The following is a 144179-nucleotide window of genomic DNA, read 5'->3' as shown; positions in this document are numbered from 1 at the left end:
TTTTAACTGATACATTAATGCTTCGTACACTTCCACATACCATTGAATAACTACTCATATTACTAAAGTCAATCGTTACTGTCAGCTATCATCAGGATAAAGTATGTTTTCTCTACTTTCCCTTTACGTCATCACCTCCGTACCTTCATAATTTTCTCTGCCTTGTGATGACTGGGTGTTGTGTGGTGTCCTTAGGTTAGTTAGGTTTAAGAAGTTCTAAGTTCTAGGGGACTGATGACCATAGCTTTTAGGTTCCATAGTGCTCAGAACCATTTGAACCATTTTTGAACGTTAATTATTTTCCTACATCAACATAATTATGTCATTACTTAACTCCATTACAATTTGACCCTCATTTCTGTCACCATAAAGCTTATTTCATGATGAGACACCATAACGCCCTCTGAGGATCTCAAACACTTTACCTTCACTGGAAGATAAGAAAGATGATAGATTCAGCTCAGAATGACAGAAGAGGAAGAATGACAATACGAAAAGAAACTGAAATAGCATTGTCAATAACTCGAGCTCCTGGTGTTCGTCAAACACCTAGCATTGCATACGTTGCAATGCCCTGTGAGGCCTCCCTATTCTTTTCTTCTACCACCTTCATTTCCTAAGTATCTACCTCCACATCATCCCCATACTTATTGTAGCCCTCTAAATCTTCTGTCCTTCTACAATACCTAATTAGTATACTGCTTACTTCTTATTTGTTCAAATTATTTTTTCGAATAAATGGTATGACGACATCTTTCCCATTTATTTAAAAAATTACTACATTTTCATTAAAATTAAATCTCCCTTTGCACTGGTTGAAGAAATTTACTCCAATTTGAATTTTTATACAAAAATCAAGGAATATAAACAAGTTATGGAGTGCACACGATTTATTTTTACTGGTAACTGAACTTCCTCTTTAACAGGGATTTTAACTTTTCCTGTAGCCACAATTACGAGGTGCATTCAAGTTCTAAGGCCTCTGATTTTTTTTCTAATTAACTACTCACCCAAAACCGATGAAACTAGCGTTACTTCTCGACGTAATCGCCCTGCAGATGTACACATTTTTCACAACGCTGACGCCATGATTCCATGGCAGCGGCGAAGGTTTTTTTAGGAGTCTGTTTTGACCACTGGAAAATCGCTGAAGCAATAGCAGCATGGAGAGTGTCTTTCATTGTTGGAAAAAGCCAAAAGTCACTAGGAGCCAGGTCAGGTGAATAGGGAGCATGAGGAATCACTTCAAAGTTGTTATCACGAAGAAACTGTTGCGTAACGTTAGCTCGATGTGCAGGTGCATTGTCTTGGTGAAACAGCACACGTCCAGCCCTTCCCGGACGTTTTTGTTGCAGTGCAGGAAGGAATTTGTTCTTCAAAACATTTTCGTAGGATGCACCTGCTACTGTAGTGCCCTTTGGAACGCAATGGGTAAGGATTACGGCCTCGCTGTTCCAGAACATGGACACCATCATTTTTTCAGCACTGGCGGTTACCCGAAATTTTTTTGGTGGTGGTGAATCTGTGTGCTTCCATTGAGCTGACTGTCCCTTTGTTTCTGGATTGAAAAATGGCATCCACGTCTCGTCCATTGTCACAACCGATGAAAAGAAAGTCCCATTCATGCTGTCGTTGCGCATCAACATTGCTTGGCAACATGCCACACGGGCAGCCATGTGGTCGTCCGTCAGCATTCGTGGCACCCACCTGGATGACACTTTCCGCATTTTCAGGTCGTCATGTGTGGACAGAAATGCCAACTCTGGAGGCGATCTGTTCAACAGTTATTCGGTGATCCCCCAAAACAATTCTCTCCACTTTCTCGATCATGTCGTCAGACCGGCTTGTGCAAGCCCGAGGTTGTTTCGGTTTGTTGTCACACGATGTTCTGCCTCCATTAAACTGTCGCACCCACGAACATACTTTCGACACGTCCATAACTCCATCACCACATGTCTCCTTCAACTGTCGATGAATTTCAATTGGTTTCACACCAAGCAAATTCAGAAAACGAATGATTGCATGCTGTTCAAGTAAGGAAAACGTCGCCATTTTAAGTATTTAAAACAGTTCTCATTCTCGCCGCTGGCGGTAAAATTCCATCTGCCGTACGGTGCTGGCATCTCTGGGACGTATTGACAATCAACGAGGCCTCATTTTAAAACAATGCGCATGTTTCTATCTCTTTCCAGTCCAGAGAAAAAAAATCGGAGGCCTTAGAACTTGAATGCACCTCGTATCTGCACCACCATACTAACTATTCTGTTCACTAATGGCAGCTCAAAATTTTTTTCGGCGCTTCAGCATTCTCCCTTTGTTCTCTCTCTTCCTTTTTTCCACGATAAATTGACAGACCCTATCACTATTTTCCTGCCTCTTCCTTATGGCTTCACAGATGTCATTTATAGACGCTAGTATTTCTTCTACACTGACATCACTAATTTCCCATAATTCTGCATCTTCTGTACTTTCTTCTTCTTTAGAACATGAGTAGACTTCAATCTGGTTGCTAAAGATTTTCTGACAATCACATTTTCCACACATACATCACCCATTTCGTCTGCAACACAGTGCTTATTTTGTTTATGTCTGTCCAAAAATAAAACCCTAAATCTCCGTTAAAGGTATAGATTTTTTACATAGCTCATTTTGTTTGTTGGTACTACCTTCTTTTGCTCCTCACTTACACTATGTAATCAAAAGTATCCACCGGCCGAGGTAGCCGAGCGGTTGTAGTCGCTACAGTCTGGAACCACGCTGCTACTACGGTCACAGGTTCGAATCCTGCCTCGGTCATGGATGTGTGTGATGTCCTTAGGTTAGTTAGGTTTAAGTAGTTCTATGTTCTAGGAGACTGATGACCTTAGAAGTTAAGTCCCATAGTGCTCAGAGCAATTTGAACCTTCAAAAGTATCCGGACACCTGGCTGAAAATGGCTTACAAGTTCGTGGCGCCCTCCATCGGTAATGCTGCAATTCAATATGGTGTTGGCCCACCCTTAGCCTTGATGACAGCTTTCACTCTCACAGGCATACGTTCAATCAGGTGCTGGAAGGTTTCTTGGGGAATGGCAGCCCATTCTTCAGAGTGCTGCATTGAGGGGAGGTATCAATGTAGGTCGGTGAGGGCTGGCACGAAGTCGGCGTTCCAAATCGTTCCAAAGGTGTTCTGTAGGGTTCAGGTTAGGACTACGTGCATGCCAGTCCATTACAGGGATGTTATTGTCACGTAACCACTCCGCCTCAGGCCGTGCATTATGAACAGGTGCTTGATCGTGTTGAAAGATGCAGTCGTCATCCCCGAATTGCTCTTCAACAGTGGGAATCAAGAAGGTGCTTAAAACATTAATGTAGGGCTGTGCTGTGATAGTGCTACACAAAACAATAAGGGGTGCAAGCCCCCTCCATGAAAACCGCGACCACACCATAACACCACTGCCTCCGAATTTTGTGACAGATGACATTCACCGGGCATTCGCCATACCCATAATGTGCCATCAGATCGCCACATTGTGTATTGTGATTCGTCACTCCACACAACGTTTGCCACTGTTGAATCGTCCAATGTTTACGCCCCTTACACCAAGTGGGGCGTCATTTGGCATTTACCGGCTTGATGTGTGGCTTATGAGCAGCCGCTCGACCTCGAAATCCAGGTTTTCTCACCTCCCGTCGAACTGTCATAGTACTTGCAGTGGATCGTGATGCAGTTTGGAACTCTTGTGTGACGGTCTGAATACATGTCTGCCTCTTTCTTACACATTACAACTCTCTTCAACTGTCGGCAGTCTCTGCCAGTCGCCAGACGCGGTCGTCCTATTGCTTTTGTGGTGTACGTGTCCCTTCACGTTTCCACTTGACTATCACATCTGTAACAGTGGACCTAGGGATGTTTGAGAGTGTGGAAATCTCACAGACAGACATACGACTTCCAATCACGTGACCACACTCGAAGTACGTGACTTCTGCGGAATGCGCCATTCTGCTCCCTCATGATGTCAAATGTCTACTGAGATCGCTGATATGGAATACCTGGCAATAAGTGGCAGCACAATGCACCTAATCTGAAAAACGTATGTTTTTTTGGGGGGGGGGGGAGGGGGGTGTCTGGGTGCTTTTGATCACATAGTATATAATCCCTGTCTGTTTAGTGCTGACTCGTACAAAGGGTTTGCTAGCGGGTTCAAATAACTACTTCCCATCTTGTAAACGCTAGCCCTTTCACAGACGGCATTTAGTTTGACGGATTCAGAGATTCTGTACCATTTCTTACGTTTACCCCCATTTGCTGTCACCTTGGTGCATCATCATCCTCTCGCACCGGAGAATAGATCGATAATTGTGCACTTCCTCTGCTTTATTTCGCCTATCATTTCCTGGATAGCGCCAGCTCCCCACCTCTGCTCCTGCTATTTCCACGATACACGCCAGTTCTTTTAACGTTTACATTCTGCCGCAGTTCTGCATTATTTGGTGGTCTGACATTACGATTTGCATGCTCATCCTCATGCACCAATTTCGCAACTCTATCCAAAGAACTAATGAATTTATGAATGTCATCCCTGATTTGCATGCTCCTCCTCATGCACCAATTTCTCAACTCTATCCAAAGAACTAATGAATTTATGAATGTCATCCCTCAGAGCTGTAATATTTTTGTTTCGCCAGTTCATGGGCAGTTTACCTTCCAGGCCCATAACAATTTGTTCTTGCTCGACTTCGTAGTTTAAATCTGAAAAATTTGTCATCCACTTTAATGCAAACTTTCGTACGCATTCCTTCCTGGGATTAAACTTTTCCCCAGCCCACCACCTCAAACTAGTTAGTTTCCTGATGGATCAAAACTTAAGAACTGCCCGTTAGTGATGATATTTCAGACGATTCTACTACATAACTACGTCCACTACTGTTAGTTCCATGTCTGAGGTTAGTTTCAACTTGACATAATCTACTGTTATCCTCATTCAACTTATTTTCAACCTCTCCTACCTGTTTATTTAGCTAAAGAAATTTTCTTGAGATGCACCCACTTGGTCAGACACATTTCTTGCTTCAGTCATAAATTAGGCATATTTTGATGAAAGGAAATGGTATTATTGGCCAGGAGGCCCCATCTGGAGACGTTCTGCCACCGAGTCAGTCTTATTTCAGTCGACTCTACATTGGGTGACTTGGGTGCCAGCGATGAGGATGAAATGATGATGACACCCAGTCCACGAGAGGAGAATATCTTTTTTACTCTATAACAATTTTTGATCATTTACACATACAGATTCTACCTCAGCTATTTTGACCTCTACTTTTTGCACACTTTCTTTTATCAAATCTACCCTTTGCTTCTTTCCAATAGCAACTTTTTTCAAGGCATCTGTTAATTCACTTTTTACAGTTTTAATGAATTGTTGGTAGTTATTCTCAACTTGAGAAATTTTGCCATCCACTTTAATTTCTAACGACTTCAAATCATTTATCCACTTTTAAAACAGCAGTCTGCTTTTCGAGTTTTTTTATCAAGTTTATTAATTTTCTGACCAATTGTTTCAGCCAAATAGTATGTTGTTTGTTTCCATCTTTCATAGAACCCATTAATGCTGCAAACATTACTTGCAGACTTCCAGGTACTTCCACTGGTACTATACCAAATTTGGCATCCACATTTGATTCAGTAACACTACCAACATTGTCTTCACACAATTGGCTGTTACCGATTTCATGCTTAATGTCACTTTCAGGATTTACATTACCCCCTCCCCCCGCCCCCCCAGTTACATTAACTGGCATCCTTGAAGCAGATTCAATTCCACTGTCCTTAAATAACACAGAAATATCGTCAAAAACCACCTCTTTTACTTTAACATCTACTCCTTTTCTATGTTCAGGCATACTAGTTTGTGAAGCACTTACACTGAATGAGAGTTCTTTCTCTTTTATCGTATTTACAAAATCGTTGTCACTTTCCATGTTACTCAGTCTTTCAGCACACACACAACAAATTTAACTTATCTTTCATCGAATGCTGCAGCCTTGGCGTGCTGAAACTGCGAGCCCGGCCTCCTTCGTCTACCGTACCAGTTTCAGGGTCTACGCTCGTCGTATAAGTTGGTAGCGCTGCCCTACCGTACTGCTGCTCATTGATACCGCTATGACGCTGTCTGCTGTTTCGATGCGCCCTCGTTGTTATTGTGACTGTTTAATATCTTTTTTGTAAGTCTCTCCAGCGCCTCAAAACGGGTTCCGTTCAAAATTCCGTGTGTACCGATTTACTAAATTTTTCATTATCGTCCACTATATGGTCTTTCATAGAATTTCTCTCAACCATGGATTCAATGTACTACGGCTTTTTAATTGTTTTCCCGGCGCTTCTGCACCACGTAACACGGCTGCGCGTCGACAGGTCGTTCGTCCGAACATGGAAGCTTCTGTCGGCGAGGTAAGTTTGCAGAAGATGGATATGGGACAGGGCACACCGAGGTCCATGAGCTTATACAGGAGCCGCTCATGCCATGCAGAGTCGAACGCCCGTGAAACATCCTGGGAGATAGCCCCAGATTACTCCTGACATTCAATGGCATCAAGGACTTCATTAATGAGGCGAAGTAGTTGGTGCATCGTTGCGTGACTTGGCTGAAAACTACATCACCCGTCCAGAAGGAAATGTTCGTTCTGAATATAGCGCAGGAGGCGTCAGAGATAAAGTCATTCTAAAACTTTGCTGACTGCCGGCATCTGTAACTACTAGGCAGATGGGGGTCCTTCCCAGGCTTCTGGATGGGGACGACCTCGGCGTGTTTAAAGTCCTGAGGATAGTGCACAGTGCAGAGAATGTCATTGAAGAGCCGAGTCCAATGTTCAGTAGCCTCTAGTGGCATCCTTTGTAGCATTTCATTCATAAGCTGGTCTGGGCCTCCAGCCTTGCATTTATCGAGCTGGCGAAGTTGATCTGAGGCTTTAGCAGCGTCCAGATCTTCAATTTGTTCTACAACCACAGGGGCGTTAAGAAACAGTGAGAGACTTTCGACAACCAGGCGAATGTGATCCGGGTCCATAGGTTCCATGATGGGCAGGAAATTGGGCTCGAAGACCTCAGCAATGGCGTTGGCTTTGTCCACAGGGCTGCTGACGATGTTGCGACCAACGTGCAGTGGTGGTATCTTATGCTTTCGACGTAGGAAGAGCTGGGTGGCTTTCCAGGCAGTACCATCATCAACCCGAAGAGTGGCCAGGCGGTTGGACAATTCCAGATGGCGGTGGTCGGCGACTGCAACCTTTATCTCCCTTCTCATCTGGTTGAGAGCCATCTTCGTTGCTGCATTTTGTGTCACCTGCCATTGGTGAAACAAGCGGTTTTTGGCCGTTTTCGTTTCCAAGAGATGAATTGGTAAGTGCTGGAATCGATCAGGTGGTTCAGACCGCAGCTGCAGTGTGGCCCGGCACACTGCCTGTAATGCACAGTCCTGGAGGAATCGGTCACAGCCATCGCCGTCGATGACATCTGCTACAGGTGCATGATGGAGACTTTTCTCTATTAGCTCCTGATATCAGGTCCACTCGTTGTTACTGGTGGTGATGCCCCTTTGCGTCACTGGCTGGGCATCAATGTCGATGTCAAAAATCACTGGAACATGGTCCAAAGACAATGTATTGTGAGTGCTGGCAGAGATAACGTAGGGCACCCCCCTTGACCACCATGATGTCATGCACATCCGGAGGCCCACCATTGTTGGGAAAGTTAGTGGGCTTGTGTGGGCTGAGAATAATTTGTTCCACCGTTGGGCTGCTTGGAAAAGTTTTCTCCCATGGTTGTTGGTGACAAGGGAATGCCACTCAGTATGCTTGGTGTTAGTCACCTCCAGCTAAGACCTTCGCAGGTAAAGCTAAGAGTGCCTCAGTATCCTTCAGGGGTAGTCAGTGGGGCGGGTGGTAGACCGCCATAAACGTGATGCACTCATGCAAAGTTTCAACGGTGACAGCACTTGCAGTGATGGGAGCAAAACTTGATGGGGCACCAGAAAAGTCTGGACATAGACTGCTGTACCACTGCCAGTGGGTCTGTCAGTCATGTAGTTTGTAGCTCGAACATGGACTCCAGGCTTGAGAAATGTCTCAGATACGAGGCAAACGTCGATGGCTTCATTCTGTAGCAGCTGCCGAAATTCACCATCTTGGGTGCGGATGCCCTGGACATTCCACACATATACAGTGACTCCTCTTTGACTATGGGCTCTGCAGGGGGGGGGGGGGGGTCAGAGGTCCAGTGGAGAACGTCTGAACGGCTGCAGTGACAGAGGCGATGAGTTGCCAGGAGATATCCTTAAGAAGCTTCCAAAGTTCCTGTAGGAGGTGTTTCATTTTGTCCAGACTTGTATCTGCCAACTGGGAGGGTGCGGTGGCAGCACATGAGTGTTGAGCAGGAGTAGCCATGACATCGGACTGATGTCCCTGTTTGGTGCAGTCATGGTGTCCCTGGTTTTGACCCTGCTGCTGATCAGAGGCGTGTCATGCTGGCAGCAGCACTGGGTTCTGTGGACGACGGTCCTGCCTGGTACCTGCAGCTGCAGTGGCAGCAACAGGTGGTGCTGCAGGTATGGGGGCCAGAGGCAGCAGCATCAGCAGAACTGACTCCAAGGTCTAACTGGTGCAGTTCGCTTGACAGAGCCAGGTCGTTGGCCACACCTCTGTGCCGCAGCCCATTGGAAGCTGGGTCAGCCACAATATGAAGCCATGTGTTCCCCACCCAGGCTGGCGCATTTGGATGGTCCATCAGTGTGGGGGTAGCGTGCAGAACCGTGCTACATGGATAATAGCTTGACAGTTGTAGGACTGAAGTTCATCTCTCTTGGATCGGAGTTTTTTCGATGGAGACGGTTGTGAGAAATATCGCAGGTAACCACCAGGACCAGCGGTGTCTCCTTCTTGGTTCAACAGGAAGGTAAACAGGTAACCAATCTGAGGCTAAATCAGAGTCTTCCGCCGTTATGGGGGTCACCTTGTGTAGGTTTGTGCCTGCTGGCTTGATGATGACGCTGTCTTGGCCGGAATTTCCAAAGGCCCCATCCTTGGCCCCATACTATACGTTCTCTACACTTCAGATATGCCTTGTGTGGACAGAGTCCACCTCGCCCTATACTCTGATGACATGGCGCTCTTCACCAGAAGAATGGATGCAGCACTGCTCCACAGACGTACACAGGCAGCGGTTGTCAGTGGAGCTAAGACGCAAGCCCTCCTCATCACGAAGAAGCACATCCTGTCCAACCTTCCACAGGTCACCATAAGAGGAAGCGCCATACCTTGAACTATGTACTCGACAGAACCCCCTTCAGACCATCTGCCAGTGTGAATGCTTGAGTCATTCTCCTGATACACAGGCCCTAGAAAGGAGCAATATAAGGTGCCACGTGTCAGTGGTTACACGTATGTCCAATGATTGGGCAATTCTCAGTGCACTACACCTTTGTACACCACCACTCATCTCTTCTGCACTGCTGTGGCCATTGCTTCCAATGACATAGAATCAATTCGTTTTCTCCCTCTACACGAAAAGAACCCATCTTTTCGAATTTCTGAATCATTTTCTCCAGAGCCACAGCAGCCATCAGACCAACGCTGGTCTTCAAACGCTTCAGTGTCCGGAACTTCTGCAAAGCGACGTGTAAACAGTTATCATTCTAGTAGTATAGCTTTACAAGCAGAGCGTTATCCTTCATTGAGACAGTCATGGAGAACGTCGCAGTCCCGAAAGGAGGAAAAGCTGTGTACCTGGCCTGTTTATATCAACTTCAATGGTTCGTGCGCATGACAAATGTTTTCATTTACGTATTCTGACACATACGGCGCCATCTATTGATGAATTTTCACAATATTTTTTTCTTCTGCTGCAATGTAACCTTCATACTGGCGATGGTATAGTTAAGGTTATAACTCGTACAGGTATGAAGATTACCGTCGCTTGTAATGTCCTACAGCTCCTGCAAGCTACCATCTGTAGTAATGTTTTAACAAATTCGTGTGGTTCCCGAGGTTATAGGCCCCTGCGAATTATTGATGGGTATTAATAATTTGTAGTGGAACGTTCTAACCAACCGGTAAAAATTTGAATGCAATGGATAATGCAATATTTTTTTAGAATCCCTATAGAAGGCACCTATGCAGGGCTTAATAGGAAGCGTAGACCCCCTATTTACTTTCATGACCCAACATTCAACTGTGGTACTGACTTTGGCCTATTCTTTATAATGAAGGAATGAAATAATCAGTCGAAGGTATAGGTTAATTGATATTTATTTAATACCGATGGCATTTCGATAATTAGCATTGTGTCTGTTGGAATATACATAATCACAACTGGTCGCTCATGATTACGTAATTATGGAAAGGGACAGGGGAGTGCAGACCTGGCTTCAATGTAATTTTATGCACTCTCACAATTATACCTAAGCTCATACTTATTACAGTCAGTTATTATAGGTCACGCAGAACAAGTTCAGCAAAGACACTACAAGTGAACTCGGTCAGGGCGAAAGAGTATTTGCCTAAATATCTCAATTTTCGTTAAATCGTACGCTGAAGAAAGTGAAGCAAGTGGTGCACTTATCTATGGCTGCCAATTTTCGTTTAAGCTTGCTTTCAGAAAGAACACCACGTTAATGAGCTGTGGGGAAGAACATGTACTATCATATGATGGGAAAATTTTGCAGGTCTTTATTCTATCAGTGGACATTAAAATCCTAGATACAAGAGTTTAAAGCGCGTATTTTATGTAACGCACTTCATTGGAGGCGAATCAAATAGTTATTGTGGTGAAGGGGGGGGGGGGGGACATTAACTATCACATCAATACTATTCCACAAGTGGTGGCCAAAGAGTGGTAGCCAACAGAAACGCAAAAAATGCGGACACTTCTCTATCTCACACTCACTTCTCTATCTCACACTCACTCATTACTGTATGGTTATTCACTCGACTGCTATACTTTTTCAGACCGAAACTGCAGTTTACCAATGAGGTGGTTGCTCCAACCGACATCGTGGCGGGAAAGCAGGTACACAAAGGAAACATGTGAAAATAAATAAAAATCCCCAAAATATTACTGTAAAAGAAAGACCAGATTAAAATACATTAAATGAGTGAACGTCCGTTAAAGACAGGGCAATAATGCGACCGTGTGCTTAAGGCCCGTGGTGTGTGGCCTGACCAAGGCACAACCGCAAGGTTCTACTGAAATTCAACTAAATTATGAAAATAAGCTCCCTTCATATTCAACTCTTGCCCAGTAGACAAATGAATTTAATTGTGGTCGGAAGAGCTTAGATGACGATCCGAGCAGTGGTCGACCAAGATGTGTCAGTACTCCAGAAATCATCGCAAAAGTGCAAAAAATGGTCATGGAGGATCGTCGATTGAAAGTGCATGAAATTGCTCACGTTTACCAGATGTCATCTGAAAGCATATATCAAATTTTAACTGAAGAATTAGAAATGAAAAAAAATATTTACAAGATAGGTATCGCGAGTCTTGACTCGCGCCCACACGCATGTGACGTCGCCATGGCAAAATTACACAAACTAAGATATGAATTGTTGCCACACTCGCCTTATTCAATTGATTGGCTCCATCAGACTTCCATCTCTTCCCAAAACCGAAAATTTTTCTTGGTGGACGTTGATTCACTTGAAATGAAGAACTGATACCCGGAGTTGACAACTATTTTGTAGATCTGGGGGAAACCCATTTTCGAGATGGGATCAAGGCACTGGAACATCTTTGGACCAATTGCATTAATCTACAAGGAGGCTACATTGAAAAATAAAAAAGTTTCAGTGATGTAAGTACTTCTTTTTTATTCCGTTCCAAGAACTTTTCTAACGACCCTCGTACAATCCATTCTGCGAGACAGATACAGACCTCCTCGCAAGTATGCAGGAAAATTCCATGTCATGCATAGCAACGTATGGTGCAATGTGCATGAAATCCAAAATCAGAGCGACCCATATTTTTCATTGCAGACTTTTCGAATTTGGCGCAGTGTACTGTTTAAATGTGAATATGACAATAGGTGTAATATCAACAATATCTTTCAAATTCTGAAGGTGGCAGGGGTAAAATACAGAGATCGAAAGGCTATTTACAATTTGTACAGAAAGCAGATGGCAGTTATAAGAGTCGAGGGATATGAAAGGGAAGCAGTGGTTGGGAAGGGAGTGAGACAGGGTTGTAGCCTATCCCCAATGTTGTTCAATCTGTATATTGAGCAAGCAATAAAGGAAACAAAAGAAAAGTTCGGAGTAGGTATTAAAATCCATGGAGAAGAAATAAAAACTTTGAGGTTCGCCGATGATATTGTAATTCTGTCAGAGACAGCAAAGGACTTGGAAGAGCAGTTGAATGGAATGGATAGTGTCTTGAAAGGAGGGTACAAGATGAACATCAACAAAAGTAAAACGAGGATAACGGAATGTAGTCGAATTAAGTCGGGTGATGCTGAGGGAATTAGATTAGGAAATGAGACACTTAAAGTAGTAAATGAGTTTTGCTATTTGGGGAGCAAAATAACTGATGATGGTCAAAGTAGAGAGGATATAAAATGTAGACTGGCAATGGCAAGTAAAGCGTTTCTTAAGAAGAGAAATTTGTTAACATCGAGTATAGATTTAAGTGTCAGGAAGCCATTTCTGAAAGTATTTGTATGGAAGTGAAACATGGACGATAAATAGTTTGGACAAGAAGAGAATAGAAGCTTTCGAAATGTGGTGCTGCAGAAGAATGCTGAAGATTAGATGGGTAGATCACATAACTAATGAGGAGGTATTGAGTAGAATTGGGGAGAAGAGGAGCTTGTGGCACAACTTGACTAGAAGAAGGGATCAGTTGGTAGGACATGTTCTGAGACATCGAGGGATCACCAATTTAGTATTGGAGGGCAGCATGGAGGGTAAAAATCGTAGAGGGAGACCGAGAGATGAATACACTAAGCAGATTCAGAAGGATGTAGGTTGCAGTAGGTACTGGGAGATGAAGAAGTTTGCACAGGATAGAGTAGCATGGAGAGCTGCATCAAACCAGTCTCAGGACTGAAGACCACAACAACAGCAGGGGCATGATGGGCATGATGGGCATTTCACCAAGAAATTGACTTATGAAGTACAAGTAATGTAAAAATATTTTTTTAGTGAATAGTTTCTTTAAAATCGTTTGAAAAAAATTGTATAACGTTCGCGTCGATTTGTCTGCGTTGCGCGTCGCCAATCAGTGCGCCGACAGCAAAGAATGTGTCGTACATTCTGGCTCGCCGGCAGCCTCGAGACCGCGCCAATTGGCACCTGAAGAGCCTGTCTAGGGAGAGAGTGGCTGACCGGACGATACGGCGGTCAAACTGCGGGCGGGACTTCTGAATGGCAGTAGTGGAGTACATATTCACCGAATCAAAAGCACAAGACAATATGTCGACATCATTAGTTAAATGCCTTTCTTTACAGCTATAATATATTCATAGTAGCCTACTACGTACAGCACACGTACAAACGATTCATATAGATGAATGAAAGTCGTAAGCAGTTGTTTACTTGTGACATGCAAAAAGTGGGAGACGTATTAGTACTTCTTCAAACTTTCCAATACCTCTGGTAGATAACAAACGAAAAAGATTACAAAAATTAGGTGATGTTAAATGTAGGCTACTGTAATAACGACCAAATATAACAAGAAATCTACCGTAGACCTTCTACCCCACAGTAAGTAGGGCTATTAAAAACTGTCTTCAAGAGTACCTACAATTATTTACTACGAATAATGTTTCAGCAACCACGACAACTGTGGAAAACGTGCTTACAACCTGCCTGCGTCAACGGTCAGGCAATAATACTGAAACCAAAATAATGCCTAGCGTTCTGACTCGGAAAGAAATAAAGTTAGAAGCTATAAAGTCGAATGAGCATGGCACAACAATTACATAAAATTTCCGTTTCCAGCAAGGACTGTCACATATTGGCTTCAGAAAAGCTTTTGATGCTACCACTATGCAGGAAGTGTTAAAGAAATAAGAGCTTAAAATGCAGTAAATTGTAATAGGCCTACCTGTTTTGCGTGACTAAAAATATTAAAAAAAACTGCGATATCTACCTTCGCCTCTATTGGAACAACCGAATGCAGCACAACCTGGCTTCATTTACAAACGTCTGCAGAACGAATTACAGACGTCAAAAACAATACTGTACAATTACTAACGTGTTTACTTCAAACTTGTAGGCCTACCGACTTCATCATAAAACACTTCATTATTTCAACTCGTATTTAAGATCACAAACGCTAATTACGTACTAAACACGACATACAACTAAATCGAACATGCATGCACAACGCATAACAAGTCTCTCAATAATTCAAATACCTTTTAATCGTTTCCAAAAGTCCTCTGAACTTCAATTCAACTCAAAAGCACGACGAACATAGGAAGCGCGAGAGACGTTTGGCAGAAAAGTGGCGTCAGAGCTAATCAACCAATCACGGGCAACTTCACCTATGGCCACTCTCCCTATATAGGCGCTCTACCGCCACCCAGCTGCCATTGTGCGCTGTCTTATTAGATAACATGTGGATATAATTGCGTAGGCTTCCGCGGCCAGAGTCAGTCGACTTAAACGTTTTCTGGGTGTGGTTCCGCGTCATTGTATAAAACTGCTGCTGCTGTAGAAAAACCAACGTTTCGGCCTTGGTTGCAGCGACCATGTTCTGGGTCTCCCGTGCCCAGCAGCAGTACTTTTATACATTATAACGCAGTACCACACCCAGAAAACTTTTATGTCGACATGGGGATATTTTCTGCGCTGGGCCCTGTGCCCTGTGCTAAGGTAACCCGCTTTTTTTTGTTCGCACCCTCCAAATTTTAACAAAGCCACTTGGAATGTGAGAACACTGCTGCAGTATAGCAAGCTAGAAAATGTAAAACTTGAAATGGAGCGACTGTAAATCTATATCCTAAACATATCGGAGATGAGATGGCCCCAACCAGGTGATTCCTGATCTGGAGAATACAGAGTCATTCACACCGGAACTGACCAAGATAGACCAGGAATGGGAGGTGTTGGAATAATTTTAAGGATAAGCTATGGCTCACGTGTCAAGGGATATGTGCAATATAGCTCTCGAATAATACTAGTCAAACTTGAAACTAAACCAAAGGACACTGCGATAATACAAATACACATGCCAACATCCAAGGAAGAAGGTACAGTCATTGACGAAATATACGAAGAGATAAGAGATGCAATGAGGAATGTTAAGGGAACGAGAACCTGATTGTCATGGGGGACTGGAACGCGATTGTGGGTGAAGAACCGGAGGAAGGATTGTTGGCAAATATGAACTTGGACGAAGAAATGAAAGACTACATCGACTATCGAGTTCTGCTTGAGGCACCAATTAGTTGTTGCAAACACACTTTTCCAACATCACAAACGAAGAAGATACACATGAAAGGCGCCTGGAGACCTGACGAGGCAACAGATGGATTACCTTCTAGTGAAAGCACGTTTTAGGAACCAGATAAAAGATTGCAGGAAATATCGATCTGCAGACATAGGCAGTGATCATAACCTGGTCCTGGTGATAAGTTCACTGAGATTCAAACGCTTGAAGAAGAAGCCCATAAAACTTAAATGGGAACTAGAAAAACTGAAAACTGAGGGACTGGCAAAGCGGTATGCTCATGAAACAGACAACCTACCTAAAATTTTCAACATGGTGGAATATATGAAGACTGGGATCAAATTAAATCTGGTGTATACAAAGCAACAGAAAAGATAGTTGGAAGAACTTAACCCAAAAAGACGAGGAAATGGATTGCAGCAGGTATTGTTGAGCTTATAGAAAGCAGGAGATTATACAAAAATGCAACTGATGAACCAGGAAAAGCTGAATACAGAAGACTAAGGAATTTAGTTGATAGAGAAGCTAGGAAAGCAAAAGAACATTTTCTTGAAGAAATGTGCAGGGAAGTCGAAGAAAATATGCAAAACGGAAGGACTGATGTAGCCTGCAGAACAACAAATCAATTTTTTAACAAACATAAAACAACACTCTCAGGCACAATAGAAAATGAAGAGGGGAAACTGCTGTTTGGTGAAGAAATGGTGAAGAGATGGAAAGAATACATAGAGGAGTTGTATGCCGGAACACCTCTTTCAGAGGAAGTAATACGGAGAGAAGAGCAAGTAGACGAAGATGACAAGGGAGATGACATTCTGCAAGAAGAATTTGACAGAGCTCTAAAAGAACTATGGGACAACAAAGCAACGGGTACTGATGACATCTTTGCGGAACTAATAAAGAATACTGGTGACAGCATGAAAATGATACTGCTTAAACTTATTAGGTCCATCTATAACACAGGAGAGATACCGACAGACTTCCAGAAATGTATTATTTTTCCTATACCTAGCAGCTACAAAATGTCAACAGTACCAGACTCTAAGCCTAATATCACATGTGTCAAAAATTCTCAGAAAAATAGTTCTGAAGAGAAATGAACTGAAGGTGGAGGATATACTGAGTGAAGATCAGTTTGGTTTCAGAAGGGGATTGGGAACAAGAGAGGCGATTCTGGCCCTGAGACTCGTTATCGAGAAGCAATTACAGAAAAATAAACCAACTTATTTTGCCTTTGTAGACTTGGGAAAGGCATTTGATAACGTTATCTGGCAAGAGATGTTCAGAGTACTGAGGAAAAGTGGAATAACGTACAAAGACATCCGTGTGATGCTCAGTTTCTAAAAGAATGAAGTGGCAGTGATTAGGAACTGTCACCAGGAACAGGAAGCAAATGTTAGAAAAGGGGTAAGATAAGGATGTGCTCTCTCTCTCTCTCTCTCTCTCTCTCTCTCTCTCTCTCTCTCTCTCTCTCTCTCCTCTTATATTCAATACTTACATCCAGGAAGCTATAGACCAAGTTCGAGAAACTACTGAGGTGGGGGTCAAAATTAATGGGCAGAAGATAGACATGTTACATTATGCAGATGATATTGCTATAGTCATGGAGACAAAAGATGATCTAGAGGAAGTCCTCAGAACAATGGAAAAAATTCTATGCAATCAGTGTGGAATGAGAATAAACAAGAAAAAGATTAAAGTGATGGTATGCAGTACAGGAGCAGAATATGAACCTCTGAGGATGAGAATTGGAATAGAAGAGCTGGAAGTGATAGAGGAATTTACTTACCTGGGAAGCAAAATCACAAGGGTTGTAGAAGCCGGATAGAAATTGTGAGCAGAATACAAAAGGCCAAAATTGCATTTAAGCGGAGAAGAAACTTACTTACCAGCAACAACATCAGTCTGAAAGTAAGGAAACGTACCATGAAAGGTTTCGTTTAGAGTGTGGCCCTATACGAATGTGAAACCTGAACAATTGGAAGAGAAGAGAGAAGAAGGCTAGAGGCCCTGGAGATGTGTTATAGAAGGATAATGAAGATCAGCTAGAGAGATAAAGTAACAAATGAAGAGGTGCTTAGAAGAGTACAGGAAACTAGATCTCTGTGGAGGAACATCCAAACAAGAAGAGACCAACTTGTAGGGCACATCCTACGACACAACAATATCATTGGCAGCAGCAGGAGCTATTGAGGGAAGGAATCGGCGGGGGCGACCAAGGATATCACACATGCAACAGATCATAAATGACGTTGGATGTAACACATATGTGAAAATGAAGAGGAAGGCAGACAGAAGAGAGGAATGACGCTCTGCTGCAAACCAACCTCAGGGTTGAACACTAAAAGAAGAAAGAAGACCCTTACTCTGTCGAAAGCTGCAAAATCACATGAAACTAAAGCACACTTGATTACACTGGCTTCTGCAGTAGCGATTACATCTCTGTGCTCATGTTGTGGACGATCTTCCTTCCCCTACATTCGGCTGGTATCGACCAATTATCGTATTCGTTAGCACTTTAAGTATCTGGGAAATGACGTGTGCCATGATTTTATGGTCACTGTTCAGTACTGTCGTTGGTCTAAAATCATTAATTAATCTGCTTCCTGGTTTGCAATAACTGGTTATTTCTCGTTGAAATAATGCTAAAATTCCACGCTGATGCCACTGGCTCGTGGAGATTTATTTTTTGGAGTAGTGATATAGAATATTCAAGTTGCCACTCATTTATTTCCTTAGTGACAGTATCGACTTCAACTGCGCTTAATTTTCTTGCAGGTTATTTAGTAGTTCTTGTTGAATTCTTTCGTCTATGTGTTTCATTGCCAGCAACTTCTCCAGGTGTTTGTGGACAGTATATTTTATTTCGTTTTGCTGCAGGAGCGTGTTTCAGATGTGTCCTGGCTATTATTTTCTTTTCCTCTCTCTTATTTTCAAGGATAACGTGGAAAATGGTTGGTTCTTCCTCCTCTATCACATTCTGCGACTTAGACCTTATTTTCTAGCCTTCTGACTGCTGTCAGGTACGTTTTATTACTTTTACTTTATTTTTTATCTGTGTATATTGTCTGTTATCGACGAGTGTAATTTGTACCAGCAGAATAATGTTCCTTTGGAATGCAAAAAACGTGGATATGTTTATATATGTACTGGGACTACAACTTCGCTTTTCTCAAACGTTTGAGACATTATTGTGAGCATCTTATAAAAAATTTACGTTTCAAAGTATTGGCCATCGCTGGCCACTACTTTCTCCCATCTTTCGAGCAGCATACGAGTCCCGCGGCGGAAGAACTGGGCGTTTTCGAGAAGATCCATGCATCGATCCAATGTCGCAATTGTTCATGTGACAGGAAGCTTTGGGCAGCCAGGCCGTGTGCAATTGAACTAAAAAGTTGTTAGTCAAAGGGAACAATGTCTGGAGAATACGGCGGGTTGGGTAGGACTTATTTCAACGTTTCCATTTGTATTTTGGCGGGTTTTGAGACATGGGATCGAGCCCTGTCATGTTGGAAAATCATAATTTCATGTATATCGTTGTGCTGCGGCTGTTTATCTTTCAGTGCTCAGCTCAAACACGTCAATTACTTTCTACAACGATCTCCTGTGACTGTTCTCGTCGGTTGCAGTAGCATCGAAAGCTTTCTTTCTTTCACAACCATGCCGGTGTTCAACGTCAAAATCACCGTTCTTGAAGCATGGAAACCATTTTATGCAAAGTTCTTTCACTATCGGGCGTCTCATCATAGGTCTTACTCAGCTTTTTATAAGCCTCAGCCACAGATTTCTTCAAATCAAAGCAGAACATTAAAATCTCCCGCAGATGACGAGAATGAGCTCATAAGTTGACATATTCAGCCGAGAATAACTTTAAGATGCAATCAAAAATCGACTAATATTCTGATGGCGTTATGTTCTCGAATGCCTAAGCTTACTGTATGACACTTAACGACCTACGACTTGCACCACTACTTTCCACTAATGCCGTCTACTGCAAAACGGCGGAAGCAAAGTTGTAGACCTAATATATATTTCGTACTAGTTTTATATATAATAGAAAGTTTTCTGGGTTTGGTACCGCGTCATAATGTAAAGACTACTGCTGCTGGAGAAAAGCCAACGTTTCGGCCACTACAAACGTTGGCTTTTCTCCAGCAGCAGCAGCAGCAGCAGCAGCAGCAGCAGCAGCAGTAGTCTTTACATTATGACGCGGTGGACCCAGAAGAAGTCCACTGCAATCGTGGCCGAAACGTTGGCTTTTCTCCAGCAGCAGTAGTCTTTACATTATGACGCGGTACCAAACCCAGAAAACTTTTATGTCGACTAGTTTTATATAGTTGTCATTTATACTTTGGTAATCATTGTTGACACAACTGTGCCATTGCCAATCAGATTAGTATCAACGTACACATCCTCAAAGAGATCCGGTCTGTTTGTTGCTATTAGATCTAATACATTTCCATCATGAGTGGGGATCCGAATTATATGTGCTAGCTAGTTTTCAGAGAAGGCGTTTAATAATGTTTTACAGGATGCCTTATCACGACCACCACTAACAAAACTGTAATTTTCCCTGTTGATTGTTGGATGATTAATGTCTTCACTTGCGATACTATATGACTGAGAATTTATGTACAAGCGAACTGAGATTTTCTCTAACGTTTTGTGTTACATCAGGATCAGGAGGTTGGTCTGGTAGTCGACAGATGGACTCAATTATCGTTTTATGCCCACTCTCTGATACAGATTCTTGCTCATACATTCTTGCATGAACCTTCAATTTCTATCTCGGTGGATTTGAATTTCTTGTCTACGGCAAAAAATACACCACCTCCATTTCTCATTAGCCTCTCTTTTCGATAAACACTTAAATTTTCCCCCAAAATCTCAATTCTATAATTTTCAGTTTTCAGCCAGCATTCTGTACCTAGTATTATGTGAGCTCCATTGTTTTTCAGAAGTTCATCAAGTTCTCACGCTTTGGTGGGAATGATTCAGCAATTAACTATTAGGGCTTTAATACTCTTGCCTGCAGAAGGCATTCGTTTGGACCTTCCACTTATACTTCTGCGCCTCCTACAGATGTAGTTATCTGGACTGGACGGAGTCGCACAATCTAAAAAATCTCTGTGTTTACCCTGCGCACTCAGCTACCTTGATGGCAGCATCTGATGTGTAGTGCACGTGTAACGGCTTTAGGGGGACCCTCCAGTTCTCAGCTAAGTCCAGAAAGTTGCAGCTTAGCTTGTCACAGAACCCTCGACGTCTCTACTTCCGTCCTTCCTCTCGACTGAGTACCAGGGTGTTACGATGAGTTGTGGGGAAAGAGTTGCTAATTGGGAGCTTTGTTGAAACTCCATATGCAAGGCTGGTCTTCTCCACCTTCTTCGCCAGTCGCTGGTATGATCCAAGTGTGACATCTGAGCCCATCTTGTTCGAACGTGCACCACAATCTGCGTTTGGTTGTACCCTTTTTCTTCAGTGGCTGCCATAGTAGCTTCTTTAACATGTTCATTGATGCCCCAAGGCATACACACTGAAGGAATCTGGTTGTAAGTAGGTTGTTTAGGTTTTTATGTTGGTAACGTCACGTAGCGCTCTGTGAGAAAATCACTGGCTGTGCTGTGTGCAGTCTGTGGCTGGTTTGCATTGTTGTCTGCCATTGTAGTGTTGGGTAGCGGCAGCTGGATGTGAACAGCCCGTAGCGTTGCGCAGTTGGAGGTGAACGGCCAGCAGTGGTGGATGTGGGAAGAGAGATGGCGGAATTTTGAGAGCAGACGATCTGGACGTGTGTCCATCAGAAAAAGTAAATTTGTAATATTGGATATCATGAACTGATATATATATTCAAAAGTCATTATATATAATGACTTTTGAACATTATTAAGGTAAATACATTGTTTGTTCTCTATCAAATTCTTTCTTTTGCTACCTATGCCTATCAGTAGCTAGTGCCTTATGTAGTTCTTTTTAAATCTCATTTTGTTCGTCTTCGTTCGTTTCATCTGCTCGGTGCGGACGTCGCAAAACACCCGTTTGAGTTCGTCGGTGATCCATTAACTCAGTTGTTTTTATTACAGAGGGCAACTAACCCTCTTATTTTTTTAAAATTTCATTTTCTTCGCTTTTGTTCGTTGCATCTGCTCGGGGCGGACGTCGTAAGACATCTGTTTAAGTTCGTTGTTGATCAATTAGCTCAGTTTTTTATTACAGAGGGCTGCTAACCCTCTGACCGAACACGCTGTTACCGTGCCGGCTGAACGCTCTAACCGTCGCCTAGTTACCGTGCCGGTGTAGTTAAGAGTGTTTTATTTAGCTGGCAGTAGTGGCACTCGCTGTATTGCAGTAGTTCGAGTAACGAAGATTTTTGTGAGGTAACTGATTCATGAAAGGTATAGGTTATTGTTAGCCAGGGCCATTCTTTTGTAGGGATTTTTGAAAGTCAGATTGCGTTGCGCCAAAAATATAGTGTGTCAGTTTAGTCTTGATCAGAATAAGTAAAGAGAGAAATGTCTAAGTACGTTCAATTCTGCTCAGCTGTTTGAAAATTAAGTAATGTAAGGGGTTTATCAGCACAGTGATTCATGAATTTTTCAAAGGGGATGTTTCATGGTGTTCCGTTCTGTACCTTGCTGCCGTTATTCGGCGTATCTTTTTACTGCCAAAGATTAATAGATCCTTTCTAATTTGTGCTTTCCTTCTTCTTGACATGGGACAAAGCAGGTTTCTCCAAAGCAAGTGAAGTTATTCTCACTGGCTCAGTTTCAGTTTCAATGAAAGACAACTGCTCAAACTTGAGGTTAGGGGGATCAGTATAATACCCTGAGTGCTGTATGGTCCATGCCTGTCTTGACCATTGACACACCACTCACAGTCAAGTGGACAAGACATGCCAGGTCCCATACGTCCCGCAGAGACGACAGGAGAGGATACTACTTGAAATATGTTTGGTATCACAGGTACATTACTCTTGGGAGCACCGATATGCAACAGCTGCCAATAGTTTAACAGTAATCTGGGCTATTTCCAGCTGCTTACAAACATCAGCTAACCATCCCATATTCGAGAAAACCATTCATAGTGGGGCTGCACTGTGAGTGGTGCAATGTGCTACAGGGCAGTGCACACATAACTTTAAACTGAGCCTGCTGACTATCTTCTATCTGTCGAGCTAAAAAAAATTACTAAATTCCTATTAGAATTAAAGCAAATACACAGAACGAGATTTCGATTAAGGAAACAGAAAAATTGTTTTCTTGAAACAGCTTGAATCAGTTTTGGTAAAAATATATTCAAAGGCTAAGCAATTAGTCATTATGGATGAGTTTAATGTAAACTTCCGTACAGTCAACAGCAACAGAAGAGAACTGGAACATTTGTTACAAACCTTTAATTTAACTCCAGCAGTTGAATTTACAACCTGAGTGACAGAACCCAGTGTAAGCCTTATTGACGATTTCTTTATTAAGGTTAGTTGTAGTCGTGATACTGTAAGTCAAATTCTGAATGGTCTGACCGACCATTATGGGCAGTTGCTTACTCTTAATAACATATGTTTTAGCATTAAACCTAAACTAGCTTTTGGTCTTTCAGAACAATCATTGTGGACACAGTATTACAGTACTACTTGGAGTAATGACTCATACAACTTTCAGTTAGTAAAATAATACTACTTCTTCCTTCGATGCATATAAAAAATACAGACTTCTCTTTACTTATTCTCAGAAACAAATTGGCTACCGGCGATTACGCTCTAAAATAACGTGCGTCTACCTTCGTTCATTAACCGAGAGCGGGTTCTTCCTTTTACCAAGGAACAGGAAAAACGTCTTCTGTTTCTTTAACATTTGAAAATCAAAATACATGGAGTTAGGCGCAGACTCTATGCTGGGCTACCGATTCGCATTTTCTCTTTGCCTTTGAAGAAACTTAAAAGCAAGAAATGCACAACATACTTGGATTGGAATAAAACGTCAAAGAGGTACCACTAGCCAAAAATAAAGGTACAGTAAATGTGTTCTACCTCGGAAACCATTCGAAATAGTGCATATGTCCATATGAAGTTTTCTGTGTCAAACGAGCATTCTTATCTTACCCCTGAATACTGACCATTCTTCCTGATCATCTTATATAACATTAAGACCAAAAACAACCTATACAAAGACCTCATTAGTATAGAAAAATCAGACACATGGGTACACATATATTCAGTAGCTTACCTTGGTAGCACAATAAATGTCATGAACACAATGCACTCAGGGTAGGGCTGAGAACATTTTTCCACACGAGTAACATTGGTGCCTTCCCCCTCCCCCACACCCTTTTTGTTCACCTCACACATACATTAGTTGCGATTCCCTGGGATTATAGTATAATTTACAGAAATAAACCTAAATCTAGTGAATGTGGAAATGGTTTTCTTCCACTACTAATTACGATACATGTTGTGTACCAACTGCACACCAGGGACGCCGATAAGCGCCCCCCCCTCAAACTGGTATCTCGAATGACCGCGTGTGTGTCACTTGGGCGATAAACTGGCCCTGAATGTTGTGGAGTTAAGATTGAATTCAGAAACTTTCTGCCGAAAAATCATTCTCCTCCATTTAAGAGTATCTTCACAGAAACTCCCAAATTTCATGCTTTAGGTTAACGTATAATCAGAATTAGCACTGCACTATAATAACCGGCTGCTTCGTTTCCAGATTTGTTTTCGCGGCCTGGAAGCAGGGGTGCCAATATACACGACTCGAGTGTATTCACGGATGGCTTTTGACAGCATCTTCGGCTCCATGTTTCAGAAACCCATAATTAAATATCCGCCGTCATAATATGCCACTTGCAATGCGTGTAGTGCACTCTTTCTTTAGTTCAATAACACAATATAAAGCCAGACTAAAGGTTCAATGTTTTTAACAGCAAATTAATATTACGGAAAATACGTTAAGAGCGCCCTTGGTCGCAAATTTCATATGCCAATAACTACGTAAATATCAGCCGTCACAATACCCCACATGCTGTATGCACAGTACACTCAGTCTTTAGTTCAATAACACATCTGAAGATTCCATTAGGAGATATGGGCAGCTGAACATGGCACAAAATACGCGCCCCCGTCTGCAACTTCCGATATCAGTAACCCAGAAACGTTCGCTGCTAATCGTGCCGTTAATGTGGCATATTTAGGTACCCATGTCTCCAAACTGGAGAGTAAATCTGGCTTCATGGTTCGTTATTGAACTAGAGAGTGAGTCTTCTCTAGATGCTGCAAGTGGGAAATCACGACGACCAATATTTATTGAGTTATTCACAGCCTAAGCTGAGGGCACTAAGCGCTTATTTTCTGCCATATTTAGTTGCCCATAGCTCCTAGTCTTACAGGTAATCTCGTTTCATGTTTCGTCGCTGAACTAAAGAAGATGAAAGCAGCTCGTTAGAATGAAATTACAATGAAATGAACACCCTTAGCTGCTTACAGGCGTTGACACACGTCAACGGGGACAGATGAAAATGTGTGCCCCGACCGGGACTCGAGCCCGGGATCTCCTGCTTACATGGCAGACGCTCTATCCATCTGAGCCACCGAGGACACAGAGGATAGTGCGACTGCAGGGATTTATCTCTGGCACGCCTCCCGCGAAACCCACATTCTCAACGTATTGTCCCGCATACAGCGAAATTTTATTTAGTTGCTGACATCCAAAGTTAGCAGACTAGGGCGCGAAGCGCTTATTTTCTGCCATATTCAGCTGGCCGCTTTTTGTAATCGGCCCGTTAATACGGCTACATTATTTGTTATCGACTAAAGAGTATCCTGTGGATGCTTCAAGTGGGATATTTCTTCGGCGTATGTTTATTGAGATTTTGGCATCCGACGTCTAGGGCACCAAAGCGTATTTTCTGCCATATTCAGCTGCCCGTATCCCCTAGTCGGACCTTTATTCCGGCTTCATTTTTCGTTTTTGAACTAAAGAAAGGGTCTCCACTGGATGCTGCAAGTGGGATATTGCTAAGTTCTAGGGGACTGATGACCTCAGATGTTAAGGCCCATAGTGCTCAGAGCCATTTGAACTTTTTTTTTTTCTTTTTTGCAAGAGGGACATAGCGACAGCGAATATTCATTGGGTTATTCACATCCAAAGTCGAGGCCACATTGGCGTAATTTTCCGTCATATCCTTGCTCATGTCTGCTAGTCGGCCCGTAATCTAGCTTTATTTGTCGTTATTAAACTAACCAAGGGGTGTTATCTGTATGCTCCAAGTGCTGTGTTCTGACGGCTAAGGTTTACTGAGTTGTTGACACCCGATGTGTAGGGCGCTAAGCGCATATTTTCTGTCAAATTCAGCTGCCATTATCTCCTAGTCGGAACGTAATCTGGCTTCATGTTGCGTTATTGGAATGAATGAGTGTTCCCCCGTTGCTGTGAGTGATGAAGTGAGACGGCGAAAATTTGTCGAGTTACATCCAAATTTATAAGCCGTGGGCGCCACCGCGTGTTTTCTGCCAGTGTAGCCGTCCATATCCCTTAATAGGACAGTTAATTGGGCTTCAAGTTTTGTTATTAAACTGAAGTAGGCTTTCTCTATGTGTAATGCAACTGGCTTATTGCTATGTCTGATATTTATTTAGTTACTGACATCCGAAATTAGCGACAATCACGTATTTTCTGCGATATTCAGTTGCCGTTATCTCGAAATCGGCCCGTTAGTCTGGCTTCATGTTTCGTAATTTGACTGAAGTTGGCGTGTACTAAGCATACTAAAGTGGCATACTGCGACAGCGGATATTTATTTCATTGTGTGTTTCTGAACTTGGGGGGGGCGACGTTGCGGTGGAAAACAATCAGCGAGCTGTCTCAAGTCGTGTACCTCCCGCCAGGTGCCGAAAACTAATCTAGGTACGAAGCTGAGTTCACGCCAGTACTTTAATGTAATAGCGTAACATCATTTCATTGTTTTACATTTACTTTAAATGTGTATCTTTCAGTTCTTCCCACATTTCAGAGACCACTCTCTATGGAACACACGGAAAACAAAAGACGTAATACTGCTATTGCAATGTCTTCTTTATCCATCCTCATCTTTGTAGAAAGTTGATATTTCTTAAATAAATAACTGAAAATTATATTGAATTGCCTATAAAGTTTTAGGTATAATCTTGAAGCTGTGTGAACTATTTGTACCACTATACAACGACCACGACTGTACACATAATGGTATTTTTAATTTTACTGATTTTGTCTGTATAGATGCCACACCTGCAGCCACTGATTCAGCGATCTGTGACCATTTCTGCGTGTAATTTTGGTTCGTACTTGTAGTTTCCTACCCCCATGAACCATGGACCTTGCCGTTGGTGGGGAGGCTTGCGTGCCTCAGCGATACAGATGGCCGTACCGTAGGTGCAACCACAACGGAGGGGTATCTGTTGAGAGGCCAGACAAACGTGTGGTTCCTGAAGAGGGGCAGCAGCCTTTTCAGTAGTTGCAGGGGCAACAGTCTGGATGATTGACTGATCTGGCCTTGCAACATTAACCAAAACGGCCTTGCTGTGCTGGTACTGCGAACGGCTGAAAGCAAGGGGAAACTACAGCCGTAATTTTTCCCGAGGACATGCAGCTTTACTGTATGATTAAATGATGATGGCATCCTCTTGGGTAAAATATTCCGGAGGTAAAATAGTCCCCCATTCGGATCTCCGGGCGGGGACTACTCAGGAGGATGTCGTTATCAGGAGAAAGAAAACTGGCGTTCTACGGATCAGAGCGTGGAATGTCAGATCCCTTAATCGGGCAGGTAGGTTAGAAAATTTAAAGAGGGAAATGGATAGGTTGAAGTTAGATATAGTGGGAATTAGTGAAGTTCGGTGGCAGGAGGAACAGGACTTCTGGTCAGGTGACTGCAGGGTTATAAACACAAAATCAAATAGGGGTAATGCAGGAGTAGGTTTAATAATGAATAGGAAAATAGGAATGCGGGTAAGCTACTACAAACAGCATAGTGAACGCATTATTGTGGCCAAGATAGATACGAAGCCCACACCTACTACAGTAGTACAAGTTTATATGCCAACTAGCTCTGCAGATGATGAAGAAATTGAAGAAATGTACGATGAAATAAAAGAAATTATTCAGATAGTGAAGGGAGACGAAAATTTAATAGTCACAGGTGACTGGAATTCGAGTGTAGGAAAAGGGAGAGAAGGAAACATAGTAGGTGAGTATGGATTGGGGCTAAGAAATGAAAGAGGAAGCCGCCTAGTAGAATTTTGCACAGAGCACAACTTAATCATAGCTAACACTTGGTTTAAGAATCATGAAAGAAGGTTGTATACGTGGAAGAACCCTGGAGATACTAAAAGGTATCAGATAGATTATATAATGGTAAGACAGAGATTTAGGAACCAGGTTTTAAGTTGTAAGACATTTCCAGGGGCAGATGTGGACTCTGACCACAATCTATTGGTTATGACCTGTAGATTAAAACTGAAGAAACTGCAAAAATGTGGGAAATTAAGGAGATGGGAACTGGATAAACTGAAAGAACCAGAGGTTGTACGGAGTTTCAGGGAGAGCATAAGGGAACAATTGACAGGAATAGGGGAAAGAAATACAGTAGAAGAAGAATGGGTAGCTCTGAGGGATGAAGTAGTGAAGGCAGCAGAGGATAAAGTAGGTACAAAGACGAGGGCTGCTAGAAATCCTTGGGTAACAGAAGAAATATTGAATTTAATTCATGAAAGGAGAAAATATAAAAATGCAGTAAATGAAGCAGGCAAAAAGGAATACAAACGTCTCAAAAATGAGATCGACAGGAAGTGCAAAATGGCTAAACAGGGATGGCTAGAGGACAAATGTAAGGATGTAGAAGCTTATCTCACTAGGGGTAAGATAGATACTGCCTACAGGAAAATTAAAGAGACCTTTCGAGAGAAGAGAACCATGTGTATGAATATCAAGAGCTCAGATGGCAGCCCAGTTCTAAGCAAAGAAGGGAAGGCAGAAAGGTGGAAGGAGTATATAGAAGGTTTATACAAGGGCGATGTACTTGAGGACAATATTATGGAAATGGAAGAAGATGTAGATGAAGACGAAATGGGAGATACGATACTGCGTGAAGAGTTTGACAGAGCACTGAAAGACCTGAGTCAAAACAAGGCCCCCGGAATAGACAACATTCCATTAGAACTACTGACGGCCTTGGGAGAATCAGTCCTGACAAAACTCTACCAGCTGGTGAGCAAGATGTATGAGACAGGCGAAATACCCTCAGACTTCAAGAAGAATATAATAATTCCAACCCCAAAGAAAGCAGGTGCTGACAGATGTGAAAATTACCGAACTATCAGTTTAATAACCCACGGCTGCAAAATACTAACGCGAATTCTTTACAGACGAATGGAAAAACTGGTAGATGCAGACCTCGGGGAAGATCAGTTTGGATTCCGTCGAAATGTTGGAACACGTGAGGCAATACTGACCTTACGACTTATCTTAGAAGAAAGATTAAGAAAAGGCAAACCTACGTTTCTAGCATTTGTAGACTTAGAGAAAGCTTTTGACAATGTTGACTGGAATACTTTTTCAAATTCTAAAGGTGGCAGGGGTAAAATACAGGGAGCGAAAGGCTATTTACAATTTGTACAGAAACCAGATGGCAGTTATTAAAGTCGAGGGGCATGAAAGGGAAGCAGTGGTTGGGAAAGGAGTGAGACAGGGTTGTAGCCTCTCCCCAATGTTATTCAATCTGTATATTGAGCAAGCAGTAAAGGAAACAAAAGAAAAATTTGGAGGAGGTATTAAAATTCATGGAGAAGAAGTAAAAACTTTGAGGTTCGCCGATGACATTGTATTTCTGTCAGAGACGGCAAAGGATTTGGAAGAGCAGTTGAACGGAATGGACAGTGTCTTGCAAAGAGGATATAAGATGAACATCAACAAAAGCAAAACTAGGATAATGGAATGTAGTCAAATTAAATCGGGTGATGCTGAGGGAATTAGATTAGGAAATGAGACACTTAAAGTAGTGAAGGAGTTTTGCTATTTAGGAAGTAAAATAACTGATGATGGTCGAAGTAGAGAGAATATAAAATGTAGACTGGCAATGGCAAGGAAAGCGTTTCTGAAGAAGAGAAATTTGTTAACATCGAATATAGATTTATGTATCAGGAAGTCGTTTCTGAAAGTATTTGTTTGGAGTGTAGCCATGTATGGAAGTGAAACATGGACGATAACTAGTTTGGACAAGAAGAGAATAGAAGCTTTTGAAATGTGGTGCTACAGAAGAATGCTGAAGATTAGATGGGTAGATCACATAACTAATGAGGAGGTATTGAATAGGATTGGAGAGAAGAGAAGTTTGTGGCACAACTTGACTAGAAGAAGGGATCGGTTGGTAGGACATGTTTTGAGGCATCAAGGGATCACAAATTTAGCATTGGAGGGCAGCGTGGAGGGTAAAAATCGCAGAGGGAGACCGAGAGATGAGTACACTAAGCAGATTCAGAAGGATGTAGGTTGCAGTAGGTATTGGGAGATGAAGCAGCTTGCACAGGATAGAGTAGCATGGAGAGCTGCATCAAACCAGTCTCAGGACTGAAGACAACAACAACAACAACAATATTGACTTAGCATCTGTGTTGAAGATTTCATTTAAAAATGAGTGGGGTCATCACACTGTTTGGATGCAGGACAAAATACCATTTAGATGTAAAATAATATTATTAGAATGTTTCCAGGGATGCGATACCAAGAAAGAAAATGGATGCACTTCTAGTTCACAAAGCGTCCTCTTGAAAAAGAAAATCGTTAATTATTATCGGCTGCCGAAGCTGGGCCACATTCAACATCATGACTGATAGTCTTCATTGGCCGTGTTATATCACAGCAGCTCCGTGATGCACAATCACGCAGGTGACCCATGCGTCGTTACTGAGTTGCCCAAGGTTGGTGACTGTCCCAGGGAAGCCCAGAGATCTACAACACCAACAAGAATCACTTCTCCACTTTTGGCAAGATTAATGTGTTTTTTCTTAATACCAGTATTTATAAATGGTAACAATACAATGTTACATCTCCTAGTAATATAAATTCTTCTCCAGTGCCTTGGCCCTTAATACAACAACAAACACTCTGAGCTGGATCACCTCTCCTCCTATTACAAGTAAACAATACCTGTAGAGCATCACTCAGTTGTTTCTGAAAGAAAAGCATGGCGTGAATCAGGTTGAAAGTATATGTGCAAATGTCACCTAGCAGTATGTGTTCTTAAGAACTCGACGATTTTTTTTAAAAATTATCAATAACTCCAGGCGAAGACAATCTTCGATGTCATTTTATTTATTAATTCACAGACAATACATTAATATCGTTCAATATGTACATATTTTTATTTATTTATTTGACATTTAGAGAATTTTCTCTACTTAGACATCAAATATACAATTTTATGAAAGAATATAACAATATCACGTACAGTATAAAATATAAAGGATCATATTGGTAATATCAGTGATATATATTTACACCAATCTTCATAATGAAATTACCAATTACTTTCTTTGGGTCAGTAGCTCCTAGAGTAAGCTGATAACCCTGTCACTGTATCAATTTAATAAAATCCTTCTGCTCATTGTCATATTTGGAACAAGAAAAGAGGATGTAATTTACATCAGCGGCTATATTGGAGTTACACTCATATGTAGCAGAACTGATAAATGTTTATTTGAGATAAATGAAGTGGGAAGGATGTATGGTTGAATCAGAATCGAATTGTGGTTTGTCAGGAAATGGTTCAATTGAGCCCTCTTGAACCACAGTATGAAGATGACTTCAGGTTGCAGCATTGCATAATAAGTACATTACTGTTGTTTAGATTCATCCATCTTCCCTTGCCAGTGGATTAGAGCAAGATCCTTGACGCCATGCATATAATCCGTATACGGTATTTTGTAGTCAAGTATATTGCCCGTTAATATAGCTTGATTAAATTTTATACCCACAAGAGAAAGTGCCCATAGAAGATTAATAATTTGTTCTTTCTTATGACAGAATTTCCTTATTACAACCAGAGTACACCAATTATTTGATTTATCCCAATGCTGATACTTGTCGTTTTTGAGGACGATCTGATATGATTAGGGGCCTAGAGAATGAAGCTGGAAATATGAATTTAAGGCGTCTATAATTGCACTGCCTCTGCCGTGAATATAGAAGCTGTGTTGGGTAATCATTTTATCTTCAGGACTTGGCAGCTGGGAACAAATATAAGTGCATCTAGTACATACCTCTTATGAACTTTTGATCTATCAGTATAAAGATAAGTGAAATCTGTCCATTTTCTGTAATACACGGGTGAAAGCTTATTTTATTAAATGTGTATCCCAAGCGACTCATTTAGAAAAGTATGATGGTAGTTAAAAGCTGAATATTTCTGTATCATACTCAAACATTGGTAATAGACTGAAACAATTAATGTCTGAGGTGATAGAATACTGTGAGTTGAAACTAGAGTAGATGGCTGGATTTTTAGTTCTTCTGTTAGAAACCATCCTGATACATTTAATGCTGTCTTTGTTTTTATAGACTGAGCTTTTCTTAAATGCCATGTCCTGAATGTAAAATTTCTCAGCAAGCATTTGTCTTATTTGTTTAGGGACATCTCCCTGCCTCCACTAATAGCGCTACTATCGTTAAAACCGAACAAACCTCCAGGACTTGATGGAATCCCTATCAGATTCTGTAATGAATTTGCGGCTGAGTTAACCCCTCTTCTAAGTACTTCATAGATCCCTTGAACAAAACCGTACCCAGAACTTGGAAGGAAGCACATGTTACAACCTTGTACAAGAAGGATGGTAAAAGTGATCCACAAAACTATTGTCCAATATCCTTGACATAAGATTGTTGTAGAACCTTAGGACTTATTCTGAGATCAAACATAATGAGGTATCTCTAATGGAATGGCCTCCTTCATGCCACACAGCTTGGATTCCGAAAACATCGGTCTGTGAAACCCAACTCACACTTTTCTCACATGGCATAATGAAAGCCTTGGATTGAGGCAATCGGGTAGATGCTGTATTTCTTGATTTCCGAAATGCATTTGAATCAACAGTCACCTACATTTATTGTCAAAAGCACGATCATATGGCAAGTAAAATTGTGAGTGGGCTGAGAACTTTGTGGTAGGAAGGACACAGCATGTTATATTGGATGAAGAGTCATAGACAGATGTAGAAGTAACTTCGAGTGTGCCTCAGGGAAGTGTATTGGGACCCTTACTGTATATTAATGACCTTGTGGACAATATTAATAGTAACCTCAGGCCTTTTAGAGATGATGCAGTTATCTATAATGAGTACTGTCTGAAAGAAGCTGGTGTTGATAAGATTTCAAAGTGGTGCAAAGATTGGAAAATTGCTTAAAATGTTCAGAAATGTAAACCTGAGCTCTTCCTAAAAAGAAGAAACATAGTATTCTGTGACTACAATATCAATGAGACAGAGTTGGACTTAGCCAACTCATACAAATACATGGCTGTCACACTTTGTAGGGCTGTGAAATGGACTGATCTCATAGACTTAGTCATGGGTAAAGCTGGTGGTAGATTTTGGTTTACTGGTATGATACTGATGAAGTGCAATCAGTCTACAAAGGAGATTGCTTACAAATCACTTGTGCGACCAATACTAGAATATTGCTAACAATGTAGGACCGTACCAAATAGGACTAACAGGGGTTTGAACGTATACAAAGAAGGGCAGCATGAACAGCCACAGGTTTGCTTGGCCCATGGGAGAGCGCCACGGAGATGCTGAAAAAACTGAACTTGTAGACTCTTGCAGAGAAACGTAAAGTATCCCGAGAAATTCTACTAAGTTTCAAAAACCGGCTTTAAATGATGACTCTAGGAATATACTACAACTACTTACGGATCGATCTCTCATAGAGATCTTGAGGACAAGATTAGAATATTTGCAGCACTTACAGATGCATTCAAACAACCATTCTTCTCGCAGTCCATACTTGAATGGAACGGGAAGAAATTCTAATTACTGTTATAATGGGACATACCCTACACCAAGCACTTCTCAGTGGTTTTGCAGAGTGAAGATATAGATGCAGATTTATTGGAGTCGAGCGCATAGCTCTGAATTGTAGACTGTCTAATTTAGAAAGGAGTACTTGTACATATGCTTCGTAAATTACAAGGGTACAGACAATTTTTCCGTTTACGGGCACAATATTAACATAATATTCAAGAGGATTGCAATATTCGCAACATCTGGTGACAAAGGGGATTGTTTATTGCGCAGACTGTTTAAGATTTTAAAGCAAACAGGTGATTATTAGTATTCTGAATTTCAGGTTTCCAATTCTGTTTCTCGTTTCATTTCACTTATCGATATTACTAAAAAAACTCGAGTGCCGCGGGTCTGCGACGCTTGTGATTGGGCCAGTATGTTCCAGATTCGGACGCGGGAATATTAAGCTGTGTTTCAGCGCTTGTGCGTAGATAACGAGGAGTCACGGATTGAGATTACGCGTATTATTTGACAGTGCTTCGGTATACGTAGATAAAACTACCAGCATAGTACGATGACATCCATTGACTAAAGACGGAAGTGTTTTTCCGCTGCGTGATTGTACATAACCCCACAATTTGTTTAAAGTATCGAAAGTTTAGGGGTCAGATACTATCATGGACTAACTTAATATTAGTCTCAGGGTGTTTGCATGGGCGCTGTTCATATAATCACGTCTCCGCCGTGTAACCGATTTAGTCCGAAGCACGTACTGGTGGTAGACGTTACGCGCAAGATGATGATGTATATTTTATTTTTCTTCATTATTGCATTTTTTTGCGCTGTCGACTGTTCAGTGCTAGATAATGAAGTGCATGATACCAACGACGTAACATGTGCTGTCCCAGAAACACTACGACAGGAGATAAAGAATTATGAACATGTTGTGAATAAAATAATTGATAGTATCGTGTATGGAAGATTTCGGGGTAGAACGTGGAGAACACTGGCGTATTTCGTTGACAAATTTGGAAGTAGAATAGCGGGTTCTGAAAATCTAGAAAATGCAATTGACTTCATGCTAAACCAGTCCTCACAATTTGGTTTAGAAAATGTACATGGTGAAGAAGCTGTTGTTCCTCACTGGGTCAGGTGAGTACAGAAGTACTACCTAAAGTTACAGAATATAAATGTGTTTTATATCCTTTCTTATGAGTTACCTCTATGAATTTTTTTGTATTACTTTAACCAGTATATACTATTCTATACTACAGTGCTAGAAAACAAGGAAGTGTTAGCACAGTGGATCAAGCTTGAATGTTCCGTCACACAGTTTGTAATAGATAAATGTACCGTAGAAGAATTTCTATATTTGTATTGTGTAAAAAGTAGTGAGTAGCAGTTGCTAACTCAATCTGTATAGCTTGTTTTCATTTGGGGGAAAAATAATTTATGGTGATGTTTAGAGTACAAATAGATGTACGCATTAATTTGCAATATGAATGTAAAATGACTTGTTCCACGTCATGACGATTTATCGTGCAAAATGTTCCACGGAACATGAAAGTAACTAACTAAACAGTATGTTGTATATTTTTTGAGTAGCCTTGCTTCTGTGTGATACTTGTACTGGTACTGTGTTTGGTGTGTTTATTTCCTGTTAGCAATTTTTACAGTGGGAAGAACTGAATAATTCCAAAAGCTACAGATTCATTTATTGTCATTTTATGTATCTGTTGGTCGACCGAGTCCAGTTTTTAGCATTTAGTGCTGCGCATTAGTCTTCTTCTTTCTCACAAGTGTTTATACTGTGCAGTGTCAAATTTTTTTTTACATTAGTACGTTATTTAAATGAAATCAGTGTGCTGAAGGAAACAAATGTAAAATAGAGGAAATAGTTGTGAACTGGGTAGAGTTTTAAACTGGTGATTATTTTCAAATAACAGGCATTTCAGATTATATCATAATCTCTGTTTACTTAAGTAGAAAGTTTTTGCCACTTACAGTAGAATATTTATTTATTTTTCCTTAGGTTGTTTTACATGATATCAGACATAACAGTTTATAATAGGCAGGGTATAATGTTACTGGACTCACTAGAGGTATGCATGTATACACATTTATACATGTAAATAAAATAGAAAGAAACTTCCTCATGGGAAAAATTTATTAAAAACAAAGATTCCAAGACTTACCAAGCGGGAAAGCGCCAGTAGATAGGCACAATAAATAAAACACACACACACAGAATTTCTAGCTTTCGCAACCGACGGTTGCTTCTTCAGGAAAGAGGGGTCTTTCCCTCTCCTTCCGTCTTTCCTGAAGAAGCAACCGTCGGTTGCGAAAGCTAGAAATTCTGTGTGTGTGTTTTATTTATTGTGCCTATTTATTGTGCACCGGCGCTTTCCCGCTTGGTAAGTCTTGGAATCTTTGTTTTTAATATACCATTTATACATGTAACTACTCAAACTGACTAAAAATAAAAAAAAGACAGTAGAAACATATATACCTTTTCACACACACACATATTATGTGGTTAAATATTCATGTAAGTGATTCATCAACACAGGTGTTATTCCTTATGTTGGATGTATTCTAACTTATTTCACATGATGTCTAGTGCTATTTCAATATTGTTTGCTAACAAGCACAACATTCAAATACCCAGCAAAGAAAAACACACGTAGCAAATGTTATATTATAACTACATGAGATAAGTTTGCACTCTCTTGTTAAGTTTTAGTGTAGTCCCACATATTTACTGGTCAGTCCTTAAGTTCGTGTTTAATTGCTGTGATATCTATGAAGGTACAGCTTATCCATGAGAACTTGGTGTTTTTACTGGTGCTACCAAAAGTGAAGGAAGCTGGCACTAGTTAAAGGATTTTCACATATATCAGAGCCCTGCCAACGTTAAGCTGTCCCTAGATGTGAAGCATTACTGTACATATTGTTAGGATAATGTTGCCAGTACTGCACAAAACAGCTGATGCTGTTTTTATCTAACCAGTCTTTTCCCTTCGGCATTCCCAATGAGGGGTAAGGTACTCCTCCTGCCATTCCTGACATCCACCGCACAAATTGTCAATTTGTTGTTGACATGCTGTAGTCATGTAACAGTTTTGTTTTTTTCTTTAATTAATGACAGTACTTTTAATGCTCTTCATGCATTCTGGGAGTTAACTGTAAAAAAAATTCACTGTTCTTGTACAGGGACCTTGTTATACAGAAGATGTATGTGACTGTAGCATATCTGTAGTAATGAGTCTCCATTTACTGTGTTAGATATATAGGAAAAAGTTCAAGCTAATTTTTGGACATCTATTATCTACATGAGTTTCCCAAGACAAGCACTTTTGTACCACCACACCAAGAACTTCTAACTACTTGTCTCATGTACATATGTGTTCCCGAGTTTAAGACTGGTTATGTATAGCTCTGAAAACTGCGACTAAGAGGGAAATATTTCAAAAATACTGTTTAATTTATAATTGTATGTAACATTGGCTAACACACAGTCCAAATTATAAAATTGTATATCTACAATATAATGTAAAGGTAGATTGCTACTTACTGTAAAGATGACACATTAAGTTGCAGACAGGCACAACAAAAAGATGCTAATACATTAGCTTTCACCCAAAGCCTTCACCATATAAGGAAACACAGACACACACACACACACACACACACACACACACACACACTCATCATTCATACAAGCAAACACACCTCTCACATGCATGGCTGCCATCTCAAGCAGCTCGGATAAATATATATATACCTAGGTTTACTCCACATTGTTCGATGTACTTTGTTGCATCTGCACACATGAAGTGAGTAAACACAAAAAATGACTGTTTTGCTTTACTTGTTCATCTGAACTGTTAAGCAAATCAAATTTCAATTTTATAGTGCACCTGACAGCGAACCAGATGTTTAATTGCAAGGCCTGAAAGTGATGAGAAAATCACTATAAACTTTTGTATCATTAAAAAGATGGCTAACAGTTTTTTGTATTACACTGAAGAGTTAGTTTTTTTCAATCCTGTCTCCAGTTATTTTTGAATTTCTGAAGTGTGTGTCGTGTTCAATAGGGGCAATGAATCTGCTGTCTTGGTATCTCCAAGAATTCAGAAACTGCCTATGCTCGGTCTTGGTTCAAGTGTTGGGACACCACCAGAAGGAATTAAAGCAGAGGTTCTTGTTGTGACAAGTTTTGATGAACTTCAAGAGAAAGCTGCTCTGGTAAGTACCATATATCTTTTTTTTTTAATTTATCCCAGTGCAGATATTCATGAAACACTTCTGTATGATTTTATTCAAATAGATGTAGGGCGTGAAGTACTGTCTGGTGGAAGCTTTAATGCATGTCAGTGTCTAAAGGTACTTTAGTTCCTTTGCAAGTATCTTAAGTCTCTGATGTGGTATCTCATTTGAAGAAAATTATCAGTTCCATCCTTTCCTGCTGGGGTTGGGTCGTCTGAGTGTTTAAGACTCAGAGCAATGCTTATGCTACGGGCTTTGTTGGCTCTAGGCTTTTTATTTAAGACATTTAGTGGGAAGAACTAAATCACTTTTGAAAGAATCTGTGTCATACTGCAGATGATATGTTACTATTGTCCTGTTTTGTGCATAATTGAACTGTTATTTAGTATGAACAGACATAGAAAAAGTATCTAAAGTTGTGATGCGTAATACCATGCCACATAAAAAGCTCTACAACTTCTTCGTGTTAAAAGCAATTTGAATTCTTTTAGCACCCATACCTCAGGACTTTAGTGAGGGAAACCTGCCATACAGCCTACACTTGTTTGTACCACTCACTAGGCATACTTTATGCTAATAACTCTTGCCATTGTTTGATTTCTGCCAGTTTTACTTTGCATCCTATCTTTTTGCCATGATATTTATTTTCCATGAATTACATTGTGAGTAATAAATTATATTCTGAAGAAAAGAGGATATGATGAATAGTATCGGGGCTATGCAATGAAGTGAGATACGTACAAGTACTTTTTTACAAGTGCAGTATGCCAAAATGACTTAGTTATATATGTTTTAAGAATCTTCATAGAGGTGTGGTTCAATGACAGTGGATACGGCCTACCAAAGTTCTGTAATTCACTCTTAAAACCTTGTTATGTTTTTTTTTCACATGATATTTGATATGCGTGGGTAGTTTATCAGATATATGTGCATAGATGTACTCTGTTGATTCAAAACTCAACTGATTTGTTCTCAGGCCTTGCAGGTTCATTTTCAAAGGGCAGTTACACACTGCACTGAGGTGACAAAAGTCATGGTAGCAATATGCACATATACAGATGACTGTAGTATCTCGTATATGAGGCACATCAAACTTGAATGCTTGAAATATTAATTCACTTTATTACATAAATGAGTAACAGATTTACTTTGACACAGTTCTTTGCTACAGTATTGCTTTATAATATACAACTGTCTTTGACTATGAAAGCATCACTTGATGGACTAAGTAACATACTGTCTTGAGGTACAGTGTTCGACATTTACAACCGTACAAGTTCATCTGAAACTTTAGCAATGTGTTGGTCTTAGACTATGATGTTGATCAGTGTAGCTGAGGTCCTGAAGTGGGCTGAGGGTGCCGCTATACTGAGAGGGAGAGCATGTATTTTGGGGGAGAGGGAGGTCTCCCACTGATTGTTGTGTATTGCAGCGAGCCCTTGCTAATGTTTGTCATATTGATCCGCGTCGCCAATTTTGGTGTTGGACTGTGATTTCTGGACAATACCACAGCCAGCTTCTATAGTATCTTTATTGTAGGCTTCCTCTCTGCCCTATTGCTTTTTTTTTCTTTTTCCGCCGTTGTTTTCCATATTTCCCCACCAGAAGTCCCATGTTCAGGGTAATCTGGTTTACTAGTACTCTGTCTTCTCTTGTCCTGTTTTCTTCACTGTCCTGTTAAGTTGAACACTCGGTGACATTCATACTTCTCTCCAACCTCTTGCTCTCTATTGTTGTGCTCACTAGTGGGCCCATAAAATCCCTTTCTTACTATATTGTTATAAGAAGCTTCACAAACCATGAAAACTCTTTGTTGCTGATATCACACTGTTTTGCCTAGTAGTTCTGTGTTAGATTAAGTTTATAAAGAATAACAACAATTTATAAGAAAAAAAAATCAGAGATAATAACCGCTAGTAGTGAACGTGAGATCAGATACAACAGAGAACAATCAACTGATAAAACACATATGAGCTGAGTTCTCAGACCAAAAAATGTTAATTAGTACCAAGATAGGTGTTCCCACTTTCTCACTTACAGGATTTTCATATCTTCTCTGATTGTTGACCGAGACGAGTAGTCTAGGTAGTCAGAACCTCTTAATCCTTGAATGTGTTCCATACACACTTGGTGGACTTTCCTCTCTTTTTGGAGCATGAAATGCATTTCAAATCCAGTGAAGTGTCCTATTTTTTAATTAATTTTTTTGTATGAAGTTTTACTCTCCATGTAAATTGTATACTTATGTATTTTTAATGTTTTCCATTTTGTTGCGGTAGTCGTAGGTTCCACCGAATATATTTCGAGAAATTTAAAAGATTTTTAATTTCACCTCTTCTGATTTTGTTGATGTTTAAATCTTACAAGCATGTGTTATGAGAAGTATGATAAGAGTCTTAAATATGTTTGACTTTGAACTTCTAAAGTTGATTTTTATTACATTCAGCATTGCAAAATAACACCTTTTTTTTTTTTAAATTGTTATCTGTAATTAATGTGGTATTTTCACTATAGATTGGGTTGGAACAAATATTACAGTATTATCAGCATTATTCTTTTTAATATTTTGCACTTGAAGTTTAATTTGGTTACAGAATGTCACCTATCTTCACATTAATTAATATTTTTTTTGTCTGTCATCTCAGTTCAGATGTCTTTTCCAGTTGCTCGTTTTCTGTTGTTTCTGAGCTTATATTCATACTAGCTGTTATTTACTTTGTTTGATGTTTTTTCTTGTCAACTGTTGGGATGATTTATTAATATGAAATAAATTATCTATTGGAATCTTAACCTTCCACACATTCCCAGTAGATTTTCAGTCTCTTGATAATAATTAATTTCTTTTAATAAGCTTTGAGAAGAGTAAGATTTTCAAATAAACTTTTATTACTTAGTTTCATTTTCTCGTTGTTGGCTGCAGTTCGTCACATCTAGGGGTAGATTCAGAGGCTGAAATTTTTCACCTTGAGGGTTCCAGATGATTTGACAACTGTTAAGTAAGTCTGCTGCACTCTCTGAGCTTGATGCAGGCAGCATCTGCAACCCATCCATTGGAGTCGTCTTGCCCTTGCTTTGACCGCCGGCTGATTGATGCACATTGGACTTCCGCTAGCTGCTCCTAAGTACATGCTTTGCTGAACATGTCTCAACCGTGCACGAGCCCACAAACTCGCTAGACCTATTGCTAATCATCCTTGGCATTCTAAGGCTCGTCACCAATTAAGGCTTTCATGGACATTTTTACAGTGATCATCTTCGTGGCAATGTTAAAGACTAACTTTTTAGTTTGTACTGAAACTGTGTGGACCACTGTCCCTAGAAAATGTATCTACATTTCAGTTGCCGCTTGTCGTAACCTTCAGCCATGGACAGAAAACTCTTCTCATCCATTCTCTTCACATGCCCAAATCATTTTAACCTTTTTCTTGTTCAGTGTTGTCCACCTCCATAGATGAGTGGTCAGCACAGCTCACTGAAATGTGGGGGATGCAAGTTTGATTCCTGGTACTGCCAGAGTTTTTTCTTGGTAGGAGGACTGGAATGGGGTGCAGTCAGGTTGGGCCCAATTGGCCCATATCTGGCCAGAATGGCAGTGAATTTTTTCCTTCTTTTCTTATTCATATTGATTTCCCATGTGTCTCCTCCCAAACATTTTCAGTTTTCATCATTTCCCTTTTTATTATATTTACCCAACATCTCAAAAACTTTATTTCACTTGCTTGTACCTTATTTTCATCCCCCTTTTCATGACCCAGCTTCCTGCAGAGTATTGTGGAAATGATAGATGAATGGTTGTTATGTCACATTCTTACTTGTCCAAGTCATTCCTCTTACACTTCTTATGAAGTTATCAACTGGTCTTGTATATTCACTTATCTCTTTGGCATTGCTACCATTTTTCTTTACTATATCCCCAGCTACTGTAGATTTCCTGTTTTCAACTGTTATTAATCAATTATCATGTTCATTACAGGTCTGTTCTTTTTGTTTGTTATGACCATGAGCTCACACTTCTTTGCATTAAATTTTGTACAGCTTGTTGACAAAAATTTGATTGTTTCACCTAAATATACATCTGTGCTCTGCAAGCCACCTTACGGCACCACTGTCACCTCACCCTCTTCCTCTTCCAGTTGTGAATTGTCTGCAGGAAGAGCAATTGTTGGTAAGCCTCTGTGTGAACTCAAATCTCTAATTTCACTGTCATGATTTTCTTGCGAGGTAGACATTGAAAGAAGCAATATATTGGCTGACATACATTCAGAATTTTAACAGTAAACCATACTGTGATGCAGAACGGCTGTCTTGTGGTGTCTGCCACTGGAGTTGGCTGAGCATCTCTGACAATTTTGTACTTATGAAATAAACCTGTGATGGAACATGCTGCTCTTTTTTTGTATCTTCTCCATTTTCTCTATCAGTCCTATGTGGTATAGATCACAGGCTGATGATCAGTATTCAAGTATTGGTCAATTGACGATTTTGTAAGCTACATCCTTTGGTGGGTGGTCTACACTCTCTCACCCATCTCAGTCTAGTATGTGGACTTCCTCTTCATTGTTCCCCTCCCACACCATCAGCAGACAACATAGCTGTCATTTTGTCTCCTATCTGTTTTTGGGATTGCCATATGTTCTGGAAATCAGGGAATATCAGAAAATTTCAAATGTATCAGGAAAATATCAGGGAAATTTGAAAGAAAAAAGAACTGGAAACATCTCATTTTTTGTCTCACTAGTATGAAATTGGTTGTTGACTGAGATGTCATGCATTGTTACTGGCTGGGTGCACCTGAGCACATGGACTGCTTCGCTACTCTCTCATTCTTACTGCTTCTCCCCTTTCCACCCCTCACCTCAGCTTGCAGTCAGTGCTGCTACCACTATTAGCTGCGAGACTAGCAGCTGCCATTGAGAGACAGGGCCTCGAGGAGTGGTTTGTTTTGATATTATTCTCAGAGCTTGTTGACGCAGCGGCTGGAGACAACGGTCATGTGTGCAGGAGTTTTGTCTGAGTGATTGTGTGAATGTGTGTGCACTCTCATTTCTGACAAAGGCTATGGCCAAAAATTTAGTTGTGAAAGTGTGATTGTCTTTTCTATGTGCCTGTCTGTGACTAAGAGATGATCTATGGTCATTAGTATTGATTCTCAGAGTATTTGTGCAAGTTACTTGTTTCGTGGGTGATAACTGCAGTCTCATTACATCAACATGGTGTCTGTGACACGTGAATAGTTGGCCACATGAGCGGATTTCCACAATGGGCCACAAGCGCAGGCCATTTCTGCGGGTATCTCTAACGAATCAGGCCTGCTGATTTGAAGCCCATAGTTTCAGACTAATGTGTGGGTCCTCCCTGTTGGATCTAGTCACACCAATCTGCCTGCAAGCCAAGTCTGTCTGTGTGCAGCGCAAGGCGGCTGATTTTCATGGTTTATCTATGAACCCAGAACTATGCTGCTCCTTGGCAGGCCAAAGGCCATGAGCGATGGATTTCAGGAATTGCAACTGTCTCGCCGCAAGTATGTTATACAGTGCAGCATTTGAAAGTCACCAAGTACCTGTGGAATAATAGGCATAACTCAGTGGGTAATAACTGACAATAATGAACATAGTATAACCAATATTTTATTGGTCGTCACCTATAGTTTTGGTTTACACATCTTTTCCCCACCTTATACATTTCTTTCAAGAGGCCTACTTTTTTCTGAGGTTGTTTGTGAAAGCAGTGAAGGTATTTTAAATCTGTCTTGCAACTCCAACGAATTGCGAATTTTTGTCAGCAAATGTATTTCGCTTTATTGAAATAAAATAACATCAGTGGTCTTCATGAAACAATTATACCATTTGGCTTGCTTTCTCCATCTAAAAACAGTTTGTTACAAAAGATGTTGATGTTAGTACTTACGATTTTTGCTCGCACATTTAGGAATACGGAATCCCTTACATTTTTTGTCAACTTATGTCTTTACTTATACTTGAGATCTTGAAATTTGTCAGAGAAATGAGGGAAATATCAGGAAATTTCACTTTACTTTTGGATTATGTAAATCAATATCTTATGTAATTTATTTTCTTTTCCATTTAATTCATTTAACACCAATTTTTACTTAAAATTTTTGATTAATTCCAGTGAAAGTTATCAAGTTCGTCCTCGAAGTCTGTGAAAATTATGTGGCTTTTTCATGCAAACTTCGTGTGATTTTATTTTTATGTTGATGGCTTTAGTTTTTACATAGTTATTTAACGTTAGTATGTGCTAATTTTTCTATCAGTGTAAGAGAGCATTCCATAAAATAGTTGTTTGCTGCCTTTAGTTAGCTTCCAGTTGCAAATTTTTATTGGAAGATAATCAAGACCAGAGTTTCTTCGAAGTGCTGGATACTCGTATAAGGCAGTACAAAAATTTGAAAATGTTGTTTTTTAATTATTTACCAGACTGCAGAAGCCTAGCCAATTTAAGCATATATGAATGTAATCCAGAAATTTAATTTCCCATTTTTAAATTTTTATTTTTTAACGAAATCATAATTACACAATAGATACAACAATATTTGAACTATTTTTGACATCATCTCCACTAGAACTGAGAGATTTGTCATATTGTGAGAGCAGCTGTCATATTCTTGTGTCATAGAAGTCTTCTACCTGGGAATGAAACCAGCTAGTGGGTGCCATCTTCAGCTCTTCATCAGTTTGAAGGTGCTGATGGAGGACAGGAATTTCTTGAGAGAGCAAACTCGAGACTGTTCACAGTAGATGATCAAACAGCTCCCATCCAAACTCCTTCAGAACAGTTGTACACTAAGCCATACATGGCTGGGCATTGTTATGGGACAGCACAACACCTATGCTGAGCCTTCCACTTGTCTCATTTTGAATGACCTGCTACAATTTGTGGAGTGTAATGGCCAGCTTTCACTGTATCACCTCTGGGGAGGTCAGTGAGCAGAATGTCCATCCTGTACCAGAAAACCACACACGTCACTTTCAGCACTGACGCATTCTGAAGCCAGTGCATTGACTTCTGCTTGGTTCTTGGGCTGAGGTCAGCAACCTACGTCTCATTGCCCATGATGATCCTGTCAAGGCTCTTGTTACTGTCATTATGATACTACTGCAGAAATGTCAGTCCTGCTCCAAAGTGTTTAGGGTCAGAGTTTATGGCACACACCTGATGGCCTTTCTTTATAAGCAGGTGTGTGGTGACAGCTTCATGCAACAAGGGTCACAATATCTGCGCAGAATGGCTGCTGAGATCCATAATTGTGGAGTGGTGATTCTCCATAATGTGCTGCTGCAACAGCATTGTCATTGATGAGGGTGTCCATAGCCGTCTTCAATGTTAAAAGTTCAGCAATGTTCAGAACATTCCCTTGGCCAGCGATTTCTCATCTGTTTTTCTCATGTCCCTTGCCCCAGGAACTTTACTTGGCTGATAAAGAAATTTTGACTAAACTACTCAGTTGGCAGAAGGGAGGATAAAAAATATGATTTGCAGTCACTGCTGCAGTGCTACCGACAACTGTCAAGTCATGACCAGCCTACATATAATTATTTGTTGTTACTCTGTTGGGCATACACTGTATTTCTGGGTAAATAAATTAACTATTTTTTAAAAAGTAGTGAAACTTAATTTTGGATGACCCTTGTTTTGTCTGTGCTTTCACATGTTTGTTTTAGAACTTTGTAGTTTAATTTTTGTACTTAGTGCATATTGAAAAGCAAACTGCTAACGGTTAATAAGAATCGGGGAGTCATAACTTAAAGCAGGTGACAGCAGGTGAAAGGAAGAGTAAATACTGCTAATTAAATCTATATAGGAAAGCAATGCCAAACATTCTGTAATAAATAAAAAGTAAAAGTCATCCATTGGAAAAACTGAAGTACAGTATTTTGTTATCAGGACTGTCAGGAGGAAGATGGCAACCTTAACAACAAATTGTTGAATGCAGGTTAGATCTGATTTGTATCTTTTTGAATTTGCCACATGTCAAACTTTAAACAAGCTAGACTTGATGACAACTTTCTGAGATAATTTCTTGTTAGTTTTGTTTTCTCCAGCCTTTTATTCTCTGTTTACCAATGAAGCAATGTCTGGTTTGTGACTTTGTGTGTGTGTGTGTGTGTGTGTGTGTGTGTGTGTGTGTGTGTTCGCGCTCCTCCCTCCTGCTACCATTTTTTGTTGATTTATAATCATACGCATTGCAGGTTCCAGGAAAAATTGTTGTATTTAATGAACCCTTTAAATCTTACGGTGAAACGGTTCAGTATCGTACCCAGGGTGCAAGCAAAGCTGCTCGCCTGGGTGCTGTTGCGACATTGATTCGATCTGTTACTCCATTCTCGCTGGGTACTCCTCACACTGGACAACAGGATTACGCTGACAATGTTACACACATTCCAACTGCTTGCATCACTATTGAGGATGCTGAAATGCTGCACAGAATGGCCAAGAGGGGTAAGTTAATTACTTGCATATATAATCCAGGTCTGCATGTAGCTATCAGTAATCTTCAAATATGAAACTGAAATTTGTATACAGCAGGATACAAGCATTTCCCATCTCCATTTGAATGCATTAAAGATAAATTTAATTAGATCTATGATGTTATAGAATACAAACAATGATAAGATGAAGACATAAAAAATATGATTATCAGTTCACAACTCTTCAGCAAATTGACACACAGAAACGTTGAAACACATTAATTCTCAAATCCCAGGGCCTGTTTACCTAGAAAACTGAAGTAGGATAATTAAGGACAGCTAATATAATGAGAGCTGGGGAAATGTAACAGAAGAATGGGCAGAAAGTGGTAAGAGCTCCTTCAACTTCAGATTGAAAAAATCGATATCACCTGCTAGCTGAGGTAAGAGAGGAAGACCCTTGCTGCAGACAAAAACAGTTTGCTACAGAATCACAATTGGAATGATTTAGGGAGTTTGGTAATCAGGCAGAAAAAGATGACTCACTCTGTAAGGTGAGAATTTGATTAACAGAACCCAGTATATTGGCCTGGGCGGCTGGCATTCATTAGACACAAAGTTAATGCCAGGACTGCCCCAGGGAGGCGTGATAGAACCACGCCTGTTCTCTGTATACCTAAACGGTCCTTAGGTTAGCGTGGGCAGCAATCTGAGACTGCTGTTACACAACAAATGCATAAGGTCAAGTGTAGGAAAGATGAAGGATGGCTTTGAATACTGGCAAAGTTTTGTGAAAGTGTGGTCCACTGGATGCTGCATACAGAACACTGGTGTGATCCATTCGTGAATACTGAAGGAGTTTTTGGGGTTACCATTATGTCAGTTTTTAGAAAGATATCGAAGCAATTCAGAGACACACCATTAGATTTGTTGCCTGTCAGTTCAGTCAATTTGAGAGTGTTATGGAAATACTCCATGAGCTTAAATGTGAATCCTTGAAGGGAAAAAGGCAGTCATTTCATAAAACAATATTCAGGAAGTTTAGAGCACCCATATTTGTGAAAAACTGCAGAATGATGTTACTGCTTCTAATGTTCCTCTCACATCAAAACTGTCAGGACAAAATAAAAGAGATTAAGGCATGCACAGAGGCATATGAATAATCATTTTTTCCTTATTCAACATGCATGTGGGATGGTAAAGAGGACTATTGCAGTGGTACAAAGTACAAAATAGTTTTAGTTTTTGTCTTCAGTCTGAATGTTAGGATGATGCAGCCCTACTTTGGTTTGATGCTGATCTCCTCCACACATCTCTATCCTATGCAAGTCTCATTAACTTCAAATAGCTATTGAAACCTGCATATTTTGAACGTGCTGTATTCATCCCTTAGTTTCGTAGTCTCCCTCAACAATTTTACCCCCTCCTCACACACTTCCCTTCATTAAAAAAATGCCAGTTCTTAGATGACTCAGGTGATATCCTATCAACGGATCCCTTCTGTTAGTCAAGTTTTGCCATAGATTTCTTTTCTCTCAATTCGATTCAGTACCTTCTCATTAGTTATTCAACCTATCCATCTAATCTTTAGCATTCTCTTTTAGCACCACAATAATTCCTGGATACAACCAGCATTAAAAGTACTTGTGGAACTCTAAAAAGACCAATGACTAAAATGAAAACATCCACAATTTAGAGAATGTGTTAGGAATTTCAAGAGGGTCCTTCAAGAAACTTAATTGCTGAGACCAAATTTCTGATTAATAAGACAGTCTGATAACAAGTCGAAGCTATATGGGGAATTGTGAGTACTGAAACAGGGTAGAGATAAAAAACAGGATATTGTTATCTAACATACAGAAGAGTCACTTCTAAAAAAAGATGATTCGCAAAATTATATAAACAACTATTTCATAAATGTAGCAACTTCATTAAGTTTGAAATTCACAAATCAAGGGAAGCCAGAATCCTCTAAAGCTGCTTGCAGCATGAGGATATATGCTATAAATGAACATGAAGTGTTAAAAGGGTTGAAACATAAAACATTGTCATTTGTAGATGAAGTGCTGGTGTCTGTCATAATAAAGGCTGCTTCTCAAATTGCAAGGCTCTTGGCATACATTGCCAACATATTATTTAGTGAATCAGTGTTTCCAGAAAGGTTGAAATTCTCAACAGTGAAGCAATTATTTAGAAATAGTGACAATATAAGATAGAAAACTGTTAGGCAATTCACTCCTTGCACCTTACTCCAAAATATTAAAAAAATCAACAAATATATAACTGATAATAAGTTACTGAGCAGTAATCAGCCTGTCTTGTAGGTAGAAACAGCTGAGTTAATTTAGGTTATATCTATTGTATTGTATTTGGTGCTATTTATCATATTGGAATCCTCATGTATTCAAGGTACATCCAAAAAGGGGTTTGAATAATATTTATGAAACTGAACACAGACTGTAGGACTGACACCACCTTACCCCATTACAAAATTAATTTTGACTCCGGGGGGGGGGGGGGGGGGGGAGACATTTATGGAAATAGGAGTACAACAAAGCAGTAGTCTAGGTCCCATATTATTTATTGTTTATATAAATGACATTCACACCTCAGGTAGTGCATCAAATGTTACACCATTTGCAGTTGGTACTGGTGTATAATAAGAGTGCTGAAGCTATTGCTATATATGACTACTAATAGTCCTCAAGTGTGTACACTCTTGGTTCTGTAAATAGGTTGACATTAAATGTAGGTAAAGCAAATTGCATGTAATTTGAAAAACTTTGTCATTGGCAAATCACAAAGTATTTGCTTCTCCCTGGAATTTAATTCCTTCTCCAAATTTTTTGTTGCTTTCCTTTGCTCGGTACACAGAGTAACATGGGGGATAGGCTGCAACCTGGCCTCTTTCCCTTCTCAACTACTGCTATCCTTTCATCTTCTTCTACTTTAGTAACTACTGCCTGGAAACCATACAAGATGTAAATAATCTTTTGCTTCCTGTATTTTGTACCTGATAACTTCATAATTTCAAAGATTGTCTTCCAGTCAACTTTGTCAAAAGCTTTTTATAAATCTGCAAATGCTATGAACATACAACTTGTCCATGATAAATTGATGACTGGTGTGGCAGTTGGTAGTAAAGGGAGGAGGTGTATCTTCCCACTCCATTAGGACTGTTGAGGGGAGAGGAATGGTGACAGAAAGGCAGTGTCAGCTGCTTTCTCCAGTGCTTGCACCATTACCCTTAACATAATGTGCAGTAATACTTCATGTCTAGGGCCAGCTTGATGTTGGCAGTGCTCAGGGACAAATGAATATCTTTCATTGTAGGAAATACTTGACACAGTGCTGTATTGTAAATTCATATTTATTCAGAATGGATGATGGTAAACCGGTATGGGTAAATACGAATTTACAATGCAGCACTGTATCATGCATTTCCTATTTGCTACAATATGTTTCTGCTGTGTTGATAGTTACCTGAAAATGTATTTTAATATCTGTCAACTAGTGTCGATTTTCTTCCCTTCTGATGGCACCAGTAAAATCATTGGCTCATGAACAAGATGTAGGTTTCCCTTTCTTTAACTGATCTTCTAAGATAAGTCGTAGGTTCAGTGTTGCCTTAAGTGTCCTTAAATTTCTCTGGAATCCAAACTAATTGTTCCTGAGATCAGCTTTTATCAATTTTTCCATTATTCTGTAAACAAATCATGTCAGTATTTTGCAGTTACGATGTATCAAACTGAACATTCAGCAATATTCACATCTTTCAGTGCCTCTCATCTTTGGAATTGAAATTATTACATTCTTCTTGAAGCCTGTCTGATATTTTGCACTCCAGACGGAATGTTTTTGTTATGGCTGGCTCTCCAAAGATCTAAATAACTGAGGTAATGTCATCTACACCAAAGGCTCATTTCCACTTACATCTTTCAGTGCTCTGTCAAATTCATTTCATAGTATCATATCTCCTGCCTCATCTTCATCTACTTTTTTCTATTTCTGTAATATTCTCTTCAAGTTTATTCTTTTGTACAGCCTGTCTGTGTTCCTTCCACCTTTTTGCTTTCCTTTATTTGCTTAGAACTGGCTTATGCAGCAGCTTCTCTTTTTCCCAAAGGTCTTATTAATTTTCTTAGAGTTGCATCTATCTTTTCCATAGTTATGCATTCTTCTATGGCCATGCATTTGTCCTCTAGCCATTGTTGTGTAGCCTTTAGCACTTTTTGAGAACCTCATTTTTAGACATCCGTATTCCCTTTCACCTGCTTCATTTGTTGCATTTTCTGTCAGTTGAATTCAATGTCTCCTGTATTATACAAGTTCAACTAGACCTTGTATTTTTACTTGTCAGACATGCTGGTGTATTTCTGGGGGGAAATACAGCTCATAGCCAAAGCAAAGAGAGTGTAAAATGCAGAACTGCAACAACAAGAAGAACATTTCTGAAAAAGATAAGTTTATTCACATCAGATATAAATTTAAATGTTAGGAACCCTTTTCTGGAAGTATTCGTCTGAAGTGTAGCCCTGTCCAGAAGTGAAATATTGATGTAAACAGTTCAGACAAGAAAATAATAGAAGCTATTGAAATTTAGTGCTGAAGAAGAATGGTGTAGATTAAATAGGTAGATTGAATGCCTAATGAGGGGATTTATTGTTTTGTTTAGTGTATAGCACTACATGTGAAACACGCTCAAGAATACGTAAAAAATATAAAAATAAATAAAAGTTCAATATAAATGGTACATTAAAAACCAGTTATTATATGCTAATGTCCAGCCTTCTTATCCAGTCAAGGCGTGATGGTGTAGTCACAAAAAGTCATTTTGGATAATCCTTTCAAATTACTATCCTCAACAATGCACTGGATGGTCTGGCTCAGTGATCCACAATCACAGCTTGGGCTGGGCTGTCCATTTGTGCAGTTTGTACCCATACACTTTGTGTCATGTTCAGATGGAATTCATAGTGTTTCACTTATGCCATGGGAGCTTAAAGCTCATGGGCATGCGTAGAGGGTTTATAAGAAGTATTTCAGTTGGCGCATTCGTAGTTCAGGTTTTGTGTCATTTGCTGACATTGTTGAAGCTCCTATTGGCAAGCTGTTGCGCCAGTCACAGAGGTGGATTTCAGGAGCAAAGTAGGTTTGTTGGCAGCCTGGGAATATGGATGGGAAGTTGAAGATTATGTATTATTTTGGAGTATTATTTCAACAGAGGCTTCTTGCCTTCTTAACAGAGGAGAGGCTATGTGACCGAGTATTGGAAGCCATTGTAGTGAATTAGTTCTGACATACGTAAATATGATTATCATGGTTTTATTGACCTGGGTATCTTATCTTATTTTCATAAGGGCTGTTCGAATACCGTGGAGAGCAATATTCTACCATAGACATCACTGAAGAGAGTGCAGAGATTAGAAGTGTTTCTGCTGAGGCTCCTCAGTTAGACTGTAGAGTTTTTGGAATGAGGGTGTGTCATGTGCTTAATTTCCAAAAAGTTTTTTCATGATGCTTCCTGAAAGATAATATCCTATCTAGAGTCTTTCCAAGATAACTTCGATGACTGCTTGGGAAGTGCTGTGCCATTCGTATGCACCTCCAGATATGGTCCACTGCTCTATTGTTTAAGTGGAAATGGTGGACTTTGATTTTAGAAAGATTGGATGTTAATTTCCACATGTTTAAATATCTGGGCGGGGACTACTCAAGAGGACATCATTATCAGGACAAAGAAAACTGGCGTTCTACGGATCGGAGCATGGAATGTCAGATCCCTTAATCGGGCAGTAAAAAGGGAAATGGATAGGTTAAAGTTAGATTTAGTGAATTTCGGTGGCAAGAGGAACAAAACTTTTGGTCAGGTTAATACAGGGTTATAAATACAAAATCAAATAGGGGTAATGCAGGAGTAGCTTTAATAATGAATAGGAAAATAGGAGTGCGGGTAAGCTACTACAAATAGCATACTGAACGCGTTATTGTGGCCAAGATAGACCCGAAGCCCACACCTACTACAGTAGTACAAGTTTATATGCCAACTAGCTCTGCAAATTATGAAGAAATTGATGAAATGTGTGATGAGATAAAAGAAATTATTCAGGTAGTGAAGGGAGACAAAAATTTAATAGTCATGGGTGACTGGAATTCGAGTGTAGGAAAAGGAAGAGAAGGAAACGTAGTAGGTGAATATGGATTGGGGCTAAGAAATGAAAGAGGAAGCCGCCCGGTAGAATTTTGCACAAAGCATAACTTAAACAAAGCTAACACTTGGTTCAAGAGTCATGAAAGAAGGCTGTATACATGGAAGAAGCCTGGAGATACTGACAGGTTTCAGATAGATTATATAATGGTAAGACAGAGATTGAGGAACCAGGTTTTAAATTGTAAGACATTTCCAGGGGCAGATGTGGACTCTGACCACAATCGATTGGTTATGAACTGTAGATTAAAACTGAAGAAACTGCAAAAAGGTGGGAATTTAAGGAGATGGGACCTGGATAAACTGACTAAACCAGAGGTTGTACAGAGGTTGTACAAACATCTCAAAAACGAGATTGACAGGAAGTGCAAAATGGCTAAGCAGACATGGCTAGAGGACAAGTGTAAGGATGTAGAGGCTTATCTCACTAAGGGTATGGTAGATACTGCCTACAGGAAAATTAGAGACCCTTGGAGAAAAGAGAACCACTTCCATGTATATCAAGAGCTCAAATGGAAACCCAGTTCTAAGCAAAGAAGGGAAAGCAGAAAGGTGGAAGGAGTATATAGAGGGCCTGTACAGGGGTGATGTTCTTGAGGACAATTTTATGGAAATGGAAGAGGATGTAGATGAAGATGAAATGGGAGATACGATACTGCGTGAAGAGTTCGACAGAGCACTGGAAGACCTGAGTCGAAAGAAGGCCCTGGGAGTAGACAACATTCCATTAGAACTACTGACAGCCTTGGGAGAGTCCGTCCTGACAAAACTCTACCATCTGGTGAGCAAGATGTATGAGACAGGCGAAATACCATCAGACTTCAAGAAGAAAATAATAATTCCAATCCCAAAAAAAAGCAGGTGTTGACAGATGTGTAAATTACCGAACTATCAGTTTAATAAGTCACAGCTGCAAAACAATAACGCGAATTCTTTACAGATGAATGGAAAACTTGTAGAAGCGACCTTGGGGAAGATCAGTTTGGATTCCATAGAAATGTTGAAACACGTGAGGCAATACTGACCCTAAGGCTTATCTTAGAAGAAACATTAAGGAAAGGCAAACCTACATTTCTAGCATTTGTAGACTTAGAGAAAGCTTTTGACAATGTTGATTGGGATACTCTCTTTCAAATTCTGAAGGTGGCAGGGGTAAAATACAGAGATCGAAAGGCTATTTACAATTTGTACAAAAAAGTAGATGGCAGTTATAAGAGTCGAAGGGTATGAAAGGGAAGCAGTGGTTGGGAAGGGAGTGAGACAGGGTTGTAGCCTATCCCTGATGTTATTCAATCTGTATATTGAGCAAGCAAAAAAGGAAACAAAAGAAAAGTTCGGAGCAGGTATTAAAATCCATGGGGAAGAAATAAAAACTTGGAGGTTCGCCGCTGACATTGTAATTCTGTCAGAGACAGCAAAGGACTTGGAAGAACAGTTGAATGGAATGGACAGTGTCTTGAAAGGAGGGTATAAGATGAACATCAACAAAAGCAAAATGAGGATAATGGAATGTAGTCATATTAAGTCGGGTGATGCTGAGGGTATTAGATTAGGAAATGAGACACGTAAAGTAGTAAAGGAATTTTGCTATTTGGGGAGCAAAATAAGTGATGGTGGTCAAAGTAAAGAGGATATAAAATGTAGACTATCAATGGCAAGGAAAGCATTTCTGAAGACGAGAAATTTGTTTACATAGAGTATTAATTTAAGTGTCGGGAAGTCGTTTTTGAAAGTATTTATATGGAGTGTAGCCATGTATGGAAGTGAAACATGGACAATAAATAGTTTAGACAAGAAGAGAATAGAAGATTTCGAAATGTGGTGCTACAGAAGAATGCTGAAGATTAGATGGGTAGATCACATAACTAATGAGCAGGTATTGAATATAACTAATGAGGAGGTATTGAATAGAATTGGGGAGAAGAGGAGTTTGTGGCAAAACTTGACTAGAAGAAGAGATCGGTTGGTAGGACATGTTCTGAGGCATCAAGGGATCACCAATTTAGTACTGGAGGGCAGCGTGGAGGGTAAAAATCGTAGAGGGAGACCAAGAGATGAATACACTAAGCAGATTCATATGGACGTAGGCTGCAATAGGTACTGGGTGATGAAGAAGCTTGCACGGGAAAGAACAGCATGGAGAGCTACATCAAACCAGTCTCAGGACTGAAGACCACAACAACAATAACATTACCTCTCGTGGTTTTGATGGTGTTTTGCTGTTGTGTACAGAAGCCCTCTCTTCCAGATTAGTCATTCCCATCACATTACAGTATTGTCTTCTACATCTTCTCCACCTGGGCCATTGGGGTCTTTCGCGCACCAAATTGTCAGCTAGGAGACATTTTTTTGGCCAGGAACTGATGGTGAAATTGTTAATTTTGTTGCAGCTTGTGAGCAGTATGCCTGACAACAGGCATCTTCCAGGCCATATCTGTCCCCCAGGCCATGGCCGCTACATGCCATCAATGAAAACACATTATTGTAGATATTGTAAGTCCCTTCTAAAAGTATGCTCTTGGTTGTGGATGCATTTTCCCAGTTTCCTTAAATTCTCCGGTGTGTGTCAACATCGTTGAGATCACAATTCATATGCTTCTGAGAGTTTTTTTCTATTGAGGAGTTGCCTTGTACCTTAGTTTCCGATAATGGAGCCCAGTTCATTTTTCACACCTTCCAGTTGTTTTGTTCCCGTCACGGCAATCTTCATATTATGGCTCCGCTGTTCCACCCTCATTCAAAAGTTTGTTGTGGATTCTGTGCAGAATGACACCCTTCTCCATTTCCTGAGCACCTTTCACTTCAGGCTATGGGGGAGTGGAGCCCAGCTGAGATGCTTACAGGCTGACAGGCATGCACGCTCCTCCATCTTCTGCATCGCAACTGCCTCAGTGGGGTTCATCCAGCTTCTCTGAACCAGGATCACCAGCATGGGCACGAGGTCTTGGTCATCAGTCCAAGTGGATACCGGCCACTGCTGTACACCGCTGGGAATGCAATGTCCATAAGGCCGACGAGCTGGTGGCTCGCCACTTTGATCAGTTGCGCTCCCACTCACTGCCAAAAATTACCTGTTCATGGGTGTGGCCCTTCACCTTGAGACCACTGTCACTTGCTGTGGAGGCACCCCACGTTTGGTGCACTGTGGTTCCAACTTCCCGGTGCTGGGATCTGATCCATCTCTGGCCTCAGGTCCACTGCCACAGTTTGCTGCTCTGGTTGGGCCGCCTCCACCGGTCACCCATCACCATCACCTCAGCCATCATCGCTGGTGCGTCCAACCCCATACCCTCTGCACCGCAACCTGCCTGCTGATGACTACACAGAGATGGCGATGGAATTTTTTCCCCAGCACTATTGTCGGATGCTGCACAGGATCACCACCTTTGGCCGTACCCCCATCTCCACGTGTTCTGGCCCTATGCTCTGGTGCCCGGCCAGCACATCGTCCTGCCTCCACCATTGGCACCACCTGCCACCACTCAAGATCTGTTGAACGTGCTCTCATCAGGCCATTGATGTCTCCTCCATCGTCTGGCGCGCTCTTTGCATGAGGGAGTGGTGTGATGTATCCTGCTTCTACTGTGTGTGTGTGTGCGCGCGCGCGCGCAATGTCGCCATACATGTATAATTATCAACCATCAGCTGTATCGTCGCAGGCTGCCCACAAGAGGTTGCTCCACCATGCCTTCTACCAGCACTCGCACATATACACACACGGAGCAGCATTGACTCACTCTCATTAAGTTATCTTAGTTTCCACCATTCACATCAGTTGTTCTGTGTATTGCTTAGTTGCACCTTCTGTATGATTCTTTTGTCTTGTTACGTGTGGAGTCACGAGAGGTTTATTTCCATTATTGTTCAGAGGTTTGTGAGTAAAGCCATATTTAATTGGATCGGTCGTGTGTATTATTTTGTTACTACAGCTGCGGTAAGAGGACTAGGTAGGGTATGGCTCATGAATATGTTTACATCAATTCCAAAATTGGGACACCCGCCAAAAGCTTTCAAAATTACTAAATGTATCACTGTTCTTAAACCAAAGAAACCTGCAGATAAAGTAGAAAGTTATCATCCAAAAGCACTTCTCATCTGCTTTTATAAACTTCTGGAGATACTTCTGATAAATAGGACAGCCACTAGAATCCTGGAAAACATTCCTGTAGAACAAGCAGGTTTCAACCAAACAGCAGCTGTACAACCCAGGTTCTAAGCCTAACTGTACACATTAAAGCTTGGCTTAAGAAAAAACTGAAGATATAAATAGTCTTTGTTGACTTGATTGCCACTTATGATACAGTGTGGAAAGAAGGGCCGTTATATAAGTTGATCAGTTGCCCCATGCCCTACCACATTGGAGATTGTCCATAATTTGCTCTCAGACAGTACACTTACAAGTAGTCCTGGGTAATCTTACGCGCAAAGAAAGGAAACTAAATAATGGACTAAAAATCTGGTGTCTTGCCTGTCGTTACAAATAATGTATAATTCAGTGGAACACATTGTGAGGTGTCAAGAAATAATTAATTAGATAAGGAAGGGTGAGGTAGGAGGTAAAAATTAGGGAGAACAAGCAAGGCTTGACAACTCCTACAGTACTAAGCAGGTTCAAGTGAATGTAGGTTGCATACATGGAGAGATTTGCACGGGATAGACTAATGTGGAGAGCTGCATCAAACCATTCTTCAGACTGAAGATCATCACAACAAAAACAGTCTCAAATTAACTAATTATTTCCCAAAAGGACTTTTTTATAAAAATTTGAAACCTGTAACTAAATGCCGATATCCCTTTCCTTTCATATCGAAGTGGGAAGTCGGGTGTGACTACAAAAAATAATAGTACTATAAAGAATTAGTATACATGTCAGTTGTTACTTATGTTATTGCTCTCTGAATTGTTGTGAAGGTAATCATTTCGTAGCATTCTGTCTTAAATGTCTTCATTGATGACTTCGCTCTGTGTTGTTTATGAAGAAATTTATTTTGGAAAATTTAGGATTGAGATGAGAATTGAGAATATGAGATGCTGTTCTTCTATAATTTCTGCACACAAAAATATAGTGCTAAGTCTACCAATATTATGACTACACCAGATATATTTAAAAAATGCTTTTCTGTGGTGATATTCTTGGATAAATATTTCAGGGATTTCTTGCTTTATATGTAAACAAATTTGACATGGCAAGAAATCTGTGAAAAAATTACCCAATGTATCTCTGTTATTTCTACATTTATGTTTGTGTGAATTTCAGACTAAAACATTTAATGGGTGCTTACTTATGTTATGTCCTTTCTTTCCTTTTGGGTATTGTAACTAGAATAACTTTCTATGATTTAACAACAACGTCAATCAATTTGTGACAAAATAATATAATTGGACAGGTAAAAATTCTACTCACCTGGTGGCGGCAGAAAACACACAATAAAGAAGGTTATAATTAGACAAGCTTTCAGAGCCAGTGGCTCCTCCTTCTGGCAGAAGGATTGAAGGGTAAGGAAGTCTTGTAAGTCTTCCCTGACCCACAGTATTGAGTGACTTTTCCAACATCTGTCCCCTTTCCTAAACCTCTCCAGTCCTTTTCCTTCACCCCTCTTCCTTCTCCTTCAATCTTTCTGCCTGAAGAAGGAGCCACTGCCTTTGAAAGGTTCTGTAATTATAACCTTCTTTTATGTGTGTGTTCTGCTTCCACTTGGTGAATAATTTTTTATCTATCCAACTATATTGTCTTTCTATAGTCTACTTGCCAGAAGTTACAGTGATGTCTCTCTATATAATGTTTTGCTTTTAGGTGATAAATTGGTGATACATCTCAAGATGGAAGCACACACTCTTAAGCCAGCAACATCACGAAACACAATTGCAGAAATAGTTGGCAGTTCAAAGCCGGAGAAAGTAGTTGTCGTCTCTGGTCATCTTGACAGTTGGGATGTAGGACAGGGTGCCATGGATGATGGAGGTGGAGCCTTCATCTCATGGAATACTCTTGTTATACTAAAGAAGCTTGGTCTGAGACCAAGGAGGACAATCAGGTATGCAAGAGGTATTACTGATGAATTTAAATGTAAGACACAACAGGTAATTAATTTAAGGGATTTTCAGAACTGGAAATTCAGTCATTTCATCAAGAAAATGTTTGTTGTTACACTCAAGTAATTGTCATATTGGAATAAATTTTTTTTCATGCATTAACAGAAGACATTTGGTGGACTATCTTATGCAACTATGTTCAAAATTGTAGCTGGGATTATACCGGTACCACCAATCAAGAATGGGATGACTTCATTATTGTGATGGTATCTAACAGTTAAAGATAGTGTAGTTGCTCTTTCTATCAGCATCCCATACAAGCTAACCAGTGCCATCTTTACTGGTGGTTACTTGTTCTTAAGGTATATGGGCTACTCAAGGGTCTGTTTTAAAAGAATGGTTCAAGGTAGTCATAGGCTTGAGCCGCGTACATCTGCTTTCATGCCCCACAGCTAATACAAATATATTCAGATTTGATTTAATACTTGACTAAATTATTATAGATTCTCAGAGAGCTGAAAAAATTCTCTCTCAGCTTGTCTGACACACTGCCATTTTTGGTGCAACATCTGCAGAAAGACCAATCAAGCAACAGCTGTCCACATTCCCAGCTTTGAGATTTACCTATTTCATAAAATAAATTTCTACAATACATATGGCTGTTGGTAAATTATTGCATCAAGAAATCACCTATTTCCGGTGACACTGCTCGTCTTTGTACCTGGACTTGCCCGTACCGGTCACCTGGCCGGGCCTACTGCGGCATGCGCTAAATCCTGAGCCCTGTGATTGCTAATATTCAGTTGTACAACAATTTCACTTCTTCTTTTATCACCTCCATGTGGCCAAATCGCTCTCCTACATAGGTATAACATTACATTATACTAATCAGAATACTTCTCCATGTTTTTATTTTGCTTGACATCCCTACATTTCATTTCCTACTAATCGGATGCAACAGTTCTCATTACACAGATTGCTTCTGACACTAGTGCTATGTGAAATATTTGCATTTCATTATATGGTGCCCCTCAGGTTGTTAAAGACTCTTTTGTAAGCATGTGGCAAGCACATGCCCTGTAGTTATTGCAGCACCTACTTTCTTTCTTGTGGTGTAATCTCCTATCAATGATTGTGGCACCATACACAATCATTAACATGGCTCCAGGGAGGTAGGGTGCCCTTCCCTATTCCTCCACTGGAGTAATTCCTGTCTGGCGCGTCCACGTCACGGGGGTGGGCATCCTACACTTCAGTAGGCTGGAGTGCTAGGATGGCTGAGTTCAGGCAGGGACCCAATCCCGTGGGGTATAACACGGAACCCATGCCCAGGGTTACGGGTGAAGACCTTAATGGCAGCGACGGCGGAGAAGAAAGACTTCGGAACGGCGTAGCTGGCAGATGAGGCAACCCTCCTTTCTGGGGATTAAATGAGAAGGGAACCACTGCCTTGTGGTGGAGGATAAACTCCAAAGGCTAAGGGAGACAACCCCAACAGAAAATCCTTCCTTGCGTTAGGCCTAGCAAGCCAGTAGGAAAGTCGTCATATATTGCTTTCAAAACACAGACGAGCCTCGGAACGAACCACTCAGGATTTGACCCCACTGCTTCTTCAAGTACTGGTGCAAATGATGGGAGACCTGATGATATTCATCAGTACAAGAAGATGAAACCAACTGGACTAAAAAGTAAACTAAATATTGGCACCCTTAATATATTAACCCTCAATGGAAAAAGGGAAGAAATGACAGATGTGCTAAGAGAGAGGAAGTTAGATATATTGGGATTAAGCGAAACCAAGTGGAAGGGAAAAGGTGAAAAGAATTTGAGAGCAGGAGGAAAACTGTACTGGAGTGGGAATAACAGGTCTGGAAGAAATGGTGTGGCAGTGATGGTGAATAAGAATGTACAAAGCTGTATTGAAAATGTGAGATATATGTCAAACAGGATAATAATCTTAAACCTGAGATTCCAAAAAGAAACACTAAAAGTAATCCAGATTTATGCACCTCAAGTGGGATGTAGCGAAGAAGAGAAGATGGACTTTGAAAATGTGTTAGAAAACCATATAGAGAGTGCTAATATAGTGATGGGGGATTTTAATGCACAGGTAGGCAAAGACAGAAAGGGATTTGAGCAAGTATTGGGATGTTTTGGATATGGAGGCAGAAATGAAGATGGGGAAAGACTCCTGGATTTGTGCCAGAGGAATGGAATGAAAAATAGCAAACATCTGGTTTACGAAGAGAGAAAGTCATGTTATCACCAGATACAGTTGGGATGGAAGAACGAGGAGTGTAATTGATTATATTCTAGTAGATAGGGAATGGGGAGAGAAAGTAACAAATGTGAAGGTAATTCCAAGTGTGAGTGCAAATGGAGACCATAGATTACTGGTGGGACAATGGAAAATGAATCAGTGTGTGAAAAATAGAAAACAGAAGAAAGTGATGAGGATACGGGATTGGAAATTGAAGGAGAGTGAATGTGCTGAGAAGTACAGAGAATTAATAACACAAAAATTTACAAAAGAAGTTTTCTGCGATGTAGGAAAAGAATGGAGTTTATTCAAAGACACTTTAGTCGAAGCAGCACAAAAAGTATGTGGCAGAACATCTGGAAAGGAAAAAATAAGACAGACAAGTTGGTGGGATGATACCACAACCCAAGCAGTTAGAAGAAAAAATGGAGCATGGAGAAAATGGTGGAAAACTAAAAATGACGAAGACCATAAAAGATATATAGAGGAAAAGAAGAAGTGCAAAGAAATAGTGGAAACAGCAAAGAAAAAACCATGGGAAGAGTTTTTTTGTAAACTTGAAGAAGATGTGAAGAGCAATAAGCTAATGATGAAAAATAAAAGTAAGGCTTCTGAAGTACCAGTAAAGATGGAAACAGAGGATGGTACCATTATTGAAGATCCAGGGAATATAAAAGATCTCTGGAAAGAACATTTTTAGAAGCTATTAAACACTGAGGATCAGGTACATGAGGAAACAACAAATAATGAAGAAATTGAGTGAAGTTGGGAAGCAGAATTAGGACAAATTACACGGGAAGAAATGGAAAAAGCTGTGAAGAAGATGAATGGGGGGAAAGCCCCAGGACTTGATGAAGTATCAGTGGACATGATAAGAGCAGCAGGTCCAGTGGGAATGCAGTGGCGGTATAGAGTACTATCAAGCGTGTGGAGAAATAGTGAAATACCTGACGACTGGAGAATAGGAGACATTGTTCCCATCTTCAAGAAAGGCAATAAAAGACTTTGTAAAAACTACAGAGGAATAACACTCATGAGTCATACAGCCAAGATTTTTGAAAGAATTTTACTAAATCGAATAAGTGAAAAGATAGAAAAGGAGCTGAGTGAAGAACAGCATGGGTTTAGGAAAGGAAGGAGCACGATCGACCTGATATTTTCTATCCGTCAACTGATGGAAAAAAGTTGGGAGTATAACAAAAGGGTGATAATGGTTTTTATAGATATAGAAAAGGCATATGACTCAGTTGACAGGGAAAGACTCTGGGAAGAACTGAAGAAGATAGATATAGAAGATGGATACATTAATGTTATAAAGACAATGTACAGAGGCCACAATTGTAGAATTAGAACACCATTGGGGAACTCTGAATACTTCGAAATAAGACAAGGACTTAAGCAAGGAAGTATTCTATCTCCTGCACTTTTTAATGTTGTGATGGAGGGAATGAATAGGGCAGTTAAAGATATAGTAAAAGAAAAAGACAAAAAGATGATTTTTGCAGATGATATGGTAGTATGGGGTGATAAAGAGGTAGATTTACAATTACAGCTTGATGCGTGGAAATAAATAATAATGAAAAGGTATGGATTAAAAATAAATAAAGATAAGAGTGAAGTAATGGTATTTGGAAGAGAGAAAGGAATCAATGGAAATATTACCTTGAATGGAGAACCCCTCAAAGTGGTAGAAAGTTTCACTTATTTAGGGAGTGAAATATCTAGGGATGGAAGAATAACTAACGAAATTAATAGGAGGTTACAGAAGGGAGGCAATTTCTACCAAACAATAAAACATCTGATTTGGAATAATGAGGTTTCAGAAAGAGCAAAACTCCTTATGTATAAGAATTATTACATCCCTATTGTCACCTATGGTGGAGAAACATGGACAATGACAGAAAGGGACTGGAGCAGACTGCAAGCAGGGGAAATGAAATTTCTCAGAGCAGTTAAGGGAAAACGAGAATGGACAGAGTAAGGATTGTAGAGATTAGAAAGGACCTCAAACAAGAAAGTACGAGAGAAGAAATTGAAAGAAAGAGATTAAGATGCAATGGGCATGTTAAGAGGATGCATGGGCAGAGACTCCCCAAAATTATGGAAGAACTAAAGATGGATGGGAAAAGACCTCGAGGGCGCCCAAGAACACGGTGGAAAATGGGAGTGAGAATATCTGTTGAAAGGAGAGGTGTGACCTGGCAGCAAGTGGTGGAAGAAAAGTGGTGGGAGAACCGAGCCAAATGGAGAGGACTCGTCAGCACCCAGACCCGGCAGTAGCTGGAGCGGGATTCGGATATAGATAGAATCTCCTATCCCAAACTATCTTTACTTCTCATTTTCTCAAGAATGATGGTGACGTGGCTATGTCCTCAGTTTTGCTTTCTTTCATCGACCTCCCCATTCACTTCCCTCACAACACTTTTTGGTCAAAGTAAGTTTGCTCTCATCCTGGATTTGACAAACATTTTCAAATTATTTTCTTTAGTATTTATTGACTGGGAAGAATGCCTTAAATAGCTTATAGTGCCTACAGTGTTGATGACCCTTTATGCACAATAACTCCATAGACTCATATATGCAATTAAAATCAAACACAGTAACCAATCCAAAGTGGTGAGGTCGTTACATACCCTTGTGGTAGAGCCTCCTGATGGCACAGGGATCACACTTCTGCTAGCACTCCATGCGTGCCAAGGAAAAGATGTCGGTCATACTGGGGCATCGGAACTCCCGGCAGTAGCCATCATGCCAGATGATCTATGCTGTGGCATGGGAGAACCCTTGATCAGATTGTGTGGTATCAGGCCAGACATTTTGCGCATGAATCATATCACACAGGACCAGCACAAAGGCCGTTCTCTTGTGGCCATCTCAGCAGACAAATCTACATATGTCATTGTGGAAAGTTACAGTCTTACTGATTTCCCTACCATGGCTATCCCATGGGAAGAGGAAAAAGCCAGATGACTGGGAATTAACAGTTTACTAGTACCTGGTGTGTACTAAATCAGATAGAGATACTTCTGTGGTGACAAAGCCATTATTTTCTGTGCTACTGGTAGAAGACAAATTTGAAGAAGTTGACTGATTGGGAAAAATGCACGATGGATCACTATTGATCAAGGCCTCCTCTGCTACACAATCTCAAGCTCTTGAGACGTATGAATGATGGGTGATCTACCAGTGACTTGCCCTATATAAAATCTGAATATGGTACAGTGAGTTATCTTTCACAGAGACCTTGCATTCCAGACAAACAAGCAGCTGCCAGCTAATCTCAAATGGTGAGTGTGCATTTTGTCTGACACTTACTGAACGGTTCCAAGGATAACTGAACATATATAGGCACTTTCATCTTAGTCTTTGAAGGAAATGTGCTTCCAGAAAAAGCTTAAGTTATGGTGCACATGAAACTTAATGTCCCCACCCATGACGTGTTTAGGTGTTTCCAATGTTTACACTTTGGTCTTATGTCATCCCGCTCCACAGCAAATCCAAAATGTGGAAACTACGGATGACCACCCCACGAAGGTTGTCCTTATGAACATCATGTTTGTGTGTCAATGTAAGAATAATGTACTGAGGCAAAAAAAAGGAAAAAAAGAACTGAATGCCTGTATCCGTCAACTTGATGAACAATTCTGCAAAAGTCATTGCTTTCACTCCCTCCCACACCCCGGCCTCCCCACCAACCTCAATTTTTTCCAAACCAGATATAAAAGTGCCCTCCACTCTTGTCGTTGCCACATCATTTTCTCCAGCACTCTACCTCTTCTGTATCTACTGGTGACGGGGCTCCTTCTCAGGACTTGTCTCCCCAAAAACTTACAGATCAGAATCCTGGCATTAGCCAATGACTGAGGGAGCTGCAGCTTGTGAGTCCCAGAGCTGCTCCCTCTTCATCTGTCCACCAGACCCAAAGTAGGTAAACACTTGCAGGAATCTGGGCCACCATAAGTTGCAAATAATAGAGGAAGAAAAACAGCAAGGCTATTGAGGCGAATCTGAAATTGCCAGATCCCCCCCCCCCCCACCCCCTCCCCCCACACCCACCCCTCCCCCCAGGCCTTGGATGCTGAGCTAACATTTGTTGATGTTGTCGTGCTTGAACTGGTGACAGACAGTAGTCATAGGATGTGAGCGGCCCTCCTGCCCCCTTTACCCCTAACCAGGACACCCTCAAAATGATGATCCAATGGAACTGTAATTGATACTACTGTAACTTACCGCAATTGCAACAGCTAATTTGTCTTATCCTGCAGTCTATATTGCCCTCCAAGAAACTCGCATCACTGATGACCATTCCCCAATGTTTTGCGATTACCGAGGATGTCGGAATCATATTGGCCCCTGTAGGGCAGCTGGAGTGATTTGCAGGGTGAGTGCAAACTACTATACCCATCAACATTTCTAATAATTGTCCGTCTCTAGGAAGGGGCCGTTATTTCCCTTGAGATAATCCAACAGCTCTCGCTCCTCTTCTCCTACTTGCAGATTTCAAGGCTGTGAGGAAGTAATATTTTCTGCGGTTGGTGCTTTGTGATTCACCAGCTTTGTTCCAATATTGATCTGTGCCTCCTCCATTGCAGTACTCTCCTACCCACATCAGTTCCACTCATGGCACCTTTCCATCTATCGACCTTACGATTTCTTTTGCAGATGTTGGGGCTTTGTTACCGTGGTTGCTTCGTGATGATCTTTGTGATATTGAACACTTCTCGGTCATCTTATCACTTTCCTGTCACCGCCACAGTGGGCTCGTCCAAGAGCCAATTGCCAGTTACATACATCTGCTGTAACTTTCAATCTTGGTCTGTGAGATAGCATCAACGAGATTGTGGGCAATGTCTCCAGTGCAGTCACCCGCACTGCTGGAACTGCTTTTCCTCTTTCTGCAAACACACTCTGTGACTGGGCACTACCCTGATGGCTGGAAGACATTGCAACAGCTATTTAGGATCATTGTAAGACACTGCAATGTCTTAAGCAGTATCCTGCACAGGCTGCCTTCTATACTTTTAAACGACTTCTTGCTAAGGCCTGCTATCCTATTAAGCATGGTAAGAATGAGTGCTGGGAACACTTATGTCTCCTCTTCTGGAATTTATGCGTCTTCCTCCCCATGTGGGCCAAGTCTGTAGTCTTCTGGGCCTCCAAAGATCAACAACTGTTCCAGGTCTTGTCCTTCAGGCTGATCTTTTGTACTGATGTATCAGTTCTTACTTGAACATCTTACAGCTCAAAGACAAGTTGAAGACAACCGTCTATGTTTCACCCCTGCTAAGCTGAATTATACACTGTCCACTCACATTAAAGTGACCATCACCTACGTTTGGCATCAACGTGCACTAACTACTCAAAGATGGAAAGTGGCAACACTGGCATTGGAAGAAGATTATAAAGCACGTTTGGGGGGGGGGGGGGGGGGGGGACACGGACGTGGAAAACAGTGCAGACATTGTCGCAATGTGGAAAAAGAGTGATTTACGTGAAATTCAAAACGACATTATCATTGGCCTTTGGCCTGAGGGCAGAAGTGTTATTTATTTTTCAACAACGCATTTGACCTTATTTAGGCATCTTCAGGTTATCTTTTCAAGATGGACGCAAGAGACACAAAGATCTGCATAACGCTTTTGCGTTAACAGGAACGAGTAACAGAATTCTGTTACAGGCAGATCTTGGTGTCTCTCGCATCCATCTTGAAAAGATAACCTGAAGATGCCTAAATAAGGCGAAACACGTCATTGAAAAATAGAAAACTAAAATTGCAACCAAGACTGTTTTTAACCAATACTGTTAAGCACTGTTTTGCTGTATGCCACATAGAGATTGGAGGAATTTCTACAGCTAAGTTTGAAAACTGTTTATGTTCTGCTGTGGTAAAAGTGAACTGTGCATGGCAAAATAGCACTATCCAAAACTGATGCCGAAGCAACTGTGGTGCACTACAAATGATAGTTGAAGGGGTGAATGTCAGCTGCGGATACGTGTACAGGTGAATGGGTGTGAAACTGTTGAGCAACGGACTGCCCACATGAACCAAGGGCCTGCCAACTGTGTCTTCTCAACGACCATTCAGTGAATGTTGTTGCATAAGGACACTGCACTAGACATCTGGTTCATGCACACAAGCTGACTGTTGTTCACTGAAAATTAAGGCTGGAATTTGCACGCTAACACTGCATCTAGATGTCCACTGAGTGGCGACAGGTAGCCTTTTCAAATGAATCACATTTTATGCTCCACCGGACAGGTGGGCATTGGTGTTTACTATGTAAAATGCCTGAAAGCAACGGGTACAGGCCAGAGCATGGAATGTTATGGTTTGGGGAATGTTTTCGTGGCATTCCCTGGGTGTTTACATCATTCTGGAAGGCACAGTGGATCAACACAGGTATGCATGTATCCTGGGGACCATGTCTACCGACACATGCAGTTTGTTTTCTCCTCGAATGACGGTACATGCCAACAGGACAGTGCAACATGTCACCCACCTCCCAATGTATGTGTGTAGTTTGAGGGGCACCAGGATGAATTTACCGTACTCCACTGGCCATCAAATCCAGTCGAGAATCTGTGGGACCACCTTGATCAGGTCTTTTCACCGTGGATCCTCAATCAAGAAACCTAGTGCAGCTGGCTGTGGCACTGGAGTTGGCATGGCTGCACAACCCTGTCGGGACCTTTCAGAACATGATTGACTCTCTTCTTGCACATCTCGCAGTGGTCTGCAGTGCAAAAGTTGGTTATTGAGGCTTCTGACAGGTGGTCACATTAATGTGATTGGGTAGTGTATAATGAACCTTTCACTGACTGGGAACTGCTTTAGGCTCTTGCCTCATTTCACAATGTGGCCCCAGGCACTGATTCTGTCCAGTCAGATGATCAAACATCTGAACATTACTCAAAGGCTACATCTGCCCTGAGACTTCAGCTGTATTTGGCTTGAAGCTGCATTCACTTCACAAAAGTGAGATAATATCATTGTCCCAATCCAGCCATGTAAAAACACATCATCTGTTGTCAGCGATTGACCGATTAACCTCACCAACATGCTCTGCAAACTGCTTGAAAGGATCATTGCCCATGGGTTATGCTGGGTTTTTTAATCACAGGGTGTTTTGTCCCCCTATCATTGTGGTTTCTGGGAGGGATGATCCACAATCAACCCTATGGTTAGGTTGAAAATGGCAAACTGACAGACTTCCTAAATGCCAATACCTATCAGTCTTTCTTGACTTACATAAGGCATTCGACACTGCTTGGCACCCTCACATTGTACTTACTATCCATGACTGGGGCTTTTGTGGCTCTCTGCTGCTTTTTATTCATGGTTTTTATCCCACTGGTTGTCCCAGTTAGGGTTGGTTCTTCGCTCAGCTCTCCACAGGACCATATCGCTATCAATGGGCTAAGGATGACCATTGAATGCCGGCTCCAAGCATCATCCGAAGGGCCTCAACTTGGGCCCTTTTCTATGGTTTCAATTTTCTCCAGGAAAAATGTGGATCATGCATTTCTGCCATTGTACCTCGCTCCATCCTGACCCAGAACTCTACTTGAGTTTGCATTGCTTGGACGTTGTTGTGCAGTCCCATTTTTTGGGCCTCCTCTCTAATAAAAAGCTGGCTCTGCTGCCTGTATTTGTCAACTAAAGACTGACTGCATGCGGAAGCGTAGTGTTCTTTGCTTCCTTTCTGACACCCCTTGTGGTACTGATCATGTTACTATTCTCCATATTTCTAGTCTAATCCTGACTGGCCTATGGTTGCCACGTTTGTGATTTGGCAACAACTTCAGCTTCCAAATTGCTGATCCCAGGCAATCATCATGCTGTTTGACTGGTCACTGGACCCTTCTGGACTATTCTCATAGACAGTCTTCTTGCTGAAGTGGGAAACTTCTCTCTTCAGCTCTGACGGTATCAGCTCTTGCTCTCTTGGCAGTCACCATTCAATCTCATCATGCAACTTTTCACATTCTTTTTAATATGAAGGGCATGAAGCTGCTGATTTGTGCCCTCTGTTGGGATTACCAGCCTTTAATTAGGACTGGTATGTTCCATGGTCCTAATGTTCCACCCTCCAGCTCCCCACCCTGCACCCCCCCCCCCCCGACTTTCCAGCATCTGTTCCTTTCAGTTCTCCAAGAATAGGTGCTACTGTCGTTTACACTGACAACTCTAAAACCATGGATAGTACAGGATATGTTTACATCTCCTGCTAGACACGAACAAAATTTGTTGTTGGGAACGTGTAGTGTTCTTACATCAGAGCTGCACTACAATTGATTAAACAAGCCTTCTTTGACAGAGTTATAATTTAAGATGACTCAATGAGGAGTCTCCAGATCAATGATCACTGTGACTCTTATCAGCCTGAGATAACTGCTATTCATTACCTTCTCTCTGAGCTTAGTCCTACTGTCTGCTCAGTTATCTCTCTCTAGGTCCCAGGTAATGTGAGTATCCCAGAAAATGAACTGAACTGGCTAACCATTTGGCAAGAGAAGCAATTATTCCCCCCATATTCACTTTGATGATCCCAAGCATGAATTTGAGGGTTCAAATAAGGCCTCTGCTCACTTGCAGATGGAACAACATGTGGTAGCGTACTGACCCCTCTAATAAGCACTACACTATCAAGAAGACTACTGGTGCATGGCACTCCTCCTGTTCTTCATGGAAGGAATCTACTATCCTATGTTGCGTCTGCATCAGTCATACCACAGTAAATCATAGTTTTATTTTATGTAAAGAGCCACTGTGACGTTGTGATCATGGATCCTTACTGACAGTAGCCCGTGTTCTGTAGGAATGCCACCTTCTCCTAGCCCTCAATACCAAGCATGAACTTCTGAATTATTTGCCTCTACTGTTTCACAGACAATTGAAATGATTCTTCATTTGCTCTGTGGAAATGGTGGGGTAGTTACAGTTAGGCATCTCTTGCTGCATAGTAGGTGTGTGGGACTCTTGACTCTACCTCCTTTGTCAGCTGCCTCTTTCATCTGTATTTTACTCTGCTTTAATTGCTTTTAGATGCAGTATGTCTCATTTTTGGCCACACCCTGATTTCTGTTGTAGGTTTAAGAATGATGAATGGTATTGTTTTCTTGACTAAGTGACTTGTTTTCCCAGCATATCTCATTTGTCACTTCATTTGTTATAGGTCGTACAACTGAACTGTCATGTTCTCAGTTCATTCCTTCATTTGTTCATTCATTCGAGCATAATATTCTGTAAACTGCATGTGAAAAAGTAGGACATCCAGGTTTATTTCCTGGTCTGGCACAAATATTCATTAGTCACAACGCATTCATTACATTGGAGTTCAACATTTCTGAGGATTACTTTGCTATCATTTCATGTCAGTTAGTTACATGTGCCACTGATTGTCGAATGACTCCTTCATTGGAATTATGTGGAATGAGTCAGTTTACAGGATATGTACACATGATTAGTGTTAACATTAATGAACACTTACCATTTTATTCCTATTCATGCAACTAAACTTAAATATTAGTTCTCCCTGTGCCTTTTTTACTGGCTGCTAATTTTTTAAGTAGAAATTTGTCAGTGGTATAGAAGATGTCCAGGAGAAATGATTTTAAATTAGATTTAAAACTTGCTTTGCTGCCTGTCAGACATTTTATATTATTGGGCAAATGATCAAAATTTTTATTTCTGCATATTGAACTCCTCTTTGAGCCACTGACAGCTTTAACAATGGGTAATAAAGGTAATTTTCCCCTCTGGCATTGTAGGTATGTACATCAATGTCCTTCTCAAATTGTGACAGATTATTTATTATGAATTTCTTAGAAAGCGCGAATTTTAATAGCACAGCTAAAATACCTAGCTCCTTTAAGAGGTACGTACTTGACTTTCTTGGATGAACACATATTATTCTTATTGCTTGCTTTTGTGCAATCAGTACTTTTTTTCTAAGTGATGAGTTACCCAAGAAAATTATTCTGTATGAATTATTGAGTGGAAATGTGCAAAATTTATCAGAAGGTTGATAATATTTGTTCAAGATAAGCAAAGTGCAAAAGTAGCTGGACGTAGCTGTTGTTATAGCATCTTTGTTGATTTTGTCTACATTACCTCTATTCATTTCATGCCGGTGAAGTTAATCCAATTAACATGGGAAAAATTATAGATGCTATTATTTTTGCTCATTGACTTGCATAGTAAACTTGGCTTACATAAAATGTAGTGCTGTGTATAACTACTATGGCTTTAGTTAAGAATTTTCTCCAGGTGTATATTATGGACTGCTGAAGAAGAGGGACTGATAGGAGCACAAGCTTATGTTAAAGCCCACAAAAATGAGACTAGAAACTTAGATTATGTGATGGAATCAGATGAAGGCACATTTCTACCAATGGGACTTTCGTTTTCTGGTTCTGAAAAAGCTGGATGCATTCTTCAAGAAGTACTTAAGTAAGTGTCTCTTACTGTACGTTGGAATAGAATGTAGGTTATGCATGTTTTAATTGAGTTTCTGTCTTGTGTTACTAACAAACATTATACATGGTTGAAAGAATAAGCTGGTACCCAACTTGTTTGGGGAAAAGATAGAACATGAAACAAATGTTAGGTTGTCAAATTCCAGTGCTTCTTTGGAGTAGGAAGTTTGAAGTCAGAAGCAGAGATGTTTGCAATTTGAACCTGGCTCATACACCATAGTGGCCCTTGTCTTGAGGGAGGATATACTCAGACCAGGGGATGTGCTCTGAGGATGAGGGTCAGATCTCAATGATCTCCGTGTGCATTACTTCTGCTGTTATTTTCCTGTTGCTGTCCCTGCTCCTTTTCTCAAACTGCTTTTGCCCAGCTGAAGTATGATTCTTCAGATGTAGTGTTGCAGCACATGGCAAAAAGAACTGGCTGACCTTGAACTACTGCTGTGTTACCTTTATATATATTGCCATCTTTGCAAAACATAAAATAAAAATAGTGTTCCACAACATGTAAATATTTGTTCACAGTTAATGGAAGGAGTAAAGGTAATCTATTACCATGTAGCTGAGGCTTTTAGCAGCTAACAATCACATAAATGTGATAGAGACCTGCAATGAAACTATCACTCTATAGCAGAGTGTGTGACATTTTGAAATTTTTTGCATGATAAGCCATGTGGCAGAATATGACTTGAGCCCGGAACCTCACCTTTTGTGGACAATGCTCTCACTGTTTCAGCTATCTAGGCACGATTTGGGACCCATTCTCAGTGTTTCAATTTTGTCAGTACTTGCCTCCTGGTTTGCAATATCAAATGAAACTCTTCAGTGGGACTAGCACTTCAGCAAGCAAGGATGCTAATACCCTGTACGTAATACTTGGATAAGCACCGCAGCACCAGGCCACTGGCGTGCTACAGTTTGAATATTTTGCCAATGGCATTTGTGCGGGTATGCCACCAGAGGCTGCCTGTGTTGGGCCACAGTACTTGTGCCTCCCGCAAAGCCGTCTACCGGAGCCCTCCTCTTTATAAACACAATGCAGCAGGCACTCACCCTCGTATTGTGTTCTCACTTATTGACAGGAACTGCTTGTATCATTATCTGAATTGTTTCTATGTTTATGTCTATGTTCTCAACTATGGTTTGTTTGTATGTGGAAGAAGAAAAAACGTATGTTCATTGTGGCCATTTTTGTGCCTTACAGTACGACACAATCGGCAATGAGTGTGGTGTTCACTCATGTGTGCTCAGTCTCTTTGGTTGTTCCTTCAGTTCTTCTATTCACAGAGGCAGTGCTTTGATCTCTCCTCAAGCAGCAGAAGGCTCTAACGGTTGCTAACACGAACTTGTCGGTCCCATTGATATACAGGTTTCCACACTGTCTGTGTACTGCCACCTTTTCCCCCTTACATTGATTTGGCCAAGGACTGGGAAGCTTAAAAGAAATGGCTTTTCCTTTCTTAAATTTCGCCTTGCATCTAACAGTTGTTTCGCCATCCCTACTCCAGCAACCTGCATTGCTTTTGTTCAATGAAGTATGTAAGTTGTCCACTTATCACCATAAATGCATGCATGTCATTGCAGCTTATGTAGATTCTAACGTCATAAACAGTCCACCATTCCTACTGGGTCCAGACATCTGAACTCCATGGTTACAGTTGGAAATATCGGATTGTTACTGATGCTCATCTTGATTCCTACACTGTTTCTGTGGTCCATGATGAAATCGCAGTTGGCTCCTGACAAGGAGGTGCATCAGTGCCTGCTATAGTGCAAGAATCCCTCTTTGGCTGAAGCGTTAAATATTGTTCAGTCTTTTGAGACATCTCAAGCTGCTGGTGATCAGATTGAGGCTTGGTGCATCAGCATGGTAGTGCCTGTTCTGGGTCATCAGGCGTTGGTCATTTCTCAGTGGGAGGATGATGTGGCAGCCATACAAAAATGGCTTCCAGGCCATACTGGACTGCAGCATTCAAAGCAGTAGGCATGACAACCACAGCAACAGCAGTGCTCTGCACTCACATCTTGACCATACTGGTTTGAGCAATCTGGCTGGGCTACGTGCCCTAAGCACTGAGCGACTTGCAACAACTGTAGAACCAAAGGATGTAAAGCATCCATGTGTCATTCCCAGCCCCCTGCTGCAGATATGGATGTGGATGTTAATTGTGTATCTCCAGTGCTTACATATCATAATAAACTGTTTATTGAGATGCTAGTGATGGACAAAGTGCTCAGCCCCAAGTGGACATGAGTGCAGACGCGACTTTACTGAACTCGAAAACTTAGGTGGATTCGGGATCTTTGGCATTGTCTCCAGTTACTTGATGTTTAGTGAGTTACAACAAGCAGCATATACCAATTTAGTGGCAATTTACAGCTCCCACCAGTGGTTCGTTCCTTGACTTTTTAGTAGTGGATGATGCTGGTACTGCAAATTTGTTCGGTCTGGATGCTTTTGTTTATCCATTTCGGAAACAGTGCACATAGTTTCCAACTAGGTCCCTTACGAGCAGTTGGATTCTATTTGCTCTGAGTTCTCATCTCTTTTCTTGGGTGGGTTTGATTGTGGCACTAATATTACGGCCCACATTATCCAGAAACCTATTGTGTGGCTGCACTTTTTCTGTGCATGCCCTATTCCGGTGGCATTGTGTGATTAAGTGAAATCATAACTGGATAGGTTGATGTTGTCGGGGCTCTTAAAGCCTAATACATCGAGTAAGTGGTGTAACTGCCCCCGCCCCCCTCCGCCCCACTGCCTCTACCCCCAGATCTTTGTGATTGTTAAAAAACCAACTGGTCAGCTTCGCTTCTGTGAAACTTTAAAGTTTCAGTTAATGCTCAATCTATCATTGACACCTTCCCTTTGCCCCCTCTGAATGAGTTACTTGATAAGCTCGCCAGGGACCTTTTTTCGCCAAAACTGATTTATTTGAAGCCCATTTACATGTTTCACTGGATGAGGATTCTAAACAGCTCTTTGTGATTAACACATCCTTTACCTTCTACCAATATGAGTGCCTCCATTCCATGTGGCTAGTGCCCATGTGACTTTACAGTATATTTTGGAATAGTTGACATGTTCATACTGGGGTGCATCAACTATCTTGATGACATTATCATGATGGGTGCATCCACAGAAGAGCATTTGCATAACTTACAAACGTTGTTCATGGTCTTAAATACTGCAGGGTTGAAATGCACACTTTTTCGACCATCCATTGTGTATCTGGGGTTTGAGATTTCTCAGGATGGTTTTAAGCAATTACATCACCTTGTGACTGCTGCCACAGCTGTGGCACACGTTACAAATGTTGAAGAAATCTAAGTATTTTTAGGTAATATTACTTACTATCATAAACTTACTCTGGGTGTGACTGCGTTGGCCGATTCCCTCCACAAGACTGTTTCTTTTCAGTGGACACTGGCCTGTGAGCTCACATCTATGCTCTTGAAATCTAAATTACATTCTCCTCGTTGTTTGGCTGCTTTTCATCCTAGCCATCTGTATTTGGCAACTAAAAGTAGCTTTGTTGATGATATCAACTTCAATATTCAAAAGAAAATTCCTGATGAAGAGAGAATACCCAAATTGATCGATACAATGCTAAAAATTGAAGAAACTGTGAACTTCTCTACAGAATTTCTAAACTCTTTGCAAGTACCGGGAAAGCCATTACACTGACTTCTACTTAAAATTAGGTCTCTGATTATATTACTCAGAAATCTCAACTCACCAAAACTGTCTAATGGAACAAGGATGATCATCAAACAGCCATCGAATAACATCATCGAAGCCAAGCTTGTAACTGGAAAGTGCAAAGGACACATACTATTTATCCCCAGATAACCACTGATCTCTACTCAGCTGCCATTACAATTTAAAAGACTGCAATTTCCAATCAAATTAGCCTACCATTTTGACAATTAACGAAGCACAAGGACAGACTTGAAAATATTGTGGCGTCAACCTCAAAGACTCCTGTTTCTCTCAGTCAACTATACTTAGCTTTGTGTTGAAAAAAAAATTCAAAAAATTTGTACGTATATACTACGGATAACAAAATGAAAATGTTGTTTATATGCAAGTATTGTAAACAGTTAGAATATGTTTTCAATCATTTTTTTACCTCTTATACTTTACAGTTTATTCTTTTATTCCAACTATCACACAATCTCATATCAACTCCCTTAGTGAAGCTGGTACCCCAGCCAATTATATGTGATATTGAAAACCAAATTTGTTGACCCTGGAAGAAGTTAAATAGAACATGTTCAACTGGGACCGTGCACTTTGAAGCATGAAGTGAGTTAGATGTTTAGTAATATAGACCATTTTTAACTGTTGATACATCCTGCCCTTTCCAGTCCTCACTTACTACAGCAAAGAATGCTTATTATACCAATATTATTGACAGCAACAAATGCTTGAGGTTCTTGTTCTGTTTGGTGATGCCTTGAGTTGTACTGTCTGTGATGTTTGGGATCCATAGTTTTCTGTTACAGAGGAAACCAGTCATATTACTAATTTTTCAGATGGTGATCATAGCACAAATATAAAAATCTATGAACTTTATAATTACAAGAAAACATAATATGTGGGCATTTCTTACCTTGAAGGGGCAAAATTCCATGGCTGCTAGACATATTTAGACATACATAAAAGTAGAAGAAACCATGATAGCTTTTGGATTGTTAGTTCCTCCTATGGGGAACGTACAAGGATAGTTTGCGTAACATTAGAAACAAGCGCCAAGTCAGTCAGACTCTTTCCTTCCTGAGGATGGACTTAACAGTTCTGAAAGCTAGGATAGTTTTACTGTCACGTGTGTCTTCTCAGCAATACTTCGATTCTTGTTTCTTGAAGGTACTGGCCAGATGTTAAAAGTCCTTGTAATTTTACAGTTTATTCAAATGAGATTTTCATTTGATACAGGAAAACAATAAACTGAGCATTATATTGCTACATTAACAGACACCAAAATTACGATATTGCAGTGCCAGTGTTATTCTGATGACGGTGCAGTGCGGCAACCACAGCCATTACTAAACACATCAGATGAATTCGCAATTGTGAATAATGACTGGAATCAGCTGTAGAATGGAGTGACGACAATAAAAACTTGTGCCAGATGGGGACTTGAACCCGTGTTTCCTGCATATCAGAAGCGGTCGCCTTACCATTTAGCTATCTGTGCATCACGGTCAGACCCAAACTTCCATATGTTGACCTCAGAATTTTCCTTTTTTAAAAAGGGAAAAAGGGGAGGAGGAGGGGAGAGAGAGAGAGAGAGAGAGAGAGAGAGAGAGAGAGAGAGAGAGAGAGAGAGAGAGAGAGAACGAGGAGGCTCAGTGATTAAGACACTGGACTCACATTTGGTATGAGTAAGGTGGTCATCCAGATTTAGATTTGTGGTAGTGCTCATTCATTGTTTAATGCAAATTACAGGATGGTTAAAAAAAGAAATAGCCATATTGCTGACTTCCCTTGCCATCCTTCTCCAACCCAAATCATGTTCCTCTTCCCAGGACATCATAGTCAGTGGAATGTCAGATACTAATCTTATTGATACTGATTTTTTGCTATCTGATTTGACGAGAAGTTAATGCACTGATGAGGTGGGAAATGTCACAGTGTACCCGTATAAGATATTTATGTGTATAATTGTGTTTTAAATTCCTGCTGCGAAGAAGACACCGGCCCTAAAAACCTAAAAAATCTGTACTTCCTATGTACATTCAACAGGGGGAAATAAAAACCTGGGCCACTGTAGACACACACACACACACGCACACACACACACACACACACACACACACACACACACACACACTTTACCAACCCCCCCCCCCCCCCCCCCTCCCTCTTAAGATCACATATCTTAAGTCTTATGCAACTTGAAATGATAACTTTGCACATTTTGAGATGAAGATTAAAGCCGCAAAATTACCTTTCATGAGCATATGGTCTCGTGTGTTGAAGGAGATTATTATTCCGTCTATTTATGTAGAAGAGTGGATTGATAATCTGAAGATACAGAGTTCAATGTTGTATGTTTCCTTTTTTTTAATCTTTTGTATGAGTTAACTAAAAAGAAAAAGACTGCAAAATGACTGACTTTACAGTTCCGTTATTAAAATGCTTGTGTAGGATCCAGTGCAAATGTTGATGCTGTGAAATGGAGTCTGACAAAAACATCTGTGGCAAAAAAGTTTACAATTTCTTCATGGGGTTCATAATATGGAGAGAAGCCTTCCGAAGTAAGAGTGATTTCAGGTGTGCCGCAGGGGAGTGTCATGGGACCGTTGCTATTCACAATATACATAAATGACCTGGTGAATGACATTGGAAGTTCACTGAGGCTTTTTGTAGATGATGCTGTGGTGTATCGAGAGGTTGTAACAATAGAAAATTGTACTGAAATGCAGGAGGATCTGCAGCGAATTGACGCATGGTGCAGGGAATGTCAATTGAATCTCAATGTAGACAAGTATAATGTACTGCGAATACATAGAAAGAAAGATCCTTTATCATTTAGCTACAATATAGCAGGTCAGCAACTGGAAGCAGTTAATTCCATAAATTATCTGGGAGCAGGCATTAGGAGTGATTTAAAATGGAATGATCATATAAAGTTGATCGTCGGTAAAGCAGATGCCAGACTGAGATTCATTGGAAGAATCCTAAGGAAATGCAATCCGAAAACAAAGGAAATAGGTTACAGTACACTTGTTCGCCCACTGCTTGAATACTGCTCAGCAGTGTGGGATCCGTAGGGTTGATAGAAGAGCTAGAGAAGATCCAACGGAGAGCAGCGCGCTTCGTTACAGGATCATTTAGTAATCGCGAAAGCGTTACGGAGATGGTAGATAAACTCCAGTGGAAGACTCTGCAGGAGAGACGCTCAGTAGCTCGGTACGGGCTTTTGTTAAAGTTTTGAGAACATACCTTCACTGAAGAGTCAAGCAGTATATTGCTCCCTCCTATGTATATCTCACGAAGAGACCATGAGGATAAAATCAGAGAGATTAGAGCCCACACAGAATCATACCGACAATCCTTCTTTCCACGAACAATACGAGACTGGAATAGAAGGGAGAACTGATAGAGGTACTCAGGGTACCCTCCGCCACACACCGTCAGGTGGCTTGCGGAGTATGGATGTAGATGTAGCTGTAGATATTATTCAGGCTTTGAGCCTGCACGATTTATATCTTGATGGGAATTCTGCATCACAGTAAATATCGCGTGGATGTGTCTGGGGCTATTTACAAATGAATTGACAACATATTCACTGCTCATGGAAGAAAAAACCAGAAGGGGAAGATGAAGGAGAAGATGAGGTGAGATGCAATCATGTGGTCAGCCTTTATGACAACAGTAGTATGGGACACAGAGCTGTGGAAGAAGTCTTGACAGACCTTTTAAAAGTAGTGTGACACTAATTGCTGGTAACAAACATAACAGATAAACATAGGCGAAGAAAACTAGCACATCACTGAATGACATTGCTCATGCCGTGGATTAATTTCGAACCGTTGATGTATGGTTAACTGTAATATGCTTGTGGTGCTGACAGATTGTAACTGAGGTGTTCTCAAATGGGTTTATGATTTATGTCAGACATATCATGTTGATCTGACATTGATTTATATTTCTTGTTGAGCTGATGATGTCGAAGGTGTCAACCACATGGACTGTCCTCCAATGTGAGCCTAGCTGTGCTGATAAGGTGACATGCTGTCCACGCAAGCCACCTATCTGGCACATTTATGAGTTTTGGTATCTTTTATCCACTAGCCAGCAATTAAGTGGGAATATTGCTAGACTTGAGCTCTGGACCCAATAAATGCAAGATATTTAGAGGTGGGTCCACACAGAGCACGCCGCGCTGTGCAAAACGGCTCTGCGTGCTCAGTGTGGACGGCGAACCGTGCTGCGCCGCGTTGTGCCGCGCCGCGCAGTTTTCCGGCTGTTGTCGGTCCATCAAAGGAAATGGCGAGTTTGCGCGTGCTCAGTTCAGACGGGGCTTCGCTCGCTCCATCTTCAGACCATGTGCGCGCTCCAACTGGAACACAGTTGGCACCTCAGAGCGGCGTGGCGGGGTGCGGAAGGTGCACTCCTCTCTGCTACAGCTGTGCGCAGGATGCAGCAGCGCGGCGCAGCACGGCACGGTGTGGGGCGCTCAGTGTGGACCCGCCTTAGGACCAACGACAATAGCATGACATTCGTTACATATATGTCTGCAGCAGATATTTCCAGTACATATGATTTCTGTTTCCTTTTGTTTAAGGGATTCAACGTTAGACACACATGTGTTACAGTGGTTCATATTCTCAAGACTTGCATTCGACTATTAGGCCAAACAGTCATTCACTGTATTTACTGTAGCCATTATTACTCACTGAGTATGTGAAAAAGACAACACAACCACTGCCTGAAAATCATCATGCCTTGGACCAAAATCAAATCTGCTACCATTGTCATACCACATTTGTTCCATGTGTTCCATCTGCTAAAGGAGGTCAGCCAGACTTCTTCTTTTTATTTGGTATATGCATTTTAAAGACTTTGGTCCTGGATACATGTCTGCTATTGACACTGACTTCTGGCATTTAGCAACTTTACATTATGACTATCAGTTATTTGTTCAAATTCAAGCAAGTGTCTTAACACCTAGGTCTAAAATGATTATTCAGGGACACACGTAGACGAGCACATATGCAAGACAAAATTGTCCATATCATGGATTTGAATGGACAAGTTGCATTTCAAGTACAGAAGGACAAAGGAACTAAAAATAATTTCCTTGTGCCTGGACATGGATGTTTATCAGCAGTTTCCAACTTCTGAAGCTGAGTGCAGACAGCTGTCCAGCAGTGACTGGGTGGTCGCCAATTTTGTAGTTCAAGATAGAGATGTGGAAAATTGTATGTAGAAGCAGCTTTTGTTGTTAACTGAAAGCAGCACTTCATGAAAATAACTAGTGGTCAAAAGGAGAATGAGATCTGATATGCTTGATTTCGTGTGACTCTTGGATCTTTCGTGCTTTGAACATTGGTATTCAGAATTTTTCGTTGCTCACATTTTTTATGACATTGTACTGTTTTAGCTGGGAGTTAAGTAGAGACAGTGAAATGGACACCTGTATAATGTATGTTTCCAGTTCTGTGGTAGTAATTTGGAAAATTAATGTGTGCATGTTATTACAGAGTTGATAGTAATATGAAGGTGGTAATTTCTTTTACCTCTGTTTGATGGGTGAGGGTGAAGTTGGGAAACGCAAGTGTTGGGAGTTATTCCAGGTAGCTGATAAATTTTTCTTGTAACAGCGTAATTGCCTTACATAGACTTGTGGCTCACTGGGTGAGCATTGATGTTTGTCATAGGACTAGAAGATGCAAAGGTAGGAAATGTCTGTTACATGTTTGTTTGTCACTTAAGGGTAAATCAGCTAATAGGTGAAATGAACTTCCTGTGGGGCTTGAATGTTTAATCTGTTCCATTCTCATATCATTTAAAATTTTTGCTTTAACATTTTTCAACTTCTTAATGGCTCTCTCAAGTTCTTCCACGGCAATTCCAACTAGGGTACTGCTAGTCTCTCTATCTACTTGTCATTCTCTTATGTTAAATTTATGCAGCCAATATTTACTCAGTTAAGCGAGAGCCAATAAGCAATTGTATGAGGAGACAGATTGATTGTATCCGGTACGTGTCTTGAATGTAGTATTCCACCTCTGCGGTAGCCTTGAAAAACAAAACTTCTGATTACAAATCAACACCAGTAGCTCCCATTGTCAAGTCCAGTGCTTGTGCACTAAATAACTACACTTGCCTTCAGGGGTTGAATACTGATGATGAAACTCAACACGCTCACATAGAAACAGATCTTATTCTTGTTGTCTTTCAATACCCGAAATGACTTTGGTCAGTCGCTAAGAATCCCAAATGTCATTTTTTTATAAAATGATATACTACTGAAAAAAATCTGCATCCATTTGGCTGCTAGAACCTCACTTCTGTCCGCAATGAGGGACAAAACTGATTTGTCAATTCCACAAGTTCCTAGCAGCCCCTGCAATATTTTTAAGATTTATGCTTTTTGATAGGTGGCACTGTTTGTTTGGCAGCTATCACAGGTGGCAGCTACTACAGTAATGTCTCGTATTTCTGCACTTACTCACAACATAACTTCTGAAGTCGAAAACTGCTGATGAACATCCATGCCCAGGCACAGGAAAATAACATGTAATTCTTTCAGCCCTTCCATACCCAAAATTTTGCTTGTCTAATCTCCACAATCTCAAGTAGCTGTCTGGAGAAACTGACATGCTGTTAATGAGTGAAGACACTGCAGACACCAGGTAAAGCTTGGTTTTAATTGATCAGCAGCCTCTGCTTTAGGTGCAACTAAAAATTATTACATTCATCCATCATGGGTGAACCCAGTGTTCTAAGTCAGGATATTGCCATTCACATAATATTGTCAGTATTTAAAAAAATAAAATGAAATGAAATAAAAAGGATTGAATGAATGAAGACTACGTGCTGTGTGTGTGTGTGTGTGTGTGTGTGTGTGTGTGTGTGTGTGTGTGTGTGAGAGAGAGAGAGAGAGAGAAGGGAAGGAGGTTGGGGGGGGGGGGGGGGTAGATGTGGGAAATAAAGTATTGAAAAGTGAGAAAAGTAATCTTGTAGAAAAGTATGTCACCCTTCCTTAGTTCCTTTTATCATAAGCAAGAGAAAAAGGGATAAGTGAAGGATGTTCTCAGAACGAAGAATGGGTAATAAAACTGGGGATTAAAAAAGGAACTGTTACATAAGTATTGGGAGAAATGAAGGAGGGGAAAAGTAAAAGGGGAATGATGCAGAGGGGATTATACAAGTCAAAGTGTAATTTCAATGATAACAATATGAGAGAAGGAAAGTTGGCACTCATCATATAGCGGAGATGCTGAGTTGCGTGCGATAGGCACAATGAAAAGAGTCACACAATCATAGCTTTCGGCCATTAAGGCCTTTGTCAGCAGTGGACAGCTCTCTGAGATTGCAGACGTGTGTGCAAGTTGCACTTGCATGAGTGTGTGTCTGCGTGTGTGTATGTGTGTCTACTGCTGACAAAGGCCTTAATGGCCGAAAGCTGTGATTGTGTGAATCTCTTTATTGTGCATATCGCGACTCAGCATCTCCGCTATATGGTGAGTAGCAACTTTCCTTCTCTCATATTGTTACATTCCATCCTGGATTTTCCATTGTTTGATTCAATGATAACAGCTAGATTTGTTTATTAATTTTGTGGGGATGGAGTGACATACAAGTGAGATGAGAGTGCAAGAGAAAGAGAGAAATAGAAAGAGACTTGGGAGGTGAATATATATTAGAAGAAATCTTTTACATGTTTTTGAGAGGATGCAAGGAGTAGAAATAGAGGAAAAATAACAAAAGATAGCTGTAGAAAAATCCCTCTTAATTTATTACTTTTTTCAAGAATGTAGGCAGGGAGCAAATAAAAGAGAAATGTCATATTTAAAAAAAATGTGTTTAAAAGGAACTTATTTCAATTAAAAATGTAATTTAAAGAACTAATTGATACAGTTTTATCTGATTCGATACATTTCTGTAGCTAAGTCAACTTCCACTGGTTCTGACTGACAGACTTTAATTTGAGAAAATAAAGCTCTTGTATCTTGTCCAGAATCCCCCCTTCTAACTTCAGTCATGCATCTTGGCATGGAGTCTATGAGGCATCAGATATAATTGCCAAAAGAGGCAACTTTGTCGCAGCCTTCAAGAATGCAGTCCCAAAGTGCATCAGCTGTAGCTGGTTGGTATCGTGGCCAGATATCTGACAGTGACTCTTCTACCTGAGTCCAAATGTTTCCCATTTTATCAGCAGCTTGGGGCGACCAGTCCATGATGGACAGTTGCTGCCAAACAAATGTGGACCTAAGAACAGAAGAATGACCTTCCTGTAATGTGAATTCTCTTTCACTGTATAGCATTAACGCTGAAGACAGCATCACATTTTTCACTATATGAGTGTATTGCATGTTGTCAAATTTCCCTCAATTCTATGAAGTACCCCTGCTCCTCTCGCAGGAATGCAGCCTGTTGGAGGAAACCTACAGCTTCCCACTTCTTTGCTAGATATTCTTGTCCCACACAGTCAGTAAACCTTTGTTGGGTTGTCATTGCATATGGAAAACATCTCACCTGTGAAACTTATGTTTTCCCACCTCCTATTCAGATGGAGCTCTGTGAATACCACCCAGTATAAAACATTTTCCTCACTGAGTTCCCATTTCGCAGCAAATCTTTATGTGAGGTGTACAACTTCCCCCAGCCTTCAGTGAAGTGTGTCACTGATACTAAGGAATTTGGTCTCCCATCGAAACAAGATCTGTGTACTCAGGGAGTGTGTTCAGTCTCTTCCTGCCTGAGCGAGGAACTCTGTTGGCAGTTCCTCATTCAATATAATATCTCCACCATCTCTTTGCAGTAGTAGGTTAACTAGGGAAGGACAGGAACAGAGGAATCAGTCAGAATCATACTGTTTTTTTTTTTTTTATTATTACCGCTTATCCAGATTTCAGCTACAGATAGCCATCTTTAGTACATTTGACTTGAGTTACCATCCAACAAACTCAAGCAGTACATGTTGGCATATGACTTTACTGGCGTATAGGCAGAAAAACTGCTTATACACTAGTAATCATGTGGTGATACACTGCTGTGAGTTTGTTGGAAGGAATATATATATATATATATATATATATATATATATATATATATATATATATATATATATATAGAAAGAAACTTCCACATGGGAAAAATATATTAAAAACAAAGATTCCAAGACTTACCAAGCGGGAAAGTGCCGGCAGACAGGCACATGAACAAAACACACAAACACACACACAGAATTACTAGCTTTCGCAACCGATGGTTGCTTCTTCAGGAAGGAGAGGGAAAGACGAAAGGATGTGGGTTTTAAGGGAGAGGGTAAGGAGTCATTCCAATCCCGGGAGCGGAAAGACTTCCATTAGGGGGAAAAAAAGGACAGGTGTACACTCGCGCACACACACACACATATCCATCCGCACATACACAGACACAAGCAGACATATTTAAAGGCAAAGAGTAAGGGCAGAGATGTCAGTCGAGGCGGAAGTACAGAGGCAAAGAAGTTGTTGAAAGACAGGTGAGGTATGAGCGGCGGCAACTTGAAATTAGCGGAGGTTGAGGTCTGGCGGATATCGAGAGGAGAGGATATACTGAAGGGCGAGTTCCCATCTCCGGAGTTCGGATAGGTTGGTGTTGGTGGGAAGTATCCAGATAACTCAGACGGTGTAACACTGTGCCAAGATGTGCTGGCCGTGCATCAAGGCATGTTTAGCCACAGGGTAACACTTTTTCGACTTTTTTCACACCTTTATCTCTCCCTATATAAATCTCTATTTACTTTCACTTTAACCTCATATTACCCTTTCCACCTATTAATACCATGTCAACCTCACAACATCCCTACAACGACCCCATTAAATTTTATTTACATTCCCTCCGCAAACATGCCTTCAGCCTAGCCAGATTACGCTCCCATATTTTATTTACTCAGGCTTGTCTGACATTTGGCATTACTCCCAAAGGCCTCACACTTAAAGTTCCCATCTCTGGCTGCAATCCTTCTTTCCATCAGTCCTTATACCAGTTCCAAACAGCACAATCCATAGCCCTCACCCGCCTAATCCTTCACCTATACATCGACGCGGCCAATGAACACACCCGTCAACTCCTATCCCAAATCAAAGTCCTCAATCTTTCCTCTCCCACATCCACACCGGCTGTACATAGCATCCTCCTACAGGCCAACCGCAAACTAGAACAACATGCCAGCCTCCACCTCAAAAAACTATCCAATCTCCTGGTTTCCCACCCCCGGAAAGGCAACTCACTCACCCTCTACAACCTTTCCAACAAACCTCAACCTCCTCTCATTGCACACAGACCCAGTCTCTCCCATCTACTCAATCTCCCACTTCCAGCTCCACTCCCCCCAACACCTCAAAATTCTAGTCAATACAATCTGGAACCACAACACCCCAATTCAGTAGTTAACCTTTCCTCCAAACCCCTCTCCCAATCCGAAACCTCTGTCCTATCCAAAGGCCTCACCTTCAGCCCCACTCCCAGGTTCAACCAAACTGCCCTTGTCAAAGATTTACTGTCCTACACTCGTAGTCTCTGCTGGAAATATCACTTTGCCACGAAGAAAAACAATCCTGATCCCACTCCTAATGATCCAACTCCCCAAGACACTATCCAAATTGAACCCTGCCTGCAACAGTTCCGTCCTCCATCACAGCGAGACCCACCTCCTCTTCCTCAAAATCACCCTCTCCAAACCTTCCAGGAATTTCTCACTTCCAGCCTTGCCTCTCAATCTTTCTTGAAAAACCTTAATCCCACTCCCAACATCACCACAGCCGAAGCCCAGGCTATCCGTGATCTGAAAGCTGACCGATCCATCATCATTCTTCCGGCTGACAAGGGTTCCATGACCGTGGTACTTGATCGTCGGGAGTATGTGGCTGAGGGACTGCGTCAGCTTTCAGACAACTCTACATACAAAGTTTGCCAAGGTAATCCCATTCCTGATGTCCAGGCGGAGCTTCAAGGAATCCTCAGAACCTTAGACCCCCTACAAAACCTTTCACCTGACTCCATCAAACTCCTCACCCCACCGACACCTCGCACTCCTACCTTCTACCTACTTCCTAAAATTCACAAACCCAAACATCCTGGCCGCCCCATTGTAGCTGGTTACCAAGCCCCCACAGAACATATCTCTGCCTACGTAGATCAACACCTTCAACCCATTACATGCAGTCTCCCATCCTTCATCAAAGACACCAACCACTTTCTCGAACGCCTGGAATCCGTACCCAGTCTGTTACCCCCGGAAACCATCCTTGTAACCATTGATGCCACTTCCCTATACACGAATATCCCGCACGTCCAGGGCCTCGCTGCAATGGAACACTTCCTTTCACGCCGATCACCTGCCACCCTACCTAAAACCTCTTTCCTCGTCACCTTAGCCAGCTTCATCCTGACCCACAACTTCTTCACTTTTGAAGGCCAGACATACCAACAATTAAAGGGAACAGCCATGGGGTACCAGGATGGCCCCCTCGTATGCCAACCTATTTATGGGCCGCTTAGAGGAAGCCTTCTTGGTTACCCAAGCCTGCCAACCCAAAGTTCGGTACAGATTTATTGATGACATCTTCATGATCTGGACTCACAGTGAAGAACAACTCCAGAATTTCCTCTCCAACCTCAACTCCTTTGGTTCCATCAGATTCACCTGGTCCTATTCCAAATCCCATGCCACTTTCCTAGACGTTGACCTCCATCTGTCCAATGGCCAGCTGCACACATCCGTCCACATCAAACCCACCAACAAGCAACAGTACCTCCATTATGACAGCTGCCACCCATTCCATATCAAACGGTCCCTTCCCTACAGCCTAGGCCTTCGTGGCAAACGAATCTGCTCCAGTCCTGAATCCCTCGACCATTACACCAACAACCTGAAAACAGCTTTCGCATCCCGCAACTACCCTCCCAGCCTGGTACAGAAGCAGATAACCAGAGCCACTTCCTCATCCCCTCAAACCCAGAACCTCTCACAGAAGAACCCCAAAAGTGCCCCACTTGTGACAGAATACTTCCCGGGACTGGATCAGACCTTGAATGTGGCTCTCCAGCAGGGATACGACTTCCTAAAATCCTGCCCCGAAATGAGATCCATCCTTCATGAAATCCTCCCCACTCCACCAAGAGTGTCTTTCCGCCGTCCACCTAACCTTCGTAACCTCTTGGTTCATCCCTATGAAATCCCCAAACCACCTTCCCTACCCTCTGGCTCCTACCCTTGCAACCGCCCCCGGTGTAAAAACTGTCCTATGCACCCTCCCACCATCACCTACTCCAGTCCTGTAACCCGGAAGGTGTACACGATCAAAGGGAGAGCCACGTGTGAAAGCACCCACGTGATTTACCAACTGACCTGCCTGCACTGTGACGCTTTCTATGTGGGAATGACCAGCAACAAACTGTCCATTCGCATGAATGGACACAGGCAGACAGTGTTTGTTGGTAATGAGGATCACCCTGTGGCTAAACATGCCTTGATGCATGGCCAGCACATCTTGGCACAGTGTTACACCGTCTGAGTTATCTGGATACTTCCCACCAACACCAACCTATCCGAACTCCGGAGATGGGAACTCGCCCTTCAGTATATCTTCTCCTCTCGATATCCGCCAGGCCTCAACCTCCGCTAATTTCAAGTTGCCGCCGCTCATACCTCACCTGTCTTTCAACAACTTCTTTGCCTCTGTACTTCCGCCTCGACTGACATCTCTGCCCTTACTCTTTGCCTTTAAATATGTCTGCTTGTGTCTGTGTAAGTGCGGATGGATATGTGTGTGTGTGCGAGTGTACACCTGTCGTTTTTTCCCCTAAGGGAAGTCTTTCCGCTTCCGGGATTGGAATGACTCCTTACCCTCTCCCTTAAAACCCACATCCTTTCGTCTTTCCCTCTCCTTCCTGAAGAAGCAACCATCGGTTGCGAAAGCTAGTAATTCTGTGTGTGTGTTTGTGTGTTTTGTTCATGTGCCTGTCTGCCGGCGCTTTCCCGCTTGGTAAGTCTTGGAATCTTTGTTTTTAATATATTTTTCCCATGTGGAAGTTTCTTTATATATATATATATATATATATATATATATATATATATATATATATATATATATATATATATATATATTTGGCTGATCAGCTGTTGCAGATGGAACTAATGCAGCACTTGTAATGAATATTACAGTTTGGTGTATAAAAACCGGGGTTGCCACAAGTTCTGGAAATCAGGGAATATCAGTGAACTTTAAATGTGTCAGGGAGACAGGGAAATTTGAAGGGGAAAAAAAACCACTGGAAAAATCTCGTTTTTGTCTCAGTAGATAAAATGGCTTGTGTACTGAGATGTCATACATCATCGCTGGCTGGGTGCAGCTGAGTATGTGTGCTGCTTCCCTACTCTCTCCTCCTTATTGCTTCTCCCCTGTTTACCACTCTCCTCAGATTTCACTCAGTGCCACCAACACCACTTCTTGCTGCTAGCCAAGCAGCTGCTGACAGCCAGAGATGGCGGTCTTGTGCGCATGAGTTGTGTCTGAGTGATTATGTGAATGTGTGTGCTCTCGTTTTTTGACAAAGGCTATGGCCAAAAATTTAGTTGTGAGAGGTTGATTCTCTTTTCTGTGTGCCTGTATGCAGCTCAGCAATCATCTTTACAGCAAATTGCTACCTATCCTCATTAGTATTGATTCTCAGAGTATTCATGCAAGTTATCTACTGCATGGATTGATCACCACGGTCTCATTTCATGTGACATTTGAATAACTGGCCTCATGATTGGACTTCCATGACAGGCCAGAACCACAGGCTATTTCTGTGGGTATCTCTAACAGATTGGGCCTGTCAATCTGAAGCCCATTGTTTCCCAATAATTTCCAGGCCCTGCCCTTCGGATCTAGTCTCACCAATCTGACCACAGGCCAGGTCTGTTTGTGTGTATCGTAATGTGGCTGATTTTTGTGGTTCCTCTATGAACCCAGGACCGCAGTACTCCTCCGCAGACCAGAGGTAATCGACGATGGATTTCAGAAATTGCAACTGTCTCACCACAAGCATACTATACAATGCAACATTTTATAGACATTTTATTTATTCTAGTAAATTTTGGCACTTTGAAAGTAGTTTACGTATTAGAAAGTATGAACAATAAGAAGAAGAAAATTGTGGCAGTTGCTGGAAGTTTGTACACTATCTACTCATGTACTTTTTGAAAGAAAAACCACACAATACCTGTAAAATAATGGATGTAACACAGTGGGTTATAACCAACAGTAACCAACATAGTAGAACCAACATTTCATTGGCAGTCACCTACAGTGTTGATTTACATAACTCTTCCCTGCCTTCTACACTTCTTTTTCTGATGTTATTTCTGAAATCAGTGAAGGTATTTTAAATCTGCCTTGCAACTCCAATGAAATGCATATTTTTGTCATCAAATGTGTTTTGTTTTATTTAAATAAAATAACATCAGTGGCCTTAATGAAACAAATATACCACTTGGCTTGCTTTCTCCATCTAAAAGCAGTTCATTACAAAAGATGTTGATGCTAGTACTTAAGATTTTTGGTCACATGTTTAGAAATACAGAAGTATTTACATTTTGTCAACTTTTGTGTTTACTTATCCTTGAGCACTCAAAATTTGTCAGGGAAAAATGCTAAAATTTGTCTGGAAATCAGGGAAATATCAGGGATTGTCACTTGGGGAAACTTGTGACAACCCTGAAAACATAATTGGTCACATAAATCTGTGCTTTGGCTAATCCATCAGTCTCACAAAAAGCCTTCATGGTAGACACAACAAAACATTTTGATGAAATTTTCTGTTATTGTGGCCAATATATCACTCTTCAGGAAAAACTATAAAAGAGAGGTGGAGAAATAAGAAATTTGGAAAGTCGCTGGAGCTAATTTGTTTTGGATTTGTTCTATTCTTTTTGATTTGGATATTGTTTTGAGAGATTTATCCTTCCACTTAACCAAGTTTCCAAATCATTTTATTTTTGTGAACAAGTGCTTCATTGAGCAAGGCCTTGTAACAATACATTATGAAACTCACCGTTCATGTTCTTTAAACGTGTTGTCTTGTGATATTTGAGTGTGATCTCCATATTTTGTTCTGTGATGAAGTTTTAAATGTTTATAGTTAAAATCAGTAAGCAAATGTTCAGATAATATCACAAATTCCCCTAGTTTGCAAACTAACTATATTTGGATAGTATCTGGTTTCAAGGCACTATTGTTGCATGATGTGTGTGTTTTGTTTAGTTGACCCTTCTATTACTTCTTCGACTGCCTGTGTGACACTTTTGCATCATACTGAAAGTTAATAATGTTTTGTTGAATTCCAGTTATTAAGTGTTTTTTCCCATAATTTCAGGCTTCTGAAGCCAGTCAATGCCACCCAGTTTAGTACTCAGCCATATGTTGGATCAGATATAGCCCTGTGGACAAATGCAGGTGTGCCTGGGTCAAGTTTAATTAATGCAAATGGCCATTATTTCTGGTTCCATCACTCAGCAGCAGATATGATGACTGTGGAAGATCCGCATGTTCTTGACTTGTGCACTGCAGTTTGGGCAGCAGCTGCCTATGTAATTGCAGATTTGAGCACAGACATTCCCCGACAATAATCCTGTGTCCCGTCACACACAGGACAAGTGTAGCAAACTCCGTAACAAATGTTGGTGCAAGTTGTTTTATTTTGTTTTATGTTCAAATGTGTATATAAATTATTGAATATTTGTGCTTGTCACTGTTGTTGGTCTTGTTATTTGGAAAGTGTGTGTGTGTGTGTGTGTGTGTGTGTGTGTGTGTGTGTGTGTGTGGTGGGGACCAATATTTTTCAAAAATAGATTTAAAAGATGTTTATCTAAAACTTCTACTAACCAGCAAATCAAAACAAGTGATTATCTTAAATATCGTGTTTGGCTTGACCACTATAATCATTTACCATTTGGCGTTGCCATCTTCTAAAAATATACTTGGGACAGTTGGTTTAGGGTATTGCCCATTGTGTTAACTGTTTAGACAAAATCATCACCACAGGACAGATGCCTGTGGAACACCAGAGGAACCTTGAATCCCTTTTCAAGTGTGTCTTTGAAAATGATTTACATTGTCAGTTAGATAAGAACAATGTTTTTGCCCTTGATGTTAAATGCCTCGGACTCATTAGTAAGAGCTATACACCTGCACATAACCACTTGGATGCCCATCACCTTCTCCTCTCCCCCTCTGTTCATCTCCTCTTCCCCTTCTCTCTATCCATTTCCTTGTCCCCCTCCTCTCTGTCCATCTCCATGTCATCCCTTTTCTTCGCTTGTCCGTCCCTTCCTCCCTCCTCTCCACTTGTCCATCTTCCTTCCTGCTCTTTGCATGTCCACCTCCTTCTGCCCCCTCTCTGTCTGTCCACCTCCTCCCTCCTCCCTCCCCCCTCCCCCCTCTCTGTCCATCTCCTTTTCCCCTCTTTCTCTGTCCATCTCCTCCCCCCTCTTTCTGGCTGTCGCTTCCTCCCTCCACTCAGTTGTGGCCATCCACACGTGTAGCCTCTGGCAGCCTTGATGTCAGAGGCTATAAACCTTTACACTCTGACCCTCCCCCCCTCCCAAACCCATCCTCCCATTGGAGCAAGGTGGTTTTTATCCCAACAGTGGTTCATATCAGATAATAAATCGTATGCATACCAAATTTGGTTGAAATTGATTCAGTGGCTTAGGAGGAGGTGGTATGGAAAACACACACACACACACACACACACACACACACACACACACACACACACTTGTCAGTAAAATTGATGTAATGTTCTTATTTTTTTCTTTCTCATCCACTGAAAAATTTCTCTTTGGCTATTCCTTTACAGTGGTGAACATCCTTCCATAATTCAAAATGGGAAATGTTATTTCTTTTAATCTTAAGGATAATGTACAATGTGTAGTGAATAGAATTTTTGGTTGCTTGTGAATGGAAAAACATGATCTACATTTCATTTGGAGAGTATTACTTCTGTGGGTGTATGTTCATTGTGTTGGATTGTCTGTCTGCACCAAGTAATATTGTTTCTTGGGGGAACATGTGTTTAGTTCTGGAATTTCTGTGTTTGTTTCTTGGCTAAACAGATGATTACAGCAGTTGTAGACGTAAATTTTCTTTAGGGGATGTGCATTGCAACTTCATTTCTCTTCCTTTCTGTTGTTTATTAATTTTTACTCTATTGTTTGTACATAGTGAAAACTAAAATGTGAATGAATTAGAAAACATGTTTAACAGGGTGGAGCAAATAATAAGTGGCCTGGAGAACAGAGTTCTAGGGTACAAAGAATCACAGAGGAAAGGAAGTACAGTACTAACCTGATTAAGACCTGTAGCAGATGTTGAAAGTGGCCACCATTCATCTCTTGACACCAGCGTGAGCACATTTCGGAATGTTTTTTGACTTTTTCAGAACAGATCCTGTCTGACATCTTTTTCAGACTCACTGTTGCGTGACACTCTTTTCTGGCACTTTGAAACCATTGAACTTCTCAGCAAACAACTGACCACACCATTTCCATGACTTTGGTTTCACGTAATTTCACATAACTTTCTCCAACAAACACCTGCTGCTCCACTGTGAATATCATCATCCCCTTTGCACTGCTCCACTCGCACTGACACAGTCCACACAATGCTCTGAACCGGTGTGGATCACATGGTGGGTGTACATGTGGTGTGTGCGTTGTGGGGTGTGATTATATGCATACATTCACATACTATCATATACACTCATCAGGGCCACTTTTATTTGCCACACTCTGCAAATGTTTGCTTGCTTGTAATGTACTTTACCATGTTCTGTAAAATGAGTAGGAGGTGACTGTATGGAGCTAATCAATTTGTATTAAGTATTCATCCTATTTGTTACCCAGGGCAAGCAAGTGATAACATGCATCCAATTGAATGGATACTATTATGTGCCTTCTCTTTCTCCTAAAATGTGGTTTTCTCACATTATGAATCACACTCATAAGTAATGTAACACACTATTATTATGTATTTCTCCTTCACTGCAGTCTTTCCACATACCATTTTTAGGGGTTGCATTAATTTAAAATAACTTTGTAGTTTTAGTAGTCAAATGTACAAGAATAGTATTATTTACTACTTGGCACTATTGCTCATACTGATTTGTTCTTTTCTGTCATACTGCTGCTTAAATGCTGGTGACAAATGCCAGTGTAATTGCAGAATGAGCATCTTCCATGCAATTCATGCGGTACTTCCAAATAGTACTTTCTAATTTTTTTGCTGCTGAAGTTTTCTATTGAATTACAAACAGTATCAGCACCACAGCAAATAACAAGCACTAAGTTTTAGACTGTCATGAATGTGCATTATCCTGCTGCATCTGTACTGTAACACAATCATTACTTTCTGTAACACCCCTGCGAGTTATAGTCTATTAATGTGGTTTAATGACTTTGATATTAGGATGTATTAGATGTGTCTACCCATTATTTCAGACTTTTTAAACCAATTGGTGCAAGCCGATATAGTACTCCACAAGTAGGAGGATCAGACATAGCCTTGTGGACAGATGTCGGTGTGCCTAGCTCGAGCCTAATTAATGCGAATGAGCATTATTTCTGGTTCCACCATACAGCAGCAGATATGGTGACTGTAGAAGATCCACATGTTCTTGACCTTTGCACTGCAATCTGGACAGCAGCTGCTTATGTAGTTGCAGATTTGAGTGCAGACATTCCCAGGGATTGAGGAAACTTCCTGTCACAGGCAAGATTAGATATTATTTTTACAGACCAGCAGATAGCTCAACAAACATTGTCTTTTAAGTTTGATTCAATTTAAATGAAACCCTGTGTTGTACTGTAAAATGACATAAGAGCTGAAAACAATATGTCTCACAATTCTTATTTAATTTTACAGTATGATTTAGTATGATACTCAAAGGTATTTTATTCATGATTACACTGGTGTAAAAGCCTATACATTTGTCTGCCTTTTTCATATGTGTAAAAGGAATATGAATGTCTATGGAGCTTATAGTCTGATGTTTAGTCAACAAACTGTATTCTATTATGATATCACTATTGCTGCAGAACATGCATTGTGTTATTTATAAGGAATAAAACAGCCATAAATGAAACTGCACCCAAGTAAAGATAAATAAAAATGTTTACTTGCATGTGACAGCAGACTGGCCCATGTGTAAAAATGCTAAGAGATTCTAAAGTGTCCAGAGTGTGAGACTGTTTTACAAAGTATTTTATTCAAATACTGTCCAAATTGCTAATTTTTGCATGACAGTTGTTGCTTTTGACTAAAATTGGCCATCTCAGTATTACTAGTGTCAGAAAAGTTGTATAAAATGATAGATTTCAGGAAAGGAGGATAAGTTTTACTTGAATAAACCTATATATACTTATTGTAATGCCAAATAGTGAACTGCCTGTCATATGTAATTTACTTTTTACTTACATGTAACAATTTTTGATTCTAATGCAAATCAGCAACATTCATAAAAAAATAGTAAGTTGTAAATATATTAGAGGGAAACATTCCACGTGGGAAAAATATATCTAAAGACAAAGATGATGTAACTTACCAACTTACCAACACGATCAAAATAAAATTAATTCATTATAAATGAGCGAATACTTAATGTTGGGTTCAGTATTATCGTATGTAACATCTCAATCCCCACAAAGGTATCTCATTTTAAGCATAAATGTCCTGAGCAGTTAATCATTTAGAGACAGAAATTTATTCATATAAATAAAACTTACAACTTACTAAAAACAAAGATGATGTAACTTATCAAACGAAAGCATTGGTATGTTGGTAGACACACAAACAAACACAAACACTCACACACTCACACAAAATTCAAGCTTTTGCAGCCCACGGTTGCTTCATCAGGAAAGAGGGAAGGAGAGGGAAAGACAAAAGAATGTGGGTTTTAAGGGAGAGGGTAAGGAGTCATTCCAATCCCGGGAGCGGAAAGTCTTACCTTAGGGGGGAAAAAAGGACAGGTATACAGTCGCACATGGGCAGAGATGTCAGAGGCGGAAGTACAGAGGCAAAGATGTTGTTGAATGACAGGTGAGGTATGAGCGGCGGCAACTTGAAATTAGCGGAGGTTGAGGCGTGGTGGGTAACGGGAAGAGTATGGTTTGGAAGTGGGTTACGTGTCATTGAGTACATATAGGCAGGATAAAATTATGGCAGATCACAGTAAAAAGAAAAAGGTGAATACAAAGTGAAACTACTTGCAAAAACAGAAAGAGAAAGTTTCTGTTTTTGCAAGTGGAACCAGAAGGCAGTGGTGTGTCGGTGGGTGGAACATCGTCGTGCCGAGGCCGTCGGCGCAGCGGGGTTTTGATCCGATCAAAGGTGCGTAGTGCGTCGAAGATGCGATGCAATGTATTGCCAAAGTATTTGCCAGCGAGTACCACGTTAAGTGCAGTGTGTCCGGTAACAGTTTGTTATTGGCCGTATGACATAAAGGAGCAAGCATGCTGTGGCTTAACAGGTTGCGTAAGAGACGCCGGATGAGCAACACTCGCAGTAATGACGGCGTTATAGAGGCACTTGATGTCGCATCAGAGGAGAAAACAGCAAGCTGCACATGACTGACCTTGGCGGCGGATGACTTAGGTGTAGATGGAAGTGTCACCTCAGAGTCCGTGGACGGTGAGTGTGTTACAGCGGTAGATGGCAGGATGTTCCAAGCGGAGTTGACAGTGTCGGTATTTTTATGTGCGAAACAGCCTTGATCAAAGGTTGGGGGGGGGGGGGGGGGTCGTGGCTGTGAGCCCCGTGCATGAGGCATCACGACAGCAAGAGGTGGTGGAAGGCGGATGTGGTCAGTGAAACCATGGTCGTAGCAGGAAGGCGATGAGACACAATGTGAACGTGAAGAAGTTGAATCAGTGGATGAACTGGTCCGTGGCGGAGAGGCGACACATTTTGATGGAACTGGAACTGCATGTGTGCTGTCGCTGTCAGCACTTCAGTTGAGTCTTAAGGCTGCAAGCTGCTCGCACGAAACTGCTGCACGGTTGTGTGTCGGAGCGGAAAGATGCTCACTCATCGAAGCAGAAACGGCAGATGTGTTGGTCGTACGTTGCGGAGGTAGTGAAGAGGGCGGCAAAGCAAGTGGCACTGGAATGCAGCTGGTTATGCCGTGCTACAGAAACAAAGTGTCTGGAACTACCAAGGAAAGGTGGCAGCGGCGTAAATAAGTTGCTTGTATCACATAAGTAACTTTGAATTTCCACTTGAGACGGCGTGATGACAGTTGTTACATCTTGGACATAGATCGATGTAGCGTGGTCGGCAGGGTATTAGTTGTAGCTGGTAGTAATGGCAAAGGATCGTCAGCAGTCGGAGGTGGAACAATGACAGGAGCATCTCGTTGCATGTCGTGCTCGGTCGGTGTAGCATGTGTAACTGATCTTGTACCAACAAGTTGTATGTCGCAATTTGCTCATGTAGCTGTTGCAGTTGTTCGGGCGAAAATGTATGTCTTGAAGCAGTCTGCTGTGTATCACTGAGTAAGACGGGGCCTCAATTGGAATCTGTCGCCATCAAAGGGTAACCTGGCATACAAGACAAGGTCGGCGGCACAGTATTGACGTAACAATTTAAGTAGAAGAGATCATGTGTGCGATCATGAATGTGAAACTCAGTACTCTGAGGCGGCGGAGTGAGAACACATTCACTGCTGTATGAAGCATTGATACGGATGAAATCATCTTCTGTGGTGGATGAACAAGTTGCGGGCGCGATCGAGTAGTGAACAGCCAGGCGCTAAGCGTGCGTAGTGTCGGCGAGTTGTTGACAAGATGAGAGTGCGGTAGCCGTGGTGGGATCGTATGTCGCACAGCTGTTTGTTTTGACTGGGTTGAGGTCAGTGAACCAGCAGGCAGCAGCTGTGATGTCGCTGTCGGTAGGGGTCGAGCAGAGTCTGTGCGGCTCAAGTGCTGTGTAGACGGAGTCGTGGCACGTCCAGTGTTGCACTGAGAAACAGCCGGCATTGTCGTCGGTGTAATTGGTGCATTGTTGTTGATCGGTAGGATGTCCTTGATGAAATTGTTCCTGAGAATTCGACCAGGCATGTGATGTAGCCATACTTCGGAGTTCGCGCGAACTGGGATTTGCAACATAGTCCCCGTTTGTACCAGTCCATTGTTTGGCATGATTGTCCAATGTCGAAGCACTGCACAAAGTTAATGCATTACACAAAAACAAGTGAAATTTGTCCAAATTAATCGGTGAAGGAGCACTGCACTGTCCGGTAGTGAAATTACCGATGCATTGAGCGGGTTTCGACGGACGAAATGTGTGCCTCGGTCGCATTGTCGATGTGTGAGAAGGTGACGAAAGTTACCAAAAAGCGCGATTCACTCAAGAGTTGGGAATTTACACACTAATTACACTTCCTGTACACTGCATCCAGATGCGGCGTGATGCGAAGTCGACGGTCGTAGAAAAGCGACAAAGGGTTGCTGCATTGTTTGTCCATGGCGATGTTCCAGTACACATTTCTGGCGTCGTAAGTGGCATTTGTGAGCAGCGGGGTCACCAGTGTGGGGATCGAGATGTTACGTATGGTAATATCAAACCCAACATTAAGTATTCGCTCGTTTATAATGAATTAACTTTATTTTGATCTAGTTGGTAAAATCACATCCGCTCGAATACAGAGTTCGAAACACACTGCGATCAACAGTTTTCAGAGAAGTTCGTTCTCAAAGATGAGGCGGTCGACTCTTGCAGTCGATAACCGCCACACCTTTGTTGAACCAAATTGAGAGGAAAGCATTTGGGAAATTGAAATTTTTCAACAATATGATGAGAAAATCATGTGAAATCTCTAGATGAAGGAAGAAACTGGATGAGATCAGAGGGGAGACAACAGTCTGATTCCAGCAAAATAAGAGATTTGAAACACACAGAGTTGGGAGGTGCATGGAGCAGATTTCGGATTTGTTGTTGCCCTACGATGTTTGTTTTGTCTCACTGTTGTCAACATTTTTGTTCACCACTGTTCTAGCTGAGCTTTTACTGCTGATCTCCCTACTTGTCTGTAGTGCCATGTCTAACTTCACAGATTTCTAATCTTGCCAACTGCTGGCATCTCATTGTTAATTTTCTTCTTATTTATGTCCTGCAGTGTCTTCCTAGAGCAATGCCACATTTCGGTTTCTTATTGAAATTGAATTCTTCTGATGTCTTATCTATACCAATCTTTTTCCAATTTTGACTGTAAGATCAAACACAAATTCTGAATGCTCATAAATTTTACTGTGATACAAAAGGAATAGACTGTAACATTACTAAGAACAATTTTTCATGTCGTATTAGAAACCTTGAACATTGTTTTTTTGCTTTGACAAGTTTCACCAGAATGTATCATTTCAGTAGCAGTGGGGGAGCAGACAAGTTCTTTTGCTCCATTGAAAAATGTTGTGTTTGATATATTAACAAAGAAAAGAATCCAGCGTTGCAAATTTTCATCCTTACCAACTATGTTCTGTTAGTAGTGCTTGCCTTCAAAGTAGGTCCCATTTAAGGTTACACATCTGCATGCATTTTCTCCTGATCAATACATATCTGCATGTCATCCTTACACGAGACTGCAAAAAAGCTCAACAATTTTGCACTCAAGCAGAAGTAGATTACTCATGTACTGGCACTGAGTTATTAATTCTGATGAAACTTCTTTCAACATAAAGACGCGTCAGGGTTTGAAAACAATTACGCACTAATGCACCTTTAATTTGTTTTCAGTTTCTATTACTCATGAAAATAGGAGTCGGGGCTCTTGTAGAACTTTCTTTTCATTCAAATATTCCATTAGGCTGTGTCTGGGTAGAAGGGTTCTCAATTGGGAATGTTTTGGAGGAGACTTCCAGTACTGAAATTTACCTAATTACCATGGAAAACTTCCCAAAACCTTGGTTGGATTCAGGAGAGGTCATCAGGCATGGGTCGATCTTTTTAAATCATCTGTGTGGTGCTGTAGATTGGAGTTGCAAGTATCATACCGTACAGCCATCCACCCTAGCAGGCCCTCACTTGCTTGTAATCAACAAAATTAGTTTTTGATTAAAAGGTAAAAAAAAAGGTTGGAAGATGACTGAGTGACAGAAACAAATAAACTATTGAAAGTGAAAATGAACCAATTCCAAATGTAGATTTTGTGAAAGCATTGCAGCTTACTGGAACAGCTTGTAAGTACCAAGAGAATGATTTAAACTTTGGATTTATGTTCTGTGGACCTGAAAACTATTCATTACCAGAGTGTGCCATGTGCAGATAAAAACTAATCATTGAATTCATGGTCCTTGGTAAATTGAAAAAGACATCTGAATAGTAAGCATAGTTACTTAACTGGGAAAGATAAGGACTATTTTAGCTGATTGATTTCATCACCAGAAAAGCTATGTTACTGTGAGCAACTGTATTTGGAAAAGTGCAAGTGGCCAATTTAAAGTTCCTGAAACAGTAGGAAAAAACTGCAACTCCGTACTACTGCTGAGGATATAATTTCTCAGGTGTGTAAGGAAATCGGTGTTACGTGATGGTGCTGAGAAGGAAATATCTTTGGTTCCATTGTCAAATGAGACTATTTCCTGGAGGATTGATGACATGTCTTCAGATATCCAGTTCAATGTACACAAAAAGGTAAGTGATGGTAATTTATGAGGGCGAACTGGAAAGTAATATCTCTGAATTTTTTTATTCAGCTCTCAATATTGGTTGAGATATTACACGTCATGCATATTACTCAGTCGACATTCCTGCTTTGCTGGTGCACGTTGCAAGCCTCTGCCACTAGAGGACTCTGAATTGTAGTGTTCAATGTGGTGGTGTGTAATGTAACTATACTAGTGTGTGAGAAACAGCTCAGAAAACTGAAAGCACAAATTCAAAGAGTTCATCCACACATAGAGCACACTCTCCTTCGGCATGGCTATACCAGACCACACACAAGCCCTGCGACATCTGCAACAGTCCAATGCCTTGGGTTCACAGTCATCAGTCATCCTCTATATAGTACCAACTTGGTCCCATCTGATTTTAATCTGTTTCCAGAACTTAAAGGTCATATTCAAGGACTTCATTTTGATAGTGATGAAGTGGTGCAAGCTGATTTGAATTTGTTGCTCCATCAACAAAGTCAAATGTTCTGCAGTAATGGTATCAACAAACTGGTCTCTCATTGAAAGAAATGTGTTCGTCACCAGGCTAACTGTTGAGAAATAGGTATGTAGATGTGAAGAATGAAGATGCTGTGTGTCAATAAAGTTGATTCTTATGTAAAAAGCTTCAAGTTTTCAAGTAAAAAATTGGGAGGCTGTATTTTTCAGCACACCTTCATATTTTATACTGCAGCTTGACGAGTCAACTGATGTAAAGTAAGAAATGTCAATTACTGAGTTACATAAGATTTTTTGATGTGGATTCAATTGCTGAACAATTCCTTTCATGTACTAAACTGTCCTCAACATCAACTGGTTTAGACGTGAATAATTCTATATTCACCACTTTGAAACCAAATGGGCTGTTCTGGAGAAGTTGCCATTGTGTTTGCACTCACAGTGCAACAGCAATGACTGGAAGATTCAAAGGATTTTTAAAAATCCACTGCAGATGGTCAAGAAAAGAAGGCTCAGGCATGCAACAAATTTGAAATTTCTTTTAGTTAGATAACACAATCTTCCTTCATTGAAGCCTGTGTGAAAACAGTCACAAACAAAAACACAGATGGGGCAGAAGGCCTATTAATGATAAATAACAAAGAGTTCTAAATGGAAGTTTTTGCACTTTAGATGCCAAACAAAAACCTGAAGGGACCTGTTAGAGTCAGAGTGTACAATGATAAACTTACTAAGTTCAGGGAAGTCAATTATAAGGATGAACACAGAATTATTACAAATCCACTGATTGGTTACTACATCAAGGAAGTGCCTTCATCTGGAGAGGTTGCGTGGGAGGTTCTGGGTTGTGAAGACTGGCATGGGCAGTGGTGACTGTGTAGCGACGGCTCTGGAGTGAGCTCTTGATGATGAAATGCAACTGAATGTGGCACCTGGCTCAGAAAGCCCACTTGGAGTGAAAAGTTACTTCTAAGGGTCCAGATGCTGGCCTAAGTACAGCCCCAGTTGCCATGATACAGCTTGTCCTATTTCCTGTCACATGGCTGGTGTAAGAAAGAGGTCCATGGAGCCAGAAACCTCTGACAGTTTTTAGGCTGTTGTCTGCTGGCCGTGTGGAGCACGGGAGCTTTCATAGGCTATCTCATTGGAAGCTGCCTGCCTGCATATCTTGGATGTAATGTGTATTTCTATCAGAGTAGGCATAAGCCCACAATACAGCAAATTTGGTGAAAGACTCAAACAACACATTGCTTCATATATCGTGAGGCTGAGGTGGTGAAGACTGTTGCAACAGAATTTTGAGTGAGTCATTAACATGGCACATTTCGTTAAGTCTGGGGCTTTTAAGACAGGACCTCTTGAACAATTGTTCCGTGAAGGAGATCTTAACATGAAATTTTGATTCTGCATATGTAGATCTGCTAGATGCCTAAAGCTAGAGACCTAGAAACATTTTCTGAATTACAAAAAGCCTGGATTTGGAAACCACACATGGAAAAGAAAAAACTTAAGAGATTTACTGTTACTTTCAAAGTAGACCCACATGGTGACATAACATACATACTCATATTAAATCACCTCATGGCACAATATTTTCGCTCCACCACTGTCGACAAATATGACTGATGTCGTGCCTCCAGAATCCATCACTAACCTTTCTCTAGAGGAAGAAGAGCAGCTTGCAGAACTTCAGATGGACTGAAACCTCAGTTGAAATATGGTGAATTACCACTATCAAGTTCTGGGTGTTAGCAAGGAAAGAGCACCTAGTAATAGCAGAGAAACCAAGTACTACACTGTTGCATTTTTTCACCACCTATTTGTGCAACCTCAGACTTTTATCACAAGCTAACATAAAAAAACAAGGCACAGGGAGTAGACAACATTCCATTAGAGCTACTGATAACCTTGGGAGAGCCAGCCATGACAAAACTCTTCTGTCTGGTGAGGAAGTTGTATGAGACAGGTGAAATACCCTCAGACTGCAAGAAGAATATAGTTAGGTGCTGACAGGTGTGAAAATGACTGAACTACCAGTTTAATTAGTCACAGTTGCAAAATACTAACATGAATCCTTTACAGAAGAATGTAAAAACTAGTAGAAGCGAACTCGGGAAGATCAGTTTGGATTCTGGAGAAATGTAGGAACACACAAGGCAATAGCTGACCCTATGACTTCTCATAGAAGATAGGTTAAGGAAAGGTAAACCTATGTTTATAACACTTGTATATTTAGAGAAGGCTTTTGGTAATGTCGACTGGAATACTGTCTTTCAAATTCTACGAGCGTAAACCCAAAAGTAAGGTCTCCAATTTTTTTAATAAGTACATAGACATGTTTATTTCTACAGTGGTTTACATTAGTTTACAGCTTGAGCATTTGGCTATTTTTTGACATAATCACCATTTCTGTCAAAGCATTTTTGTAGGCGCTGTGGCAGTTTTTGTATGTCCATGTCATACCAGCTCGCCACCATGCTGTTCAGAAAGTTATGAATCTCTTCTTTTACCTCATCGTCGGAGATGAATCGCTTTCCGGCCAAATGTTCTTTTAACCTAGGGAACAAGTGATAGTCACTGGGTGCCAAGTCAGGACTATAGGGTGAGAGGGTGATTGTGTTCCATGAAACTGTAGCAGGTGAGCAAAGGTTTGCCGAGTGGGTTTGATGAGTGGGCAACCATTGTCATGGAGAATGTGTACACTCTTGCTCAACATTCCTCTTCTCCGGTTCTGAATTGCCCGTTTGAGTTTTTTCAGAGTCTCACAATACCTGCCAGCGTTAATTGTGGTCCCAGCGATTCAGCTCTGATGAGGAGTTGAAAGAAGGAGTTCATAACTTTCTGAACAGCATGACGGTGAGCTGGTATGACATGGGCATACAAAAACTGCCACAGCGTCTACAAAAATGCATCGACAGAAAGGATGAATATGTCAAAAAATAGCTAAATGTTCAAGCTGTAAACTGATGTAAACCATTGTAGAAATAAACAGGTCTATGTACTTATAAAAAAATAGGAGACCTTACTTACTTTTGCGATTACCTTTGTACAGGTGGCAGGGATAAAATACCTGCAGCGAAAGGCTATTTACAATTTGTACAGAAACCAGCTGGCAGTTATAAGGGTCGAGGGGCATGAAAGGGAAGCAGTGGTTGAGAAGGAAGTAAGACAGCATTGTACCTTATCCCTAATGTTATTCAGTCTGTATAATGAGCAAGCAGAAAGGAAGCAAAAGAAAAATTTGGAATAGGAATTAAAGTCCAGGGAGAAGAAATAAAAACTTCGAGGTTTGCCAATGATGTTGTAATTGTGTCAGAGATAGCAAAGGACTTGGAGTAACAGTTGAATGGAATGGGCAGTGTCTTGAAAGGAGAATATAAGATGAACAAGCAAAATGAGGATAATGGAATGTAGTCAAATTAGATCAGGTGACACTGAGGGAATTAGATTAGGAAATGAGACACTGAAAGTAGCAGATGAGTTTTGCTGTTTGGAAAGTGAAATAACTGATGATGGTCAGAGTAAGGAGGACATAAAATATAGACTGGAAGTAGCAACAAAAGCGTTTCTGAAGAAAACAAATTTGTTAACATTGAGTATAGATTTAAGTGTTACGAAGTCCTTACTGAAAGTATTTGTTTGGAGTGGAGCCATGCATGGAAGTGGGACATGGACAATAAACAGTTTAGACAAGAAGAGAATAGAAGCTTTTGAGATGTGGTGCTACAGAAGAATGATGAAGAATAGATAGGTAGAGCACACAACTAATGAGGAGCTACTGAACAGAATTAGTGGGAAGAGAAATTTGTGATACAGCATGACTAGGAGGAGGGATCGGTTGGCAGCACACATACTGAGACACCAAGGGATTGCCAATTTAGTACGGGAGAGAAGCATGGGGGTAAAAATCGTAGAGGGAGACAAAGAGATGAATGCAATAAGCAGATTCAGAAGGATGTAGGTTGCAGTAGTTACTTGGAGAGGTAGTCTTGCATAGGGCAGAGTAGAATGGAGAGCTGCATCAAACCACTCTTTGGACTGAAGGCCACAACAACAACATAAAAAACAAGAAATATGAGAGACTTGTCTGTGTGTTTGTTTTCAGTTTCACCACAAACTGAACTTTTGTTTAAGAAACAACAGGCTCAAGTTTCTCATTGAGAACTAAGACTTGTAAGGTGTAAACTAGTAAATAACCTGTAAATAAGTTTTATGTTCTGAAATATTGCTATACATTCTGTTGTTCTTTCTTAAAAATAAACATTTAATGAAATTTCTTCAGTTACTTTTTTTAGTAATATCATAAACACTCAGAAGTAATGTGGCACGCCTAGATAATTTTATGGCACAGTATTGTGCCTTGGCACACCCGGTGGGAACTGCTGCTCTAGAACCTTAAAAATACTAATGTTATCCAGCGTGGTTTCAACATGGTGGTTAAGATACATTTCCAACACGCAGAATGTTGAGGGTTCTACTGTTGTGTGGTGGTTATAAAATTTTTATTTTAAAATCCTTGCTGAAATGACTTTGATCATTATTTGTATTCAGATTATTGCTTTAAATGTATTTTTTTATTTCTAATCCTTTGCTGTGTCATTTTGTAGTGAGCCACATAGATCCACATCTGCGGTCTGTGTGCACAGTCATAAGACACGCCACAGGAGTTGGCAGAGACACCGTACCACGACAAAACGCAAAAAGCAACTGCACAATAAAAAACACATGTAGACATGACCATACTCATTGTCAATGTGTCCTGATCCCACAAGAGAATACCGCACGATGACTGACACCAGAAACATTATTGAGTCTAGAAAACAATATATTACAATGGGTTCACTAGCTACCAAGTGGCTCACTATAACTGTCTGATAATAAATATCAGAGATAAACATGTAACTGAGTTATAGCTGTATGGGCTCAACTCTAAAAGCTGTCGGCTGGCTGGTAGAGTGCATGAATGAGAGGCTGCACATGTATCCTCAAGTGGCAGCTTCTGAGGGTTGTTGAATGTATGCCTGTCTAGCAACTTTTGTGGCATGCTGTCTTATGACTGCACGCAGATCTTAGGTGTGGATTTATGTAGGTCAATATGATATTAATCATTATATTATATTATATTTTTTATTTGTTCTCACTTTTTCTTTCAATCATTCACTTTTATTTGGGACCTTTTCCATACGATTATAATTATTTTTATTTATCTATTGTAATATGCTGATCTGCCTTCCCTTGTAAGACTGTATGGTAAGTAGACATTATTAAATGTACTGTGAAGCAGTAGTCAGAATGCCCAACTGCTTAAACAGGTGTCTGCAAGAAGATTGTGGGTGAGCCTCACATATTACTCTTGCAGCACTTTTTTAGCAATGAAGACTTTCTTTTTTAAAGATGAGTTTCCCCAGAACATTATTCCATATGATATTAGTGTATGAAAATATGCAAAATGTGTCATTTTACTGATTTGTATTTCCCCCAGATTCGCAATGTTTCTAAGAGCAAATGCAGCTGAACTAAAGTGTTTTAGCAGTTCCAAAATATGCTTTTTTCAGTTTAAATCCTCATAAGTATGGACACCTAAGAATTTTAAAGTTCCCACCATATTTGTAATTTCCTCGCCATGTGTTATATCTGTCATGGGTGTTATATCCCTACATGTGCAGAACTGAATATGTTGTGTCTTTTTAAAATTTAGGGCGAGACAGTTTACAGAAAACCAGTCATTGACACTTTTAAGAATGTTGTTTATCATTTCTTATGTTTCTGTGTGGGTGCTTGGATTGACCTCAATACTAGTGTCATCTGCAGAAAGAAGTAATTCGGCTTGTTGTATATGAGACGGTATATCATTTACATATATGAGGTACAATAGTAGACCTAAAATTAAACCTTGAGGAACAACGTACATGATTCACCCATGCCAGAATAACGACCCTGAACTACATTGATTGAGTTACTAAGTACAACTTTCTGCATTGTTCTGGTTAGATATGACATTATCCATTGGCTATACTGTCAGTACCATAAAACATCAATTTGTCAAGGAGAATACTGCGATTCACACAGTCAAATGTCTTAGATAAGTTGCAGAAAATGCCAACTGGTGCTATTTTATTATGTAATGCATGTAAAATGTGAATGAACGTGTAAATGGCATTGTCAGCAGAGTACTCTTCTGAAATCCAGGCTGTGATTTGCTGAGGATATAATTTGCTGCTCAGGTGATATAGAATACATCACCTTATCAAAACTTTTGGAAAATGATGTTAGCAGTGTGACAGGTCGGTGTTTAGACATCCTTCCTACCACCTTTCTTAAATAGTGGTTTGACATCATTATTCAGTCTCTCTGGAAAAATGCCTCAAGTTAGGTGATGCATTATATATTTCAGATAAGACCAGGCTTGTTATATGGGACAAATCTTTAGTATGCTATTAGAAACACAATCAAAACCAGATGAACTTTTATTTTTGAGGGAATGTATAATTTTCTTAATTCCAGAAGGAGAATTTGGTGATACATTCAGATGATTGAATATTATTGAAGTTGCTTTTTCAACATGCTGCTGTGATTTTTTTTCTTGAACTGTTTGTATGCTTTCTACTACATTTAAGAAATGATTATTAAATATATTTTCTACCTGTGACTCAACATTAATAGCCCTTCCATTCAGTTAAGTTGTAATGTTATCCTGTTCTGTGGCCATTTATCCTCTGTCCCATTTCTCTACCTTCCGTATAGCTTAAGTCTGTTGTTGGAATTACTGATTTCTGGCTTTATATGCATGTTCTTTGATTTTTTAATAACTTTTCTTAATATTTTTGAGTAGTTTTTGTAGTGTGCAGCTACTGCGGGATATCTAATTCTTCTTGCCAGCAGATATATTTCCCTTTTCCTTTCACATGGTACTGTAATCCATCTAGTTACCAAAGGCTTTTTACATGGCTACTTAATGTCTTTTCCGATCAGCTTACGTGCAAAGTTATTTTCAAGTAATATTACGAATATATCATGGTGTAGATTAAATTTAATGTTAGCACTTGAATTTCATCCCGGGCCATCTTTTGTAAACTATTCTTAAACATTTGTCCTTAAGTCATTAATTACAAAATCTATTTTCACTGAGGAGTACCAATGCTATAAGACTCTATGTTATTTATCCTAACTAACTGTACCTCATGATTAGTCAGAGCATTTGTTACCTAATAAACATTTATTTTCTTGCTTTGAGCTTCACCAAAGAAAACATTATCAATTAGGATCCTACAGTCTTTATCCACCTGGGTTGGAAAGTTAATGACTGAGATCAAATTATAGGGTCCAAACAATTTTTCCAAACAATTTTTCCTATCAGAATCCCTTGGAAAATGTACATTGAAATCCCCACTGACTTTTAACTGCTTGCTACTATCTGACAGGTAGCATAGAAAGGAATCTCGATTCCTCATAAACTGTTCAAAATTTCCCAATGGGGATCTCTGTATATTTACAATTAAAAGTGAACTATTTTTCAATATTAATGCAGAACCACACACTTCTGTAAGCTTTTCACTATAAACTCTACTTGTCTCAGTGCTTTTGAACTTTTGCCCAGTCTTAATATATGTAACAGCTCCTCCTTCCCCCATATTAGTTCTGCACGAGTAAGCTGCTTGATATGTAAGTGATATGTAAGTTATCTAACACTGTGATTATATGGTGCTCAGGTGGGCACAGGATGTGTGCCTCTTCAGAGCTCTCTAAATTTTCCAAAGAGATGACACAGGATTTTTGATGTATAGTCACTTAACTAGTTGTTTCAGTATTGTTTTGTTTAAAATTTTACCTAATATTATATCGTGCTCTGCTGTTGTTACTGATAATTTCATGTTGAATTGCTAACAGATCTGTTTACCAAACTGTTAGATAGTGTTGTATTAGCTGTTTATCTGGGGGCGCAGTACTTTACACAGTTAGAGGCAGTAAAACTAAGTGATGAGGGAGTTACAAGAAATGAGATGGTATCACAGGGAGTCTGTGGATGTGGTCAAGTCTGATTCAGGTTTTAGTTGCTTTTTGTATTTATCAAAAGCTGAATGCCAAGAATGCCCCACTCGCATATTCATCAGATTTTGTTTGGTAGTCCATCCTATTTAGCATACTGAGCATGCTGAACTGTAGCACTCACAAAAAGTACGAAAGAAGACACTACTGGATGACAATAAAATAGAAGAGAGGGAAAAGAGGGGGGGGGGGGGGGGGGGGCAGGCAAGGTGAGTGATGACACACTGGAAATGCAAGAGAAAATGCTAGCTGATTGTTGTTTTGGTCTGTTCACATTTGGGAGTTAGCCAGAAAAGTAATGTCAGTTTGTGAGAGATGCAGATAACTATATGATTAAACTTGCTTTTATTAGATAGAGTTACATTGGTTATGGCTGAATGTGAAGACTGTTTTTGGTTATAAATGATTTAACATTCCTCTTAAATGTTAAAATAGTTTGTGGTTAACTTTTGATGAAAAATTGCTATAGAGTGTAAACATTATGTTAGTGAATCACACTGTAGCTGTCATGGTGAAGGTCTAGCATTTGTGCTTAAAACAAGCCAAGGGTAGGAGTATCAGATCAAGGGGAACTACAAGTGAAAGAAACAAAATCAGTTACTCATTTCCATAATCTCAAATGTTAGCTAGATCTTACTTAAATTAGATACAGCTAGAAAACTTATAGTCACCAGTCAATGGAAGACAAACATATCAATAAAAGGGGGACAAGAAATGTTATCTTTTGGATCCAGTGGTTCACTTTTCCAGCAAAAGGGCTATAGGAACTATAATTGTGCAGGTATAATATAACCTAGTCTCAATCTGTCCTGGTCAGTGCAGACAAGCACAGGATAAGAGGGAAACCAAGCACAGCTTAATTATTCCTATTACTTGGTTTCAGAATCGTTAAAGAAGATTGTACATGTGGAAGTGACGTGGAGGTACCAGGTTCCATATAGATTATACATTTAAACACCAAAGAAACTAGTATAGGAATAGCGCCAAAGAAACTAGTATAGGCATGCGTATTCAAATACAGAGATATGTAAACAGCAAGAATACAGCACTGTGGTCAGCAACGCCGTATAAGACTAAAAGTGTCTGGCACAGTTGTTAGATCAGTTGCTGATGCTATGGCACTTTATCAAGATTTGAGTTAGTTTGAGAGTGGTGTTATAGTCTGTGCATGTGCAATGGGACATGGCATCTCTGAGGTAGCAATGAAGTGGTAATTCTCCTGTACGACCATTTCACAAGCGTATCAAACAAGAACTATTTATGAGCCTTACTTATACGGATTGCCTTACTGCACTGAAGCTATCTCAGAATAATGTGTTATGTAGCATTCAATCAGTATATGTACAAGTTAATAATAAAAGTGCTTGTCAGGAGTCGTCAAGTAGTAAAGTTGGCTACCAGTAAGTATTTTAGGCTTCTCTAGAACTCTGTTTCGTGGTAGCTATTTTTTTTATAATAATATCTGGCAAGCCATTGAAAATGTGTCTACTGAGTAATAGACACCTTTATGAACCAAAGTAAATTACTTTTAATTTTCATGAAGATGTTATTATTCCTGATATTGATCATATGAACTGAGTTGTTGTTTGTAAGAGAGATATGTCATAAACAATAAATTTCATTAATGAATAATTATATGGGGAAGTAATTGTTAGTATATGCAGTTCTCTGCACAGGCTCCCACAAGACGTTTTTGAATTTACAAAACAATTAGTTAATATTACATTGCTTTCTGAGGAGAAGAAAAACCTCTTAGCCAAGATCTCAATAAAACACTGTATTTTGGATAACCAGTTTCAGAAAAACAATGTTACCATAATCAGATCTGTAATAACATTACAAAAGGTGCTACAAACTGTTAGACACTATACAAATAATGTCTAGTTTACTCATACTGAGTATAAAGGGGGATGATCTATAAAGTAGAAACAGAATGCCCCTTGATATTCAGTATGAGTGAACTAATTTACATTGCTTTTCCTTTATTTTCTGACTTTTTTCACTGTGATCTCTGTGTTTTGCCACAGTGTATATAGATTTTTTTATCTACTGTAAACATGACAACCTAAAGATGGTGAAAAAAACACATGGGAGAAATACTGCAAAATTTTTAAAAAATATCTCCATCAGTACTCCACAAGCCACTTGACAGTGTGTGGCAGAGGGAACATCTGATACCACTGTCTGATCCTCCTTTCCTGTTCCATCGACAAATGGCGCATGGGAAGAATGACGTCTTTATTAGCTCTGATTTTCAAAATTTGTTGTCGTGGTCATTTCACAAGATGTATGTGGGAGGAAGTAATATATTGTCAGACTCTTTGTGAAAGGTATTCTCTCAAATTTTCAATAGTAAACCACTCCATTATGCCCAATGCATCTCTTGTAACATTTGCCATGGGGCCTTGTTGAGGATCTCTGTTATGCTCTTAATGCTGAATAACCGTCTTGTAATGAAATGTACTGCTTTTCTGTCTCTGTCTCTTCTCTACCTGCTAAGGGTCCCAGAATGATGAGCAGCAATAAAGAATGAGTTTGGCAATTGTTCTCTAAGCCACTTCTTTCATGGATAAATTACATTTCCTTAGGATTCTTTTTATGAATCTGTCTATCATTTGCTTTTTCTACTGTCTGTTTTTTGTGGTCATTCCAGTTAAGATTGCTTTTACATATTTTACAGTGGATATTGTTTCCAGCAATTGTCATCAGTGGTGTAGTTGTACAGTGGTGGATTTCTTTTCCTATTTGTGTGCAGTATGTTACATTTATTTATGTTCATGGTCAACTGCCAATCCCTGCACCATTCATCAATCCTCTTGTGGTCCTTTTGTGAACTGATACAATCTTCTGGTGTTGCTACCTTCTTATTGATAACCACATTGTTTGCGAATAGCCTTAAAGAGCTTCCACTGCATTCTACTAGATAATTTATATACAGGCTTCCTTGTGGTTCTCCTGGAATTACCTTTACACCTGTTGATTTTGTTCCATCATGACCCACATATTGAATTTGCTCTTCAGGGAAGGCTTGAATCCAGTTGCAAATCTGGTCTGATGCTCAGTGAGGGTTTTTTTTTTTTTTTTTTTTTTTTTTTTTTTTTTTTTTTTTTTTTTTTTTTTTTTTTAGCAATGCTGGACAGTGTCAGATGACTTCCTAAAGTCTATGAATACAAGATGTATGTTTGTGGAATTCATGTTGATTTTTATGGAGGACATTTTTGTTCTCCAAAAAGTAATATTATGTCGCCATAAATATGTTTCATGATTCTACAACAGATTTCCATCCGTGATTATTTGCATCTGTCATATGATCCTACTTGAAAATGGGAATGACCTGCACTTCTTTTCAGTCACTAGGTACCCTTCGTTGCTCGAGTGGCCTATGATAAACTACTGCTAATAGGGGAGCTTTTCAGTCACTAGGTACCCTTCGTTGCTTGAGTGGCCTATGGTAAACTACTGCTAGTAGGGAGCAAGTTCTTTCGCATAATATCTGTAGAATCTTACAGGTATCTCATCTGGTCCTTGTGCCTTTCCACTGTTAAGCAATTACATTTGTTCTTCTGCTCCGCGGTCACTTATTTCAATATCTGTAATTTCGATGTTCATACAATGATTGAAAGGAGGGACTATATTATGATCTTCAATAGTGAAACAATTTTGGAAGACTGAATTCTGTATTTAGGCATTCTCGCTGTCATCTCCAATTTCAGAGCCAGTATGGTCCCTGAGTGACTTTCTGTGAAATGCCTGAGAGCCTTCGTAATATCTTCTTCTTACAATATTTTCCATGGCAAAGAAATGTGTTGTCATTTCCTATTATATGAGAGCATGTTTGCACACACACACACACACCCAGCCAACCTGATTTAGCTTTTGACAGTTTCCCTAGTTCAAATAAGGTAAATGCTAAGATGGTTCATTTGAAGAGGACACGACCAAATTCCCTTCCCATATTTCCCACATCTGAACTCAATTTTAAACCCCAATCTCCATTTGTTCCTTGTCTATTCTCTTTTCCGTATAGGGGAAGAAAAAAACATTGGTCATGTAGAACTTGTTTGTTGTGAAACATTTCTCAAACTCAGGCGTATTCCAACAGCCACACCCAGAGAAATTCTGACTGAGCACTTAAATAGAGCCATGCCATTAAAAAAAATGATTATTTAGAAAAAAATCTACCTTTACAATCAAAAACAGTGCCACTGGATTTTAAAATGTGCCATTAGATTTTAAAACAAAAGATATGAAAGAAAAAAAGGAAAACATGTATAGCGAACACAGACTGACTAACTTAAAGAAGAATTTCTTGTAAACATTAGTTAATGATTTTAATTATGATATTGCAATTAACTTTTTGTTTCAAACAACTCTGATTCATCACTGTGTGTTTGAATTGCAGATTGTCTGCAGTTTTCAAGTCCTCAAGTACTGTGGATAATCGAGTGTACTATATTTGTGAAACATCAGTAACATAATTAACAATGAAAATAGTGACCCTTTGAGAGATATTTTGAACTGTTGACAAGCAAAAAAGTTTATGTGGGCACACTCACCACTCTGGTTGTATCAAGTTAACTGGTTTGTCAGCCTTTGATGTCAAAATTTGTCTGTACCACTACCACTATGAACTTAATTTTTTAACTTTTAAGTATTTCCATAATGAGGTTATAGTTCATTCTACACATAAAGGAAGACCTCATCTTAAAATATATTACCCTCACTTGAAAACAGTGAAACATAATTCCAAGAAAACATATAAAAAACCTTGGCTAACTAAAGGAATAAGAATATCTTGCGACCGTAAAAGAGAACTGTATCTAACAGCAAGAGGGAGTACTGACCCCGAAATTGTTCAATATTATAAAAACTATTGTGCGGTACTAAGAAAAGTTATTAAAAAGTCCAGAAGCATGTGTATCATGTCTGAGATCAGTAACTCTATAATAAAATTAAAGCAATTTGGAATATTATTGAAAGGGAAGCAGGGCAACCAAGAGCACAGGAAGACTTTAGTGCCATAAAACTGAATGACAAGTGTACTAACAAACAATCTGAAATTGGAAATATTTTCAATAATCATTTTTTAAATGTTGTGGAGAAAATAGGATTTAGATCTTCACTAGAATTGGCAAGGCTTCTAATAGAAGAGGCCATACCTGTGCAATTTGAAACAACTGTATTTCCATTAACCTCTCCCTCTGAAATCAGTGAAATAATAAACTCACTGAAAAGTAAAAGCTCTTACGGAATTGATGGCATTTCCAGCGAGATACTTAAAGCTTGTTCCCCACAGATAAGTAGGATTCTCAGCCATGTATGTAATAGCTCTTTGGAGCAGGGTGTTTTCCCTGATAGACTGAAATATGCCATTGTAAAACCATTGCATAAAAAGGGGGATATGTCGGATGTCAACAACTATCGCCCAATCTCTCTTCTGACAGCTCTATCAAAATTTTTTGAGAAAGTAATGTATTCAAGAGTAGCCTCCCATATCTGTAAAAATAAAGTACTAACAAAATGTCAGTTTGGTTTTCAGAAAGGCTTTTCAACAGAAAATGCTATATACCTTTCACTGATCAAATATTAAATGCTCTGAATAACCAGACATCACCCATTGGTATTTTTTGTGATCTCTCAAAGGCCTTTGACTGTGTAAATCATGGAATTCTTTTAGATAAGCTAAATCATTATGGTTTGGGGGGGCAGTGCACAAATGGTTTAATTCATACTTAACTGGAAGAATGCAGAAAGTTGAAATAAGTGGTTCATGTAATGTTAATACAACAGCTGATTCCTCAAACTGGGGGGCTATCAAGTACGGAGTCCCACAGGGTTCGGTCTTAGGTCCTTTACTGTTCTTGATATACATTAATGACTTACCATTCCATATTGATGAAGATGCAAACTTAGTTCTTTTTGCTGATGATACAAGTATAGTAATAACATCCAAAAACCAAGAACTAAGTGATGTAATTGTAAATGATGTTTTTCACAAACTTTTTAAGTGGTTCTCAGCAAACGGACTCTCTTTAAATTTTGATAAAACACAGTATATACAGTTCCGTACAGTAACTGGCACAACTCCAGTAATAAATATAGACTTTGAACAGAAGTCTGTAGCTAAGATAGAATTTTCAAAATTTTTAGGTGTGTCCATTGATGAGAGGTTAAACTGGAAGCAACACATTGATGGTCTGCTGAAACGTCTGAGTTCGGCTACTTATGCTATTAGGGTTATTGCAAATTTTGGTGATAAGAATCTCAGTAAATTAGATTACTATGCCTACTTTCATTCACTGCTTTCGTATGGTATCATATTCTGGGGTAATTCATCGTTGAGTAGAAAAGTATTCATTGCTCAAAAATGTGTAATCAGAATAATTGCTGGAGTCCACCCACGGTCATCCTGCAGACATCTATTTAAGGATCTAGGGATCCTCACAGTAACCTCATAGTATATATATTCACTTATGAAATTTGTTGTTAATAATCCAGCCCAGTTCAAGAGTAATAGCAGTGTGCACAGCTATAACACCAGGAGAAAGGATGATCTTCACTATGCAGGGTTAAATCTGACTTTGGCACAGAAAGGGGTAAATTTTTCTGCCACAAAAGTCTTTGGTCACCTACCAAACAGCATCAAAAGCCTGACAGATAGTCAACCAACATTTAAGAATAAATTAAAAGAATTTCTAGATGACAACTCCTTCTACTCATTGGCTGAATTTTTAGATATAAATTAAGGGAGGGAAAAAAACTAACTTAAGCATTAGTGTCATGCAATATTTTGTGTAATGCATTATCTTGTACAGACATCTTTTATTAACCTGACACGTTCCACATCATTACGAAGTGTCGTATTCATGATCTATGGAACAAGTATTAATCTAATCTAATCTAATCTTGAGAAATTGTGCATTATCTTCTTGTCTTTGACAACATATACCATTATATATAGAAGTAGTATGAAGCATTGTATGAAGTTATTTTCACAGGTTGGGTTCACAGCGGAGTTGAACATTTTCTTCACTCCAGACTCAGTGTTTTCATCAGGTGCATACATCTGCAAGTTATGTCAAATAGAAGTCTTGCTTCAGATGGCAGAAGAACCCTGGATAGGGTCTCCCAGCCATTATTAATCCCATACGATCTTTTATCACCATTTTGTTATTTTCTTTGTGTTTTGTACAGAGAGAATATCACACATATCGACAAACATTGGATGATGTTGTTCCTCAAAGAAGTGGAAGTTTATATGGAAGAAAGAAGAATGATAGGGACTATAGAGGAACACAGCTTATATAAGCAAACCAATCCTAAGTAAAGATAGAATGTAGAATGAGGAGTAGTACTACAAGAATGGCAGGTAATAGTCTTGGTGCTGTTTCATTCTAACTACTGACAATGGGGCACTCAGAAGGTATTTGGACCTGCATTTTTGCAGTTGCAATGGATGAGTGCAAATGGATGGGTCATGAGATGGATCTTTGAAGTATCATTTCCAAGAAAAGTATTTGGTATTAAAGACTTTAACTGTTTTAAAATTCCATCAGCCATTCTACCATTTATATATATAACTTTCTGCACGGCTGAATAGCAAATGTGAAAAACATATAGAAAAATGCTTGCTCAGTGTCCTCCACCTAGACTCTGGGTGCAAGACCAATAATTGCTGTTGATGCAGTTGAAGAGAGGAGAAGGGGGAGGTAGGAGGTGTGTGTGTGTGTGTGTGTGTGTGTGTGTGTGTGTGTGTGTGTGTGTGTGTGTGTGTGTGAGAGAGAGAGAGAGAGAGCGAGAGAGAGAGAGAGAGATTCTAGAAGACTGGTTGATGTATTGAGAAAAGCGAAAAAAGTACATCATGACATGCTGTTATTAAATATTGCGAATAGTCATGGAAAACTCATGTGATTGCTAGAAACATATTTAAAGGACAGACAGCAGTGCATGTAGATTGTATATTCTAATGGAGAAATACTGGAGAGGAGAAGGTCAAGTACAAGAAATATACAGTTTGGTGTTCTTCACTGCTCCATTTTAGGTCCAGTCCTATTCATATGCTATGTAAATGATTTCCTAAGTCTCTTGACAATGAGCAATTGATCACTATGGATGCAGACAATACATCTGGTGTCTGCAGACAGTGAGCCCAGCCTAGTTGAAGAGATACATAACTTTATTGAAAAGGCAATGAAAGAGACAACTTAAAAGTAAACATAGAAAGAACTAATATTATTCAATATGTTAACAAACCAGCTGCATACTGTCATACACAGTTTAATCATTTCTTTCTCTCATTTAAATAGTGACATTCACTTCTGCTACAAACATGCATTATATTAGAGAAACTTTTATGTTAGCTAACTGGTGTTTTATCATTGTTTCAGACTTCTTAGGCCACTGAATGCTAGCAAGTATACTACTCCACAAGACGGAGGACCAGACATAAAACTATGGACAGATGCTGGCGTACCTGGTTCAAGCCTTCTCAATGCAAATGAACATTACTACTGGTTCCATCATTCAGCAGCAGATATGATGACTGTGGGAGACCCACATGCTCTCGACTTGTGCACTGCGGTTTGGACTGCTGCTGCTTATGTAATTGCAGATATAAGTACAGATCTTCCAAGGTAGTCATTGTGTACAAAGTAGTATTTCTCCATGGAAATAAGAGAAATGTACAATGCTTTTATCTTTTCCAAAATTTAAATTATTTGTCGTTATAGTGTGAAGACAGGGATTGGCTGTACCTACTAAAAGTGTTTGCTGTAGGGTTGGAAGAAGAAAACAAAATACCTGTAAATATGACTCTGAGCTTGACCTTCTCTTAAAATCATTTTATAATTTTTTTTTCTCTTTCATTCCTACTTCCCTTCAAATTTGTGTAGCTATGCTGTCACCATGTTTAACTTTTTCTGGAGAAAGATATTTGTCATTCAAGAAAATCAAGATGCAGTCATTTCAAATGATGTCAGCATTACAACCATTTGCTTGGTTGAGTACAACTAGTTTATCTGTTTTTGTTGTCATGTGTAGTGTAATCTTTGATTGTTATTTTCATGTTTCTGACTTGTTTATTTAATATGTTAGTAACTGAGTTAGTAAGATTATTTTAGACATTAGTTTACTACACATTTAACCAGGTGAAACTGATATTTTTATTCCTATTTGTGATGCTATTTATGAAAAATGACTGTTCATTGTTGCAGTATTTATATTAACATTAAGAGTATGAATAATGTCTCTTACTCTTCACAATACACTGAATCACTTAATGGTGTTCTTATCAATTTATTTATAGTGCTTTGTGATATTACCTTCCTTTGAAAACCACTTTTCCATTTTTATTTGTTCTGTATGTCTATATCTTGGAAGTACCACTGATTATGTGCTGCAAATTTCCTGTGCAAACATGGAAAAATAAAAGCAAGGAAAAAAGTAACTATAACACTGAGCAGAAATGCCATATTGAGACGACTATCAAATTATTGCTGAAAACAAAATTTTTGTTAAATTGCATCAGTTTTAGGAATGTTGATAAAGCGACAGTTAGGTCTTATCAGGTGATGCATCTTTGTTGTGCTCTATTACATACAACACAGTGTAAGATGGGTGAGGAGGGGTGGAATGGAGAGAGAGAGAGAGAGAGAGAGAGAGAGAGAGAGAGAGTTGGGAGGGGGGGGACAAAAGCTCAAATTGTATGAAATGTGTAGTGGGACTCAGAATTTTAATTTCATAGATGTATCTTCATTTAATATTTGTATAATTTTAATGTCTGTCATTTGCCCCATACTGCTTTTGTTCTTGTCAGTTGTGTTTGTTTTTCATCATGCAAACCTAGAAAAGTCTGAAGTTAACTTTATTCAGATGACTTCATGTAACACAAAAATACATTTTTGATATAACTGAAAACTACATCCTTGTCATTTATAGTTTGTTATTTATTTCTCCTTCAATTTGTTATACTTGGACATGTTTTCTCTGTTCATGTATGTCATTAAAAATATATATGCACATTTACAGAGGGAAAGGTGGAGGAGAGAAGACAGGAAAGGTAGGAAGATTGGGGATTAAAATCTCATTAGAGATGGAGAACAAACTTCCATTGGAGAAGGATGGAGGAGACAAATCATCCTGGCATTTGTCTTGAGTGATTTAAATGACTAACGGAATATATAATTCCGTATGGCCTTTATGGAGGGAAATGCCTTTATGGAGAGAACTGGCTTCCTCCTGAGTAAGAGGACAGTGTCTTACCACGTCTCCACATTGCTGGGGAGAGAGAAAGTTGCCACCTTTATATGGTCAAGATTTATTTGAGAAACTGAAATCACATTTAAAAAGAACTGTTGATCCTTTTTGAGAGTTATTGTTGTTCAGGAGACATTTTAATAGCTGAGCAACATGTACTGACATCCATTTCAGAACACAAAAAAGCAGTTTGAATTACCAGTATGCTTGTGTAAGAAATGTTTACAAGTTTTGTCAATTACAGGTAGCATTGCTTCACTACAGATGGAAAAAAACCAGTTAATGTGAAGTAAGCATGGAAGTTAATCTAGTGCTCTTTATAAAATGGAATGTCTAATTTTCATCACCATTTTCGAGTATACAGAGAAGTATTTGTTTGAAATACACAAGAGCTAGATGTTTTGGGAATAGCTGAGTTGTGTGCTGAGAGCTCTGCATTTTATACTTTAGGAACACTGTATGTACTATTTGCAAAAAATGTTCAACCATACATGAAAATGTGTATGTCCAAATGTCATATCAAGATAATGCCACAGCGCTCAATTATGTTAAAGCTGGGACAATTTGGGTGCCACAAGGTATTTTGAAATTAAAGTGGTGCTCTTCCAGCTATTTGTCAGTGTACATTACAAACTGTTTTGTGTGGCACATTATGTCATTGAAGGGTCGCATCCAGCTCAGGGAAGACAGTCTTTGTGCCAGACTGAATCTCACCCTCTGCAGTGGAATGTGCACTCTGTTGAAGATTCCTGGCAGATTAAAACTGTATATAGATCCAGGACTCGAGCCTGGAAACTTGCATTGTGTGGGAAATGCCCTTACAGATTGAGTTATCCATGCATATCACTTTCCTACCTTCCAAGCGTCACAGAAATTTTGCATACCTTATGAGACCAGCACTTCTGGAAGAAAGGATTTTGTGGAAAACTGGTTTAGCCACAGTCTAGGAGATTGTTTCCAGAATGAATATTTCACTCTACAGGGCAGTGTATGTTCATTCTGAAAACAATCCCTTAGGCTTTGCCTAAGCCAATAGTCCACTTTCTCCACAGACTTGTTTCTTCCAGGAGTGCTAGCTCCGCAAGGTATGCAAGGGAACTTGTGTGAAGTTTGTAAGGTAGGTAAGAGTTCCTTGCAGAAGTAAAACTGTGAGGGCGAGTTGTGAGATGTGCCTGGATACCTCAATTTGTAAGTGCATTGCCTACAAAATGCAAAATCCAGGTTTGAGTCCTGAACCTACACACAGTTTAATCTGCCAGGAAGTTACAATCATAGATCTGTAAGAACGGATTAAAAAAAAGAAAAAAAGAAAAGACTCCCTTTCTCAAACCACTATCACCTTACTTCCTGTTAGTGTAAACTCACCTTTGTGTTATCTGTTCATGAACATACATGTGGTCTAATGTTTCCCTGGTGTTCTACATACTGGACGTATTTCTGAGCATCTAGCAACATGATGTTGTAGGATGAAGGAAAGTTTAAATTTAACGTTCTGTCAATGGTGAGGTCATTAGAATCAGAGCCGAACTGAGGCTGAGAAAGGACAGCGATGGAATTGGCCATGTTCTTTGTAGCAAAACGCCAATTCCAGCATTTGCCTTAAGAAATTTAGGGAAACCACAGAAAAAAAACTACAGAAAACCTAAGTCTCAGTGGCCAGCATGATCACTGAATTGCTGTTCTCCTAAATATGAGTCCAGTGTGCTACTGCGCTCCAGTGCAATGCTCTGCACCACCTTGCTCATTGATATTGTATAGCTCATGGTATTTTAACAATATACTGTGCTGCCATTAGGTGACAATTTACTAGGCTCTCAGTGTTCTACTAAGGCATTTGTAGCTATAACAATCTCTGCCAAGAGGCTCAGACCAACCGAAACAAAAACATTGTTGGGTCATGATAAAAAGACTGCAGTTCTTATGTCCTGGTCCTGGCTATTGCTGATTCCTTGTTCTGTGGCAGGCGCCATTTCACCCACCATTTGATTTTTAGTAAGTCTAAAGGAGCTTTCCTTGTGATGTTCAGTTGGAATCTGTATCTCAGTTTATTAAACTGTTTGCATGTTTGAATTTCAACATACTCTTTAATGACACTCTCTGAGTAAGCTGTTTCATCTATAACCAATTTTGTGCCATTGTAATTTATATGGGTTTTTGGAGATGACAGAGTCCCACCTCTAATTGACAAACCAGGGACTCCTAAGATACGTCTTGGCAAATGAGTGGTAACAAGGTGGGGAGCTATTAATATCAATGGGGGCTACTCTGGGAAGAAGGCAGAGCTGGCAGAGGCTGCAAGTAAGATGGGGTTGGACGTTTTAGCTGTTAGTGACATTTGGGTAAGGGGTGAGAAAGAAGAGGAAGTGGGAGAATACAAGGTCTACCTGTCAGGAGTCAATGCAGGAATAGCACAATCGGATGTAGGGCTTTACATCAGGAAAGAAATGGAACCCAGTGTAGTTGCAAAAAGGTATGTAAATGAATGACTGATGTGGATAGATTTGACAGTGTCTAGCAATAAAATAAGGATTGTGTCAGTATATTCGCGTTGTGAAGGGACAGATCAAGATAAGATGGATAGTTTTTATGACACACTCAACGATGTAGTTGTTAGAGTAAAGGACAAGGACAGTGTTGTGCTCATGGGTGATTTTAATGCCAGGATTGGGAATTGAACGGAAGGATATGAAAAGGTTATGGGTAAATTTGGAGAGGATATGGAGCCCAATAGGAACGGGAAACAACTCTTGGGTTTCTGTGCCAGTATGGGCTTAGTAATCACAAACTCCTTTTTTAAACATAAGAACATTCACCGGTATACTTGGGAAGGCAGGGGAACCAGATCTGTCATTGACTATATAATAACAGGTCAGGAATTCAGGAAGGCTGTGAGGGACACACGTGTATTCAGGGGATTCTTTGATGACACTGATCGCTATTTAATCTGCAGTGAAATTGGTATTGTGAGGCCAAAAGTGCAGGAGGTCAGGTCCATATGTAGGAGGATAAGAATGGAGAAACTTAAGGATAAGGAAATCAGGCGCAAGTACATAACAGTGATCTCAGAAAGGTACCAGTTAGTTGAATGTAGCCAATTACAGTCATTGGAAAAGGAATGGACAAGGCACAGGGACACAGTACTAACAGTAGTGTGTAAAGGTAGGAAGAAGCAAACAACTTGGTGGAATGACACAGTCAAGGCAGTCTGTAAAAGGAAAAAGAAGGCGTATCACAAATGGCTCCCTACTAGAACTCGGGTAGACAGAGAAAGTTATGTTGAAGAAAGAAACAAAGCCAAACAGATAATTGCAGCATCAGAGAATAAATCTTTGGAAGACTTCGGAAACAGGTAGGAGACTTTGGGCCAAGCTGCTGGAAAACCATTCTGGAGTGTAATTAGCAGTCTTCGAAAGGGAGGTAAGAAGGAAATGACAAGTATTTTGGACAGGTCAGGAAAACTGCTAGTGAATCCTGTTGATGCCTTGGGCAGATGGAGGGAATATTTTAAAGAGTTACTCAATGTAGGTGAAAATATGATCAGTAATGTTTCAGATTTTGATGTACAATGGTATAGGAATGATGATGGAAATAGCATCACATTTGAGGAAGTGGAGAACATGGTTAATAGATCCCAGTGCAATAAAGTGGCTGGGGTGGATGAAATTAAGTCGGAACTCATCAAATACAGTGGAATGTCAGGTCTTAAACGGCTACACAGGATAATTGAAATGGCGTGGGAGTTGGGACAGGTTCCGTCAGACTAGACGAAAGCAGTAATCACACTAATCTTTAAACATGGAAACAGAAAAGATTGTAACAACTACATAGATATCTCTTTAATCAGCATTCTGGGTGAAATCTTCTAAGGTATTGTTGAAAGGAAAGTGCGAGTATTAGCTGAGGACAAATTGAATGAAAATCAGTGTGGGTTTAGGCCTCTTAGAGGTTGTCGGGACAAGATCTTTGGCTTACGGCAAATAATGGAGAAGTGTTACGAGTGGAACAGGGAATTATATTTATGCTTTATAGATCTAGGAAAGGCATATGACCGGGTTCCTAGGCGGAAGTTATTGCCTGTCTACGATATTATGGAATAGGAGGCAAACTTTTGCAAGCAATTAAAGGTCTTTACATAGATAGTCAGGCAGCAGTTAAATTGAGTTCATGGTTCAGAGTAGTTTCAGGGGTAAGACAAGGCTGCAAACTGTCTCCACTGTTGTTCATATTATTTATGGATCATATGTTGAAAACAACAGACTGGCTGGGTGAGATTAAGATATGTGAACACAAAATAAGCAGTCTCGCATATGCGGATGACTTAGTTGTGTTGGCAGATTCGATTGAAAGTTTGCAAAGTAATATTTCAGAGCTAGGTCAGAAATGTAAGGATTAGCATCTCCAAAACGAAAGTAATGTCAGTGGGAAAGAGAGATAAACGGATTGAGTGCCAAATAGGAGGAACAAAATTAGAACAGGTGGACAGTTTCAAGTACTTAGGGTTCATATTCTCAAAGGATGGCAACATAGTGAAAGAACTGGAAGCAAGGTGTAGCAAAGCTAATGCAGTGAGCACTGAGCTACGATCTACTCTCTTCTGCAAGAAGGAAGTCAGTACCAAGACTAAGTTATCTGTGCACCATTCAGTCTTTCGACCAACTTTGTTGTATGGGAGCGAAAGCTGGGTGGATTCAGGTTACCTTATCAATAAGGTTGAGGTTATGGATATGAAAGTAGCTAGGATGATTGCAGGTACTAGTAGATGGGAACAATGGCGGGAGGGTGTCCACAATGAGGAAATCAAAGAAAAACTGGGAATGAACTCTATAGATGTAGCAAACAGGCTTAGATGGTGGGATCATGTTACATGCATGGGAGAAGCAGGGTTACCCAGGAGACTCATGGGTTCAGCAGTAAAGGGTAGGAGTAGTTGGGGTAGAGCAAGGAGAGGGAACCTGGATTCGCTTAAGAATGATTTTGAAGTAATAGGCTTAACATCAGAAGAGGCACCAATGTTAGCATTGAATAGGGGATCATGGATGAATTTTATAAGGGGGACTATGCTCCAGACTGAATGCTGAAAGGCATAATCAATCTTAGATGATGATGATGATGCTGTAATTTATTGCATAGTCTGTAGAAAGGCAACGCTCTGCCATGGCAGATGTGCTATGTTGTTAGAGCTATGTATGGCACAGGTGTTTTTTGGACCATTGTTTGACTGTAGAAATTGATTGTTCGTTGAATACTATACCATACTTGCCAGGAATTTGGTAAATGCATGGTTTCTGTAGGCCTTATTCGTTCTTAACCAGACTAGGTAAGAGAAGTATCTTGGTGGGTGATGGGTAGAAGCCCAGTGTACCCCCCTCCCTCCCTCCCTCCCTCCCTCCCTCCCTCCCTCCCCATCTCTCTCCCCCCACCCCCTTCCCTCCCTCCCTCCCTCCCAGTCCCCTCCCCTGGTCTGTTAGGTATGAGGGATGATCTTGTCTGAAAGCTTAGTGATGATTTCTTTCTTGTTTATGAGCATGTAGACATCTGAATCCTAGAACTATTAGGTGCTTCCAGAATGAGATTTTCACTCTGCAGCGGAGTGTGCACTGATATGAAACTTCCTGGCAGATTAAAACTGTGTGTCCGACCAAGACTCGAACTCGGGACCTTCGAGTTCGAGTCTCGGTCGGGCACACAGTTTTAATCTGCCAGGAAGTTTCATATTAGGTGCTTGTTTACCTTTACACTTTGTGTTGTGTTTCTGCAGTAAACTGTTAAATTTAATCATTACATTGCCAGTACAATGGAAATGTCTGATTTATTTTGGGTATTTCCTTTTATTCATATAATTCTGTACCAATTTTCTGTGGGATATGATTTGATATTCACTGTATCTTTTCTTCATGAAAATTTTCCTCATGTGGTATAACTGATCTGCTAGGCTTCATCTGACAGAAAGGGCAGGAAGGCCTATCGACAACTGTTTCAGCACTCCATCATTGAGAAGTGATGACAACTGGATATTAACAAATAAAGATTGGTGGGCATCACTTTGCAATAGATGCTATGTGAAAAAGAACAATCGATTCTCCTCCATAAGAAAACATCTGGGGACCACAACCAATCACCTTTCTGCTCAACCACAGTAAATTGAATATTATGATGCAAAGAAAGGAAATCCCAACACGTAAAAAATAGTGGAAACGTTACTAAGACTTTGGATAATTTCCAGGTGAAGAAGAAACTCGTACAATAAATGCGTGCCCCCCTTCCCCCCACACACACATAAACACGCCCCCCCCCCCCCCACACACACACACGGGGAATGAAATGGTAGTCATCTCCAATAAAATAGCACAGTGGTCACTTTGGAATGCTGTTGATGGTGCAGACCTCATATCAGGTGGTCATGTGACCATCTACCATTGCCATCAGGCACAGAGTGAAATGTGTGCTTCTTAGCTGTATAGAAATCATTGTATTGTAGGTCAACATGACAAATGGCAGAGATGAGCTATTGTGTTGGGGTGTGTTTGCTGTGAATTAAGTTGCCCACTTTGTTGGCATTTCAATGCAGACATGTAACACGGCGTGCAAACTGTGGCTGTAAATAGATCTTAATTGACAGGGATTGGAGATAATTTTCACACCTTTCAGTGATGATCATTTACGAGTGTGACGAGTATTGCTGATGTCAGTGAATGCCGATCCGGCTCAACCAATTCGTGAATGAACATTACAAATGGAACTACACACAATGCTGGAGTGGGGTACCTTGCAAAAGGCTATTGTTCATAATGGCACATAAAACTGCACATCTTCAGTGGGCAGAACAATATTGAAACTGAACAGTATCCAATGGGAAGTATTTAGTGTGGACTGAAAAGTCGTAATTTTGCATATTTTCAAACACTTCGAGGCATCAGGTGCATTGACAAAGCAATGAGACATTTAATCTGTAGTGTGTGGAGAGTATAGTTCAGGCCAGAGGTATTTCTGTGATGATGTGGGTGTGTTTTTCTTTCCATGATTTGGGCCTCATTCTGGTTATTGTGAACATGAGCCAGGATTTACATTCAAACACTCTGTGACCAAGCGTGTGCACTTTCTTTCATATGTGGTGAATATACCGTGAACACTTCCAAGGTAACAGTAGCCATGTTCACAGAGCTGCAAATTTCTGGTTTGACGAATGCTCAGTAACTCTGTCGCACTGCAACTGGCTGACTAAATCTTGTTTTAATCCATAGAAAATTTCAGGGACCTTTTGGGACAGCATGTGAAATGTAGCAATCAACATCCTTGCAATTTGAGAGCACTAGAGATGTAATGGTAAGTGAGTGTATTCAGCTGGGAATGTCATGCCTGAAAAAACTTGCAGACTCTTTTCGTCATCAAATTTAAGCCACCGTTAAAGCTAAGGCAATGATCAGCACTACTAGTGTGATGTCTCCTGGGAGTGACTTAATTATTTTTCTGGTGACATTACATATGAATATGCACATACACCATCAAACTTTATTGTCCCAATTGATTACATAATACCTCACTGCAGAGCTGATTTACCTAAAGAAGGTATTAAATTACGTTAGATGATGATACTCTGTTTGTTCTGTCAGCCCATAGTCAGCAGATCCTCGAGGATGTGGAAAACATAGCAAAATGAAAATACATAACACATTATTACAAAAGAAGTCAGATAGTAATGCTCCTTCCACAGATCCCAAGTGGGAAGCATCAGGGGTGTGAAAAAATACATATTTTTACATTTCCAAATTAAATAAAAAGCTTACCACAAACTTTTAAAGATATGAAATAAAGTTTTAGGATAATTTATCGATTATTATAACCAAGCACCCATATAACAAACAGATTACAAGGTTTACTTCACAGATTGACTTCTGCACTGAAGCTGTGCTGAAGTCAGGTAATAATAATTCAACTCGTGTGACAGTGTTAGTAATATTCTAATATGGTTCTGTTAAGAAATTAAACATTGGAGTGTGAGAAGTTGGCGATCAATAAATCCTCTAGTTTGTTTGCAAATTATTCTTTATTAGTAGCTAAATTTTTGATTCATCGACTGAGCTGTTGGTTGAAAAGAGACATTTTACTTATGGCAAACTTAGTTAAGGAATAAACGTACTGTGAAGCAATGTTAGTATACCAATTTCTTTGAACAACTTTCAGCAATATGTTCTTGGATTTGTACAATAGTTAATTCATATTACCTTCTTTTGGACTTAGAGTGAACTCTTCTCTTGCCTTGATGAGTTTTCCCAAAATATGATGCCATATGACACTATAGATTGACAGTAAGCCTAAGTGTGCCGACTTCTTTTAATTTACATAATTAATGAGTGACATCATTCATATTTATTTAAGTGTTTCAGCAGATCTTTTGTGTGTTCTTCTCCGCTGAGTTTATCATCAAGTTTTAACCTCAATAATTTAACACTGTCAACCTCTTCTGTGTAGAGGTAAATCTTGATATATGCAAATCTTATGTTCTGCAAAATTGCCATGCATCCCAAATTTGTGTAAATCGAGAGTCATTTTATATGTAAGATATGGGGTTAGGTTCTTGTTTACTCAATAGTAAGTTTAAAACAGCAGAGTTTCTTAGTATTTTTACCAAAAATATCTGTTATTATCTTCCCAAAATGCATTTTAATGCAAAATTTGTTAACTTAAACATTTGAGACTGAACACACAATAATAATAATAATAATAATAATAATAATAATATACTAAAATCATTTTCATGAAATCCATCTACACTATAAATAGAACCTGGACCATATACATTGGAAGAGTATGTTGGTTCTACAGGCAGTTCAGTTTCTATGATGGATTATTTTGGTATGCAAATCATTTGCAGATGAAGTGTTCTTGCTAGGTGTTTGACATTCATTTGAAGTGTCTCACTGTTTCACAAAGAAATGTTTGTTGGCTGTGTTTTTCTACCGGTTGATTATACAGCTGGAACATTTAAGAGAATAGTCAGCTTCTCTTTTCACTATTGCGCTCCTTATTTCTCCAGGAGTATGTTGTTCAGAAATTGTTATTGTCAGTTCAGCATTGACGATTTTCAAGGCCTCTGCCATTTTCTTCACTGTCAGATTTTTAAAAGGCTGAACTTCCTTGACTTTCATTTCTTCTTTATTACTGTTGTCACTGGCAACTGTCAAAGCTTGTTGCCCAGATCCCAAAATGTGAGTTTAGAAGGTCACACATATTTTCTTAGACATTAGTAAATCCATGCCATTACTGCAATTTCCTTAGCTGCAACAGTGATGTCTCTGATCACTTCATATTCTAGCACTGACAAAGCATTGGGCCACAGTTTCCTCATACATCAGTCATACACTTTGGAATGATGTCAGTCCATGCATCTCTAGTAACATCAGTTGCTTAATGTTAAACTGTTGCAAGAAACTCTTGATGGTAAGTTCTATATCATGAGAAGGGAAGTTGCTACTCACCATATAGAGGAGGTGCTGAGTCGCAGGTAGGCGCAACAAAAAGACACTCACAATTAAAGCTTTCGGCCATTAGCCTTCATCAACAATAGACACACATACACACACGACTGCAGTCTCAGGCAACTGAAACCACACTGGTTGTGTGTGCAAGTTGTATATATTAAAAACAAAGATTCCAAGACTTACCAAGCGGGAAAGCGCCGGCAGACAGGCACATGAACAAAACACACAAACACACACACAGAATTGCTAGCTTTCGCAACCGATGGTTGCTTCTTCAGGAAGGAGAGGGAAAGACGAAAGGATGTAGGTTTTAAGGGAGAGGGTAAGGAGTCATTCCAATCCCGGGAGCGGAAAGACTTCCCTTAGGGGAAAAAAAGGACAGATGTACACTCGCGCACACACACACACACACATATCCATCCGCTATTGTTACATTCCATCCTGGATTTTCCATTGTTTGATGGTAATTTCGTCATTTGAATCACATTCTTCTATGAGACTGAAGAAAGTTTTATACAGGTAGCATGCCTTGGGTTGCGGGATATATGTAGTGTTTGCTGGCAGAATGTTTTTATTTGAATCGATACTGGAAATTGGGATGCTGGGAATATTGTTTCTTACAGTTCATTAACAAAATAATCACTGAAAATAGCAGAAGTCATCTAGGCTCTTTTATTCCGTCTCCAGTGAACTCCAGCCTGTGTACAGCCTAGTGTCCCATGATTATAAGAGAGGTGGGTGATAAGGTGGTTTTAATTTATAATCCATTGCAGCATTTCCTTAGGCACCTGTTACATCAAGTTGGAAACCTGCTTGGCAGCATAGCCTTTTTCTGTTGCAATTTCTTTAAACCTCGTATTTTTTAATTCCTCAGCTCCAGCTGCAGCTGCCTCTTTTGTCATTTTAATGTTGTGAAAGTCAAAACAATGCTTGAAGTGATCAAACGAACCTGAGCTGGCCAAGAAGGGCACTGGATTGTCCTCCGTATTCATTAAATCTGCACACCAACTACTGGCTGTAGCTTGAATAGCAGCTCGAGAGCAAGGCATGTGCTGTTGCCTGGGGTGCTAAATCCAGGGACTTACAATTTTTTCAATTATTTCCATCATCTCCAAGAGCTATTTGGTCACTCTAGTCACACTTGGTTGGAGATTGAGCAGTTTTTTGAATTGATTCCGTATTTTCACAGATAGTTCTCACAGTGGATTCTCTAAGTCCCAAGCCACATTGAATGTCAACAGTGCTCACATCGTTCTCATAACAGTCCAAAGCTTCTGACTTTGTTTCTGATGAATACGACTTTCAAATATGCTTCTTACTTTCAAATATGCTTCTTTCACTCAACAGGCACACTTTCTTTCTTTTCACCTAACATTTTAAATACAGACCCTATCAAGTACAACTTCACAGCTCTGACCTGAACTGATGATTCCCATCTTGACAAACATAACAGGTGTGCTAATGCACTACTGCTCCCACTTACTGTTATCAAATGGCAACGTCTGACAAAACTAAAATTGCATATATGCAAAAAAGCTGATATCAAATCTGCGTATAACTGGGTCTACGTGTATATGTTGGTTGGAAGCCTCTTGCTGGTTCTAAACTGCAGATAGTGACTTTTTTCAAAGTGTAAGGACAAATGCATTGGCTTCAACACTATCAGTCTCAGAACCTTTTCTCCAAAGTCCAAACTGCAGAGGTTAATAATAAATGGCAAGCAGGGTCTTCTTATGGTGATGCCATCCACCTGTTTGTAGCATTTGACATGAGAACTGTAGCGGGTGTGGTGGTTGAAGATAATGCTCAACTCATTTCAACCTTTGAAATCTTGTTAAGTCATTACTACTACTACTCCACCTGTTGTTTATTTCTTCTTTTTAGATTGCCTGTAAAATTTTTCACTGCACACATAAAGGAAATCAATAAAAATATAATGAAGTGGTATGCTATTGTAGTAGTGATTTGCAACATACTCTTTGACATGTATAGCATATTTTATTGCATATAGAATATGGTGAATACATATCATTTTTGTACACCATACCAATAAACAATACATCCAAAAATACAACAGTGAACAACAGATATTGGGGTGGTGACTGGGGGAGAGAAAGATTATTCTTGAGCAAACACCAACATACTCTTCAGGTCAGAATATTTACCATTTCTTTTCACTACCTTGGGATGTATTTTTGCAGGTACACTTGGCTTTGTGGTTATGTACAGTTAGAGCTGCATAAAGCTTAGGATTTCTGACGAGCAGAGGAAGAATCTGACACCCTTGCTACTTTTTCTGTCTTTTCTGTTAACTTCTGTTTTCATACTACAATGAGATCAGCAACTTCCAAGTTTTTGATGTTTTTGCTTAGAGCATACAAACCAGGTTTCGTGATATTTTGCAAACAATAATGTGCATTGTAGGAGGACTAAAAAGTCACCAGAAAACAAGACAGTAATTACTGAAGTTTAGTAATGAGAAGCTGTCATAAAATCATTTTGAAAATATATCCCATCAAGTTGCAAATATTAACTACCTTGATCTGTGATAAATGAAGAGCGAAATGTATAGCAATAGCAGTAAACATCTGTACTTGTGTCGGAAATAGCCACATTTAAGTAAATGTGATGATCACAGTGTACTTTGTGCCCCTCTTTTTGTAATGCCTGTCATCCTTGTGTTCCTCTTTTTCTAGAAGAAAGAAACACCAGATCTACACTCTGAATATTTTCAGTTTTACAATCATTCTCTGCGAGATTACTTACTACAAAGCTTTTTTCTAGTGTGGACATTTTATCTTTCTTTCATTTTTAACTTTATTACTTTTAGATTAGAATTTCATATACTTCATGTTTTAAATAGTGAACTGAGGGAAAGCTAAATGTGTATCATTCCAGTATTACTGCTCTGGTTCAGCATAACAGCCATAGAGTTACACTCTCATTGTAGTGTGATAACATCAACAGTTTTCCTGTTTCATAGAAAAATGTACTCTATTAAAAATACAGTATTTTGCATAACAAATGTTTGATAATTTTGTATTGTACAAGTGAGAAATTGTATAGCTTTTCTTTCAAACCCCAACAACTGCATAAGATCCAACATGAACAAATATACAAGTCACACTTTTGGACAGCAGAAAATACAAAACAGCGATAAATATTGAATTCAAGAGCATTATTGTGTGCCTGAAAGTAACAGTACTGTCATGTGACAGATAAATGTAGCAGTGTACCAATCCATAGGTACTCTTCTTACATGTTTAATGTCAAGTTAACACACCAGTTATTTAACCTGAGTTGTCCATTTATCTAGTACCCTGTTGTATCAAAATGAGGCATATGGAAACAAATACAGTAAAGAATTACCTAATGTTACAATTCTGTAAAAATCAACAACTTTATCATGTTACAAATATTTTACAGTGAATTACTGGAAAAAATATTTATAATTCCATTTATCACAAATTAATGTGGTTCAACACACAGAACAAAACTGAAAGTTTATTAGTTTTCAAATTAGTCATTTATTCTGGTATGATGAGAGGACACTATCAAGGTATACTTTACACAGTCTCCCATTGTGTGGACTGATTGATACTGACCTTAAATTAAAGTGATTATTTGTTCTGAAAGGGTTTGAACAAATTGTAATACAGAAAAATGAAGGTCTGGTTCAGCTTTAAAAATAAAATTGAAGAACAAAGCACTTTTAAGTTATGCCTGAAGTTTTCTATTGAACATTTTATTACACCTGTAGAAAACGTTTGAAGGCCTAGTATTTTACAAAACTGTATGTCTAGCATTACTTTTTTCCCCTCCTACCTTGTTGTACCTATACTTCGAGTGGTATGTGGGTGTCCTGTTGGTGATGTGCCCACAGCAGTAAACACTTATTAATGTAGGCCTACGGGGTCAAATAAAATTTTATTGAGTTCTATTTAGGCTTGGGAATATGTGTGACCCTCAAACATCTCGTGTGAGTTGCTGATGCATGACATATTCTTTTATGTATGTCTTAGTCACAATAGGTTTTGACTTGTGTATTATAAATGAAATGTACATATATGATTACTAATCAATATACATTATATACAGAAAATTATTGACGTCTTTGAGTCAACTTGTTTTCTACAACCTTGATCAATACAATATATTTTCTTACATCATACTGAAGCAACACACATTTTTTGCACTCTAGCTTATACATCAGACAAACAACACATAACTCTACTTGCAGATGGAACCTAAACATAAGTTGTTAATTATTTACAGCTATAGGGAGGTAGTGGTTAACCTATGAAGAAATCCCAGGTCACTGTGCTTGGATAAATGTTTCACTTGCATACGTCAAGAATTTATTGTGATGTGAAACTTCACACATTATTATGAATACAGTCGTATTAGAATTGTTAATTTGTTTCATTTTAGATGATATTGTTCTCCTGTAGGGTTATAATTTTTTGTCACTATTGTACACTGTATGTATTTACCATATACACAGTTGCTGTTGAAATGTGTCTGAAAGCTACAGTCTGGTATCACAATCAGTTGATGACAGATTATAATGCACCCTGGGTAAAAGTATTCTAATAATCATATTCTAATTAGGTTTTTGTTTTTAGGCTGCATTGTTTTCGACAAGCCACCTTGAAATAAAAGCATTTTTACATTTCCTCCTGAGCATTTTTGGACAAGACAGTCAACTGAAGTGGTCTATGTCTGTATAAAAACCACAGGGCCTCAACCCTCTGTTGATTTCCACACATCAGCAAATTTCCAAAGCTGTTTGTATTGGTATTGGGAAGGGAGAAAGCCAGTTGACAATAAAATGGGTTTGAGGTGAGCTTCATGAAATGTGATTGAAGTATGTAATATTGACCACCTGCAGATCTACATGTGATGTACAGAGATTATGCACATTTAAATGATTCAAGTACTTAACACAGAAAATGAATATGCACGAAAGCTATGAGTCACACATTTGGTGAAATGGGAACTGTTCTGGACAAATTGTACTGTTTGTAAACACAATAATCATCTACCATTTATCTCCACAGTTATAACTTGACCCGTACCAATATTTTTGAGGAATGTTCATGTAGTCTGTTGTGTATAGTAATATGGTCCTATTGGATATTGGCCTGCATATGACCATTGTTTCATTCTTTCTATAGGCTGGTATCCAATGGCAGATTTGGAGGATTGTGCAATAAACACATTGGTTTCTTGAACATTAATATCAGAGTTTGTAACTGAATCTGTTATGTTTCTTTCAAGTGACTCCTCAGATATCCCACAGAAGGCAGAGTGGAGTGTTTCATTCCTTCCATGAAGATAACTCCTTAGTAGTAACTATGACTGAAATTGGTTGGTTCTTCACATGGCAAAAAGATGGTAATGTAATCAAATAATGTACTACTGTGTATATTGATTTACAAATTTTACTGTTCTTGATCATCTCTCTTTTTTGTGCAGTAAAGGCTGGCAAAGTGTGCAATAATAATGGCTGAAGAAGGGGACAGTAGTTGTATAGCAAAGGAGTCTAAATGAATACAACCTAAGTAGAAAAGTGCCATAATCCGTGGTGACATTTATTTTATTCGCCCTAGGCCAAGGTCTAAGACATCTTTCTGTGCGTTACTTTCATCTCCAACTACAGGTGGCACAGTCTGTAGCTAACTAGTCTTTATAGCCCTGAGGATGTTTCACATGGATGGAAATTAAACATGCCATCCCTTAAGCCCATTAAACAAATACCTTCAAAGTTGGAATACTGTACACAGATTGTAGTGGTCTTAAAGACTGTGTCATGGATTAAAAAAAAAAAAAAGATAATGATTATAAAAAAGAGAAAAACAGTTTGTGATAACAACATTAATGTTGACATCTTGAGTGTGGAAGATCAAAAACATATTTAGGGGAAATGGTAAGAAGGGATATGAAATGGAATAATCATTTAAAACCAGTGTTCAGGTGGGCAAATAGAAGAATGTGATATATTGGATGGGTTCTCAGAAAGTGCAGTGTATCTGTAAAGGAAATCACATGCAAGGCACTAATGTGACAAGTTGTAGAATATTGTTTGAGTTTTTGGAGCCACTATCAAGTAGGCCTGACAACAGATGCAGAACAAATTCAAAGTAATTATGCTAGGATTGTAACAAGTCAGTAGCAATAGCCCATACAAAAGTAACACAAATGCTCAGAGAACTTAAATGGGAATCGTTGGAGGAAAGACAACATAGTTCTTGCAGAATTCTGTTGGGTAAATTTAGAGAATCTATATTTGAAGAAGACTGCGACAATTTTGCTACCTCCATCGTGTTTCACTTGGAGATTGTGAGAATGTGATTAGAGAGATTAGTGCATGCACAGAAGTATATAGACACTATTTTTCCCCTCGCCGGGTATGCGAATTGAATACGATAAAAAGTGGATAATATTGGTACGATGAACTGTACAGTGGAATGCAAAGTATAAATGTGGATGTAGAGGTAGGCTACTATTTTCCAGCTCCTTGAAAGTACTGAGAATGATGGCTGATTGGGGTTAACTGAAATGACACAAATTGATTGGCACTAATAGTTGGCTCTGAGCTTAGCATATCATCTGCTTTTGTGTACAGAAGCAGACATGATATATGGAGGTCAATGACACACCAAACAAAATTTGACATGGTGGAGGTGGCACAGGATGGTGACAATAATTTCAGTGTAAACTGCATCGTATGCTGAGCTAAAGTGTGTTCTACACGATCAATTTCCTAGTCAAAATCGACTACGCATTGTGGGTACATATCAAGTGCTTGTATGTAAATCAAGCCCCCCAACCATGTTGCAAGCGAGTCTGTGATGTTGAAGTTCAGTTGACTGTGCCAAGTGAAGAGTTTTAAAATCCACATTTGTGGATAAACAGGAGACTGTGGCGACATCTGAAAAGTTAAGATTATTCTCTTTGAGCTCACCTCTGATATAATAATGGATTTTATGATTTTGTGGCCTCTTAATTTTGATTTTGTTGTTAACTTTGTTTTCGTAGCAGATTATAAAGATTGCCAGGCCTGATATTTTTCCTACTAGTAGGCCTACTCTTCTACCAGAGATGAAATATCTGAAAGTGAGAATGTATTTGGACAAAAAAGTCTACTTAACGAATAAATAAGAACCTAAATAGATAAACGTTTTTAAATGAAATTTATTTCAACCCCAAAAAGTCAGCTCTATCTACCAAAAAAAATAATTTTAGAAGGAAAACAAGATATATAGAGAAAAGTAAAAAGGCGATATTTATTACCTTCTAAATATTGAATGATGCGTTTGTAAAGTGTGGAGAATTTGCCATATGTCATACGACATTTGTCAAAACAGTTCACTATGAATTGTGTTTTGGTCATTGTTAGTTTCTACACTCCGTAACTATGAAAGCTGTCACAACGCGGGCAGTTTTCGCGCATACGTGTTAACGAAAGCGACCATTCGCGACAGGTAAGACAATATAGGAATAAAACATAGCGGGGCGTTGCAGTAGGCTGACTTGCGGCGAGTATACTGTGTTAATTATTACATTAGCCGATCAGCTCCCATTACAAATAGTCCTGAATCGGTAGAAGTCGGAAGGCTTCGGGCGGCAGTCACTAGTTTTCGTTCAACCAACATATCAGAGTTGTATGTTCACTTGCTGTGTGCTATGTTTTTGTGTTATATTTTAGTCTACGTCGTGCTGGCCCTTTTACTTGTGATGAATAGTTGTTGTAGCAGTTACCACCTTTACTAAACAAGTCAATACCGGTACACAAGACGATTTCAGTTTCGATTGCGAACAATGTTTAAGTGATTTCCAACTAGGTACATGACTTGTGGTTTCATGAAAGCATGAAACGCAGCTTTTCTTCACTAGTTTGTCAAATTATTCGACAGTTTGAGTCTTTGTTCAAGTGTTTCACAAACCTAGAGAGAGAGCAATTTTAATCGACAGCGGATTTCCAAGCTGTCAGCCGTTGATTGTGCTGATGTTTCGTCCCAAATATTTAGTGATTTAGTGAGAAAGAGTATATGGATAAAAACAAAAGAGCTTTGGGAATTACCAAAATGGTTGAGGTGTTGCGCCTTTGCTAACTATATATTACGCAGGAAGACATCAAGAAGAAAATCAATATTCTATACGCAACATGCAAATTGGAGTGCAGAAAAAAAAATAAGAAAAAACGAAGTTCTCCGGTTCTTTCAGAGATGTATATACGTTCCCAAATTGTGGTGTTTTAATGAATTATAGTTATGTTTTCATGGGTGTATTTATCTCCCAATTTCAACATTCCCTGGACCAAAATATTATTTTATTCCTTCTTCTTTATACACAGTAATAAAATCGATGCAAGAAATGCTTTATCGGCATCTCCACTGCTCAAGGGCGCCAATACTCGGCGGCAAGAGGGGGAGTGAGGCGACCATTCCCTCCCCTTCCCCACTCCCCCGGGCGCTCAGCGAAAGGAGAAAAATATATCGTGGGCAGGTGTTTTTCCTTCAAGTATACCATTTAAAAGACAGTATTATGAACGCCCTTGCTACTAGTGTCAAAGAACAGTGTGACAGCTGTTTCAAAAGTAAAGTAAATTTGACAAACTTTGCCGGTACGACGGTGTACTTGTTTGACAAACCATTCGAAAGCAATCATTTAAATTGATAAACAAGTTTGATCGTTTACAGGGGCTTCTGGTCCCAGAACTGCAGGAGGAAGGCGGGACTTGTTCCTCCCGCAGGCTCCTCACCCCGTGGCGGTCTATGTGGGAGGTGGACTTGCTTGCTCAGCTCCCCACAACCCGCTCTGGCGATCACCCGACACATTTAACACACTGTAGTCGACTGATGAAAGATCGATCGTGTAAAGGGGCCATAATTTTCGTAACGACGCCAAACTGAATATTATTCTTTTTGCCTCAGTCCGTTCTGCTACTCCCATCGAGCAATCCACCGAGTGTTCTCTCGGAATGCGCGATCAATAGATGGAGTGCAAGGGATCGGGCGAGACTTTATTAGAGCTGGCTGCTCCAGTTCGCGTGCCCGTTGATGGGCGACCGGACGGCTACGGGCACAGACGAGCAGGGATTGCCAGACTGCAGATACGCGTGCGGTAAGGCTGGTAATCTGTGCGACAGTTCCGCACCGGCCAAACAGACGTAGTCGGTCAACTAGTACGCGCGTCAGTTCCTTCTGGTGGGTTGCTTATAACGGCTGCGCTTGCCCGTAGCGTCGGAGTAGCCCGCTTAGAGCGTGGAGACGGCCGTGGGCCGGCTGTAGATGTCGACGACAGAAAAGGGGGGTGGCGGCTCGCGCCCGTGCTCCAGCCGGCACAGCGCGATGGAGCCGCCGGCGCCCATCTCGTCGTCCAGGCTGTCGGCGTCGTAGTCGTCGGCGACGTCGCCCTCGACGTCGTAGTCGTCGGCAGCGTCGGGGTCGGCGTCGGCGGCGTCTTCGGCGTCGGCGTGCGGGCGGTCCGGCTCCTCGGGGCGGCCGCCGCCGCAGCAGGTGGGCTGGTGGCGCGGCTGCGTGTCGAGCACGACGGCCATCTCGGCGCGGAGGCGCGCGTCCAGCCAGGCGAGCAGCAGCGCGTTGTAGCAGGCGGAGCGCGCCGCGGCGGCCTGCGTGGCCGCGTAGGCCAGCGGCGCGTAGGGCCAGGCGGCGAGCGCGGGCCGCGCCAGGCGCAGCGCCGCGTGCGGCAGCCACGACAGCAGCAGCGCCGACGACAGCGCCATCAGCGCCGCCGCCGTGCGCCGGACGCGCTCCGGCTCGGCGCACCGCCGCAGCGGCCACGGCGACAGCGGCGGCCGCGGCCGGGGCCGCGCCTCGGGCGACGACGGCGACGCCGCCGCGCTCCACTGCTGCTGCTCCTGCGGGCGAATACATTTTACACGACTCCCGGGGGCTCTACTGGTGCTGATGGCTTATGTCCATTGGACATGAAAATAATAGAACAGGCCGCATGGTGCTGGGTCTCTAAATGAAAGGCTGATAAGACCTGGGACATCTCGGGAATTCAGGTAGGAGATAAACGTGCTATCAAAAGAAGGGGGGAGGAGTTATGGCAAACATCTTGGGAGAACGGACAAACTGGCAGAAGGGTCTTTCAGCTGCTACCTAACATCAAAGAGCGACTTGAGGTGACCTACTTTGAGCCAAGTAGGGGACTACTGCACGTTCTCACGGGACATGGGCCATACCCGACATACCTATGTCGGTTTGGGAAAAGAGCTACATCAGCGTGAGACTGCGGCGCTCAAGACGAACACCTGAGCACATCAACTATGACTGCTTGTTATATGATGATGTGGCGCATGACCTACGAGCACAACTACCCGACGACACTTATGCCCTAATACGACGTAACGATACCTTCAGTATTCTTAACACACTGGCAAACGAGGTATCACAAAAGATCTTGAGAGACTTTCTAAGAAACCAAGACGGATAATATCGAACCCGGATTAGACTGAGATGTACTTGGCATACCGCCGAGTCCAGAACAGGCCAGTCTCCCTTGACTGGAATCCGCCGCACTACTGGACCAGGCCAGCGAGTGCATCACCCACCCTGGCCAGCACATTCTCCAGATCTCTCACCAATTGAAAACGTCTGGTCAATGGCGGCCGAGTAGCTGGCTCGTCATAGTGCTCCAGTCACTACTCTTGATGGACTGTGGTATCATGTTGAAGCTGCATGGGCAGCTGTACCTGTACACGCCATCCAAGCTCTGTTTGACTCAATGCCCAGGCGTACCAAGGCCGTTATTACGGCCAGAGGTGGTTGTTCTGGGTACTGATTTATCAGGACCTATGCACCCAAACTGCGTGATAATGTGGTCCCATGTCAGTTCTAGTATAATATGTGTCCAATGAATACCCGTTTATCATCTGCTTCTCTTCTTGGTGTAGTAATTTTAATGATCAGTAGTGTATTGATTGATTTGAAGAATATAACCCGAAATGTGGAACAATAATTACTCTTACAAAGAGATATCTACTCTTTGACTTTTGAACTGTATCCATTTCTGAAAATGTCTTTATTGCTTAACATGTCTTACATAATATGATTCAACGTAATGAATACAATACTTATACCATCCTCAAAGTGTTTAATCCATACTTCCATACAAGGCAGTTGCCTTTTAGCCACAGAGGCTGTGTCGTAGCTTCTGATACGCTTGAAGACTTACAACGACGATGTCATTTAAATGCTGTACCACAGAGACGCCGCTCCTTTACATATGGGATGTGGCAGGTTTTTACTAAGACTGGATGTGATTATGATATGCGAGCGTATCTGCTGGTGACAGGCACGCACACGAGGACAGATGACTTTCTTGCACATACAAATATTATAAAATTTGTGTTGCGTCGAATTAGAAAGCGGTTATTTTTCTTCTTCGTCGAGTTAGTATGTTTGTTACTCCTTTACGGCGAAGCATCTGGACGGATTTGGATGAACTGTGGAATGGAGCTAGCCTATGTTGTGAATTAACACGTAGACTGCCTTCTATTCCTATAAAAACTGCCTTCTATCCCCCCCCCCCCTCCCCAAAAAAAAACCCGTCACCGTACCCGTGGGATGGTCAACATAATAACTGTTCACATGGGACGGGTAATATTACTAAAAAAGTCATCCATGAAAGTTAACTATCAAATGAACGCATTTCATTTTGCATAGAGACACTGGCGTCCAAGAATCATCAATAAAAATTATTCATCAAATATCTGGTGAGGTGACAACCTACATGTCAGTCAACACAGTGATGATCAGAGATGACGCTAATAAGTACAGTGCAGAACCTCGAAACTCATTGTAGCTGTCGGGGGTGCCATCCCAGAAGTTCGAGTTGATCATGGGTGTGCCTGTCATACTTAACCTGGATCCACCAAGATTGTGCAATGGCACCAGTTTTAGCATTATGGAGCCGAGAAGGTGCATCCTGCAGGCCATCGTCACCATAAGTGGAGCCAAAAGAGAGACTGTATTGATACCATGAATTTCTACCATCCGTACAAACTTGGATTTCCAGTTCAAAAGCTTGCAGTTCCCTTTGAAAGTGGCCTTCTCAATCACTATAAATAAGAGTCAAGGACTAACATTAGTAATGGGAGGTATTCATCTCGACATGCCATGTTTTTCGCATGGACTGCTCTACGTTGGCTGCTCATGTCTGTCGAGAGCCAGAAATCTTAACATATGTGCAGAGAACAAGAAGACTTAGAACGTTGTTTAAAGAGACGTAATACAGTAGATTTCTGGCTCTCCATTCACACAAAGACAGTTATGATCTTTTCCGTGCTAGGCATGTCGCAGATATAGTAAAATTATTTACTTTCGCCAGTCGGAGTGGCCGAGCGGTTCTAGGCACTACAGTCTGGAACCGCGCGATCGCTGCGGTCGCAGGTTCGAATCCTGCCTCGGGCATGGATGTGTGTGATATCCCTAGGTTAGTTAGGTTTAAGTAGTTCTAAGTTCTAGGGGACTGATGGCCTCAGAAGTCCCATAGTCAGTGTGCGATTTGTGATTTTACCAGTGGAGGGGGGAGGGGGGGATGTCTTAAGGGGTTAGTATATTAGTTATATATGTTACTAGCTTGGACCGTGGCGTTATCCATGGTTAATCAGTTATTTATAAATAGATGTTAATGCCGAAACTCAGTATTCACGCGCATGCACTATCAGAAAAGCCACTTTGTGAGATGTTTTAGTAAACCTACAAATTTAGATCTCTCTTGAGTTGATCAGGAACCATCATGTCTCAGTTTTTCAAAAAGATTGACAAGAGAACTGTGACTTTCAAGAAAATCTCGACCAGCATTAAATGAGGCAGCAACCCAACGTACGTGAAAAATACGGCCTAGTTTTAAGAGCTGCGAGGATAATTTTTGTGAAACCCGTTGTAGTAGTCTGATTTTTGGGACTTCGAGAAAACACAGAATGTAAGGAATCTAAAAAAAAAAAAACTGTATATGGTATACATCTGCTACATCATTCATAACATCGTGGACAGCTAATTTCATTTTGTGGTTCATACAATGAGCGGCAGTTAAATCCGTATGTAAATGACAACGCAGTAGAGCGGCTACGCCTTTGCAAGATGCAAGCATTGTTCAGCCACCATCTGTTGCGATATCTACAAGGTGGTTTTTTAGTTCATCATTTGAAATGCCATACTTTTCAAGAGCTGCTAACAGTGTGCTGAAAATGCATTCTCCTGTCCCACTTTATAAATCAAAAATGTGAAAAAAATAATCGCAAGCAACTCCCTCAAAGGACAAACGTATATATATATTATTAAACAAGTTTTATTGGAAACCGTTGTACTTTCGTCCATCATGATACTAAAGTTTGTACCCGATTCTACAAGGAAGTGAGCAAGATTCTTTTTCATGTCTTCTCCTACAAACATAATGATATTTCGGCATGCATGGTCAGAATGAAGCATATTACCGACTGATAAACAATTAAGCTTTTGTAGTTCGATTACTGCAGGATACGATCTGAATGATAGTTTCTGTTTAGCTATTACATATGAAGATCTGAACAACGAAGCAGTTGCGGTTACTTTATCTTGATGCCTCTTTCCCCACAACTTTGGACTTCAATGGCGCATTTTTCTAAACTTTTCTTTTCTTTTATACTCATGATTTCTACGCACTTCATGTGTGATTTGCACTTTGCATGATCCCCGGTTTTATCATTTAGTTTTTTGGCGTTATTAGCAAAAACACCAGCTAAAAACGCGTTATCGATACGCACACGTTCACTGCTTTTCACCTTAAGTTCACGAACTTGTGAACACACTGTGCATATTACTAAGTTTCTGTCATTTACGGACAGCCACGGCTTAGTCTTTTGCCAATTTTTTTAAAACGTGATAAGGAAATACAATTTCCTACTATAATCTCAAGAGTACTGTTGCTCCCATTCCTACCTTGTGCCGTGTCACAGTTTTCAGTCACCGGAGATTCAGTCTCTTCCCCTGTATTAGCACCATCATTACCGTTATCTTTTTTACATTCACGGTCTATTTTAACTCTTTTAGCACCACTGTTTAGTATCCTGACTGTCAGAGTTTGTACACGTATCACTGCTCTTAAGAAAATCAGAAATTTTGCTTTGTTTGAATGACATCCTGAAATTCCGTAGTTCTTTACAGGCCCGGACTCACTCAACTCACTAATGAAGCTACTGAAGCGGGAACGTGTGAAGATCGCCGTGTGTTTGGCGGACGCGAGGCAACGAACGAACGGCACCAATTAATTTGGAGTACGCGATGCTGGGGAGTCTATGTTAAGCTCCACCCACGTGGTTCACAGCGAGCGAAGTCAGACTGTCCGATCCCGTCTCACCAGTACCGTTGCTCACTTCGCACTACTTTGTGCTTTCGTCCCAGGAGCGTTCGTCCGCGCTATACCGTTGCCAAAAAGTGGCCTAAGAGTAAATGTTCGCACAGGTACCGGGCCGGTCACCACCCTGTGTCAGAGCCCGGGGTGGGAATTGGAGCCCCCAGCTCACCCAGCTCTGCGGTACGACTGCTGCGGTATGACTGCCACACTACTTCCCTCGCAAGCTCGCAGGTAAACGGATGACGCACCTTAGACGAAAGCAACTATGACAACATGACAATGACGGTTTAGTTCTAAACGTTTTGAAATGCGTAACTACTACATGCATGGAGAGCTCTCTGGACTGAAGACAACAACAATAACTACTAGATAACACTTTTTCAAAATTAATAAGCAAACATATTAATAGTAAGACTGTATTAAAAACTTTCAGTGTTCGGCTCCACAAATTTAAATTATAAGTAAAGTTTTACTCCAGTGCGTGGGAAATAAACATCCCAGGTTGGGATGCATAAACTAAAACCAGAGGAGGGGATGGTCTGATGCAGAGAGGGGGAAATCCCCCCCCCATCCCCCCTGTAAATCGCACACTGCCCACAGTGCTCAGAGCCATTTGAACCATATTTACTCTCTTTCGTGGCAAATTTTTTAATTCACTAGTCGGTCGTATAAAATTTTTTTCTTAAGCTAACGAGAGAGTTATGAGCGACATGCATTCTGCTGGCGTCTCTTACCGTCTCAAAATTTGAGTCCCCCCCCCCCCCTACCCCCCCCCCCCGGCGCGCGGTTTGCTGGGCCGCAAGTGGGTAACTTTTGTGATGGCACATAGATGTGAATAGTGAGATTCAGCATTAACATATCTTTATAAATGACTGTTTAAGCGCATGTAACACCTGGGGGCGCAGCTAGTTCAATATAAAAGACTTACGAGACAATCTGAGCAGTCGTCTTAGATTGTACCTCCAAGAAAACGATTTATTGACACATAGTCAGCACGGATTCAGAAAATATCGTACTTGTGAAACACAACTAGTTCTTTATACTCATGAAGTAATAAGTCCTATCGACAGGGGATATCAAAATGATTCCATATTTTTGGATTTACAGAAGGCTTTCGACACCTTTCCTCACAAGCGTTTTCTAACCAAACTGCGTGCCTACGGAGTATCGCCTCAGTTGTGCGACTGGATTCGTGATTTCCTCTTAGAAAGGTCACAGTTCGTAGTAATACACGGAAAGTCATCGAATAAAACAGAAGTAACATCTGGCGTTCCCCAAGAAAGTGTTATAGGCCCTCTAGTGTTCCTGATCTATATTAACGACATAGGAGACAATCTGAGTAGCCGTCTTAGATTGTTTGCACATGATGCTGGTTCAAATACCTCTGAGCACTATGGGACTTAACATCTAAGGTCATCAGTCCCCTACAATTCAGAACTACTTAAACCTAACCAACATAAGGACATCACACACATTCATGCCCGAGGCAGGATTCGAACCTGCGACCGTAGCGGTCGCGCGGTTCCAGACTGTAGCGCCTAGAACCGCTCGGCCACCCCGGCCGGCCAGATGATGCTGTTATTTACCATCTTGTTAAGTCATCAGATGATCAAAACGACTTGCAAAATGATTTAGATAAGATATCTGTGTGGTGCGAAAAGTGGCAATTGACCCTGAATAAAGAAAAGTGCGAAGTTATTCACATGAGTACTAAAAGAAATCAGCTAAATTTCGATTACGCGATAAGTCACACAAATATGAGGGTTGTAAATCCAACTAAAAACTTAGGGATTACAATTACCAATAACCTAAATTGGAACGATCACATAGATAATATTGTGGGTAGAGCAAACCAAAGACTGCGATTCATTGGCAGAACACTTATAGAAGGTGCAACAGGTCTGCCAAACAGACTGCTTACACTACGCTTGTCCGCCCTATTATGGAATACTGCTGTGCAGTGTGGGATCCGCATCAGGTGTGACTGACGGATGACATCCAAAAACTACAAAGAAGAGCAGCGCGTTT

At 40.3% G+C, this 144179-nt stretch overlaps 1 protein-coding gene across 4 annotated transcripts; it reads left to right on the top strand.

Annotated features, from left to right (window-relative positions):
- Window positions 1–33670: 33670 nt before the first annotated feature.
- On the top strand, window positions 33671–117326 carry LOC126281384 (carboxypeptidase Q-like). 4 transcript variants are annotated; one of them, XM_049980330.1, is made up of 7 exons: window positions 33671–34599; window positions 37545–37695; window positions 45927–46176; window positions 58148–58388; window positions 70917–71099; window positions 90213–90515; window positions 116436–116523. In XM_049980330.1, exons 1-6 carry the CDS (start codon window positions 34160–34162, stop codon window positions 90463–90465), a joined length of 1518 nt encoding a protein of 505 aa, XP_049836287.1. In that variant the 5' UTR covers window positions 33671–34159; the 3' UTR covers window positions 90466–90515; window positions 116436–116523. The 4 variants fall into 4 exon arrangements, with proteins under 4 accessions (XP_049836287.1, XP_049836294.1, XP_049836269.1 ...); XM_049980320.1 differs by lacking the exon at window positions 116436–116523 and adding an exon at window positions 93337–93426 and having other exon boundaries at window positions 33869–34599; XM_049980337.1 differs by lacking the exon at window positions 90213–90515 and having other exon boundaries at window positions 33857–34599; window positions 116436–117326.
- Window positions 117327–144179: the final 26853 nt, after the last annotated feature.

Source organism: Schistocerca gregaria, chromosome 1 (genome assembly GCF_023897955.1).
Source record: "Schistocerca gregaria isolate iqSchGreg1 chromosome 1, iqSchGreg1.2, whole genome shotgun sequence".
NCBI lineage: Eukaryota > Metazoa > Arthropoda > Insecta > Orthoptera > Acrididae > Schistocerca > Schistocerca gregaria.
Note: the sequence above shows the minus strand (reverse complement) of the source record. Positions and strands in the feature narration are given on the sequence as shown.

Excerpts from the sequence above, each read along its gene's own strand:
- LOC126281384 (XM_049980330.1), top strand. The coding sequence starts at position 34,160 with ATGGGCGCTGTTCATATAATCACGTCTCCGCCGTGTAACCGATTTAGT. Across the intron at positions 34,600-37,544 it reads GTTGTTCCTCACTGGGTCAG|GGGCAATGAATCTGCTGTCT; the intron begins GTGAGTACAGAA and ends CGTGTTCAATAG. Across the intron at positions 37,696-45,926 it reads TTCAAGAGAAAGCTGCTCTG|GTTCCAGGAAAAATTGTTGT; the intron begins GTAAGTACCATA and ends TACGCATTGCAG.